The following is a 144,179-nucleotide window of genomic DNA, read 5'->3' on the forward strand; positions in this document are numbered from 1 at the left end:
CATATTTCACTTTATTAGAAGGCGTTTCGAAGCGCCGCTACGCGTACAAAATATTATATCGGCTATATTTGGAATTAGTTTTGCTGCTTAAAGTAGTAAATTTACAAAATTGCGTTTGCTTAAACTTATAAGAACTAAGTTAAAGATGTAAAGACATGCGGTGACACACAAACGTACATATTTGAAGCAATAAATAAAGCGGTGAAATAGGAAAGTATATACAGAAAATTCTTAGATGGCAAATTTTTTTTTTTTTTAATTCTGTCAACAACTATTCAAAGAATTGAAGAAATAGAAAAAAACGAGGACATTTAGTAATTTCTATGCAGAAATTATTAAAAAAAAAACATTTTTTTTTGCTGACGTTACGACGCCATTTTATTGAAGTCAATAATCAACTAAACTAAATATTTTCAAATTGTGTTAAACGCTCTTTGGTTGGGTTTCACTACGATTCGTTGTTAAACAAAACAAGAAAAAAAAAAACTAAATACAAATACACATTTTTTCTTAAAAATAATAATTAGAAAACTTATCTATGATAAAGCTAAATGTAAGTTTAAATAGCAAAAAATATTTACAAAATTTATTGAAATTTTTAGAATGCAGAAATTTTTTAGTTAATTTTTATTAAATTTTTTTTTTTTTGTATATAAAACTCAAGATAATTAAAGTTTGACGAGCAAAAAATATCTACAAAATTTATTGAAATTTTTCGAACTCAGAAATTTTAAAGCTAATTTTTACTAATTCTTTTTTGTTTTCTATATAAAACTCAAGCTAATTATAGTTTAAAGAGCAAGAAATATTTACAAAATGTATTGAAACTTTTCGCACTCAGAAATCTTAAAGTTAATTTTTAAAAAATTTATTGAAATTTTTAGAATTCAGAAATTTTAAAGTTAATTTTTATAATTTTTCTGTTTTTTTAATAAAACTCAAAATAGTTAAAGACTGTGCTATTATTTGATTCGCTTTTAACTCATTCGACCCCAAAATTTGCCAGGGAGAATTTATAGGGGATTTTGCCAGAGGAGTATTTATAATAGGCCTCCCTGCAGCAGTCTTTTTTTTTTCAGTTTAATAAACCAAACTGATGAAAAATCGCGTAAGCGATTATCGCGCCAATCAAGAAGAAGAAGTCACTGATGAAAGTCTGCACAAAGTGTGTCTCACTCATTTGTGAGCCATTTAGCAAGGCAATTAAAAAAAAATGCAACAGTGTCTATAAACAATTTCTTCAGAATTCAACAAGTCGTTTTTAAATTGCAATTTTTTCCAATAATTTTAACAATAATGAGAAATTAAAAAAAAATTGTTTTTAGCAAACACCGAATTAAATATTTATTACTTATTTCAGAAAATAATGCTTCGAACAAATTTTATAAACCATTGCCCAGAAAAATAAATATTTACTCACAAGTAACTTTCTGAAGCGTCCAAATAGCTTAACATAGCGACTTCAGATTTTGTACAGAATCTCTTAGAATAAAAGCGATTGCTATTGCAAGTGACAAAAAATAAAGCAAAAAATCTGGCAAAAGCAAAAAAATCGGGGTCAAAGAGGTTAACAATAATTGAAGCAAAAATTTACGTTATTTCTCCTTTGAATTGACAAAGCAACTTATTTGCCTTCGGTAGCATTTGCTTTTAGAAAAAATCAGATTTTTCATGGAAAAACTTTAAATTCTAATTAAACTTTTATTGAGGTGAATTCTGCAGGTACAGCTGGGAAATATTATGGTTTAAAATATTAACACCATGAATTTAATGCTGATTTAGAGCTACTTAGATTCGTAAAAGACGTAGGCTTATTACAAGATGCCTACTACAAGGAAACGTAAGGGTCAAGCTCCATCTGGTACTACTAAGGACCAATAGGTCTATGTGATGGGTTTCAGCCAGCCAGGTCAACCTAACCTAACCTCCTAATGCTTAAGAAATGAACATTTTACATAGCATACAAACATTTTAATAAGCTCACTAATTTTTTTTCGTCACTAACCATGACTTCTGCCAGGGCAATAACAACAAAAACATGAGATATTTATAATTTTGCAAATTTATCATGTAACAACTTATAGCACATGAAAAAGCTCCTCATAAAAATATCTGCCGTTCGGAGTCGGCTTAAAACTGCAAGTCCCTCCATTTAAGGAATTAAGGCGCACGCCACAAAAACTCAAAACGCGCAAATTTCTAATAGAAGAATACGCATAGATAGGAAATAAATGACAAGTTTCTATTCCAAATTTACTAAACTTTTTTGAATAAAAATGTCAGCAAAAATTAAAAAAAAAAACATTTCATCAAATAAAAAAACAAAAGATAAATTTCATTGCAAAATTTCGCAAAAATTAAGTAAATTAGAAGCAATAAAAGTTTCAATTAAATTAAAATTTATTTTAAATTAAGATTTATTTTGCCAAATACTGGTTTTTCATAAAAAAAAATTTGTGAAAACATTTTGTTCTTCACAGAAAAAATTAAGTAATAGAAATAATATAAGTTTCAATGAAATTAAAATCTATTTTCCAATTAAAATTTATTTTGTTAAAAAATTATTTTTAATGAAAAAAAATGTCTGAAAAAAATTATATTAAATAAAAAACCAGAAAAAGTACCAAAAAACTGTACACTACAATTTCAGTTCAAAAAACGTATTTTTTTTTAATAATATAAGTTCAAAAATAGATTGTCATTTGAAAAAACATAAAAAATTAAATTAGATAGAGAACAAATGATAAGCTACACAAAAAAAACTGCAAAAAAAAATTATTCAAAATTAAAATTAATTTTGCAAAAAAAAATATTTTTATATATTCAGAGAAAATTAAATTGAAAACAAAATCAGTTTCAATTTAAAATTAATTAAAAAAAAAATTATTTTTATAACAAAAAATATTCAAAAAAAATGAAATTTAATTAAAAATAAGTGTTATATGGCAATGCAGAAACTATAAGCTTTAAGGGTAGTTAAAACATTAATTTTACTTAATTTAATTTTAAATAATTGAATTTTAATTGATTGAATTTTGATTGAATTTAATTTTAATTAAATTTAAATAAATTTAAACTAATATAATTTAATTAGATTTTAATAGTTCTAGAAAATTTACTTCTGTTTAAAATTTTTTTTATTAAAAAGGATCTCTGCTGTGGACATTTTGTATTATCAAAGTTTAAAAAAATAGTAACGAAAATTTAGAATTACCAATTAATAAAAATATATTTGTAAATGCCAGCGGAGATTAAAATTTATTTTGAAGAAATCATAAAAAAATTGTATTTATTAGCATATATTGTTTTTTTTTTTAATTTTAATTTAATATTTAAATCTAATTTAAACAAAATACTGTTATTAGCTGATTTCACAACAAAATTTCAAGCTGCACCAAAAAATGTCTATTGTATCTTTTTTTGCCAGCGTAGATTAAAACTTTATTTTGAAAATTTTTAAAAAAGTATTTTTTTATTTATTAGCAAATTTTCTTTAGAAAAAAAATTAATTTGAGATTTAAGTTCTAATTTGAACAAAATGTATTTATTAGCAAGTCACATAAAAAAATTTCAAGTTGCCTAAAGAAAATTCTATTGTCAATTTTTTGGCTCAAAATTTGTATTACAATATTTTTACCATTTTTTGGTATTTGGCAAAGCTCCTCCTCTTCTTTGAGGCATGCGTCTTGATCTTTTTCCACAAATTAAGGGACCTATAGTTTTAAGCCGACTTCGAACGGCAAATGTTTTTTTTTATAAACGGCTTTTTCTTAGCAGAAATACACTCGGAGGTGCCTGTCGAGAGGCTATTAGAAAAAATGCCAGGTTGGTTTTGGTTTTATTTTATAGTTTTCAAAAGGAGATACTTAGACGAACTGACCAAACAGTTTTTATGCGAATTTGCTCATTAAAAGTTTTGACTGAAATCTGAAATCACTTCTAAAAAATTCTTATCTTTATTAAAAAAAAAAAAAAAGTAATACGTGTTTAAACTTTTCTGTGTTTTTTGTAAATAAACAAATAGTTATTTTTGGCACTTTTCAAAATATGTTTGAAAATGAGCTCCAAGCTGACCCAATTTGTGAGACTTTCTCAAGCAAAGTAGTACGACAATTTTTTTTTAGAAAACTGACTGTCGTGAATAAAGGACACTTAAGGCAAAAAGTGAAAACCAAATTTTCTAATATTTCATTATTTTTGGGGAAAAAAATGTCCGGGTATGCTTTTAAATGGTTGGTCTAATTTTCTATAGTAAGTGTGCCTAAAAGCTGAAAAAGGTTTAGATTATAGATAGATAGACAGATTATAGATCTAAGGTTTAGATTTTTTTTTTAATTTTGAATTATCGGAAACAAGAGTTGAAAAGCCCATATTAACAGAAAATACTAAAATAATTCCATACAACGTTTCAACTTAAAGCAAATGCTGCTGAAGTCACTTGGTTGTTTCGCTTGTACCGCACCAGTATGAATTTATTAGAGAATCCTGCTTTGAATCAATAAATCGCACAGTCTTTTCCTTCCTTAGGCACTCACTGACTTACCACAAGATGTGAGTCACATGCATTAAAGTTAAATATTAGTAGATTTGAATTATTTTCGCCACATACAGAAATATAATCGTCGCAAATTGCTTATTTTATTTTCCTTTTTCTCTTATTTTCCTTTTTCCTTTATTTGACTAGTCTATCCAAAGAAAAAACATCTAAATTTCGCAAGATATATTAAATTGAAACTCGCAATCCCCCCAAAGTAGCTCAATCCGGTTCTACTGCATCCTTACAGATAAACGAAATGACCCAACCCCTTCGCCGGATGATTATTGACCACCTCACCGCCTACGTTAGCCGCCGCACCGGCCGCGGCGCTGTTGCCATTCACATCATTGCCTGCCTGCGCACTCCCAGCACCGACATTGCCATTGCCATCGGTGAGCATGCGTGTCGAACGCGTGACACACACACTTTGCGGACGCAACCGATTGCACGCACTCGTATCGAAGCGACCGTTCAACTGGATATCCAATAGTTTCTTATCGTTGCCCAGCGCCGAGAAGCTATGCGAAGCGGTACGTATCTCACGTATATTATAGACCGGACTATAGCTGGGCAAATGCATTTGCAGCATTTTGGACGTCGAGCAACTACTACTGCTCGATGTGCTGTTAGAGCGTTGCAGTTGTAGCATCATTGTCGAATTTTTATGACAAAATTCGCATGATTTGAAGGAGTTGCGGCACTTCGGACACACTTCGCCGTTCCTAGGGTTCGTTGTTGGTGTTTGTGTGGGTGTCACAGAGAGCGTGGAAGGTGTACGACAAATGCCTGTTGAACCCTCCGAGGATGTGTCCGATGAGCCAGATGTTGATGAGGCGCCATCTTCATCTTCGTCACTGGCCATTAAACTATGCAGATCGTCGGTAAGTGATTCAATAGAGATGTCTAGTAAACTGGTGTCGTCTTCTAGTGATGAAAGTGTGCTGTTGTTGTTGCTGTTATTACTATTATTGGTGAGGCCGTTGAGTGTAGCTAGCAATTGACGACGTCGACTATAGTTCGGATTGCGGCGTACTAGAAAATGACAGGTTTCACCGCGACGCATGCGTTCGGCTTGGGCGCGGAGTGGGATGTCGTCGGGATGTAGCTTGCGTTGGTATTCCTGGCCGGGGCATACCTGGAAATTAAGTAATGGAATGAGTATCAATGCATACAAATTCAATTGTGCTCTACTCACTTCATATATAGAGAATTGTTCAACGGGTTCCATGGAGTTATAGCAGGACAGCAGTAGTTGCAGCAATTCATCGGACGTTGTTTCCTCGGAAATAACCAAAGATTTGTATTGTGAAGAGGGCTGTAAAGCTGAGGTGTGAACGCGTATTAAGCCGCCTGGTTTCAATTGTAGGCAGAATCTGAAAAAAGCCAGACAATTATGGTAATTAGTAAACTAAATCAGGTAAACTAAAAAACGACTCATAAAAAACATTTGCGGTTGGGAGTCGGTTTAAAACTTTAGGTCCCTCCATTTTTGGGGCAACATGAAGACGTACACCACAAAAAGGAGACGGAGTTTTGCCAAACACCGAACAGAAGTATTCACGCCTGTTATTTATTAATTTTTAATTCAAATACTAACTCGAGGAAAGATTTTAATGTTGACGTTGAAAAGGGATTTAAAATAAGAAGTTTTGGGAGTTTCGTATTCGTTCTTGAAATACATTTTATTTTTAAGAAAGCCTCCAAAACACAAAACGGGTTGATAGTCTGACATGTACCGCTACAAAACGAATCTGGCCAGAATGGGACGTCAGATGCTCAAAGGCGGTACTTCATCGGTCAAGAAAAAACGTCTCTATGTTAGTTGCTCTGATCACAGGTCACTCTCTCCTAGGTCAACATACTCAATGATTACAAAAATAAGGAGGAGGAAGATTCTGCCAGACATGTTGTTGTTGTTGTAGCAACATAAATATTCCCCATACATACATATATGGGGAATGCTACTGAAGTAAAGGTCTTTGGCCGGATATAAATCCGGGTCGTTCCGGTAACGTAGAACCGACTGTCGTGGGGTCTGCCAGACATCTTCTCTGTCACTGTCCTACACAGCATACCACTAAGTTTAAATACTTTGGCTGATTAGTCTTCAGTGATACTGTTAAGCCTAGGGATATACATAAGCTGCAGCCAGAACAATAGGTTTGCACTTAAAATAAAATGTTTTAACGAGGGGTAGGTAAACTTCTAATGTGGTATCACAACGGTTTGCTAAGGGCTTTAGTAAAGGTGTTTAAAGACCGACTCCCTTCCTCCTACGTACCTACCTACCTAAGGCTCAGAAATTCAACAACTACACAAATTTAGTAGAATAAGAGGGTCCAAATTTTTGTCAAGCGAGGGTGAATGGATGACCAGCTAACCACATAGACAGACAGGCAGACAATAGAAGAAGCAAATAGAAAGCAAATTCCCAATAGGCATCTACTAGAGTATGACCCACTTCGCAGATAGAGCAGACGGCAGCATTGCGAGTTATCTGAAGAGGCTTAAACTTCTTCGTGAGGGCGTATGTTGTGATTCGACGGAATCTCTTGAGATCAACGTAGGACCTATGGCATTGCTAAAGATAAGATCAGAACTTCTGCACTAGCACCAAAAAAAGAGAGTTCATTGCTTACAAAAAATGTTTCAAAGTCTATTCTTTTTAGAATCAAATAATCTTGCGATTGTTATTTCAAAAATGATAGGATGAGTTAGGATAAATGGTTACCCTTGCGAGTCTTGGACAAATATTCAAGATTTTTCCGTTGTGATTTCAAAAAGAATAAACTTCATTTCTTTTTAGAGGAGACTGGAGGTGAATTTTATAGAGACACGAAATAAATGATGGGCCATAGACTGATAAATGTGATATAATCTGGGTAACATGAAGAAACACATTTTCTACCAACAAAAATTAAAAATCAGCTTACACCTTCAAACAGTCACCGAGATGTAAATTCAATTCAGATAAGCAAAATATAGTAAAAAATTTGGAAAGACTCGTACTAGTTGCTTGTGGCTAATTAAGTGAGATTTTCACTATTTTAAAAACCTTCGGTTGGTCTGGCCTTTTTTCGTCCATAAGTCGATAGAAAGTTAAATTTTATGAAACCACTTGGCAGCTAAAGCTGATAGCTATTTTAGAAATATGTTAAATTCACGTCCAAAGTCGAAAAAGCCAGTCTAGCCAGGCCCAGGTGCCTAACGGGGGGTTGACAAATCAATCAGATACTCTTGCTAAATAGCAGAAGAAAGTTGGAGGAAGAACAAATTCAGTGCACTTGAGTTTTAGAGGAGTCAATTTGAGGATTTGGCCGAGCTCAGCGCGGAGTTCAGATGCTTTCTCGCAGTGCTTAGTAAGTTGACTGTCCACACGGTATGTAGACCAGACCAAAAACCCTTTCTTTGCACTAGAACAAAAGTTGACTGCGTACAACTCTTCTCACTTCCTAAGTTCTATCGACTCTTTAAAATATAGTTTTAACTAATTACTGCACTCACCTTGATTCCCCTTTCGGATGGCAGGCTTGTAGAATAGCCGGTCGTGTATCATCGTCTAGCATTAGTACGGTCTTCACACCAGCACGTCGCACGGATACTTCCATGGAGAGATAGAAGAGACGTGGATCGCGATGACGCATTTTAAGGCTGTAAGGATGTAAATAAATAACATAAATAGTTAATTAGGTCGTCATAATGAACAACTGACAATAAATTTACCGTCTGAGAAGTTGTGTAATAACCTCCTTGCTGGTGGTGTCCCATTGTATGCCGAGCGTTTTGTATTCGATATCGATTTTTAAGCAATTCGTAAAAACTTTAATTGTTGTCTGAAAATAGGCAATAAATTTGAATTTGGTTAAATTTAAATCAAAATAATTACAATAAAATTTCTAAAAAGTTTTTCTAGAATTTTTTCAAAAATGCAATTTTATAGCTCATTTAATCTGATCCTCATTTCTTAACTGCTTTTTATTATTATTTTTTTTTAAGAATGTGGCACTTAAATTTATACAGATTCTAAAAATAAAAATCATGGGTCAGAAAGTAGAATTTGTGAGTCAAAAACATTAATTTTTGGCAACATAACATAAAATTTGTTATTCAGAAATTTCTTAATCGAAAAATAAAGTCCAAGAGTCAAATAATTTAACTTTATTTGCGAAAATATAATTGGTAAATCAAGAAATATACTGCCTTTTTCAAAAATAATAAAAATTCATCTCATTTCCCAAAAATATAATTATTAATTAATAAATATTAAAATACAAGTTTTGGAACCATAACTGAAATTCCTAATCCACAAAATGCATTTCTGGTGCTACAATCAAAACTCGTGGGACAGGAACAAATACGAGTATACTCGTATTATTCCAAAAATAAGAATCATGTATCAAAAAATATAATTCTTATTGCAAAAATAGAATTCGTGAGTCAGAAAATATATTTTATGTACCAAAAAATAGAATTTGTGATTCAAAATGATAAATTTTTGGTATTAAATCTAATACTTGTGGTTCAAAAAATATATTGTAATTCTGACCCCAAATTCGGGAGTAAAAAAATAAATTGCTGCTTCCATAAATAAATTCATGAGTTAAAAAAAATATATATTTATTTTTGCAAGAGTAGAACTCGTAAGTCAAAAACTGCATTTTTTTTAACTGAGTTCGTAGGTTTTTTTCTTTCCAAAATAGAAGTGATGAGTCAACCCATTTTCTTCGTGTTCCTCAAATAAAATTCGGTAGTTCAAAAATAGAGTTTTAGTTCCAAAACTAAAATTTAGAATTCAAAAAATGCATTTCATGAATAAAGTTTGAGTAAAAAAATATCACTATTTTCCAAAAGTAGAACTCATTAGTCAAAACATGTATTTTTTTAGATTGAATGCGTGAGATTAAAAATTGGTGTTTTTTTTATAAAAGTCCAGAGTCTATAAATTGGCTTCTTGTTACTCAAACAGTCAAAAAATATATTTCTAGTTTCAAACATAGAACTTGAGAATTAAAAATTAGACTAAACTAAAAATCAAAACTAAAATTCGTCTGTGAAAGAAGTAATTTCTAATGTCGAAAGTAAGATACGTGGTTTCTTGTTCGAAAATCAAACTCGTGAGCTAAAAACTGGGTCTCTAGTTCGAAAATTAAACTCGTGAGCTAAAAACTGGGTTTTTAGTTCGAAAATGAAACTCGTTAGTAGCAAAACTAACACTCACGCTGTTCATAATTACATATAAGAGTGGAAAGTGGTTTTATTGATCTAGGAGTTATTAGTTGAGAAGCTAATAAGAGAATAATATCTGTGGTCATAAGCAATAATCGCCTAAGTCGACTTAAGAAAGAAATGAATTATGTATACTAGCATATTCAACTAATAAAACTGTATATTTATGCGAAGTTCCTATCACTCTAACTATTTTTTTAGTGTAAATATTAATAAAAACATATTAGCCTAACTCGCAAAGAAGCGCTATTGCATTTACTATATGAGTCTAAGTATACTTAAGAAGATGGTCAATTACAATAATGTTATATTTAAATGGCCTATAATAACTTAAGTTGTTTTTGCACCTAAATTTTTTTTAAGTTTGTCATACACAAGAGAGCTGACATAAGAGCCAAAGTGAAGGTGAGTGTTTATTACAAATTGAAAATATATATAAGCATGCACTATCTCTTCAAAAGTTGTTAATGCATTTTTGTTGTGAGTTTTTAAGAGAGCTATATCTTCATACGCGACAAATGCGAATGACATATGCTCTTATTCTTTTTGCAAAGTGCAGTTAGATTGGTATGCCTAAAGCGCCATTTTAAAATCATTTGAGTTAAGCAATTTCCTGTGATTAATGCAGAGGTTATAAGAGGTCAGAAAAAAAAGTTTCGGTAAAATTGAATATTTTCTGAACTAAAAAAATATAATAAAGCAATTAATAAAAATATTTAAAATTAATGAAATGGAAAACGAAGTATGTCGTTTTAGACGGCAGTGGGTCTGATTTATTAACAAATGTTTCTAATACTCCACTGTGCAGTGAGAATGAGGCAGATAAATCAAATTTACAGGAAAATCTCCGTTTTGACAGTGATGACTCAGTCCTAGATTCCGACTATGAGGACTCAACTTCTACTAATAATGGAAACAGTAGCAATTTAGATGATGATGAACTGCTCAACGAGGCCCCGACTACATCCCAAAGAGCTTATTCGAGGAAACAATCATGCACAAGACGGAACTTGGGAAATTCATACGTTAATGTAAAGGATGTTGTTGTGTCGGAAAGAAAATTGAGACCTCTTATTATTGATTGTCGCATGAAGTGCAAATCAAAGGTTCCGCTTGCATTTCCGAAAAGCATTTTTAATAAATAATGGTCGTTGGGTACGTACAATCAGAGAATTTTGTTCATTGGTTCCTTAATTGAAATCACCGACAAAAAAACTCAATATATGCAAAAACACCCTGAAAGGCCACGTGAGCGAAAATTTCAGGCTGCTTATTATGTTGAGTTTGAAGGCCAAAGAGTGCAGGTATGCCAAAAATGCTTCCTTCAGTGTTTTGATGAGAGTGCCAGTTTCGTCAAAACTGTTTTGAAGAAGAAATTACACTATCCTAACAGTGACCTTGTTGATAAGTGTGCATCAGGTGGAGAAAAAAATATACTTACGGATGATAAAGTTCAACTTGTAAGGGACCACATAAACAGCTTTCCAAAATACGAAAGTCACTATACCAGGAAAGATACAAATTGCCAATACTTACATGCGGTATTATCCCTGGCCCAAATGTATACTTTGTTTTGCGATAAATACAAAGCCAACGTAGTTAGTGTTTCCTCATACAGTGGTATTTTTAAAAGTAAGTTACATCTTTAAGGCCTTTTTACACGATATGGTTTCTACATATGATTTGTCATTCTTTCTACACTCACGTATTGTCGTATGACTTCCAATGCTTTAAGTAGTTCAATTTATTTGCTTTTTTCTTACAATAAATAAATAACTCCAAAAAATGTTGCCAACAAATTAAGGAATAGCTTAATGTAGTTATGTGTCAAGCGAAAATAGAATCGTTTATATTTTGTATCTGCATTTTTCTAAATAGACATACATATACATATGACAAAACATATAGTGTAAGAAGCCTTTTACGCTTCTTATAATTATTTAATAAAAAATGTTTTACAGCCTGTTCTACGTGCGAAAAATTTAAAGCTAAAATTGCTATTGCTAAACAGGAATCCGATGATATTCTACTACGTGATTTAGAAAAGGAACTCTTAGCCCATCAGAGTAAAGCAGATTTTGCATATGAGTCAAAAAGAAATGACAAAACTTGCTCTTCCGATGATCCCAAAGTTAAAGTGTACACTTTTGATTTGCAGCAGTTCTTGCCTACCCCATACTTAAGAAACTCAATAAGTTTCTACAAAAGGCAGCTTTGGACCTATAATTTAACCGTACAACTGGCACCCCACATTGCTTTATGTGGCATGAGGCACTTTCTGCCCATGGCGGCAATCCAATCGCTTCATGCTTATTCAAACATATAAACAATCTTCCACAAGTTAATCATGCAATCTTTTACAGTGATTCCTATATGGGACAAAATAAGAATTCATTCGTGTGTGCAATGTTCACATTGGCTCTTGAAATTAACCCCACTTTAGAAATTAATGATCACAAATTTTTAGAACCTTGGCACACGCACATGGAATGCGATGTGGATCACGCTGTGATAGACACAAATATATCATCCACGTGACTGGTACAATTTTATAAGAAGTGTACGTTGCAGAAATCCGTTCAACGTAATTGAAATGAACTTACAAGATTTTTTTTGATTTCCAGCTTTTCTTAAAAACAAAGCTAATGTGGAGAACCAATAATCTAGATGGGGGAAAATTCGTTTGGAAAGATATTAGATGGCTAAGATTTACAAAGAGAAATTTTGCAAAAATTCTTTATAATTCTTTAGACGAATATGCTCCTTTTAAAACATTGAACTTGTTACAGTTTGGTGTAAATTCAATAGCAATAAGCGACATATCAATGCTAACAGAAGACATTAAGATCAGCTCAAAAAAGAAAAAGGATCTCCTTGATTTACTACCATTTGTAAATCCATGCTTTCATCCTTTTTATAAAAGTTTGTTAACAGATAACTCAACTGATGTACATCCAGATATAGTAGAAGGTGAATCAGAAACCGAATAACTTCGACTGATATATTATACTTATACTTTTATTACATAATATATAAATATTATATTACAAAAATAAGTTTTCGGAAAATGTCATTTAGTTTAAAATAATGAATTTGTAAAATTCCTTTTTTTTTTAAATAAACTCGTATTAGTGAAATGGACTAACTCTTTATCTTGATAAATTTATATATGCAATAGTTCCTTAACTCAATATGTGCCACACAAACAGCAACCAATTCTTTTACAATAAAAGCCTTAGTCAACATAGTCATTCTTATATCATATGTTATGTTTGCAATAAACACTTTTATTTCTTTTTATTAAATATCTCCTAAACAAAGGCAAGTTTCATTATAATTGTTTGACTGAGCATTGTGCTTGAAATGATCAATAATTATGTATTTACAGTTTTTTAAAGCTTCTTTCTACATTTCTCAGAAACGCTTCTGAATATAAAAAGCTATTTATCTCGGAAGCAAAGTTAACGACTTAGGCGATTATTGCTTATGACCACAGATATAGCGGAGTATTATTTTTCGACTCACGATTTTTTCAAATTAGGGTTTTGAAGTTTTTTTGTGATTTTTATTTTTTAAGAATATTACTTAGAAAAGTTTTTTTTTAGTTTCAGCTGTTATTCCGCCTCATTGCAAACTCAATGTATGTAAGCGAATTATGCCCTTCTTTTTTGTGTATTGAAATGATCGGCAAAGTTTTGTGCACATGCTTTTTGCGTTAAGGTTGATTATTCTCCTGTTAATTTTTTTTTCTTTTTTCAAACTTACCTGCGGCAGTTGTTCACTTAAACTCGAATAACTGGAGGCGCGTGAAGGCGTACGCTGTAATTCGGTAGGTGGCTCCGGGCTGCCACATATCGATGAGGCGCAGGATGTGGACGAGCGCAGTGAAACCGAATCAGAACGATTGCGAAGCGGTGAAATTTGTACGTGTTTCAACATCTGCAAGAAAAAAACGGAGAAAAAATTATATGAGTATCAAAGAATAGAGATAAAGAGACGGAGGTAAGTGAAGAGAAATTACACTTACAAATTTTTATGCAATATTTTTATATTTTTTTATGCGCTCAAAAGGGTTTTAAATTTAAAGTAAATATGTTTCTTGGTAAAATTTACTATGAGTAGTAAAGGGAGTATTTTTTCCGAGTTGCGTCAGTCAAACGCGCCCCTTTTTTTGCGCCCCTTGCGCTAGTCATTCAATCCTTTTGCTTTTTTAAATTTTTTTAAATTGTTGTAAAATTGTCTTCATTATGGTTCGCCTGACATGCCCTTTGTTCCAGTCAGTTGTACGCCAACAATAGCTTGCAAAAAGGGGGAACAGTGAACTGGATCAACTGGAGAGCGCACGCACGTAGTAGCTTACAAGTGTAGAAGCGCATAAGTAGCTGTAATATACGTACACACACACACATACATACGTAGATGCATACAGAGATTCTAAATGCGAGTATTCACATAATGAAAATAAGTAAAAGAGACGCACTTCAATTTGGAGTTGCTATATCCGGTGCATTCAAACAAATCACTGGTGGAGTAGCGCGTCGATTTCTATTGTGTTTTTTTTTTCATTTTACATATTTTCGTACTACAGCTCAATTTCCTTTTCCTTCCCTCCCATTGTTTTTTTTTATTTTTATTTTTTTGGTTTTTTAAATGCTTCAGCGGGTTGCCCAGAAACTCACCCAGGTGGCTGCCAATTATGGAGACACAGTTAAACGGCTCATGGGATTGCATGTTTTACAATGAAAACAAGCTTCTTCTGGCGCAGAGCAGCGGAGTAAACTAAATATTTAGCATTGACATTTTGTCCCCCAGCGGCAAAAGCAGAAGTTCAAAGGTATATTTTGTTGACATTTTTAGATATAAAATATCACCTTCTCCAATATTCTATTTTCAGCAAAATTTCGCTTTGTGCTTTGTGTGATTTTGAACCATCCGCGCGCATTCAAGCGTGCCATCTACACATCAATGTCGGCAGCGGCGCTCTTGGGGCACGCTTCACGCTAAGTGCCACAGGCAGCCGCTTTTCAGCAATCATAGACATATTTTATTTGTGAATAGATTTAGTTATGTATGTATGCATATGTAAAAGGTTTATGTCGCTTGTTTGCTGGAAGAACGTCTTAACTCAAAGAAGCAAAAATTTCAGAAAAACGGCTACAGGGTTTGAAATTTGCTATGCCAACCTAGTAATCATCTAATGAAGTGTGCTAAGAGATATTGGAATACAATTTTTATGCAGCATAAAAGAAGAGAGCTGGTATTTCTGAATACTAATAAAAAAATTTCATTAATTAAAAAAAAAAAAATTCATTAATTCATTTTCAGTTTTTCATTTAATTCCATTCATTTTAATAGAATTTTTTTTTTATGACTTTCTTCTTGTAAACAAGTTATAAGTAATATGCTCTATGGGGCTAGGGGTAGTCCGTATTTTCAAAACATTGGAATTTTTTTTTTTTTTTACATTTTCTTAAAGTATAATATCTTAAAAATATTGTGTGAACATTTGAATTGATACCGACAAATACTTTTCGAGTTATTCAACAATTAACTAAGGGCGCTTGGGCGTTCCGGAGCGTTCGAGAGCAATTAGGAAAAGTTTAAATGCGTTTTTCTCAAAACTATGTTTTTTGAACTGGTGATCACTGTATCTGAAAAACCGCTTGGTGGATTTCAATAAAATTTATACTGCTTTTAAAAAACATAAAAAAGTCGGGCTTGACCGAAGGAGTATTTTTTCAAAAATTTTTTCGATTTTTTTTTTTAAATTAATTGTCGGTTTTTTTCTCGAAAATCTGAAAAATATTTCCTGAGGCCGCCATATTGTGAACTTAAAAAAAAAATCTTCGATCAGGCACAAGATTATCTATTAATAAAACTAATTTCTCTTGTCCGATTGATTTTAGGTGAATTTCCAAGGACTTGTGATGATCACCGCAAGGGATTTCTGGAGAAACGGGCTCCAGACGAACAACGATAACTTTTACAATGCGTTTTTTGTGAAATTTTTGCTAGAGTCAAGTAGAAATATAATGTATTAATGCTATGTATTTATTTTTGTAAAATAAAGCAATTGACTAACAAACAAAAAATTATTGAAAATCATCATTTTATTGGGCCTCAGACTACCCCCAACCTCTTATATAGGTATATATGCATGTATGTATGTATGTATGTATGTATGCACATATGTTTGCATATTAAAATTATTTTAAACAAATTTCCGTTTGCTTGCGGATGCGTGACTAAGAGCGTGCGAGGCGTGGCAACAAAAGGCAGAGAACGTGCCACTCAATGTTGCACGCGCTTTTCAATTCTGCGGCAGCATTATGTGAGCGCTATACAATTGTTTTGATTTTTTTCCAAATTTTTTTCTTTTTTTTTCTTTTTCTAAATTTTTCTTTTTTTTCTCCTTAATTTTTTTATTTTTCCTTTAGTTCCCCCCTTTTGTCGCTTTTTTATTTCATTTCCATACACACGATGATGTCACTGCTTTAACCGCTATTTAGAGAGGAAATGTTGCAGCAAGCACATCAACGTCACATGTGTGGCATGACGACGGCACTCCTTTTCCTCTTACCGCTGCGCTGGAAATGAAGCATTTAGTTGTGTTGCACGTTGATAGCGCAGCAAGCAGCCAGTGTATAAGGGCATGTAAGTACAGAACATATCGACGGAATATTTTTGATTGACTTTTGAAGAGTTTGAATATTTAATTTAAAAACACGTACGAACTTACATAGATATGTATGTAGATAGAAAGTGACAACGGCCCACTCACTCATACCACCAACGCAATAAAAACGCTTCAGCTTTCATTCAAAGCTAAAGTGAAAGCTCTTATTTCACAAACGCTGCGTGGGCTTTGATGGATTTGTAGTGGAGTGGAAGTTGTTTTTTTAAGAATTTAGTGCCATTGTAAACATAAAAAAGCGAGTGGCCTGATCTTCTTACTTAAAGTGACATTTGGTTAATCAAAAGCAAACGAAACTGATATGCAGGAATTCGCGGAAGAAAGCTGAAAAATTTTATGTACTCAATTCAATTTTGTTTATATACATTTCATATTTATATAGATTTTTTTACCTCAGAGCATTAAACTATCGAAAGATATTACATTTTTGCATTAAATATGCATTTTTCACAAAGCAGTCAAATTTTGTTGCAAAAATTACCAGAGCCTCCTTTAAAAAAACCTGCAATCACAATTTTACCTTCAAAGCAATGTTAAAAGCCATTTCAAAAACCATTCGCTTACAGCTCGCATAGCCAGAATTACCTTGCCACAAATGTAAGCACTTTTCTACCTCCAGCTCATTACATTTAGAAAAGTAAATATCAAATTGAAATGGCAACGAAAGCACTTATCGCTTCGTCGCCACAACTAAATTTCATCGCTTAAATGTAAAACGTTTTTAAGTATTATTATTTTTCTAAAAAATTAAAAGCAAAGTCAAGCAATAAACATTAGGGCACTAGCAAATGCATTTCCCAACTTTGCTTCCCTTTTGTAACCTCTGATTTTTACTGTTTATCCTGCAGAGCTGGTTAGCTGCTTAGTGCATTTAATTTGCTTGATTCACATGTGTGTGTATTTTTGCTTACATATGCGTGGATAATGCATGTGTGTACTACCCGCTGGGAAATCCACAAGCACCGAAGTAGTGTGTGAGGTCTCAACTCAAGCGTATTGCTGCATTCGACAGTTAACACTTTGGTGACCGGTGACGAGTTAACTCGTCTTTTCATGCCCAAACGTTGTTGACCGGTGACGAGTTAACTCGTCATTGCACTTGCATTATCTATTTCACTTTTTGACACCCAGGGCGATATAGAATATTGCAAACACTTGGCGTATCGGGTTTAGTCGTGTCCGCTCTATAACAAAAAAATTACTTTTCTTAGTATTTCGATTTCTATCACAATTTGAGTAAAATTTCAAGAATTTCAACCATGACGGAACGTATCGGCGAAGAACTTTTTAATGAATTATACGCGGATAGTTTATCTGATTGTCCGAGTGATTTCGAAATAAATTGTAGTGATTCCGAAAGTGATGAATCTGACATTATACCACCAAAACGACAAAAAAGAAATGCTATAGAATCCGATAGTGAAAGAATGTTTTACTTTCATATTCAATTACAAAAAAATAGGCGGTGACATGGCATAGTTTCTGTGTAAAATTACCGGTCAGCAAAGTGTTAACATACAAGTATAACGTCCAACAGACAAATGTAAAGTCTTCAATGTGCAGATTTTTGCTTACGAAAAGATTTATGATAGTTTCTATCTTTCCTCAATATTGTTACTAATTGTTCCATCTTTTGCGCTAGTCGCCGCTAGGTGAGGTTAACTTTGATTTCAGAGTCTGCCGTTGTACATAGCCTCACATTTTAAGCCATTTTTATCACTGCTTGATTCTACACGCTGAATCTACCGGTTAATTGTTGTCAATATAGGATTACTATTTGCCAAGTTTTAGGTTTTAGAAATTTAATCTTAGGATGTGAGACCCTATTTTTGAAAAACTGGAAATGATTAATATTTTTTAAATGGATTTGCCGATGGAGCTGAAAATTAGGTATTGTTCAAATGTATTCGAGAAAAAAAAATAGTTACAAGAAACAAGAAAAAAATTATAATTTCAAAAAAAATTTTATAACCTCAACAAAAAAAAAGACTAAAACCATAAAAAAAATTTTAACCCCAAAAAAAAAAAAAACGTACAATAACCTAAAAAAAAATTTTATAACCCAAAAAAAAAAAAATTATAACCCAAAAAAAAGTATAACCTCAAACCTTTTTTCATAATTTTTTCATGAACTTACAATGTGGGCACAGTCACAGCTTTTGTATAATTACATTTTGCATTCTATATGAAGTGATATATAATTAATAAAAAATGTTTTCATTTCCTAACTTACGCTATGAAAGCTATCATAGGATCCAACTCCGCCTTTATTTAAATATTTCAAATCCTCCCTGCAGGGTCACTACCATTTTGCTGCATAACTGCGTATGTAGTTTGTTGAATGTGTACGTGTGCGCTTTTCTCGTGTCATTTAAATTGCATATGGTTTAACTATATACTTTTTTTTACTGGATTTTACAAGTGGATCTCATCGCACAATCCTTTTCCTTTCATGTTGTAGTTTGCTATTTGTGCGCTCTTTTCAAAAGTACGCATAATTAGCGCATGAAATGTAGTTATGCATAAAGACAGTAAAAATGTAGAGCAAATGAAAATTGAAGAAGCAAAAACTAAAAAAACAGAACATTGAGTTGCCTGGATTTACTCATTTGAGGATAGGAGAATTTCCATGAGACAATATTAAATTAAAAATTAGCAAGGTAAGGTATTTAAAAATTTTCCACTCAGAGTATTTCAAATACAGGGAGCAGCAAAATGGAGCTCTACATTCGATGAACAGTAACTCTGGACAGCGAAAAAATTTTGTAATGCAAGGCGTGGAAAGTTGTTCCACCTGCTCCGAAAAGCAAAACGGCAGCATAACATTAGAAGTGTGTGGAAAAAAACCTCGGTGTATTGGGATTCGCATGGTGTCACTTACATGAAGTGCATGGAGAAATGGCGAAACAATCATCGATGCATATCATGCAAAGCTTATCACTTCTTCATATGCCCGCTTGAAACTATTCAACTCCTTTTTATTCTAAGCTTTCGAAACAGCACGTTTCCTGGGCCTGCCATTAGACAAGATTGAGACGATGAATGGTGATGTAAGCTACTACAACTACAACAACATACAAAACATTAACAACATTCGAATCTAAAGTGACAATATTTGGCAAACGAAACAGTTCTCTCTTCAAATTTAGCGCCTAGAGACTATTTACTTTTGCCAAATATGAAGTAGCAGATGGGTGGTGGGTCATTTGAGTTGCAAGAACATATCATCGATATAAGAAAGGCATATTGAGGGCTTCCAGAAATCGAGTTTATTTTTGAAACAAGTCAAAAAATTTTGAAAATTGGAATGAAGTGCATCAATCCAGAAGGGGTAGTCTCGTTATTGTATACTGAAAAAAAATTGTTTATTATTAGTATTCCTGGCGTTTAAGTTAAATGTTGGGCCTGCACTGGTACACAGAGGGCTCGAGGACCCTAGAAGGCATAGACGCTGGAATATACTACCGAAGAACCAAGCGTTATGTGCCGATGGGTAGCTTTTCAAGCATCTTCCAGGCGGAGATGTATGTCAGCTCTTTATGTGCAGAGCTAAACTTAGAGAGAAATTTACGCAATGAGCGAATTATCATTCTGAGCGACAGTCAGGTGGCACTCAAGGCTCGGCTCTATCATCCTCCTGTGAGATTAATGCCCGAATTCTGTAAGCGAATCGCATCTCAAGTCACTAAAATTGAGATTATAAATTAGTGACTCTTTTTGTGACTTAAGACGATTTTGCTATTCAGTAAGGGAAAGTCACAAGAATTTCACCAAATATCATGGTGAAAATAAATAGAGACACTCAACTGATGGCACGTATCGGCTAGAGATAGTCAAAAAGTTGAGCAAAAATTCACTTAGCGATTCCATATGTAATGGAATTTTTTAAACTCATTTATCAAGCGAAATTCTTCATCAAAAACATAAAGAATGTGAATATTACTAAGCTCATACAAAATAACGTTTTTAATTTCTGTTTTATAAACCTTTTACCTGAATCGGTTTATCAACAGTTCAATTGAGATAAACAAAATTAATAATCGATAAATGTTGAATTGCATCTCTATATACATTCCGTTGAAATAAACGAGCTGAGAATTCCGCTCAAACTTGTCAAGTGGTTTGAGATCTTGAATAGGTTCCCAGCAGAAGGATTTCGGGAATCTAAAAAACCTCCTGAAAACGTCTTCGTCCAGAAGGAATGGGTCTTCCGTGCTGCGTAAACTTGCAGGAATCCGTCTACGCATATTTCTAAAATGTCAATAAATACACAATTATTCGTGTTCTTAAGAAATTTTTACCCAAAACATATTACTTCGCTTCATTTTCGTGCTTTTTTTGCAATATACCAATATAAAATAATTAATTCTTCTTCCATATTTTTCGTTTTGTGAGCTGCTCACAGTAGATCACTAATTAGTGACTTTTTTTTGAGACTAATGACGTGAGTTTGCTTACTGAATTGCAACTAGTCTCAAAATCAAATTTCACCACGAAAAGTCTCAATTAGTGACTTGAGACTGCTTACAGAATTCGGGCATAAGTCTTCACTGGTTCTTGAGTGTATCGAAAAACTGAAACAGGACACAAAAGTATTACTAAGAACATAGTAGTGGACGCATTGGTGAGAAATGCTGCGCCCTCGCCATTGATAGAACCCGACCCCTTCCCAGCTATGAGGCAATGCACCATCAAGAAGAAGCTTATTAGTGAGGAGATAGAACTAAGGAAGGGTTGCTGGCACCAAACTATGGTGTGAAAATCTTACTGGGTGAAATTCTTACTAGGAGGGTACAACCAAAAGAGGTTTAAAATACTCCTAACTCTCCCAAAGGAATAAACTAAGAATACTCACGGGTATTGTCACAGGCCACTGCAGACTGCAAAGCCAAATGCATATGATCGGAATTGGTCTACTCACTCTTGCCATTTCTGCGACCAATCCTAGGATACTCCAATGCACCTTGAATGTAGCGCTATAGCGCGGAGAAGGTTGAGACATCTCGGCCAACTGCACCCTGAAGAAAGGCGCATACGCTCAATCCAACCCAGCTCTATCCTGAGTTTAATAAGGGAACTGGGTCTGGATGAGGTACTGTGTTGAGTAGAGAGCACAAAAGACCATAAAGTTGAAGAGCAAACTTTGTAGAAAATCTAATTTAAGTTAATGATTTTTGGGCTTTGTTGTACTAAGAGACTTATAATAGAATTTTTTAAAAAATAGTTTTTGGTACCTTTTCATCCACTGTATCCGTGTGTTAAGCATATTTTTGGCCCTTTCGTGCATAAGTTACAAAAAAGGGCTAATCTTTTAAGGAGGTTGAAATGTTCTATGAAAATATTCCCCTTTATTTGTTCCATAGAGTTGCTGAACACATTACATATCTCAAGTGTAAGGATCACACAGTTTCCTATGCCAATTTACCATAAAAATTGGTAAAAATTAAAAACAAAAAAATTGATATAAACTTTCAAATGCAGATACATATAAATGTTTTTTGCTCTGCTTTACTAGGATCTGTCGTCGTATCACAACTCATTTTTAAATTTAATTTGTTTTTTTTTTGTTACTTTTTAATAAATTAATATTTATTTGTTATTTTAGAAAAAGTTTGATTTTGAGGTACAACAAATTATGAAATAAAAAATATAAAAAATTTTTTGATTAGTAAATTATTTTTTTTTTAACTGTTTTGTTATTTTATTCGCTTTTTGAAAGGTAGCCGATGTATGCGTTCACATCTTAAGCTATACTTAATGGACTATGCAGACTAATATGTCAATCTGTAGGATTATTAATAGTTTCAAGTTCGTGTCTGAAATATTTTTTTCTCTCCCCAAAAATTTTTTTTAGTCACAAAAAAGTCGAGAAGATTAAAGTTACAAATCTTGTCTTCTTTAAATAAAATATGGAAATATAAATAAAAATCGAAATATTTTGCCTTGACTCAAAGAAACCCATGCAAGTTTATTACTAAATTATCAGGTCGAATCATTCCAGGACTTATCGAACTGTATTAGATTAAAACAGCGTTAGTACAAGATGGAAACTCATGTTTATTAAGAATACTATTATATATTCTTCATTTATTTCAATTAATTATTATTTGCAAAGATTTGAAAAAAAAAATTATTTTGTGCATTTTCATACATAAATGTCAGCGACCTTTCCAGCGCAAAATGCAACAGCGCATAATATTCACAACACCCACTTTAATTTATAGCAACATTTATATTAACAGCAGGCAATTCTCAGAAGCGAACAGTGCATTGCCCACCCCAGCAAAAGCATTACAAAGTCTCCTATGAAATGTAAAAAACGATGTTGCATGAGTCAACAGCCAAGCGCCGCCTACGCAAAGTGGCGCTCAAGCTGCAATTTTTTGTATTATTTTTTTTTTATATGTTTCATTGCATTAAGGCTTATATTTAAAAATTAAAAGAAATAAAAAATGGAAAAAGGAAAAAATGCCACCAGCACTTTGCAACATCAATTAGTTGCATGCATTGAAGTGTTGCCGCATATGTTTGGGTGCAGATTATCTATGTAGGCAGTTGATTCTTTTTTTAATTTTGTTGTTACAATCCTGCTGTTACATACATAAATTACATTGCTGTTATGACTTTCAGCTGTTGTTGTTGGTTGTTATGCATGTATTATTGTTGTCAAATATTACAACCGACAATTACAGTGCATAGACTTCTATGTATGGGTGTGTGTGTGTGCATAAGCAAGGCATGTTGACGCCGTATGAGCGCTTCCACGCCCGCCTGCATTTGTGCAAATCCTACCATGCAATGTTATGTGGCAGCAATTAAATGAAAATGTTACACAAACAACAAAAATGCAGGCATAGATAATAAAGAGCAACAATTGCGTGCATGCTTACCCCCAATGTGGGCACTTAATGAAGCTACTCAGTGAAGAGATATTTGAAAAAAAAATTTAAATTTTTTATTTTCTTTGTTTTTTTCCTTGTCGTTGTTTTTTGCAGCGTTTGGCCCTTTTTGTTATCTCAGTGTAAATAGCATGCAGTAGCAAAAAGTAAAATAAAAATTTCCAGTAAGTTTGGTGTGAATGAGCGACGCAATTTTTTTCCAGCTCCACATTTTTCTCGCATGCAATTAATGCAAATTAATAATCGTTCTGCTGGTTTTCGCCTTAGAGAAATGTTAATGGTGCATAAAAAATGTATATTTAATATACTAGAATAAAAACTCTATTATATGTAAGTAAAAGCGTTTTAAATGACATTGAGAATGATAGGCGTGTGAAATTTTCTATGCCACTTTTACCACAAATATTCTAGGGATTTTACAAAAAAAACAAAAATGTTTTTACGATAATTGTTTGGTTGCTTGTCATGGCAAGTGAATATAACATCAATTAGCGAAAAACGAGCGATTTCAATAGTACGAGGGTGGCTACTTAAGTTTTCAGATTTGGCGACAGCAGTGTGAATATGTCAAATTGGACACTTTTAGCGTACAGTTTGACGCTTTTAATGGCAAATCTGCTCGGAATATTTTTTTATGTGAGTGCTATTTGTGTTGTTTACAAATATTTGAAACTATCGTGCCGATCAAAAAATTAAATTAAATCGCAAACAATTTCTATGATTTTTAATGCATTCAGTGGAAAAACACGCGATTTCAATCGATTTTGAATATTTATTTTTACTTGTCTGTCTCAAAACGTTAGTAGCAACCCTCGTATCAGTCGCAATATGAGCTAAACTGAAGATAGCAACAAAAGAAGCAGGCGCATGTGGTACAAATTCAATAGTTGGAATCCAAAAATCCGAGCAAATTCGGACTCAAAATGATCCTCATTACTTACACGAGCGATATCATGTAGAAACAGTTGCAAAAAAGTAGTTGAAAATTTTTTATTTTGGAAAAAACAAAAAGTGCGAAACAGGTTTTTTACTCAAAAATTCATTACTCAAAAACAACTCATTTTAGCTACTGGGCATTCAGCTCAATTGAAGTTTGAGATGTCCTCTTGATTTGGAAAAAGTTAAAAAAAAATATACACTTTTTGAAATATTGAATTTCAAAAATTTTTCGATTTTTTTTTTTTTTTTTTTGCAAAATAAAACATTTTCAACTACTTGTTTGCAATTGTTTCTACATGAAGTCGCTTGTGCAAGTAATAACGATCATTTTGAACTCAAAATTATTAAAATCGGTTAATTTTTGACTAAGCTATGAGCGTTTAAAAAAAAATTTCCTTATATAATAAAAAAAAATCGATTTTGAGCCGAAAAACAAAATTGCCGATAAATCTTGAAAAAAAAATTTTTCGGGTGAACAAAAAAATACGTGTCTCATTATTTTGACCAGAGAGCAACATATTTGAGTTACATCGAAATCGAAAAACATGACCCGAATAACCCGGTTGAATTGAAATGGAAAGCTTCCAATATTTCTCGATGGTTGTTACCGCAAAAACTTGGCGATTACCATACACTAGAAAATTCGGCGATAGAGTTGATTATTCAAAATATGTGGATCTTTACAACTACTATATAGAGCAAACACTCGATTCCTCTCAACTGTGTGAAGGATTTTTATTATTCTGTACTTAATTTTTCTTTCATTTACCCGACCCAATAGATGCCGTGACTCCTCTAGTCAAATCTAGTTCACATAGTCAAGCGAGTACTGTAAAACTACCGCCTCATATTCCCACATATGTACTCGTATATATTACACAATGGTTTGCGTTAAGTAAATTTTCCATCAATTATTTCGCAACTTCTTGTACTGGCATAAGTGAAGTTGAAGTCAATGCACTACCACGTCAGCCAAGTCAGGCTGTTAGTTAGCCATTTTGCCACCCATACAAGTAATCAGTCAAAGTTCTCACTTAATGTTTCGCCATTTCAACCGCAAAAGCATTAAGTAGTTGGGGGGAAAAAACATAAGTTCGCGGAAAATTAATGACAAGCGCGGCCTTCAGCAAAAGTGGAAAGGCTAAGTGAAACGAGCGAATTTTCCAAAAACGCGAGGCAGCCGAGTCAAAAGTTCAAAGACTTACACGCGAATAAATGCATGCTTGAGTGCATGCGTGAATATGGACATTCGTACATACTATATGTATGTATGCAAGTCGGTAAAGAAGAGGGAAAAACTAACTTGTGATGCATGAGCAGCTTAGCTTAAGACGTTCTTAAAAGGAAGTTCTGAAAAAAGCTCAGCCTCAAAAAAGACTCAGTTGATGAACGGTTGTGGAAAGCAAAATAATTGTAATTTTACGCTGAAATATTTCTTAGCTGCTGATGGATTTTAAATGCAAATTTTCTGTGCGCCAGACACTGTGTTTTTAAATACATACAAACATATAACATATTAAATCTTCGTGCATGCAAATATATATTTTCGTATTTAATATATTATTTGGAGTAAGTAATGGGTACTTTTTAGGGGTGTTGCTGCTTTTTTTTTTTCAAATAAAAAACAAAAAACACTTTCTATGTAGATTTTTCTAAAACAAGAGCAAGAAACACAAACAAAATTTAAAAAAAAATCTATTAGAAGGCCAATATTTTGCCTTTAACACGTTGAGTGCCGCCTTTACCAGAGTATATAATATTTTGTATGAAATTTTCAGCATGTATAAAGGGTGATTTTTCGGGCCGTGGATTTATTTTTATCAAATAAACAAAAAAAGATATTTGTTTTGGCACGGATTAAAACAAATTAATATAAGTAAATTTCAAATGGCTAATATTTTGCCCTTAACACGTTAAGCTCCGTCTTATATAAATTATCCAGAGGATGCAATGGATGCTTCTTTAGGAACACATAACTATTTATTTTCCTAGTATAAAATAAGATATGTTTTGAATGAAATATTCAAATAATGTAATGGGTGCTTTTTAAGAGTGTGGATTTTTTTGTCAAATAAGCAAAAACCATTTTTGCCGCAGAATTTTTCTCAAAAAAAAAAAATTTAAATCCTATTAAATTAATATTTTACCCTTAACAGATTGAGCGCCGTCTTATATTTAACATCTAGAACATGTATCGGGTGCTTCTTTAAGAGTCCATAACTATTTCCCAAGTCGAACATAATTTTGAATGAAATATTTTTTAGAAGCGTGGATTTTTTTGTTGTGAAATCAGTAAAAAAAAATGTAGTTTATTTGGCACAGATTAAAAACAACAACAACAAAAATTGTAAACCTTATGAAATGGCTAATATTTCGACCTTAACACATTCAGTAGTGCCGCTTTATATGAAATATCTGGAAAATTTAATGGGTTGAAAAATTTTTTTTGAAGAAAGAAATATTTTGAAAAAAAAAATGTTATGTGAAGTATTCGACGCATGCATGGGTGCTTTTGATGCGAGTAGAATTATTTTTTCCAAATAAACTCAATAATATTTGGGATAGTAGAAATGTTTTCAAAGAAAGCAAAAAATTAAAAAAAAATTTAAATGGCTAATATTTTGCCTTTGAAACGTCTTCTGCCACGCTATATGAAATAGCCAGAAAAACATTTTTTTTTAAATTAATTAAACACAAAAAATAATTTAAATTTTAATAAGAGTCCTTGAAGGGGGTATTCTGGTTTAGACGCCTTAATTTTAGGTATTTTTAAAACGAAGATAAATAAAATTAAAAACATTTCTACTATCCATTTTTTTATGGTTTTTATTAATTTTGGAAAAGTATAAAAAAAATTAATAAAAACAAAATAACAAAATCGGAATTACAGGCCGGCGGAGTGGGGGCTACATAAAAAACGGTGCTCCTTGTAGTGATCTAAAAATCTTTATGATGTCGCTATCGGATTACGCCAAATCAAAGAAAAAAAAATTCACAAAATGGCGTCAACTAGAAAAAAAAAATGTTTACCCTCTTATTTACACTTTCAAATTTTTTAAAAATACTTCAAACTTAAATTTTTAAAAATCCGAGGCAGGCGCGATAGACAGATGTGTAATAAAAAATTCTTATCAAACTTCAAGGGGATCGGTCAAGTAGAACTTGAGATATCGTGACGACCATCTCAAAAAAAGTAGTTTTGAGAAAATCGCGTTTAAAGTTTGAGCAACAATTCCAATAGAATAACCTAGATCATAATATTTACTACTCACTCTGGATTAATCGGCCATATCTTTCCAGGTATATATTATAGAAGTATATATATATGTATAGAATAAATAAAGGTTGTGTGGGATACAAAAGATTTTCTGGCAAGAACGAGTCCTCAAGTCGTCCGGTAACATCTGCCGCTCATTGTGCGATTCGCTCCTCTCGGCCGTCTTAGACGCCACGTCACAAAATCCGCTGTATCTTCGAAAATAATTCGAATTTTGAAAAATCCGTTGAAGGGCATATTTTTGTAGGTCAAAACTTTGAAAATATGCAAAAAAAAAATCGATTTTTTCAAATTTCTAGACCACAATACCTCCTTTAACAAAAATTCAAAAAATATTGCTCATTAGAGTGAACCTAGACATAAATGTCTATGTATCTATGTATCATACAATTATATCATAAGCCTCTCCAAAGAACCAGTATGCCCACTGTGCTGTAAGCGAAGTGGTCTTTACCCATGGAGCATATGTTGTGCGTGATAAATTGCTAGACGCACTGAACAGAAATGCCCAAGACATGTGTTTACTAGAATCTGTGAATTGACAAATATCCTTGTTCAATACGCCAAAAAAAAAAACAATTTTTATATACTTGTGATAGAAATTTATTTTATTGCATATGATTTTTCGCACGTGTTGTTCAATGTTGCTCATTAGTTGTCATTGACCTCAAGCAACACCACATCTCACACAGCTGTTGCTCTTATCAATTCATCAATCAGCAACAGAAGTCACACAGCTGATACTGGGATTAAAGTAGCAATAAAACAAATCAAAACAAAAACTTAATATCAGTAAAGAAAAAGAAATTTATTACTAATGGTTCATGTGGCCATAAAGTAAAAAAGTAAAATAAAATATCATAGTACGCATGAATTTTCCGAAACAAACAATAAATTTCGTTCATTATTCTTAATTAAACTTGAATTTATGAAAAGAGTGCGTAATATTTATTTTGATGTGGATAAAAAGAATTTATCTGTATTTTATGGCATGCTTTTTCTCTCCTTTTTTACCAAAATCATCACGACCGCATGAGCCAATACCTCACACAAGAGTTGAAATAAATAGCTCGTGAACAAGTTCTTAATAAGCGCAGTAAGTGCTCGCATTATTTATCTTGATGTTGTTAAGAAATAATTTATATATTTGTACTTTATGCCATGTTTTTAAATGTTACGTCAGAAAGTGTGATCTCTTTTATTTGAGTGTGTATTCAATCATTAAAGTACCCCTAGATAAAGTACTCACTTTTTTCATTCTAATGATCATCTTGTTCTTGGAGAAAATGAGTCATGCAAGTATGTAAGTTCAGATATTTTTTTTTTAATTTATACAGTAAATAAGTATGGCTTTAGAGGAGAAGTATTGCAAAAATAATATTACAACTCAATTTTACAGAGAATTCTAGAAGTGAAGTTTTGAGTGAATTTCTTTAAATGATCCATTGAAGCTGCCTGACATTGCAGTATCTTTTAAGAAGTCTTTGCTGTAGGAAAGACTGCAGAATTAGCAATCGCAAAGACATCGAGGAACTCCGAAATAAATTTATGTGTTGATAGTCAAGCAGCGGTAAAAGTAATCATCTCATATGCAATTTCATTGAAAAATGATCTTAAAAGCAGGGAAGCCATAGAGAGATTGGCCGCAGATAGACGGCTGCACATCTATCGGGTATCCGGGCATAAGGGGATTGCAGTGAATGAAATTGTAGATGAGATTGTACAGTTTTCATGCCATTTGAACAAGAAAACGACACATCAAAACTCTTAAAGACGATTTGCAATGGCATCGTTGAGGACATGAAAGGACGGATAGACAGGATGCAAAACCTCTTGCAAAACCGCGAAACCACAGATAAATACGTCAGATTCATAGTACATCTATCTAGGAAAAAAAGCAGAACTATCGTAGGTATCCCTAAGAAGGTTACAAGATAAGAATCGCAAACAACGATAGCTGCAGATTTTGCAATGAACTGGAAGAGGGCGAAACTTTAGAACACCTTCTATATCCGTGCCCTGCATTAGCTAGAACACGAATGAAATGCTTAGGAGATCTACTATATGAGGAGCTGGAATGTATCTGGGTGTTAGAGCTTCAGAGTCTACTTACATTCGTAAATGACGCTGACTTATTACAGATGTCTACTCCATCTGGTACCACTAAGGACTAATGGGTCTATGTGATGACTTTCAGCCAGCCAGGTCAGGACTCAGTAGGATATAAAATATGAGGAATGTTGAAATTGTGAAGGTATAAAAACAGCAGAGAAGAGAAAAGAGAAGAGGAAAGATATGCGTAAAGATTAGCAACTATTGGCAAAGTAGGATAGCCGTTCATTTCTAAAGAGCGGTGTGCTTCTGATTATTTTCAAGACCACTTGGACGTGAGTTGAAATAAAGAGAGTACGTACAAGTTTTTTCTGACTAAAGTATTCACTTCAGCACTTCTTTCATATCATTTACTGAGCTTTTCTCAATTTCTGCCATTTTCGACTCATAAGAAAATTCAGCCTCTCACGATACTCAGTCGTTGACTTAGCGGCCACCGAAATCTCATATCGATAATATTCGCTAACGTCTCAAGGAGCAGTGGACTGGCGATATATTGAAAAGGCTGCCCAACTAGCACTTTGTGCTAACGTAAATCAAATCGTAGGGCTTCTAGAACTTTTTCTATTACTTTGTAGAAATTTGCCTATTTCATATAATTTTTTGCAAAATTTCGGTTATATTATATGTTTTACTGAAAAGTTGAAAAAGTTGATTTTTGAAGATTGAAAAAAATTCCGAGAGAGTAGAAAACTTCAGTTTAATTTTTTGCACAAACTTTGAAAAATATAGCTTTTTAGATTAAAGAAAACATGTTTATGAGTTTATAAAAAATGTTATTTAAGGAAGAACTTACAGTTATTTTTTCTTTACTGAAATACAAAAAAAAAAATTTTTTGAAATGAGAGAAAACTTTTGGAGTTTGATAAAAAAATGTGTTTATAGAAATATTGAAAAAAAAAGTTGTTTTTGAAATAAGAAAATCCCGAAAAGAAAATAATTTTTGAAATTTGAAAAAAAAACAAATTTTTGAAAATTGAAAAACAATTCAAAAAATATTTTTTGAAATCAAAGAAAACTTTTAGAGTTTGATTATTTATAGAAATATAAAAAAAAATTATTGTATATAAAAAATGTTATATGTATAACGAAAAAATTACAGTTATTTTTTCTTTACTGAAATACCGGAAAAAAATATTTTTCGAATTGAGAGAAAACTTTTTTGAGTTTGATAAAAAAAAAATATTAATAGAAATATTAAAAATTTGTTTTTGAAATAAAATTTCAAAAAAAAATTTTTTAAATAAAAGAAAATTTTTAGAGTTTGATAAAAAAAAATTATTTATAGAAATATTGAAAAAAATGGTATAAAAAATGGTATATGTACGAGTATAAGGAAAAAATTACGGTTATTTTTTTCTTTACTGAAATACCGGAAAAAAAATTTTGAATTGAAAGAACACTTTTAGAGTTTGATAAAAATATTATTTATAGAAATATTGAAAGAAAATGTTTCAAACATGAGAAATAATTCTTGAAATTTGAAGAAAACTTTCCTTTTAGGATTTAAGAAAAACATTTTATATGCAGAGACATTGAAAAAAATAAATGGGTTTCAAACTTGAAAAAAAAATATTGTTTTGAGGAAAAAAATCATTAAAACAAAATCTGCTTATGAATTGAAAATAGAAATAGTATTATGGATTTTGAAATCATCGAAAACATGGTTTTTGAAATTTAAAATCTTTCAAACGCAGATTAGGCCTTCCTCTTCCTCTGCTACCACCAGCTGGTACCGCATCGAATACTTTCAAAGCCGGAGCGTTTGTATCCATTCTGACGACATGACCCAGCCAACATAGCCACTGGATCTTTATTCGCTGAGCTATGTCTATGTCTACCTAAAGCTCTTACAGCTCATCGTTCCATCGCTTGCGATATTCGCCGTTGCCAACGTGCAAGGATCGAAAAATCTTACGCAGATTCTTTATCCCAAACACTCCAAGAGTCGCTTCACACGTTAAAATAAAAATATCTTAGTAAAAATCTTCAGCTACATTTTTTTACTGAAATTTTGAAAGCCAGTGATTATTACCGAAGTATTGAAAAAGCTTTTTCTATTACTTTGCTTAAGCTACAGTTAACAAGAAAAAGTCGTAAGGCCTTATTTATTATTTTCATGCAATCTCAGCCTTCACAGTGGGGCTTGAGGTGTCACTGGAATATAGTCTATATGCTTTCTCTGAGACGAGGCGAGATCTCGTTTGAAATGGGCGCATCCAGTCAACCACAAATCACTCCTCCCTTAAAACGGATGTCTTTAAAAGTTCTGTAAATGCTATATTTCTGCAACAAATGAAGGACATTTACTAGAATTTAATAAAAATTATCAACTACAACGGAAGTCGACAGCGCGCAACCTAACTTAGATTCTTCTATATTTGTTTAATTGACAATTTTATGCTTATATTCATACATTTCGTACCTTTGTTCGAAACCAGTGAACTGTGCATAGAAAAATAATTTAGTACCCAGTTTAAAATCGCACACATACACACATAATCAAAATTCTAAAAAAAGTGTAGTTATTACGCAAATACGTATTTGGCAATTTAACTAATTGCTCATATAGATGTGCATATATGTGTATGTGGGTATGTATTGTATATATGTAAGTGTGTATCAATGACTACTCCAACAGCACTCGAGCTTACATATCCACACGTGTTATGTGCAGTTATTTAAAAAATAATTAACATCCGTTGCTTTTCAAATGTACGAACGTAGATATATTTTGTGTGTGTATTATTGAAACTTTCCAGCAAATTATCGTTCATCATTTCGGTTGCGCTTCAGCTAATGTCACTAATAAAACGTCATAAGCCACTGACATGACAATATGACAGACAATATGTGTGATTTACACGCATGTATGACAATGTGACATCGAGTATAAATAATAAAAACTGGTATGCGTCTATGTAGGTGAATGGTGGCATGTATGTGTGTGTGCATGCATTTGTTCGAAGTCGCTGCGGATCAATGCGGGCCGATGCGCTGTCAGTCAAGTGGAACACCCCTTTTCTCACGCCGCTGACAAAAAGTTGAGTTTATTTTTATGCCAGCAGTTAGACAGGCCTAACAGCAAAGTGAAATATGAATGTGTGTATGTTGTACAGATATATATGTATGTACTTGTAAGTATGAAAAACAAAAAAATGAATATCTAAAAATATGGTTTAGGCTAAATTGGTGTCACTGATTCAATTGATGGGGGAGGGTTCGGCAATATTAATTTTGAATACATTTGGAATATTACAATGAAGTTTTTGTTTTTGTTGGAATATGTTTTTGCTATAAAATATGTATTTTTGGGTAATTACAAAAAAGGAAAATTAATGAAAAAAAATTTTTGAAATTTGAAAAAAATTTTGGAAATTAAAAAAAAAATTGGAAATTTGGAAAAAATAAAAAAACTTTTGGAAACTAAATTTTTTTTAAATTTTTTTGGAAAGTGATGAGTGAGAGATGGGATATTATGTTACTTAAATGAAGAAAACTATGTTGTTTGGAATTTGAAAAAAAAAAAAATATTTTGAAAGTGAAAGAAGACAAAAAATTATTGTTATTCGAAAACTTAAGAGATGGGATATTACTTAAATGAAGGAGCATATGGAAAATATGTTTGGTATTTCAAAAAAGTGTTATTGAAGTTATAAAAAAAACTGAAATGTGTAGAATATTTAAGTTATAGTTTTTGAGAAAACAACATAATTTTAAGGCGCAAAAACAAAATGCTTTTAATTAATTTTGTAAAATAAGAAAATAAAAGAGATTTGAACAAATTTGTTTTTTAAATTCAAAAAGAGATCTTTTTATCAACATAAAATAATAGTTTAATTGTTTTTATATGAATATTGCAAAATAAAGTTTTTGAAATTAAAAAAAAAAAAAATGTTTGAATTAATTAAAATATATACAGATACATGAAACTTTTTTCAATTTCAAACGTTTATTAACCAAAAATGGTTACAAATTTAATCTTCAAAATAATAGCCATCGCTAGCGACACATTTTTCCCATCTGTCAGGCAATTTGTGGATGCCGCGCCAAAAAAATTGTCCGTCTTTGGCCGCAAACCAATCATCGAGCCATTTTTTGGCTTCTTCGTGAGAATTGAGGTGCTGCTCGGAAAGTGCGTGGCCCATCGAAGCGAACACATGATAATCGGAAGGCGCCAAGTCTGGTGAGTAATTTTGAAGTTTAAATAAAAAATTCGAAGTAAAAATTTTCAGTTAATTTTTTTTCTGAAATTTTGAAAGACAGAGCTTTTAAAAGTTTATATAAAAAATTCTTTGTAAAAATCTTCAGTTAAATTTTTTTCTCTGAAATTGTTAAAGACAATGTTTTTGAAATTTTAAATAAAAAATTCTTAGTAAAAATCTTTAGTTAATTTTTTTGTTACTGAAAGTTTGAAAGAAAATATTTTTGAAATTTTAAATAAAAAATTATTATTAAAAAACTTCAGTTAATATCTTTTACTGAAATTTTTAAAGAAAATATTTTTTATTTTTAAATCAAAAGTTCTTAGTAAAAATTTTCATTTAATTTTTTTTTACTGAAATTTTTAAACAAAATGTTCTTGAAACTTAAAATAATAAATTCTTGGTAAAAATCTTAAGTTAAATTGTTTTTTTTTTACTGTAGTGTTGAAAAAACTTTTTTTCGGAATTTTAAAAAAATTTTTGGGAATTGATAAGAAAATTTATCCATGAAAAGAAAGTTTCAGAATATTTTTATCACTGAAATTTTGAAAATTTTGTTAAAAATGTAGTTGATAATTGAAATTATATTTTTGTTTTTGAAATATTCAACATTTGAAATAAAAATTCTAAATAAAAATTTTCAGTTTAATTTTTTTTATGAAATTTTGAAAAACAGTTATTATTATTGAAGTATTGAGAAAACTTTTTGTCGGAATTTTAAAATAAAAAATCGAGAATTTATAAGCAAAGTTTTCTATAGAAAAATAGTTCACTTCATTTTTATTACTGAAAGTTTGAAAAAATATTTAGTTAAAAATGTAGTTTTTCAACTATTATAAACGGTGGTAAAATTTCAAAGGCCGATGTTGAATGTGAACCATACCTAAACCGTTGGACTTCTTTCTTTGGGGTTATTTGAAAAACAAGCTGTACGTCGATAAGCCAGCAACAATTCAAAAGCTAAAGGATGAGATAATTCGGCACATTAATGGCATAGAACCTCCATTATGCCTCAGCGTCATCGAAAATTTGGACCATCGGATGGAGGTTTTCCGCCGAGGCCGCGGCGGTCATTTGGCCGATATTTTATTCCATGCGTAATTGGGCCATACCAATGTTATCATAATAAAGAGAACTGACAATAATTTCCTAAAAAAATTTTGATTTGTTCAAAATCAACACCCGCCCTTAAAACTTAACCACCCTTTATATTATATATATATTATATTTTTGTTTTTGAATGTTCAAGAACATGTTTTTCTTTGTTAATGAGTTGATTTCCGTTTTTTACTGAGTCACTTCTTACGTTTTTCGGATCAAATAATTGACTTGTAGTTGCTCTTAATTTTCCACAGAAAATGCGTTAATTTGACCTACAATGCAGCCTTATTATAAATTCTCCTTTTCGTTTGAAACCAACCATCCACCGAACTTTCTTCTTAGAAGAACATAACATCCAAAGCCACGACACAACGCAGCATCTTTAGTTCATATGTGGCTGTGAGTAAATCACATTTTCGTCATTTTAAGCTATAAATTGCATTACTCTGCCACGAATGGCTCTACTCTGGAATACGTGTTTCTTCAACCAACCTCAATTAAATAAATTCAACTAAATGTGTTTTCTTAAAACAAAAAAAAAACAAGTCTCATAAAGAAATAAATAAAAAATTCCATTTAAAAGTTGGCACGTTTCAGCATCTAAATGCCGCTAAAGCAACGTAGAAGCGTGAATGCATTAAGCGCTAAAAATGTCAACGTTTTTCACTTAGTGTGTGACAGCTGGCGGCTTCCAAAGGATAACACAAATACATGTCCGCCTTTTAGGCAAGAATACCAGTATGCATAGTATTGCAACCAACAGGCATATTAACAATTCAACACACTTTTAACTTAACCACACTAAATAAGCAGCAACCTTTCGCGCTCCCGCGGTGCACGCTCCATGCTCCACTATGATTCACGTACTCATTTTTGTGGCAGCGAAACTATGAATGCAAAGCTGGTGAAGTTGCTGCAGTGGCTGTGGCGGTGGAAGGGGGTTGCAAGAATGCAGGAACTTTTAACTTAACCACACTAAATAAGCAGCAACCTTTCGCGCTCCGCGGTGCACGCTCCATGCTCCACTATGATTCACGTACTCATTTTTGTGGCAGCGAAACTATGAATGCAAAGCTGGTGAAGTTGCTGCAGTGGCTGTGGCGGTGGAAGGGGGTTGCAAGAATGCAGGAATAGGCAAAGAAATTATTTAAAAAAATATTTTACTCTAATCGCATACTTTAGTTTGCTGAGCTTTCAATAAATTTGGATAAAGCAGTCTAGAATTAAATGACTTGGTTAGATTCTATTGGACTGGCGTGGCTGAAAAAGAAGACGTTTTAAATACACCGAAGAGGTCTGTGTTGTTCTCAGAAACATTTACGAAAAATTAACTGCAAATTCATACAACAAAAAATGTCTTAAAAAACATTGACTTCTTTTTGGAAAAGGGTCCACTTGAGGAGCTTTGGCAGTAATTCGATTTTTAATAATTTTTTTCTGCCGATTGTTTCACTTTATTTTATGTAAAAGTAATTTCTTGGAGAAAATTGCACAAGGCCGTTTGCAGAAAAATTAAGAGTATCAACTTCCGTTTCTATAAATTTCACTTGCTAAAAAAAATTTGGATCGAAAATTTTTTAAAATATTAAAACAAAAATCATAGTGCACTCAGTTTTGCTTGTCAGTGTAAATTTCGCGCTGAACAGAAGGCTTAAGGAAGCATTTTGGCAAAGTAAGAGGCATTCGTCATCAATTCTTTTTGTCCCTAATGGAACATAGGGCCTCCACGAAACCTTACCATCTCGTACGGTGCTTCTCAATGACATTAACTTTCTTAAATGACTTTCCGCTAGCACTTAGCTCATTTTCAAGCCTTCCCCTATATGCGCACCTAGGCCGACTTTTGCGTCTGCTATCTTGCATGTTCCACTATAGCGCCTGTCTCCAAACTCAATTGGGTCCTTCTGTGAGGTATTCCTCATCCATTCCCACTTTCTAAGTTTTATCTCAGACTGGATAGGTAGTTGCTTGCCCTTATCCCAAAGATCTGAGTTGGAGATTTTTCTGGCCCCTCAGTTGCGCAGAATCCGCCGCAGGCACTTAATGAAAACTTGTTGCTTGTTGGCGAGCAAGTCCGTCATCAACCATGTTTCGTAGCCATATAGAAGAATTGGCTTGACGTTGGAGTTAAAAATGCGCAACTTAGTAATACTGAAAATCGTTGAAGAAATCCAGACTTTGTTAAGTTGCGCAAGAGGCAATATCTTGGGGAAAAATCTAGGGTTTATTACCAAAAAGAATCCAACGGTAGACAAATGCGTGAGTGGGGTGCCTTCTTCCTTGTCTAGAATGGACGTAGCTACACTTAAGTAAGTCCAGTGATCATTATTTGATAAAACTTTTGAAGCTCATTCTCTGCTTTTTATACTCCTTCAAATAGAAGCAGTTTGAGCACAATAAAAATTTATGAATGCTGACTGAGCTCAGGTTCGGTAAACTGTTAAAAAAAATTAGTGAAAAGAGCAGTTTCTAGCTCTTCAAAGCCTTCTTATCCGGATAGTGACAAAAAAAGTCGTGAAGGATAGACTTTTTCCTGCTGTTCTTTGGCTCTAACAGCAGGCTTTTACTTCTCTGGGGATTCCAATCTAAAGCCATTATTGTGAGCTGTGGGGCGGTTTTCTAAGAGAGTGACCTATCCAACTCCATTTCTTGCATGTTAGCTGGTGTAGGATGGGACATATTGGGTATTTGGCGAAGTTAAGGTGGTGTAAGATGGAACGTATTGAGTATATGGCGAAGTTAAGGTGCGCGCACTTAATTTTTCTCTTGAGTATTGTGCCTCAGTACTCCATGCTGTCTCTTTTAAGGTCAATGTCTATGTCGTGAGGCATGTGTTGAGAGGACTCTTTTAACAGCTAAAGTGCTGAAAGTGCATTATGCGTTTAACTTATTTCAAAACTGGTTCGTCGGTGCAAGTTACAATTGACTAAGTTGGAGCTATTGCAGCACTATTTCTGTGTGTCGAAGGCGGTGCCAGTAAGTGATCGAATCTTTCAGGAATCAGCGCACGTTCAACAGTTGGTCACAGAGTAAACAGAGAGAACTTCTAAGTGTAGTCACTGGTAATTTGGAGTGAATGATGTGCTCGAATTTGATTGGCATGCATGACAACTCCATTTTCCTTACCAGCCCTAAGTAGACCATAACCATTTATAGGAAAAACATGCAGCAAATATTTCATCAAATGTCTCAAAATTAACCTATCGAAGTTACCTATATATCATCCAGCTCCAAAACACCCCCCACTCTCCTGCTCGTCAGCACTCAACAACGCCCATTCCGCTTACTTCCGGCTACTAACCACTTTTTCATGCTGCACTTACACAACATTTTGTAAGCGCCTTTGTGGCTTTTGTTTTTCGCTGAAAAAATGGTTTTGGCTGCATCACGTTTTTAAATTATTTGCATACTGCTAGGCGCAAAGACATGACACGCGCTGCACACAAAAATGCCGCATAAAAAACGCACGCTGCAGGCTGTAAGCGCATAACCTTTGTTATGAAATACGAAAAAGCGAAAAAAATGCGCAAACATCATTCATTTCGTTCATTTTGTGGGGTTGCTTTTGACGTTTTTTGTTTTACAATTTGTATGACATTTTCCTTTTTCTTCTCCGCTTTTTGTTCTCTTCTTTTTTGTTTGCTGAATGCTGTGTATACAATTATTGTGTGTACGTTTGTGGAAGTTGTGGAGGTTGCGGCCTCGCGCTTTCTTACCCATTGTGCCCGCAATGTTTGGATGTGTAAGTAGATATGTGTGTACACATACATACAAACGTACTTGAGGTGCTTAAAATTAAATTTATACGCTCACTTTGGCAACATTGCCAACGACGATGCTGATAATAGGCAGCGTAGCAGGTATACGTTGAGGTCGGCTGACTGCAACAATGGCGAACGCGCGCAAACACTTTAACAATGCCACAATTCTCAGCGTGCACACCGGCGCTTTAGGTGACAAGCTGCGAAAAAGGTGATTTGAAAAACAATTTGTGAAATTGTAAATAATAATAAATTGAATAATGCTATTGTAAGCTTTTTTGTGGCGTTAAGTTGGCGAGGTGACGAGAGGCAAAAAATGCGATGAGAAAAGGGAGAAAATTTTAATTGTATGGAAATGGGTCTGAAGGACGTTTTTATTTGTATTTTTATTTAAGTTTTTATTTTTATGTGTATTTGTATTTTTATTAGATTTTTTATTTTAATACAATAATTGCATTAGCGCAATTTCCTTTCAATATCTGCTTTTACACACGCAATGTAAAATTCTTCGTAGGTAGGCAAGCAATTATATCAATTATGAGCAAAAGCTTTTACTAACGGTTTTTGTGTCTTTGGTAACCCCCACTGAAATTTTTTGCCTAATATTTTCGTAAAGCATTTTAGTCCTAAAATGTCCTTTTTGAAAGGACTTTTTGTGCTTTTCTTAAATAAAGGGTCGATTTGACCCGTAAAAAGGGAATATAGGGGGTTAAAATGTTCCACAAATATTTTTCTCGTGAAATTCTGCTATAGACTACTCATAGTAAAATTTCCACCTGAAGTCGCTTTTGACACTTTTATACTCATAAAAAAAATGTCTATGACCAAAATGTGGAAACTTCAAAAAATTAAAAAAAAAACAACTGAGACTAATAGACTATAACTTTGTTCTACAAAAATGGTCTATGTTTTCTGAATTATATGACCACTTTCCTATGTCAATCTAGAGATCAAAATTTATTGTGCTGTGTTGTTATTAAATAATTTTTTATTAACCTTAAAGATTTCTTGCTTCTGTGAGCCCATCAAACCTTAAAAGAATTATTTTCATACCACGTTCAGTATTTGCAATTTGCATATATAAGATCTATTCAATTAAAAGCGCATATGTATGTACATATGTACGCTCATCTCACTACAACCACAACTGCTATTTGGCCACATGGTAATCAATGTAATTGAAATATCAACAATTGTTATTGCAAAACAAAACCACAAACAAGACTTAACCAAGCATTGATTATCAATAGAATAGACCGTTTATCGTGTGGTATATGCATAATATTGTATATACAGTTCGTATGTTTGTGTGTAAGTATGTATACTAGGGTAGTTGCATGCGAAAAATCGCACTGTAACTAAAAGTTAGTGACTTAGAGGAAGAAAAAAAATTTTACTTTTTATATTTTTTATATAAAATTTTTTTTTTGTTTTTTACAAAGAAAGTCTTCTAAGTAATAAAAATAGAGTATCAAATACCCACACACTCTTGTGCGCTGGCATTGTACTATCTTTTCCACATAACGATTAATTTTAGCAGCATAGGGATGGGTCATCGGCTGGTTTCTACTTAAATCACATACTCTTCTTATACTGGCAGTTATTTTGCGCTTTGAATAATAGCAGCCCATCAATTTTATACCTGCATAATAAGAATTGGATCACTTTCCGCTCAATTAACTTTTAGATTCTTTTTATAATTTTTATAATTTTCTTCACTTTTTAGGTGTATTTTATTCTTTATTTTTCCAGAATTTTTTTAGAATAAAATAAACTTCAAAAAATAAAACACAATTTATATTTTTTGAGAAAAAAAGTGTTTGCTATTTTTTAAAAACACATATCTAAGATTTTTTCTTATTTTTTCATTAATAACTGATACTATGTTCAGCAGTCACTATAAGTTTCATAGTGGGATTTTCATAACATTTCGAGTTGTTGTATTCAAATAATCGTGCGTTAGCGAACTTGTGCAAAATCAGTGCAAAGTACTGTTGAAAAGAAGGGCCACCAGCCCTACTGCTACTCGTATATTAGGTTCCTTTGCACGTCGATCGAAATGTCTCTAAGTAAGCAGATACACAGTATTTGTAACAAATGACAAAAAAAATTTCATAAATTTCCAAGAATTTCCAAAAAAAAATTATCAAAAAAAAATTATAACAAAAGTTATAAAAATGTTAAAGATAGTCCACTTAAAAAAAATGATACGAAAATTTTTAACACTGAATAAAATTAAAAAGATACAAAAACAAAAAATTTTGAAAATGTTTCCAATTTTTTTTCAAAAATATTTTATCCTAAAAAATTAAAACAAAAGTTATAAAAACGTTAAAGATACTTAAACTAATACCAAAATTTTGAACACTGAATAAAAATTAAAAAATATTGTACAAAAAAAATTCAAAATTTTTCCAAATTTTTTTAAGGTATATTTTATCTTCAAAAAAACATTAAAAAAATGTTAAAGATACTTAAATTAATAGTAAAATTATTAACATTCAATGAAAATTAAAAAAAAAAACCAAAAACAAAAAATTTTCAAAATTTTTCCAAATATTTTTTTTTTTGAAAGATAGTTCATCCTAAAAAATTAAAAAATCATAAAGATATTAAAGATATTCCACTTAAAAAAAATGAATATTAAAAATTTTAACAGTGAATAAAAATAAAAAAATACTAATATATAAAAACTTTCAAAATTTCAAAAATTTTGAAAATTTTTTCAAAAACTTTTTTTTAAGCTTGTATACTTATATACTTATAATAAAAAATTAAAACAAAACTTTAAAAAATGCTGGAATGGAAATGGAACATCATCCACTTAAAAACATTAATACTGAAATTTTTAACACTGAATAAAAATAAAAAAATTCAAAAAAAAAATTAAAAATTTTCAAAATTTTCCAATTTTTTTTAAAGTATATTTTATCTTCAGAAATAAAATTTTAAATAATTAGAAAAAAATTACGAAAATGTTAAAGATACTTAAATTAATACTAACATTTTTAACAGTAAATAAAAATTAAAAAAATGCCAAAAAAACATTTTTTTTCTTTTTTTGGAAAAATTTTTTTTAAGTATTTTACCTAAAAAATTTAAAAAATCATAAAAATGTTAAAAATATTCAACTTAAAAAAAAATTAATATTAAAAATTTTAACAGTGTACACAAATAAAAAAATACGAAAAAATAAAATTTCAAAATTTCAAAAGTTCTCCAAAAACTTTTTTTAAATCATTTTTTATCCTAAAAATTAAAAAAATATTCATAAAAATTTTAAGGATATCCCACTAAAAAGAAATTACTAATAAAGTTTTTAAGACTCAATAAAAATCAAAAAATACAAAAATTTCCAATATTTTCTAAATTTTTCCAGAACTTTTTTTAATGTTAAAAAATAAAAAAGAAAACAAAAGCAGTATAAAAATGTTAAAGATATTCCACTTAAGCAAATGAATACCGAAATTTTTAACATTGAATAAAAGTCAAAAATACCAAAAATATTTCAAAAATTTGAAAATTTTTCCACCAACTTTTTTTTTAAGTATGTTTTATGTTTTTAATTATAAAAATTTTAAAGTTACTTCACTTAAATAAATGCATACAAAATTTTTTAAAACTGAATAAATCTAAAAAGTTATTCATTTACTTTTTGTAATACACAAGCCTGAAAATTAATAAATTTTTAGAAATATCATTGAAATTTTTTCAGTTCATTCCTTTTTATACTCAAGCCTGCAAATAAAAAAATGTTTAGAGAATTGCCAACAACGTCTAAAATACTTGGATCACTTGACATGGAATCACGCCCAAAGAAAGCATAAAGCACGGGCGATTTCTTTTTAATTTTTTTTTTTATTTGAAGATGGTTTCAGATTAGAGACGAAATATCGGCAGATCAAATAAAAAAAAAAAACAGTAAAAAATCGAGTATTTAATTTAATTCCGATCTTGGAATTATTTATTGAAAATAATATATGAAAGTTTATGGAAAAAATAAAGTCTTGGCTTTCATGCCTCCATCGCCCAAAATAATCTTAAAAAAAAAAAACGTCCAACCTAATTTATGAATATAAATACAAATGCGCATATACCACTACATATATTGCTAATCTATATCTACTTTTTCGACAATTCCAATGCAAATGAAATTCAACCAAAATTGTGTAATATCTGCAATAAAAGTGGAATCACTTACTAATAGTACCACAATTAAATATAACAGCAGAGTAAAGTTTTCAGCGAAATGCCAAATTAAAATTGAATATTTGGAAAATCAAAATAAATACCTAGCCACACAATGATTTTAGTCAACGGTGACAAAGCCACATAACAGCATTGAAACGTGGCCAATTTCGTGCTTGCAAAACTAAGCTAGAGGAAAGAAGAGAAGAGCGGCAGGGGGAATGAAAGGTTGTCATTGGTGAAATGTTTGTCAAATGAGTGAAATTTCCAAATTTCGCCAAATATTTTTGGGTGCAATAAAAATAGAACAAATAACAAATATAAAGTGAAATTGTCGCAACACACACACACATACAAACACAATAGAGTGCCTAACATAACGGCATAAATAAATGACAACGAAAAGCGCATTCAATTACAGCGCCACGGCGTATTGTAATTGCAATTTGAGGTCCTTGCAGCAAATATTCGTACGCAATAATGCAACAACAATAATGCTGGCACACACAAAACATAGCAATAGAGAGGTGTTCATTGAAACTCATGAAATTTAAAGCGCATTAAATGGCACACAATTCCTCTGCATAACTTTTGTTGTTTGTGCAAATAAAAATCGGCACAGCGCTACCTACAGCCGTCACAAATTTATGCACACTGGTTTATGAACAGTTGTACGTGCGGTAACTGGCAGCGTGACATGGCATCAACATCATTTTGGGCGCCACTAATATGCAAACGCATTTAATGCTCATTATGTAAAGCATACATTTGGGAGTTCACACCCGGCAGACCAACAAATAGAAAATTGCATCAACTTGCAAATATTAGACTTAGTTGCCACATATTTGTGCAGTGAGCATTAATGTGAGTGAGTATGTGTGTGTATGGCCATGCATGTATGTGTGTGTGTGCGTGTAGTTGTGAGTGTCATTAAGCGCTCAATGGCTTTTAATGGCAAATTGTGGAATTTTACATTTCCGCTGTGGAATTTGATAGCCAGAATAATTGTTTTTTTTTTTATTATTATTATTATTTTTGCTCTAATTTCAAAGCATTTTAAATGCATACTTTAAGTGATTTGGAAGTAAGCACCTTAATTGTGCATTTGCAATCAGTTGATGGAAATTTTGTCACACTTTTAATTATTTAAATGTCAGCGAAAAACGGAGCAGTTATTTGATTTTGATTTTTATTTTAATTTCTTAATAAAAAAACACCAAAAAGTAGGATATCTTAATTTCAACTACTAGACAATTTCAAAAAATAAAACTCCGAAAAGTAGACTATCTCATGTCAACCATTCCATGAACTCGTAAGAAAAAGTTTTTAATTTTAATTTTAAGCCACGTCTTCTTGACTACTTAGAGAAACCCCGCTACATTTGCGCTACAGTACCACAAACTATGCTACAAATATGTACTGTATGCAAGTCTTTTCAACCGTAATTTTACTCTAAAATGTCGCAGCATCAACATGCACTATTCGCCTGCAGCTTCACTTGCACACCCTTAACTACCACAAAATCAGAACAAGTAAGTTCGTGAAGACTAAGAAAGTACTTCTTGCGTAAAAACTTCTACACTCTTTTACTGCGAAGCCAAAAAGTATGCAGGGAAAAATGAAATCTTTGCATAGAAATGCACCTCAGAGTTAGTTGAGTTTTGTTGAAATTTGTGGCATACTCAAAAAAAGAAGCTAACAAGTGAAGTAGTGTTTAAGTTTAGGCATAACCGACGGCGCGTGATTCTCATGAAACGTGGCAGTCAGTGTGACAGGCTTACATAGAAAAAAGATACTTAACACTTCAAGAGCTGATTTCCCAATGCTTAGATGAAGTCGCTTTTAGGTCGCGGTAGCCCGAGCTTAATACCCAGTATGGGCTTGAAACACCTAACCGAGGTGTAAGCGCTGATATCACAGATATAGGTATACATATGCATGAATATTAGGCAAATGACATAGGACTTCAAAAATAGTTCCAGTTTCACAATCGAATATTAAATTTATTTAGAATGTGGCATATTTTTAGTCATATTAGGTCAGCATTTCAAAATTGTTGAGATAATCTTCTTTATTGTATGTATTTGGCCAATGAAATATCGTGTTTGTTATACTTTACGTTTATATATAAGTACTGTAGAATGTGGGAGTGATAATATTCTAATGTTGCCCATTTTAAATGCCAGCCTACCAAGAGTGTGCCAAATTTCATTAGGATATCTAAATTACTACTATATGATTTGACATCGTATGATTTTAAATCACACAATTTTATTTCATATGATTTTGCATATTACATATATAAATTACTAACATATACTTTTATTTCATATGGTTTTACAGCATACTTACATAATTTGATGCAAAATTACTATTCTATAGCATGTTATTTAACATCACATGATTTGATATCGCATGCCCTGACATCACTTTCCACTAGGTACCATATCGCACTTGTTACGTTAAAGCGTAACAACTCAAAATTTCCAAATTTTAGTTTTTTGCAAGAAAACAATGTGCAGTGGTCATCTCCACCCACTGTAAAAATCGTTCAGTGGTTTGTCTAGTCTTTCATTAAAAAAAACCGTTATGACTCTCTCTTTGTTTTCAGAATGACTTCTTTTGTCTCAATTAAAGAGTTACATTTTTAGTTGTCTCCAAATGTTTGAACAAATTTGTGTCACATAAAGTGTAACATTTTGAATTGTGCCTGTTTACAACCAAACGGTTTGTTTAAAATATGCCACTAAGTGTATAAAAAAATTTCAGGAAAAGAGTAACAACTCAAAAATTTGTTATTTTAGCGCAACTACTAAAAAAATAAGAATGGAACAACCGTTGTATAGTTTTTAATGATATTTTCGTGCAGATACATATATTTTTCCTTGTAATATATTGTTAATATTTACGGAAACAGTTTTTCGTCTCTACTGAAAATGTTCAGATTTTGAGTTGTTACGCTTTAACGTAACAAGTGCGATATGATTTAATATCACAAGGCTGAATATCACTTAAGCGGAAATCACATGAATTGGCAATATAACTTGTTAATACTTAATTTCCTGTCACATAATTGTGTTTCACACGATTTGATATCGCATGACTTGTCATCACTTTTGATTAGGCATCATATGATTTTATATCACACGACATGATTCCACATAACTTTAGCGGAAATCACATGAATTGATACAATATGCACATAATTAGTGGACACATCACTTGTATGTCGCATGATGTGACATCGCATCTTTTCACATCACATATTTGATATCACATGACTTGACATTATTTATAATTAATCCTCATATGATTTAATATCACATGACTTGACATCATTTATGCGGAAATCACATGAATTGGTAACATATCATTCATAAGAAGTTGTCTCATAATTTTATGTCACACGATTCTGCATCACATCTTTACACATCGCATGATTTTATATCACATGACTTTACATCACTTAAGCGGAAATCACATGGATTATCCATATAACTTATTTTTACACGATTTGCTGTCACACAATTGTACATGGCATGATTTGATGTCTCATGACTTGGTGTAACTTAGGATTAGACATCATATGATTTAATATCAACTGACTTGACAACTCTTAAGCGGCAATCACATGAATTGGTAGCATCCATAAATAGTATGTCACATGATTCAACATCGCAACTTTGCACATAACATGACTTGATATCACATGAGTTGACAGCACTTAAGCCGAGCTCACAAGAATTCGACACATAACTTATTGACACATAATTGCGTATCAGATGAGTTGGCATCACATCATTTCACATCACATGACTTAGCATCACATGATCTATAATTTCATGGCATATGAAATGTGAGAAAGTGATGCTTGGTTAACCACCTGGTTCAACGTTTGGCTTAAAACGCGCCAAGTAAGGCTAACCACCAACGAAAAATAATACGACGTCTCACGTGAGATGACATTTCTAAAGCGGTTACAATGCAAAATTAAAACAAAAAAGTACAACAACAATTAATGCCATTTAATGCAGCTTTACATCATATACTACTACATATGTATTAGGGATCAATCCCGGTATACTGGGACTTTAGTATTTTCTCATTCCCAGCCTTTTCGGGATTTATAATTTCTAACGAAGCGTATGAAATGGAGACAGAAAATTGTTGCAAACTAATGAATATGTAAATCACGGGATCCCGCAAATGCAATATCACGATCCCGAAAATATAGGGTTCATAGAAATTTAAAAAATTGTCATCCCAAATATGTATGTATCAAAGATTGTGAAGTAATATTCACACAGTGTAGCTTTTCTTTGAATAAATTTCTTCTTAAGTTATGTTTGAAATACAAGAAAAGAGTCTGCAACTTCGTCATCACAACTCAGCATACTGAGTTTGGCATAGCACCAGGAAAACTAATGACATATCTGTTAGCAGCATGGCGGCATTTCCATGAAATTAACTTCATGCAGGAAATTAGTTGGCAACAGCAGTCGAAGGCAAAGCCTCGAAGGCATAATTAAATAAGTCACTACCAGCCGCATGCAGCGGAAGCTGCATAGTAACAGCAACAATCGGAAAATCATATTCATGCATGCATAAGAATGCAGAACGCAGCCATGCTGTGTATCAACTTAAGTTAGTCAACAGCAATACGAAAAGCATAAAGCAACAACAATAACTGCAAAAATCACACATTTACGATCCCTAATGCTTGGACACTTCACTCTGTTGACTGCCTTCAACTTGTGTATACGATTATTGTGTTTGCTATTGTTATTGTTTTACTGGCAATAAAATAGTGTTGTTATTAATGTTGTTGGTGTCACTAGCATCATAAGAAAATTATTTGCCAATAAGACCCTCAGGCAGCTACTAATGACATATACAATGCCCTCCCACCTACACCTTGACAGCAGCATTGGCAGCGACATTCAGCGTTAACTTGCCACATTTATTGGCAACCATGCATATTGCAGCAAGAATGTAAAAGAAGTAATAATCGTGTATGTGTGAGTGTGTGGATGTATATGCGCTGCCATGCTCCAAGTTATTGACAGACATTGCAGATGACTTACGAGCAGCAGCAGCATTGAGTTGAAGCAAGCAACAGGAAGCTTAAAGTGCCAGCGCTTCCTACTTTGAAACAATTTCTTGCTGCTCGTAGACTAGAATTCACGGAAATAAAGTAATGAAGGCTATGTGGAAGTGCTGCGGGTGGAAGAGAAGCTAAGAAGACGAGGCGAGCTGAAAGGAGTGGAGGAAAAAGTAATTTTCCGCACGTTGCCAACTGGGCGTCTAGGTCACAAGAGCAGCAACGTCTAGTGCAAATAGCACAGGAAGAACGATAAAATGTGACAACAACTACTTAAGTTTTGTTGCTGCTGTTGCACTAAAATGACAACAAACTCATTAAGTTGAGCATTAATGAGCACTTGGTAGCAACTTAATAAATTCTAATGTGTTTTACTCCAGCCAACACCAACAGCCGCCACCTAGAGGGGGAAGAGCTACAAACGTGCATACATACACGCAAACATAGCTGCGCAGATTGTAAGTAATTTTGCAGATTTTCATACCGGATGTTGGCCTGCTGCATGCATCAAAGTTGCGACTTAGCTAAGCTGCTGTTGCAGAGGCTATATATTGGGAAGGATGTGGCGCCGCTAAGAGAGGCTTTCTTTAATTGCGCGCTGGCCGGAAATGTTGTGCTGGCAGGCGCGCACTTCCTGTCACTTCCGCGTAGCACTGACTGATATGTTGCACTTTTCACATTCTAGCTGCGGTAATCTAGATTTGCCCTGCATTCCAGTTTAAAAATATTTTACAACAATTTCAAGTTTTTGTACTATTTTCATGTTATTACTTTTTTTTTGAATTTTGTTTTGCTGCATTGATTGATAATTCTACAGCTGAGCTGCTGCTTGCTGCATTTTAATTCTCGCTTATGTTTTAAATACTGGTTTACCGGCGAGCGTGCAGCACATGTGACGGCAGACCAGCGAACCGGTCGCATCCGGTTAACGCAAAGTGCGACAACAGCAATGCATTCACTTGTTGCTTGCATACCAATGTGGTGTGGCAAGTGTGGTAATAGCGCATGAAAAAAAACCAAATAAAATAGAACTAATGAAAATATTAGTTGCAATTTTTTGTCTCTGTTAGCTTTATGTTGCAAAAACAATATTTTTTTTTTTAATTTTTGTTTGCGCTAAGAATCGCTCATTGCTTCTAAATTATTGCCTGCAACTGGTTTTGTATATTTTTAGCTGACGGAAGGCGTCGAAAAATGCACATAGCGCGAGAATGAACGTACTAATTAACTTGGTTTTGCCACATAGTTGCATATGCACATACATACATATGAAAAGGGTGTTACTTTTAGTGGGTTACAAATTTGAGCTGAAATAAATAACATTCAGACGATAGGAAATTCAAAGGCGATAGCTTTTTTTATGCCATGCGAGCTTAAAAATTATTTTGTACTAAAAGGCGCAGCAATTGACGCGAATGAGGCACAACCTAAAAAAACTTTTTTATATATAGTTTTTTGAGTGGCAGACCCCGTTAATAGACATCAACACTATAATTTTTGACTTTCAGATAGTCCAGCCCTCATAGTCCTTAATGTGTGGGCATAGCACACAAATACAAAGAACAAAAAATATTTGATATGAATAATTGAGCTATTCCATGTCAAGTGATTGAAGTATTTTGGAAATTGCTGTCAATTGGTTTAAGAATTTGCTTATTTCCTGGCTTAAATGAAATGGGAAGTACACTGAAAAAATTGTAAACGAATTTTGGTTTAGAGTTTTCTAAACTCGCTTATTTTGGGTACCGTTTACCATTAAAAAATTCTTTCACGTTTTCAGGACTAAAAGTACTTTGTAAAACACATTTTTTTTTTAATATTTTAGCCCAGAATATACTTCCTAAATTGATTTTCTTATTTCAAGGATACCATAGATTTATCAACATTTTTTTTTATTTTAAGGATAAAAATTACTTTCTAAAATAAATTTTTAATTCAATTTTTTGGATAATATGAACTTTCTAAAATTTTGACTTTCGAGAGGATAAAATAATACATCTTCAAAATTTTTTTTTTAATTTTTTTATGATAAAATATACTTTCGAAATTTTTTTTTTAAGTTTTTTGAATATTTTCATAAAATATTTTTTATTTTATTTTTATTCATTTTTAAGGATAAAATATACTTCTAAAAATTTTTTTTTCATTTATAAGGATAAAATACACTTTCTGAAATATATTTTGTTTTCATTGATGATGCTATCTATCTAAAAATTTTTATTTCTATTTTGTAAAATAATTTTTTTAATTTTTTTTCGATCATTTAATTTTTTTTTTTTAATTTTTGTCGATAATTTATATTTTCTAAAATTTTTGTTTCGTTGTTAAGGATGAAAAATACTTTCTAAGCAAATTTTTTTTTTTGTTTGAAGTATAAAATATACTTTCTAAGATTTTTTTTTTAGTTTTTAAATTGTGTTTTTTATTTTTTAGGATAAAATATAATTTTTAAATTTATTTCTTTTTTTCATTTACAAGGATACAGCAAATTTTCAAAACAATTTTCTAGGGTAAAATAAACTTTCTAAAAAAAATTGTTTTTAAAATTTTTGTCTAAATTTTTTATGATAAAATATACTTATATAAATATTTATTTTAATTTTTAAGGATAAATTATACTTTGTAAATTTTTTTTATATTTGTATGATAAGATACGGGCGGCCGCCGTAGCCGAATGGGTTGGTGCGTGATTACCATTCGGAATTCACAGAGAGGTCGTTAGTTCGAATCTCGGTGAAAGCAAAATTAATAAAAACATTTTTCTAATAGCGGTCGCCCCTCGGCAGGCAATGGCAAACCTCCGAGTGTATTTCTGCCATGAAAAAGCTCCTCATAAAAATATCTGCCGTTCGGAATCGGCTTGAAACTGTAGGTCCCTCCATTTGTGGAACAACATCAAGACGCACACCACAAATAGGAGGAGGAGCTCGGCCAAACACCTAACAGAAGTGTACGCGCCAATTATTTATTTATTTATTTATGATAAGATACGCTTTCTAAAAATTTGTTTTTTTTTATTTTTTTAGTCAATATATATTTTCTACAATTTTTTGCTTCGTTTTTCAAGATAAATTATACTAGTAAAAAAAAAAATTTTGTTAAAAAGTTTTGCGAAAAAAAAATTGTGTATACAACACGCCACCTCAGATTTTGCTTCTTATTTTTTTATTTTAAAGGACAAATATACTTTCTAAAAAAAAAAACAGTTTATTTTTTGTTAAAAAATTTTTCGAAAAAAAAGATTGTATGCCATTTTTAAAAATACGCTACCTTAAATTTTTTTCATGTTTCTTTTTTAGCGGACATATCGCAGGATCGCTACTCCTCCAATCTCGGTGAATTTGACAGAATCCACTTTAGAGCTCTCATATTATTATATTATTATTTTTTTTTTTTCAAAAAAAGAAACAACGAATTATACAATTTTTAAGCGTTCCTTCAATTTAAATTTATCCATAATCGCACTGAACACAAGCCATCTGTTACCAAAAGCGATGTCGTCAAGTAAAACGAAACACTCTATACATTCATACACACAGGTACACATCTATATGCAATCGTAAGAGCATTCATCGATATCGGCTTGCATATTAGGTATCGCTTAAGAGTTCTTGTATTACTCATTTAATTAGGGAAATTAGCTAATCGGTATTTGGTGTGCACTCCAAACGGAAATTGCATGCGGCCTCGAAGGAAATCGTCAACATTCCACAGCTAGCGGCGTACTTTAAAGCATTTTTTCCAATATATGTTGCGAGAGCGGAAATTTATGTGATTTTTATGTATTTTTTTTTCGTTACATTAGTGAGTAGAATAATATTTAAACTTGCAACATATGCAGGTCATACATTATTTTGATATCTAAATTAGTTTTAGTTATAGAAAAATGAGCTGAATGTAAAAAATTCTTGTCTGTTCTAGACAATCTAAATGAAGTTGGATATACAAAAATTTCAGTTGTTTTATGTAAAGCACTACGTTTTATCAAAGAAATGATATTCATTGCATCCGCTTTGCACAAAATAACCTGAACAAGTTCTAGTTCTTCAAAAATGTCTCCCTTTTCGTAATTACTATTAAATGAGCCATCCGATGTTCCATCTCGTCCATTAATTAAAGCTTATATAATATACCAAATTACATATATTCCTTGGCCTGTTCACAGTTCAGTTTCAAACAAATTCATTTATAATATTAAAAAAAATTTACTTATCACATAAAACTACTTCTCAAATCATTCCATCAAAAAAATTATACTTTTTTGAGAAAAGCAAACAATTTTCTTAGGCTGTCAAGCTCTTATTTCACTTCAAAAGTATCTGTTTTTGTTTCTCAATAAAAATGTAAAACATTTGGAGGGAGCGGGTTTTATTTTACAAAAATAGTCAAAAGAAGTATCAAAAAAGAAGAAAAAAATAATTAAAATTTTTAAGGGGGTATTCTAGCGTAGAAATTCGAAAAAATTGTTTTTCTTTTTTTGTTTTTGATATTCTCAAAGCTCAACCTTTCAAGAATATGTCCTTAAACGGATTTATTAAAATTTTAATTATTTCCAGAGGCATAGCTATTTTAGAATCATGACTTCTAACCTGGCTCGGCTGGAACGCCACAGGGCGTAATTGCACCCAAAACTTTAAACGCGTTTTTCTCGCAACTATATATTTCAAAATGTTTACCTTGATTTCTTAACCGATTTACTTGAAATTCGGTGTGAGCCTTCTCAATATATTTATCTATCGTACTAATATTATTATAAACAAAATAAAATTTTTACTATTTTTAAAAAATTCCGAAAAGTAGTAAATAAATTTATCATTTTTTCGGACAGCCGTAATTTGGCCAAACAATTTTTTTTTTGTAGTAAGCAGCATTCATCAAGATTAAAAATCTTGCAATCGTGGTAGGTGTGGCGCGCCATGTTTTGTTAACCCTCCATTTCAAAAATTTATAACTTTTGAATTTTTTGGTTTTGTGAGATTTTTAGTTTTTTTAAGTATTTTACAAACATTAATAAATATCTTATTAAAAAGTGAATAGTAAAAATATTTTTTATTTTTTTTATAGCACCTCAAATTCATGCCTCTACACTAGAATACCCCCTTAAATATAATAAATGTAAAATTTTCCCAAATCATGGAATTCAAAAATAGCAAAAACAAACATAAAAAAAGATGTTTATTTCTCAAAAAAAAATTCAAATTTATTTAAAAAAAATACTACTAATTTAATACATTTTTTTGTCAAATCATGTTATTTGAAGAGTGCATTTTTTCGGAGAAGAACAAGAAAATTGTTGACTGATAAAAATAATCTAAGTTATTTCACTTCAAAAATATCTATTTTTGTTTTTTAATTAAACTTATAGTAGTACGGCAGGTGCTACAATGGGAAAATAACAAAATGACGGACTTTTGAAAAAAGGTATGTTTTTCAGACTATAGTATGGAAAGTTAGGGCTGGAAAGAAACGAAATTAGCACCTGCCAGAATGACAAGCGTGCAGAATAATAATCAATTTAACTTTTTTGTTTCAGATGTCCTAAAGAGCCAAAATCCTGTTGACAAGCCACTAATATTTTTTTTTAAGACGCTTACTTAGGCGCCACACTACTACAAAAAAAAAAATGTAAAACAAAAATTGTTTTTGTATACTATTTGATGTCAATGATAACATACTGTAAAATCAAATCGATCGCATTTTATTTTATTTATATTAAAAAAAAATTCCTAAAAAATATCTATAAAAAACGAGAATTTGACCAGACTACTTAAAAGAAAAAAATTTGGGAGGATGGTAATGAATGATTTTCAAAACAGGCCGAATCAGTAGCTAAGAAAGAACACCCACTATAACCCGTATACTATGTGCCGAAAACTAAAAACATTTTTAACTGCTAAAAAGAATCTAAATTATTTCTCTTGGAAAATATCTCTACCAGAATTTTCTATGATTCTCAATTGTCAAATAAATCTGAAAATTATAAATATTTTCTAAAATTTTCTCAGGTCATTTCTAATTGTACTCCGAACTGAACTTCTAATTATAACCAAATCTACCAACAAAAAAGATCGCTTTTCATGGAAGCACTCAATAAGCAACTACCGGCACTTCAACTCAAGAAAGTCGCAAAACCAACCGTTGGACTAAAGTCAGCCAAGTTGTTTGAAAAAAAAATCATATAAATTTGTAGTATACCCTACTCATTTAATTTATATATTCTAAATAGAAATGCCTACTTTTAGTAAGCAATTTACTTGATAATAGTAAATAAAAAGGAAAATAGTAAAAATAATGTTTACGACCAACTTCAATATCAGTACAATGAACCCAAAATAAACGAGACAACATTAATTTGCCGAATTTATCATTACACCGTCGGATGTCTAAAACCAAAATACCACACCCAAAATAATATCAGGAAACCCCCTGAGTAATGTCAATAAATAAACAACCGAATAAACGCCAACAAAGTCAAAGCGGCCCGACATTGACAGGCAGTCAGTCAACTTGATTGCGGCGCGTGTTTTCCGACGCTACTTTTCATTTTCATTTTTTCATGTTGGGGTCATGGCACACCCTCAAGAAGGGGCAGACAAACGGCAAGTAATAAAATTTGTATGTAAAATACCGCGTACAAAAATAGACAAAAGGTTAAAGGGCAGAAACATAAACACACTTATTCATAATGACCAAATATATCGACAAACTAGAGTACACACCCAGCAAAGTGCTACGCCCATCGTAAATGAAGCAAAAAATATAGGCAAAAAAAAAAGCCGAACCAGCAACAAAAGAATCCTCAGCCTGTGAAATAATTGGTATGCCATTGGTATTGGTGAAATATTTTAATATGTATGTATTTGTGTACGTATAAATACGAGTATGCCCTCGGTACCAAAAAAGCAGAACTTTTTATAAGTAAAAAGAACTTATGAAAGAAAAAAAAAACATTTATTTTTTGATAGCTTGAAAAAGTATGCAAAATTGTGTATCTAAGCAGCTGAAAAATATATAAAATAATAAAAGAAATATTTGTCTCAAAATATGCAACATTTGTTTCTCTTCATAAAATGCTCGGTTTTTTTTGGAAAGTAGGTTGTTTATAATATAAAACATAAGCGCTGGTATTTGTGTTTGCGTTTATGTATGCGATTAGTACTCGTATTGCCCCCAAGGAAACCATTGAAATTTCATTTCCTTTTCTATGATTGGAGAAAGTTTAATTAAATTTGTGCCTACAACAGTTTGTCATGCAACAACCCAATCCGTGGCTGTACATCGTCAACATTGGACAATAGAACTTTCCTTGCTTTCCAATATTTTATATAAAATGCTTTGATTACTTTTCCAATATTTGTTTGTATTTCCTCAAACACATCAAAAGTTCACTGAACAGCGTCGAATGGCTTCCTCACTGGTCGCCCTTTGAAGTGTGATATGAGTTTTATTTGTTTGTGCTTTATTGTTGCTGGCAATGCTTTCCTTTGCTTGTTTGCGATTTCCTGATTGCATATTTCCCCGCAATGGCTTGGTATTTCGTAATCTTAGCGTTTGCCGCCGTTTTTTTATTATTTGTTGTTCCTTTTATTCTATAAATTCCATTGTTTAGTTTTGTGTTTTATTTATTGTATGCTTTAGGTATTGCTTATCGAAGATATGAATGAATTTATCTTTTCATTGAAGTGACTGTCCTTTCGTGTATTGCATTGTCTGAGCTTTAAAGCTAAATTTTAGTGAAAAGCTCAGTCATTCAAGTGGAAAATGATAATGACTAATTGAAAGGGAGTGAGTTTATATGAGTTTTTGAATAGATTTGAAATTGGAGAACAATAACGGGACACAGGACATTGGAAGCATAATTAATTCTACCATCCCTAACCAGAAAAAATCATGATTCCATAAACTTCGCTAAGGAATATTGAAATTGATTTGCTCAAGTAGCGATGGGGAGTCAATAACCCCATTTATCAAATCGAAAAGGAAAGTAATGGAGAGAATAGTCCTTCTCTTATAATATCTAGTGATTTTAGATTAATGAGCAAGCACCGACTTTTATAGGATGGAATTGGATTAGTGAAATTTAAAAATCCTTTGCGCATAAAAGCTTTCTGGACACGTTCAAGCCTACTATTATGAGAAGCATAATATGGTATCCAAAGAAAGACGGCGTATTCCCCCTCCGAACGCACCAGAGACGTATATAACAACTTTAGAGTATATGGATCAACAAAGTAAAATGGTAAGATATAAATATTTTTGTAAAGAGAATTTAGAATCAAAAACCACACCAAGATCAGTCATTTCACTTCGATTGGATAAACTAGAACCAGAAATTTCAATCTAACTTATTTCTTTTACACCAATCAACAACGTTATCTAAATCAGCTTGAAGGTTTAAAGAGTCCACTGTACTTGCAATCCCCGTTATTAAAACAACCAGAAATGTCATTATTAAAAAGTATAGGTACACCACAGGATGAAATAAAAGAAATAGATGACACTCCATCAACATTAACAACACATTTCCGAGAGGAGAGATAGGATTTAATACATTTTAAAAGAGTGGAATGGAATCCTATAGCGCTCAATTTGGAAATTAAAACCCTGTGATTAACCTTATCAAATGCTTTTGAAAAGTGTGTATAAACAGCATCAACTTGAGTTTTTGTTTTAAACGATGATATACAACATTCAGAGAACACAGCAGGATTTGAAACAGTAAACGAATACGAGTATTCAAATTACGCGAACAGCGGAGAAAATTTTGGAAGAGAATACATAACTAAGGGAAAATAGTACAGAAAAACGCAAGCCTCAATCTTTTTATTTCGCACATTTATAGGCGTTCCACCGGATTTATTTTTATTTATTTTTTGATGGACTGCAATGATGACTGCAATGATCTGTGTGTCTCTGAATAAAATCTTGTCAAATTACAACTTTATTTTGCGATTTTAAATATGCAAAAAAAAATATTAGTGTGTATATGAAATGGTGTTTAACAAACGTTGAATTAAAAACTTATTACAGCAAATATTGTTTTGAATGAATTTTATACTTTCATTACCCAAATTTGCTCACAATAAACTTTTTATAACTGCCAAACAAGCGGGCGTTGCGCCCGCTTTCAAGTAAAAGTAAAATTAATTGGGATCGAAAGGGTTACAAAATTTGATGAACAAAAAAGGCGATCTAAAATAGAAGAGTAGATTGTTCCACCTTTAAACAAAACTAACTCAAAGAAAACCGATTTTTTTGGAATTCTTTGCTTTTAAAAAGGCTTATTTCTATTTATTATCCTAATTGACGTTGTCATATGTTCATTCCTCTTAAATAAATATTTAAAAGACCTAAGAAAAAATTTTTTTTTAATTATACGATTTCTGTGGGAAGTACTTTTTCTTATCTTATTATCAATTTCAATTATTGCCAAATTATTTTTAGTTTAATTTTAATTTACTCGATGGCCCATGGTCGCTAGGATAAATTAATTTAAATTTTAATTAATATTTCAACACTTAGCTGAATTTCAGCACTTGAAAATATTATATTTAAAAATTTTCCCCAAAAAGCTCTCAAACATACCAGCAAAATTCAAACAAGGCACTCAGAAATACTCGTACTTGATAATCCTATTAAATGCCATTTACGGTCCATAAACTTCTAAACTTCACTCATAAAAAAAATTGGAAAAAATAAATAAGAAAAAAAGAAAACCATCGCCACTACAGAAGAAAAATCAGATAAAACACCGTAACGCGAAGTTCGGAGAAAAAAAGTCGTAGCATTTAAAATTTCGTAATCCAATATTAATCTTGGCCAAAATAAATGCGCGCAGAAAACTAATCACCACAAAGGGCTTACCATTTAAATTGGCGGTTGTATAAAAAATGGAAATCTAAAAATAAAACAAAACGCATGCAACTGAAAAAAAATGTGCGCACATTTCTACCACTAAATCACTTTATTTATGAACATTTGCCAGACGCTCATAAATAATAAAGGTTTCAGGCAGAAGGGCATGTGTACGAGTATACAGGCGTGGACACAATAATTGCACAGCGACGTTTTGCCAAATTTTGATTATTATTATAATTTTTTTTTTTTGCATTTTTTACTCTTTTTGTAAAAATATATGTTATAGTACAACAAAACATGTATAATGAAAAGTTTTACACTTATTGCAAAATTTTACAAAATTCAACATTTTTTTATCAAAATTGAAAATGTATCAAAATTTAAAAAAACTTTTAGTCAGAATTGTTCGAAAAATCTTGGATATGCAGTTTTATAGCTTATTCAATTTGGATTGAATTTAGATAATTTTTTTCGTTGTCGGTGTTAAGCATTTTTTTTTTTCATGTAAAAAAATTCGAGCAGTCGCCACAGTGCTAGTTTTGAGCCACTCTAAACTGGCACAAAATTATGCAAAAATTCAATGGAGAATAAAATTGCTTTCGCAGAACTTTTTTAAAGACTTTGACTAAAAATTTAAGATTTTGATAAAAAGTTTAAAAATTTCATATGAAAAAAGGTTGCATTTCTAAAAAATTTATAAAAAGTATGAAACTTTGAGTTAAATAACTTTTCTTAGTGAAAAGTGGTTACAAAATTGTTTTCGCAAAATTTCTTTTAAAATTTTGATTAAAAAGTTTAAAATTTTGATAAACAGTTTAAAATTTTGATAAGGAAAAATTTGAATTTTTGAAAATAAAATTTCAAAGTATGAAAATTTTAGTTAAAGAACTTTTATTTAAGTGAAAAAAAAGCATAATAAAATTGGTTTCGAAATTTTTTTTTCAATTTTGGTAAAAAATTTAAAATTTTTATAAGAAAAAATTTTGAATTTTGAAAAATTTTTTAAAAGTAAGAAACTTTGAGTTAAATAACTTTTATTTTAGAGAAAATTGGAGAATAGAATTGCTTTCTCAAAGTTTTATTTTAAATTTAAATAAAAAGTAAAAAAAAAATTTTAGAAAAATGCAGAATTTTTTTTTAATTTAAATTAAAAAAAAGTAATATAAAAAGTAAGAAACTTTGTGTTAAATAGCTTTTATTTTAGTGAAAATTTTGAGTAAAATTGCTGTCACAATTTTTTTTTAATTCTGACGAAAAGGTTTAATATTTTGATAAAGAGTTTAAAATTTTTATAAAAAAAGTTATATATTTTTTTTAATTTTTAAAAAGTATGAAACTTTGGTTTCAATAGCTTTTATTTTAATGAAAAATGGGGAATAAAATTGCTTTCGCAAATTTTTTTTTAAATATTGACTAAAAAGTTTAAAATTTTAGTAAGAAAAAATGTTGAATTTTTGTAAAATTTTTAAAGAAGTAAGAAACTTTGAGTTAAATAGCTTTTATTTTAGTGAAAAATGGAGAATAAAATTGGATTTCGCAAACATTTTTTTTTTTTTAATTTTGATTAAAAGTTTAAAATTTTGATAAGAAAAAATGTAGGATTTTTGAAATTTTTTTTAAAGGATGAAAATTTGAGTTAAATAACTTTTATTTTAGTAAAATTGAGAATAAAATTGCTTTCGCAAACTGTTTTTTTTTTTTAATTTTGACTAAAAGGCTTAAAACTTTGACAAGGAAAAATTTTGAATTTCTGAAATTTTTTTTAAAAGTAAGAAATTTTGAGTTAAATAGCTTTTATATTAGTGAAACTTATATCTATATAAAAAATTACGAAATATAAAACAAACTTAAAGCATAAATCAGTACTCAAAACTTCACAAAATGTCGCAGAGCTATTATTATGGCCATGGCTGTATATATCACACACATCCACATACTGCATACATAACTATATATGTATGGATATATATATTTACTTCTGGTAGAGCTTATGCAGAATACCTTAAAAGTGAAAATAAGAGCAAAAACAGAAAACAAACGCAATTAAAAAAGCGAAAAATATAAACTAAAGGCTCTGTTAGCCAAGATTTGCACATCATTTTACATAACTTAGGCCAACCTACCGCACCAGCATTAATTTCAGAATAGTCTGAACACCGCTTCACTTAGAAAACAAAGAGAGTTGTAGGTTTTTGACTCTTCAGTTACGTATTTTACGTCAATTGGGAGCTGCGAGGGAATCTTGTTGTCATAACATTTTTGTCCCCTATTTGGAATAAAATTCCTCCAAATATGCTAAAGAAGATTGATTTTTTGTACAAATGTAAAAACATATGAAAATGCGTCAAAGTGAAAATAAAGAGAAAGTCCCGACTTACACGTAGCAATATCTGAAAGGGAGACACTAGAAATTTCCCTTTTGATGTTTCATTCGCTGCCACACGGGAAAAATGGTTTTCGGCCACATTCGTTGCTTTTGACGCTTACTTCTTTAAGTTTGACAATACCAATAAGAAGCGCAAAGCGTGTCGCGAGTGCGGCAAACAAGAACCTCTTTCTCTTTCCCGTCCGTTCTTCTCTCACACACTGAATGTTTTCCTTCCAAATGTGTCCCTGTGTAAATCGGGACAAAAGGAAGAAATGAATAAAAAAAAAGATTGTAAAAGGATGAAAAATATCGATGTTGCAATCGTGAAGACGTGCTGAGTAGCAACCTCTAAGTTTCTATGAAAACTAAGTTAAGTTAAGTTACGTTAAGTCTTGGCTAACAGAGCGCTAAAAGCAAATTAGTAGTAAAAAGCAAGTAAGAGTACTACTTTGAATAACTGTATGAAAATGTTGATATATATATATATATATATATATATATGTGTGTGTGTGTGTGTGTATATGTATGTATGTATGTATGTATGCATGCATGTAATACGTTCCTTGTACCCGCAGTAATAAAGAAAATCATAGCCAAAGACGCAAATGTCAGTACAAACGAAACACAAAAAAAGGAATCATGCAAAGCTTGCGCTCCACGAAGCGCCATTGTCCTGCTACTGTCTTTGATGGCACACAGTGGCACAAACAACTTTGTACTTTGTACAGCACTAAAGACCGCTTTGCAAGCTCGTATTCAAATTGCTTGCATACCACGGCTACATACAAAGGCGTCCATGCAAATGTACCCTCTCACCTTCAATTTGCTTCATTGCCTCTGTACGAGTGTCCGAATGCTTATGCGCGGCTTGTTTGCATTTCAAATCTTCCTGTCGCGCATTTTAAACTCTAGTGAGGGTGTATTTTTTTATTTATTTTTTATTATATTTCATTTCCATTTTGCTTACCTTTGGCACATTTTTTCACTCTGCAGCTCAGCAAATGAATGCCAGTCATTTGCTGATACCAATAAAATATGTTTGTGTTTTGCACACATTCACACATTTAATGCATAAATACATATATACTACCAAGTTAAATGCTTTGTATTGTACGTTTATATGTATTGCTATGAATGTATCTATGTGTGTGTGTACGTCTACATGTACTTGCATATGTACGCATTCACGCCTGTCAACTTCCTCGTCATGCTGTTGATTTGCTTGTTTATCATTTATTTAGTCACTGCGACTGTTTGTTTGCATATTGTCTGCTGGCATCTCCATATATTTGCATACATACTTAAAATAATACATATTTGTTGTTATCTTTTTGCACATTGTTGTTATTTATATTTTCTTCATATTGCACTTTTTGCACGAGCTGTTTTTGCTTTCCTGTGGAGTTTTTGTTATTTGATTGTGAAATCCAAACGCAAAAATAAATAAACAACAGGTAAACAGCGAAATATCCTGACAGGAATTCGAGTCTCACATGGGGTGTAAAAATTTGCTTGGAAGAATGCAGGATGCATGCCATGAGGAGCTACAGAGTCTTGATGTTCATCTTCACGCATTCATCAGCGCGAGCAGAAAATGAATACAAAAAGAGAGATGCATCCCAGGCACTAAAACTCAAGAATTGCGTTCACTTGAGATATTTTACTACAATTGCCACAATTTATGGCAACGCAAACCAGTCTGCACTTTGTTAATATTTTCAGGCAGTTTACCTACCCAGAAGTGAAACACTGGATGGATTTGCAAAAGCTAACTCGTTTTTCCGTCATTATAAATTTTGTCCCAGTTTGTTTGTTTCCAAAAAAGTGGAAACGAAATTAAAGGCTAATATCTATAAATTAAAATCTCAAAACAATATTTTCATGGAACATTTTAAGCCTTTAGGCCCCTCCTATAAGGGTCGCTTTGACTGTTGCTTAAAGAAACTCTTCAAAAACAAATTTAGAAATTCTTTAGCGGATTGAAATTTTCTAGCCAATTAATCACCGGGTAATTTTACTACGGTAATTCTCAGACAAAACCAATGTCACCAAAGTAAAAGTCTCTAAAAAAATTAAGAGAACAAATGTGTGTCAAAAAGGCGGAAGTAACAGCCAAACAAACAATTTTTCTATATAAAGGGTGGTTAAATTTCAAGGGCCGATGTTGAATGTGAACCACACCTAAACGTCAACGACACCGTTGGACTTCTTTCTTTGGGGTTATTTAAAAGAAAAGGTGTACGTCGATAAACCCACAACAATTCAAGAGCTAAAGGATGAGATAATTCGGCACATTAACGGCATAGAACCTCAATTATGCCTCAGCGTCATCGAAAATTTGGACCATCGGATGGAGGTATGCCGCCAAGGCCGCGACGGCCATTTGGCCGATATTTTGTTCTTTACGTAATTGAGCCATACCAATATTATCATAATAGAGAGAAATGACAATAATTTCCTAAAAAAATTGTATTTTATTCAAGATCAGCATCGGCCCCTGAAATTTAACCACCCATACATAGTTATTGAGGACATGAACGTCAATCAATCACCCTTCTCACTACGCACGCTGCAACCTGAATGAATCGGGCTTTGGCATGAACGAACTAGCTCCAGTAAGCGGCATTCTAAAATCAACTGTATCAGTCTAAACACAGTACCAGACTACTTCACACGTCGCTAGTGTAGCCGTTACTTCCATACAAAATTTAAAAAATACTAAAATTGTGAAATTTGTAAATAAAATTTAAATTAAGTTAAATGAAATATGTGTGAAAATGTGGATAAAAAAAAAGAATTAAGAAAAGAAACCCGCAAAATTTAGCAACTTCCTCTTCTTTTTCTTGCTTGGCACGATAACCGCTTAAGCGATTTTGTTCGAAGTTAACTAGTCGTTCCTTTCTCATGCTAACCGGCGCCTGTTGAACACACCAAGTGAAGCCAAATCTTTCTCCATCTGATCTTTCCAACGCAGAGGCGGCCATAGGGTCAAGCAGCTCACAACTTCTGCGATAGCTTTCGAACATCCGTTCGGAGCCAGCTAATGTGAGAAGGCGAAACAACCCAGGATATCTGGTTGTGCGCTGGGTTTGAGACCTGCCACGTAAAAATCAAAACCAATGATAATGCAAACAAAGCCTTGAAATATAGTTACTAGAGTTACAATAGCGACAGATTCATGAAGAAATTATTTCAAAGAGATCTGGAGCGCATTCTTTTAAGTGCGGATCAGTCACATAAGCAGCGTTTCCACGTCTCTACAGCTTCTACAAAAAATATTGTGTGAAGCATTGAAGCTGGCGGTCGAAAAGCAACAGTTCAGTGCTTTATTTTTATTCCCGCTAAAAGCCATATATTCGTTTTTTCGAGACTCAGTAAGTTCCTGGCTATTTGATCATCATTTATCAATCTCTGGATGCTCATAAAGTGCTGCTAGAGTACCTTTGTTAGCAGATGGACTATAAGATCTTCACCACGTGGGGAAACAAGAAGTTGTGTGGCATCCAATTCAATTCCCTAATTCCTTTTTAAGAATATATCCTCTTTTACTCGTCTGCTTCAAAATTTCTAGAAACACTACTACATTCCACTACTTCTTCCGAGGCCTTGTTCAGATTACCCCTGTGGTGTCAACGAAATTTTGTAGAAAATCGATATTCTTGAACACATTTTCAGTTAAACATTGACGACCTAACTATCTGCAAGGAATATAATTCTCGAAAGAGTTCGTTCGATCTCAGCTTGAAATACGCTGCAGTTATTCCAGAAAGTATATCATTTTCGGCCGGAACTCGCAATAAAGTATAAAATGGAAGATAAGATTGATGACCAAGTTGCACTAAGTCGCATATTTCTTAATATTCCTAACAATGACAGCAAATTCCATTTCTCCCTCAAACAAGCAATCAGAGACATGTATTCCGATGTGCACACCGCAAATTTAAAATTATATGCCTGTGTGGACCTACCAAGACATTAAACTTACGCAAAATTACAATAAATATAAAAAGAATTTATTCCTAAGTAAACTTAACACAGCTGCCACCTCTTTTAAAGAATTTCAAAATATTTCACTTGAGTACACCCTCCAATGTATGTATGTATGTATGTATATGATGCGCCGCTGCTGACAGGATGTTTAATAAAAATTCTTGAAGAGTAAGAGCGATATCAAATTACTTGCATACCTTGGTGTTAGAAATAATCAAATTTTATTACGTATGAGCCAGAGTTTATGCCAAGTTTGGTGTATACAAAAATTGAGGAGTCTCAACTGGGGTGAAGAGCATTTATTTTTTGCAGAATTTACCTGAAAGTAAAAGAAAGTAGAGAAATTATTATTATTATTTGCAGGGGATATATACAATATAATCTTAGCTTAATTAGCACACTGGCTACTAGGGCCTTCGGTGCTAAGTAGGGAAATAGTAATAGAAATAAATTCAAAGTCACAGGCCATATAAAATATGAAAATAGATATTTATTTATATTTATGAAAATATGTGCTTCTAAAAATATTAAAAAAAAAATTCATAAAACATCAAAGAAAAATGCTAAAAAGAAAACACCCTAAGCGCATTTCAACTCTAATTTTATTCTGAGCTTTAAGGGAACAGATACCTGTAAAATTTCGAAAAAACATTTTTTTTTTCATAAAATGTTAATATAATCCTTTAAGAACATGTCAAAAAAATTTCAGAACGTAAATTGAAGTATTTCTTATATTAGAGATCGTCAAGAGGCAAACTCACTTAAGCTCTCATCCACAAATTATCAGTATACTACGGTTAGCTATTCGTAGAAATGTTGACAGCGTCGAGAATATGAAAAAAGCTGTAATGGCCAACTATTATCATTTGTGCTGCACGGAGCTGGTGCAAATGGCAAAAAGCTAAAGCCTCTGGAGAAAACTTTAATCACCCTTTACCACTACATCCAGATATTCAGCACTACGTAGAGCCAATATTTTTAGATTTACCACGAGATGAATTGCTCGAAAGATGTTTGGGTGGTCACACGCAAAACGCAAATGAGAGTTTCAACTGTACCGTTTGGCGTCTCACTCGAAAACACCTACATTCGGGGTCAAAAATTATTGAAATGGTCTCATACATTGCTGCTGGATTATTCAATGAAGGATATACATCGATTCTAGAAGCAATGAACTGCTCAAATATAATAATTGGCCGACAATGTAAATCTTACGCCGAAAAACTGGATGAAAAGTGAGTGATTCAAGGAAATCAGCTCAGGTCATTAGCCACTAAAGAAGCTCGTAAAGCATGTCAACAGCAACTAATTGAACAGATTGAGTTCTACGAGGCCTCAGAAGGACAATTATATAGCACTGGAATTGCTGATTAATCGGTAAGTCACAAATAATTTTTTCGAAGCAAAAATATGTAGTAGAAAAATTGGCCCCAAAATTCATTTTTTTAAGCACTTTATTCCGCGATTTTTTTTCCATTTTTTTTTTTTAATTCACATAGAAATTATGACATTATAGGTAGGAAACAAAAAAATGTTTGGTTTCTTGTATTCAGGTCACTGACGCCGATGCTACAATGCCCTCCGATTGAGAAGCCTCGCTGCGACCTACCTGGAAGAATTGAGTGTACATCCGCCATTTTAAATGATTAAAATAAAAAAAAAATTGATATTGCTTTAATGTATAAATAAATTGTATGCCACTTTTGAAAATAATATGTTGACTTCTTCATTTTAAATAATTTTAATCAAAATCAGGGAAAATATGCCCTTTTACAGGTATCTGTCCCCTTAAGAATTTGAAACATCATTATTTGATCAGGAAAAAAAAAAATTTTTAACCCCATACAAACTTGCATATTAGTCATGAGGCTTCCATGATATCGCTTTAAACACAACTACAGATGTTTTCGTCCACATAAAGAACAGCTTGAGTATTCGATATATTAAGAAAATGCACAAGATCACAGGCAAAAACAAAAAAAACTTGTTAAAAGTCATTGTGGTTTTTGTGTCAGCCAAAACTTGCACTTTATTATGCCAAAATGGAACGTTGTTCTAGAAAATTTTTTTTTTAAGTTTAAAATTTAGTTTTTTTTTTGTTTAATTTACCAGGTAGATACCCATGAAATGACAATTTCAGCTATTACTCCACAGATGTTGCTAGAAGTATTTTTAAACCTTCCCAAATGCCTTGTTTTTTTCGTCTGTCATCTGTCAATAATATGCAGTTCATTGTTTGTTACGTTTCATAAAACAATGAAATTTTGTACGATTTGTGGACATCGTTGATTTTCTGTTATCAATTGAAGAAAGACGCTTCTCAGGCTCATCAAAAGCTTATAGAAGCTTATGGTAGACATGTCTTAAGTAAAGCATAGTGCTTCAGGTGGTTTGAAAAATTCCGAAGTGGTGATTTTAGCGTAGAGAACGACGACCGTGGCCGGCCACCGAAAAAGGACGCCGAATTGCAAGCATTGTTAGATGAAGTTGATGGTCAAACGCAAGAAATGATGGCAGAGCAGTTGGGAGTGACCCAAAAAACCATTTCCAAACATTTGAAAGACATGGGCATGCTTTTAAAGGTCGGAAGATGGGTACCGCATGAACTGAGTTGATGACAATGCACCGCTTAATCGAACAGGAGCGACCCGGGAATTGGTGCAGACGTACGATTGGGAACCGCTGGTGCATGTGGCTTACTCACCAGACTTGGCGCCTTCCGATTATCATTTGTTTGCATCGATGGGCCACGCACTTTCCGAGCAGCGCTTCAATTCTCACGAAAAAGCCAAAAAATGGCTAGATGATTGATTTGCGGCCAAAGACGGCTAATTTTTTTTGGCGCGGCATCCAAAAATTCCCTGAGATATGGTAAAAATGTGTCGCTAACGATGGCTATTATTTTGAAGACTAAATTTGTAACCATTTTTTGTTAATAAACGTTTGAAATTGAAAAAAAGTCTCATTTCATAGGTATCTACCTGGTATGACATTCTTTTATATTGTATTTCCACAATCTGGTACTTGTATTTATATGGTTTTTAAATGAAGAATTGACTCCATTTTCATGAAAAAATTATTAAAACTTTTACTGAACTTACACGAATAGTCGAATAAACGCACAACGTTAAAAAAAATTTAAATATTCTGTTGAAAATTGCTGACCAAGTCATCATCCTTTTAAAAAATATCTTGAAGAAATTTCTAAAATAATATATTTTTATTTTATTTAATATATGGAAAATAACAATAAATTATTATTTTACAATAAAAAGGAGCACTAGCTGCCAGGGCTTACGGCTCAAAAATAATATATATAAATTAAAATATTACACATAAAAAAATATAATAATTAGTACAATATTTTTTAAGACCCCTAGTATCCAACGACTGCCATATTGAAACCATTTCTTTTCAATTTTCTTAAAATTTCTCTAAATGTAACAAGTCACAACCTATTCCTCAAAATCTTGTTTTCGCACAATACATCCTTATAAACTGTTCAAGAAACAATTCATTAATTAATAAATTGTTTAACAGTGTTTTTACTCTAAAAAATGGTCCGGCATTGGACTTAAAGTTTGCGTTTTATTTAACTCAGCCGCAGCGCTCATAAGCCCAACTTCTTCAAGTACTATTGGCCTGAAAAGAACTTTCCAAATTGCCATTAGTATGATATTTATGAAAGTATTTTTTATCTTTTTAGTTTTTATTTCATTTCAAACTTCTACCACTCTTAAAATACCACCCCTTCCAAATGCATTGGGCGCTAACAATTAGAATCGCTCTTAATTTGGTACATAAACTTCAGATGTGCATAGGAATTGCGCCATTCTAACCATAAAATCGCACCTCAATTGGGTACTTAGAGTGCCCAGAGTATCAAATATAGATTTAATTGCTTTAAGCGGTTCATAATAAGCGCCCAGAAGGGGCACCACACATAATCAGCTCATTAAATGCACACATACATGCGCGAACATGCCCCGCAGTGAGCGCTTGTTGCAAACCTTAATACGTTTAATGGTATTTGAATTTTATTGGATGCACAAATCTATGCAGCACCAAATTTTACGAGCTTATAAATACATCATTAACCACATTGACGCTCAACAGAAACGACATATTTTTGAAGACTAACAATTAATCACTCCCAGCACTCCAAAGATTTATACCTTGTTGGCTTACTACAACTCTCAATAGCCATGCCAGCTAAGTGGCATATGCCAGCCATTGCACTGTGTTACCTGATCGTTCAGAAAGGCGCGAATTCCCATACAGTAGAATGCACTTTTCATTAGCGCAAGCACAACTGCTTACGCATATATGTTTGTATGTATGTAAGAGAAGAAAAAAACAACAACAAGAGCATGTCGCAGCATCTCAATTTCTATCTTTCACTTTACCTTCACCGTGACGCATTTCTTTTTTTAGTTTGTTCACACCTTCACTGCACTCACACCTTCAATGCACTCACACCTTCTGGAGTGCATTTCACTAACCGCAAAAAGGTTTCCCTCCACTCCTATTTCATTTGTTTTCCATATCAATTTTTTCACGCTCTGCATCATCTTGCCGCTGTCTTTTTTCTATGGAAACTAAAAATTGTCGTGGGCGTACTTGTGAAAACGAAACCACCTCTTTCACACCACTGTTTGTAGTATTTTTCACTTGTGGTTGTGCTGTAAAAATTTGTTGTTGGTATTTGCGCAACTGTCAGTGGTTTTTAACTTTATCTCATTAAATAAAATGTGGCCTGATGGTTCGATATGAGTGAAAGGCTTATTAACTTTTTTTGCACCCTTTCGCTTTGCTAGGCGAGCTATTGGGTTTCGCGCTGAGCCCAGATATGGAAATTCAACATCCTTACATTTAGTTTGAGAAAAATATTCATATACTCGTATATAAATCAAAAAATCTTTAAAATATCCCAGTTGAAACAAGTCAAATACAACGGAATTCTGGTAATTAAGAAAATATCTGAAGAATGGCGCTAAACAAAATGCAAAGCAAAATACTTGACACCAAAGTGATCGGCATAAAATTTCTTGTTGAATAAACAATTTAAATATTTTAAACTCTTTTAAATTTATCAGACTGTTAAAATTTAAAATTGAATGAGGGCACCGGGCGTGAACTACTGAAGCCGATGGAAAATATTTAACTACGCATTTATGTTCTTACTAGATGCGCACTTATAAGGGTGGTTAAATTTCAAGGGCCGATGTTGAATGTGAACCACACCCAAACTATCGTTATTGCATTAAATAAATTAGCTCATCATATTAAATAACCTCACATATGACCAGAAATAGTAATTTGTGCGCTTTCACAACCTTCAAAGCAAACAACGAATTTCACCTTTCTGCCCAATGCCATTTGGAGGAGAATGAAGCGAAAATCCTGTTTTTGTTTTAATTCAGCGTGGTATTATTGCATTTATTTTTTAGAATATTAGGTGGAAAAAGTGATAAAAATAAGTCAATGATGAAAAGTATTTTTTCTTTATGTTTCTGTTTTGTCAGCCGAACTCGCAAAGTGAGTGAAAGAATAAAAAATATTTGCGAAAAATCGTTTCAACATACAGCCGGCGAAAAAAATTTAGCACCTACACATTTTGACTGGGTTTGTCTATTTTTCAACCTTTTTTTAGTGTTTATTATTTTTTTTATAAAAGTCACACTCATTATCTAAGACAAAATTATATAAATTCAACCTTCAAACTTCGCACAAGATTAATAAAAATTAGAGTAAAATTTCAAAATTTTTAATAAAAATTAAAACAAAAAACTACGCAGTTTTATAGTTCATTTAATATTAGTATGATAAAGTGCAAGTGACTCAAACTTGAAGTTGTTCAAAATTCTCGCTGATTTTGATAATTTTTGCGTTATATAAAAATTTTAGAAAATTGGTCGAATTTTCATAAATTATGAGTAAAAAATTTTTTTGTAAAAATTTGTGGAATTTTTAAAATTTAATACAAGGTATGAAACCTGAATTAATATGATGTTTATTATTGGATGAGCTATAGATTTATGAAAACCAAAATATTTATATTAAAAAATAAGAAAATTAATGGTCAAAATTTGTCCATATTTCGAGATGTTATATTTTTATCGCGAGCTGTAATTTTTCTCGCCCAATTCCAAAAAAAAATCAACGTTAGGACACAGGCCAGAAATATAAATAGAATTTAAAATTATTTAATTTTTTTATGGAATCTCTATTGTGAATTAAAAGAAACTAGGAACAAATTATAGAAATCTGAAATAATAAAAAATTAAAAGTTACGAAGTTTGTGGTGGAATTCAACAAAAAAAAATTAAGAAAAATAAAAATTTATTTGCTGGTATTATTTGCAGGTAATGGCAAGCCGCCGAATGTCTTTTTGAAATGAAAAAGCTCCTCATAAAAAAATATCTGCCGTTCGGAGTCGGACGGTTCAAGACGAACTCCACAAATAATAGGACGAGCTCGGCTAAACACCCAAAAAGTATGTACGCGCCAATTAAATATATATAAATATATATATATATATACTACATTATTTGCTATTCTGAGTACAGATTCGTATTGAGTACGTCAAAAATCTTCGCAAAAGTGTAGAGTAGTTTTTGGCTCGAAATTTGTACTGTATCAGCATCAATGTACTGCCTCATCTCCATGTACGGCAACTTAATCTAAGTAATGATGCTTAAATTTTGCCATAGATATTTAATATATTATATATTCGGCTCTTTTGTGGAAGCCCTTAAAAGGAGTATACTCGAGCTTAGCGCTATATCCCAGGCCACTTTGAAAATTTTGTCCAGGTTTTAAAATTAATTTTATTTTTTCATCACATAGCGGCTAATGCGGTATATTGTTACCATTATTTATTATTATTATTTTTTTATTCTTCAAAAAAGTTTTGTTTGCTTTTCTACAGTCTATAGTCAACTAAATTTTCAGTATATAATTTTTTTTCGGTATAGTTGTTTAAGCCTTTAAAAACCAAAAAAAAACAAAAAAGCAAAAACATATGAACCAAAAAATACATTAACTTTAATAACACTTGTGTAGATGGGCTTGTTTTGCATTTGCTCTTCCAAGAAACTGGAAGCAATAGAGATGAAAATCAAAAAACACAGCAAGTACTTCCATATGCGCCGGAAGTCGTTTCCGATATTTTAAATTAATTTAAAATGTTTATCGGAAAAACACTTCAGGCAGAGTGTTTATTCACATGCGTAGCTGCATGTTTTTGGTGCTGTCCTTTTTTCAGACGTTCAAAAGGAAAAATAGGAAAACCTGCGCCTTCTTTTGTTTTCTCACAAAGCAGCAGATTTCCTTTCAATATTTCCATATGTGCGTAATTATATATGAATGTGAGAGAATTTTCTCTGTCATATTCATATGGGCATGCATATGTGCCTCCAATTTGAATTTGCTATACACACACACACACACACACACATGCACACACACACACATGCACACTGAGTAAACAGTTGATGCATGCAAGGCATCCCTGAAGAGCAGGCCTTATGTTGCTCCTGCGCATCTCTTATATGTATATTGATATATTTTTCTTTCTGCAGCGCTTCTTTGTATTTATTTTTATTTTTTTCGATTTTCGTGCTCCTATGGCTGCTGCGCGCTACCCATACAGCTCTTGCTGTGATTTCCCTTGCCACATTGCAGCTCGTTTGCTACCTGCTCTGATTTTCTTTGCATTTCTACTGGGTTGCTTTTTTCTATATATATTTTTTTACTTTGATTTTTGCTGTTTTGCTTTTCTGCTCTTTTTTTGTTTTTATTTTTATTTTATCTATTTTTCAACTTTATTTTGCTTTTATTTTTGTCCTTTTCTTGCTTTACTTTGCAGCCACTCCAAGGGGGCATTCTCTGCAATGCTTACTAAGCTGCATCAGTCACTCAAAGCAAAAGCAAACACAAATGCCATAACAACAACCACCAGCTTGATCTGCATTATCCTACCGCTTTTGCGCTGGCCACAGAAGGAATTAGCTGACTTGAGTTTGCTCACTCACTCATCTTTTCCCACACTCGATATGATGTATGTACTTGTGCTCATGTATGTATGTATGTATGTGGTGGTGCTACTGCTGCTGTAGCCTGACAGACTGACTGGCCACCAGCGCCGCGCTCTGCGCCGCATTTAGCTACTGAAGTGATGCGCTGCTGATGTTCAACCTCTGGCTGGCTGTCTCTGTTGTGTTATGTGAGTTCATATTTGCCTCCTCCGGCATGCCAGCTACCAACTACTGTGGAACAAGTGCTCGCATTGAATGCTGTACTCGCATACCGCAACAAAGTAGTGCAAGATTGACAAACATATGTTTTCAAGTATGTGTGGTTGTAAGTGCATGCAGCATTGAGATTTCATTTGTGCATCTCCAATAGCTCTGCTGCCGTCAGCTGCTGCCCTTTTTCCCACTGGTTGCAATGCTTTATATACATATTTTCCTGTTATGAAAAAATTGAGCGCTGCTCTTTTACAGTCTCATTGCTAGCAGCTGCTATTCTCATGCTTCATGATTCTTCCTCTTCTTTTTCTGTGGATCAGCACTTGTGCTTGTGTAGCTTGTGAATTGTTGGCCGCCTGTTATGAATATTAAAGTGCGTACAGACCATATTTCTTTATCTACATTTCTTGTGGCGAACATTTGTCGCAGATTTTTTTTTGTGTTTTTTTTTTTTTTGAAATTAACAGACAATACATTTACATGCATATACATATAAGTATGCACTCACATAATATATATAAAAAAATATATATAAAAATATGCATAGGTAAGTGTTCAGTTTTCCCCTCTTCCACTCTTTTGGTTTTCAAATCTCGAAATGTAGTTAACAGCAGCTGCTCCAACTGCTGCAACAGCCACTTGTTGTAGGCGTGGGAAATGCATTGCTGCTGCTGCGATAATTTTCTACACACAGGGAATATTGGTAGATGCACCTTTTCTCAATAACAGCAGCTGGCAAAAACACTTTCCGGAAAAACACAAACTCAATCATTGAAATAGTTGTGCACATTTTCTCATACACATTCTCCAAAAAAGTTACATGATTTTCACTAAGCAGTTGATTTTTTTTAATTTTTTTTTATCAGCTATAATGCGCGCTCAAACATGACATTGCGTAAGCTTTTAACAAAAAGCTACAACATTAGATAACTAAAAACAAAAACAAAAACCAAAAAAAAAACATATTTGTCTTAAAAATAATATTTATGTAAAAACTTAACTACACAAAAGATGTCGCAAAAGCAAAGAAATAAATTGTAAAAATTAATCTCGAAATTCGCTTCCGTCATTTCCTGACGGAATTTGGCTGCAAGTAATGTTGTTTGGCATTTCTTGTTGCTTTCTTTGTTTATTGGCGTGGTGGCGCGCTTTTGCTGCCCGACTTCACCTTTCTTCCTTTCTTTGTGCTTCGTTACCTTCGTTACTTTTCCTACACAGCTTTTTCGCTTTTGTAATTTTTTTTTCTAATTTTAAAAGTCATTATTTCTATCGCCTACATTTTAGCATAACTTCAGCCGCCTAATGCAATTAATTTACAGTGAAATAGCAACATTGTATTGCTTGTGACATCTTCCTAGTGCGGCATATCCGTCATTTCAATATATTTTCCCTACTCAAAATATTTATATACGAATAAGTTTTTTCAGCGTTAACAGTGGCCAGCATTTCCTCGAAAACTTAAGCTGCTGCTACTGTTGCGCTGCCAAGCGGAATGAAGTAAATACCTTTTTAATTAATACAGCGGTCACTTAATCACTGAATAAGCAACAACAACAAAAACACAAAGGTTAAAATAAAAATAAAAATAAAAATAAAAATAAAAATAAAAATAAAGCCAAATACGCAACAAAGTTAACATTTTGTAGACAAATAGCTGGCGCTTGGCTCTTAAAGATTAATAAAGAAAAAAAGAAAGAAAGAAAGAAAGTGCGGAAAGATGCGACAAAGCAGTCCAATTTTGTTAAATAGCCCGCCAGCAGTGTAAAACGACAGCTAAAATGGCAGTAGCGCCAACGTTTCGGGGCAAATCAGCGATGTCACAATGAAGTGTTTTTGACTGAGTTTGTTGACATGAAAAAAAAATCTTACTCTTAATTTCATAGACCAAAATGCAGATTAGAGGAATTTGAATAATTTAATTTACTTGCATGGCCTTCGCGAGGATGAGTGGTAGGCAAAATTAGAAAGAAAAAAAAACTGAATTTTAATTAAATGGAGGCGAATTAGATATTAATACGATTAAATCGGGAAGAAAGTAACTAACGAAATGGAACGTAAATAATGAAAAAATAAAACAATCTTTGCAGAAATATTTTGTTTTTACGGCCAAATGAGGTGTGGTATGAGCTGTTATCAATCTCGTAAATGGGGGATATTTTTAATGAAGTGAAGTGAAATGGAATCGAATGCGTTAGAAATAAGTGGAAAATAATTTAAGAATGTTAACTTCCGAAATTATGAATTGTACTAAATAGTACTAGCACTAAAATTTCGGGATTGTATTGAACTTTTATTATTGTACTAAATTAACAAAAACCTAAATTAAAAAAAAATCGGTATGTGCCCCAAATTTTCGGGATTGTATTAAAATTTTGTTACTGAACTAAATTAAAAAAAAAACTGTTGGGGATCAGTCCCGAAATTTCGGAATTATATTAAAATTTTGCTATTGTACTAAGTAAAAAAAAAGTATTCAAATGTATTCAAATTTTGATATTCGATTTTGATATTGTGCTAAATTAACAACTATCGGGATTTCTCCCAAAATGGCGGGATTGTATTAAAATTTTGTTATTGTACTAAGTTAAGAAGAAAATTAGCGGGATCTGTTCCGGAATTTCGGGTTTGTATTAAAATTTGGCTATTGTACTAATTAAAAAAAAATAGGGGAACCTTTCCCGAAATTTTCGGGCCTGTCTTATTATTTTGCTAATGTACTAAATAAAAAAAAATCGGAATCTGCCCCGAAATTTTGGGATTATAGTAAAATTTTGCTATTGTTAACAAAAACTATTTATCGGGATCAATCCCGGAATTTCGGGATTGTATTACAATTTTGTTATTGCACTAATTAAAAAAAATTGCAAATTTTGTAATGATAAAAAAAATCGGAATCTCTTCTAAATTTTCGGGATTGTGTTAAAATTTTCTTATTGTACTAAAAAAAATCGGTATCTGTCCCAAATTTTCGGGATTGTATAAAAATGTTGTACTGTATTAAATAAAAAAAATATAGGGATCTGTCCCGGAATTTCGTACAATAACAAATTGATTATATTATCCCGAATTTTCAGGACCGATAGGTTTTTTTTTTCTTTTCAATTTAATGCTATACACAATTTTTTAACAGTTTCTAGTGATCTTCTGTTGTTCAATTGCTAACACTGTTACGGAGACTTCTTCTTCTTCTTCTTGATTAATCCAGCCAACGTAGCCGCTGGATCTTTATTCGCTGCTCTATGTCTATGTCGTCGTAATTCTCATACAGCTCATCGTTCCATTGCCTGCGTTACTCGTCGTTGCTAACGTGCGAAGATCCATAAATCTTCCGCCGAATCTTTCTCTCAAGAACTCCAAGCGATGCCTCATCGGATGTAGTCATCGTCCAAGCTTCTGCGCCATACGTTAGGACGGGCAAGATGCTCAGCATCATGAAGTCATCGAGTACTTGATAAAGCCATTATCAACATATGCAATCACCAACACTCAAGCGAAAATATTTGTATCACTTAAGAATTATACTTTTAAACTCCAAATCCCGAAGCTGCTCCCGACTTTTGAAATACTCAAATTCCGCACAAAATTCAGAACGATATAATTTTCCTTCTCTTCTGATTTTTTTCTGCACATGCAAAAGTGGTGTGAAAAATCATCTCTGAAGGAGTATACATTTTTTTATTATTATTATTACTATTATTACTAAGAGGATTACTCGCCCTTCGGCTTATTTCGTTAATTTGTGTTTATCCTTATCGAACAAAACTGAACACTTCGTTAAACGACATTTACCAAAAATGATGGAGGATCACTCGATCCTTGAGCCATTTATAAAGTTTGGTTTTAGGATGTCACGTTCGAGATTTTAGAAGGGTATGATAACCGTTCACCAAGGTGTATGAATACTTGATTTATTATACGTGGCTGGGTGCATAAGATATGCCATTTGCTCTGCTAACCCTCAAAATGTGCTGTCCGCTTCCTTAGCGAGTCCCAGCTTACGAGTTCGATACCTTAATCTTCAGTGCCTTACAGACAATGTTTCCAAGAGCAAAATTATCTATATTAACCATTTAACCAATAACCATTATCAATCACACAATTTTAAAACTATTTTTAATTTTTAATTTGGTCATATTAAATCCAATTTCCTGCATGCCATACGAGTGAATAGTTTGCTGCTTGAGTTCAGCTGAACTTATAAACTCTTAAAAGTACTTAATTTTCGCATATTTTTCATTTATTTTCAAAGCCAAATCGGCAAGCATTTAAGAGAAATTACCAGAGACTCAAGCAAAAGCTCTTGAGTTTAGAGCAAGCCAAGTGTGAAAACGAAAGTTCTTAAGAAGCTTTCACTATTTTGAAATTATTTGGTATAAAAAAATTAAACAGAAACTATGGGATCAGTGCTCCTTTATACCTACAATATGTACAATAATATTCAACTTCACAGTAACCTTTGACAAAAGATGAACTGTTTTTATAGAGCTTTCACTTATTTGTGTCAATTTAAAAATTCCTTCATATAAATAAGCTAATAGGAATTTAGATGAGCGTCTGTATATGCAGAAAAAGGAGCTTTCATATTTCGTGAAATATTTTGAAAATTCTATTATGCAGATTTCATTTAAATGGTTGCTCTGTAAGCATAACATATGACATATTTGCTCTGGTTACAACCCGTTGCAAAATTGTAAGAGCACCACAACTTTTTATCAAATATAGTTCATACAGCAACAAAAACCATGCAGAGAAAAGTTTCAAACATTGCAAAAAACTTTTGAAAAACTTAAAAAAAAACGTTTAAATTTTCCACAAGAATTTTTGGAATTTTTTCAAAGTATGCAGTTTTTTAGCGCATTAATATTTTTGAACGCTTGTTTTTTGGATTTTTTTCTTTGTCGTTACTAGAAACTAAATTGGATCTATATGACTCTCGCTACTTTTCATAAAAGTATTAAATATTGTAGCATTAATACCGAAGAGTTTGCATTTTTTAATTCTGTATTTATAAAATCCCTTTTCACAAACTAAAAAAACTAAAGCTCTTCGCTCGCAACTACACCCCACCTCAACGACAACTAATACCATCTTTAGTGACTAAAGAGCCGCAAATTGTCGTGCATACCTTCCACATTCCGCACTAATACCGATGCTGGCAACATTAACCAAGCTGTCGAACGCGCGCAACACAAATTCATGCGCAATTCTGCGAAGTATTCAGAAGAAAATTCCAAATGAGTCATTGACAGAATGGAAAAATGCATCAACTTTTCACAACCAACAGAAGTGGCAGCGGCAGAAAAACACGGCAACGGGCATTAACAAAAAAAAGGAAAAATAAAATAAATAAATGTCAAAGCAGATAACAGGAAAGCAAGGCGAAGCATGGACAAGAGCGAGGTGCAAAAGCGCCGCAAGTTAGATGGGCGATAGCAAAGTTGCAGAAAGTGGCTATAACAGCAGCAAAAGTTGTGTTAAACTACTTGTGACTTATTTAAAGCGTAACGAGAAATGAAAATGAAGGAAAAAATAATAATAAATTAAAATAAAAACAAGGATAACCATAACTATAAAAATAAAAGCTTGGTAAATAAGTGAGCATTAGCTGGAAGGCGACATTCCAAGTGATGAAAGAAAAAACAAATATTTAGAATTAGTGCGTGTGCGAGTTGTTTGTGTATTCAACAAGTTTACTTGCCACCGCGATAAGTGAGTGCACCTACACAGAGGTGAGTGTTTGCTGTCTCGCCGAGCGTGTGTGTCTTCTGCATACATGCATGCACACGCGCATATTACCTATAAATATATACTCTGGTATGCCTGTATGCGTGTGCTTGGCCAAACAAGACACACAGCCTGCTCAAGCCGCCCAGCAACCCACACAAACCACTATTTTTTATTTCATATGCGCACACTTTCATGCATACATACATACACACAAATACTCAAATATGTGTGTGTGCTCATGCACATATTTTTATGGCTATTATTAAAGTGTCTTTGAGTGTTTTTTGTTTTGTCGTCTGCCGTGTCGCATTTTGATTGTCTGTTTGCTCATCTTGCTTTTCATTTTTTTGTTTTACTCTTTTTTGATTCTTTTTTTTTTTTTTTGAACTTTTCACTGCCGGTTTTTCTTACTCTTTTCACGGCAATTCTACCAGTTCTTACACAATAAGCGCAGCCAAGGAAAGTGGTAAGCGGCAGTGATAGCAAAAAGGAGTGAATTGGTTATGAAGTGAGCGCTCGGTAGGTAGTCAGTGCAGTAGTGTCACCAACATTGGTGCCTCTGTATGAAATTTGAATACTAGAAATATAAATAGCAGACTTTTTATAATATATGGGATATACATATCCAACTGTGATCAATTTGAAGAAAGGCACATCCAGTGAATCTGCATTCAAATCCAACCGCTTTTGAAGGCACAATCTATTTAAAAATCGCATTTAACCAAGGGCATTAGTTGTTTGAAGATAGGTCCTATGCCTAAGAGACCTAAGAGGAAACGAGCAGCAGTCTTCCGAATTGAAATGAACTACTGCATTTAGAGCTGATTCTCAGATGTTGTAGTTAAATTTTTCTTATCTTATCAATCTTTTTTTTTACAACATATGAAGCTAAGGATCATCCAGAACAGAGTCAAACATATTCAGCGCGTTTTATTAAGGGGGGAGCCTGGTTTATGAGGTCTAAAAATTGCATCTCTTTGCGATTTTTGTTTTTAAGGAAAAAATTAATTTAGTACTGCAAAGTTTTTTTTATCTTTTAATGAACATTTAAAAAGTATAAACAATTTTTGTATTGGTTAAAAAAGTGAAAAAAATATTTAACATAGAAATTAGTAGAGCGCTGCAACGCTGGAGTTTCCAACTGGCGTACAAGATACAGCTCGTAATTATTATCTAAAGCAAAAAATTCAAATGGATTTCTAATTATCATGATTTTTTATTCTAGATGAACTAAGAAAACTGAGAGAAATTCTAAAATTTCAACTTTTTGGAGTTTTTAAAGAAAAAAATGCCTTTCTATAAAAAGAACTTCACTTCAACTTGGTATAAAAATCTTGAAAAATTTTTTTTATCTATTTTGTTAGTTCAAATAGAAGAGAATTTAATATTGAAGGGAACAAGCTATGCTTCATTTCAAAAGGTTCATTAGTTTTTTTTTCATTCATGTACGCCAATTCAAAGAAATCATAAAAATGAAAAGTCGAGAAAAGAAGATAAAGTTTGTACTATAGCTGTCCGGTCACAGCGTAACTACCTAACGCTAGCCTACCTTTGGAAATATTGAGAATTAGGCTCTGTAACTTTGTGTGAATATTCTGAAATATACTAGGAATCGCTTAAAACGAAAAAAAATTATTTTTTTACCTTATAAACCAGGTTCCTCCCTTAAGCATGCAAAGAAGTGAAAGTGGCAAATTAGATATAAAAAGAATGTATCATGTTTTTAGCAATGACATTACCAATAATAGAAATCCCGAAATTTTCGGAACTACGCTTCGAGACTGCAGCCGATATGTATTTTTTTTTGATTCAGTGAAAATTGAAAAATAAAATCCAGAAATAGCCACACTTTCTTCCAATGCTGCTTATCCAGTGACTAACTCGCGCTCTTATTTTACTGAACAGATGCTGTTATTTTACTCTTAAAATGCTTTCTATAACAATCTTAAATTTATAATTTGTAATACTAGCGGGCGGCCGCCGTAGCCGAATGGGTTGGTGCGTGATTACCATTCGGAATTCACAGAAAGAACGTTGGTTCGAATCTCGGTGAAACATCAAAATTAAGAAAAACATTTTTCTAATAGCGATCGCTCCTCGGCAGGCAATGGCAAACCTCCGAGTGTATTTCTGCCATGAAAAAGCTCCTCATAAAAAATATCTGCCGTTCGGAGTCGGCTCAAGACGCGCACCACAAATAGGAGGAGGAGCTCGGCCAAGCACCCAAAAATGGTGTAAGCGCCAAAAAAAAGCTTACCCGTTATGCATTTTTGTAATTCAGTGAAATTTTAAAACATAACAGGAAAATTTTCACAAATATCCACACATTTTTACAGTATTGTACGAGTACTATATACACATATTGGCTCCAGGTGAACCAACTCGCGCTCTTAATCCTACTAGGATATATGTATATTAGGCCGGGTCGATTTGTGGGGAGGCAAAAAAATCGCCCATTGCTCTGTGAAAATCATATTCTAGGGATCAAAATAAGAAACTTTGCCGAAGGAACCATACCTCTAAAACGAATTCTGATGTCCCCCAATTTGGGTCGAACTTTTTAGTTTATTTTCTATATCTCACTTAAATTAATTTTTTCATTTACATATGTTCTGACTAAATAAATTTCTTAAGAGAAAAAATAGATATTATTATAAATAAATAAAAATAAAGAAAAAACATAGCCATTTAGCTGATTTTTGCAACCCAAAAGCATATACATTGTGTATACATACTCTTCTTTTTCTAAACGGATGCTGTTACTTCACTCGTTAAATGCTTTTTCTAACATTTCTTCATGTAACTACCAGTACTAGTGATCATTGTCAATCCCGAAAATTCGTGACTTCGCGAAAATTCGAAATTCGCGATAATATTAGGGGGGCAGTCCCGATACGCATTTTTTTAAATCAATAAACATTACAAACCTTCACATTTTTCAGAATCAAGAAACAATCAATTTTTTATTTATACTAATTTTCTAAAACCTTAGAACTAACTAAACTTTCCTTCTACTTGTACTAAATATTTCTATGAAAAAACGCTGCCTTGCTGCACAAAGCACACAGAACATCTTCAAACAGTTGTAACCATTTATTACACCATTTTCTATTCACTGGGAAAATAGACTTGCATGTAACTTTCATGTAGGCAGCACCGGCAAATATTTAGCGGCCACAAGCGGAAAAGCATGTTACGTGGGCAGGTGAGCGCAGTTAGGTAGGAAGCAAGTTGGATGACAAGAAAAGTGGCATGACTCCGCGGTGACTTAACTCGACTTAACACCGACTCGTGAGCTAACTTCACAACTCACAACGTCGACTGCAATGACATGGCTTGATCTGGCTGGGCTTGACTCAAATCGACTCGCATCGCTTGTACGCGTCGTCGTCAACGTCGCGCGGCCGGACGAAAATTACTTTCAAATGGGCAGACACACACTCGTATCGATGGCTTTAATGGCTTGCATGGCTTTCACGGCTAAAGCATTGTGAGTTGACTTAAGTTGGCTTAAAGTGAGGTAACTGACTTTGACTTAGAAAGATATTTGCCTTACTCTTGTTGTTGTAGCTGTCTTGTTGTTATTAGCTGTTAGCTGTATGTTGTTTGTTTGCCGTTCGCCAGCTCTGTTGTCAAGTTGTCATTGTAATGATGATGCGGACGATGATGATGTTGTTGGCGATAATGCTGTTGTTGCGACTGATGAAGTTGAAGCGGCAGACAAGATGATTTGTCTGTGTGTTGTTAACAAACAACAAAGTATTGTTGGTGTTGCCGCAACAGCGGCATGTAGCAGGAGAAGCAAGCCAGAGTACGTCAGATACAAGCCGAGCATGTTGTTATGCGCTTCTATGTGAGTTTTGAAAAAGAATGCAAATACTTTGTTGTAAGCGCTGTAGCTAAAAGCAAGAAGGAAATAAAAAGTCTTAGCCAATTTTATGTGAGTGTGAGTAATCCATTTTTCGCTGCAGTGTCGTGGTTGTTTCTTGTTTTTGTGCACACACATTTTTACTACTTTGTTTAAACTTCAAAAATTTCATTTCATATCCATGATCTTGCTCTACTTTTTCTTCATTTTTTGTCATTAACTACGCTCCCTCCTTGCCGCTGACTGCCTTCCAGTTCTTCAGCCACTATTACTCTTACTTCGGTGGCTAAATTTAAGCAAACTTCGGTGCGTACTTCTTACAGCTTTGCGCTGATTTGCGTGCGCATGCGCAGCACTCGACAGCTGCTGGCCAGCAGCACTCGTAGCAAACATTGCAGATGTGTGTTTGCATAGTGAAAATGCTTCAATGTTTTCCTGTCGTTGTTGTTTTTTTCTTCGTTTTGCTATTCTTTCTTATGTAAACTTTTTGCGCTACTCAACCGCATTATTGCGTTCTCTTTCCTGTATTGTTTTTTTGTAATAGTTCCCTTTTTCCTTCCCTCCAAGCGGCACGTTTGTTTTTCTAACTCGCCATCAATGCTGATTTATTAAGTGAGAAGACGTTAAGGCACGCAATAGTAATCAACTTTTATATTTACTGTTTGAAATAATTTTTTTTATTTTTTTATTTTGCAGCTGGCACTTTTTTCGCATGCATAAATCTTAATCTTGTAAATATACTTGCATACATATATGTGAATTTAGTTTATGTGTTCATGTGTGTATGTATGTACCTATTGACTGGTTATAGCGTTTAGTTTAACGATGTGTACTTAGTTGTTGAGGGAAAATAAACCTCACTATAGTCGATGATTGTTGGTATTTGAATACTGTTAAATTTTATGCGCACTTTTGTTGTTTGTTTTTAGTTTTTACTCTTTTCCTGCATGCCAAGAAAAGTCATTAACAGGGTGGGCAGACATCCAGAAGAGTAGAATTATGTGAAAATACATACACTTGCACAGACTGGCATGAGTTTGTTAGTTTGTGTTTCCTAGAACTCACCTAGTGCGAATGTTCATATAGCGGAAACGCAAATTACTTTTATGCACACCCATACATGCATGCTTCTACATGTAAAGATTGACTAGAAAGATATAATATAAAGATTTGTTTGGCAAGTGAATGAAAATTTTGTGCTTAGCTAACCAAAGTTTGCGTCTTAAGTCTTTCGTTTGGCCCACACGCCAAGTGTGGCAAGAGAGGTGCGAGTAGTGGGCAGAAAGGAATTATCTAATCAATGGAGAATCTATGAAAAATTGATTTTAGAGAATGCTGAAGGGTACTAAGTCAATAACAGATAATAATTTCAATTAAAATTTGATTATTAAAATAACAAAAAAATATTTTCAACAGTACGCAGAAAAATTAAATTAACATTAATTAAGAGTACACGATAAATATAAATAGTATTATAGTAAAAAATATATTCTGTATTATAATGGCATTATTTGGAATACACGAACAGAAATATCTTGTAAATTTGTTTTTCTTTTATGTATAAAATCATTTTTAATTGTACTTAAAGAAAGCAACATTTATAATTTTCATTGGTCTAGGTAAAACATTAGGTAGGTAAGTAAAATGGCAAGAGGGCCACAGGCACACTTCAAGTAGCACTTGCATGCCGTTTTGATACCATAATGTGGACCATTACCAGGTAAAACATTAAAAAGATTAAATTAAAAAAATAAAAAACTTCTAGAAACTCTCGTAGATGAACAACAATTTTTTTAATTTATTAAAAAACTTTTCTTCAAATAGTTTCAAATTAGGATAATTTGCTCTTAGGCATTAAAAAAAAATTTATGAAAATGTTTAGTTTAATATAAAATATTTTATAGCAGCAACAAAGGTTAAATTCCAATTTATTTAAAATAATTAGATTATTTGGAACTTCATTAATTCTTAAGAATAATAAATTTATAAAAAAATTTGAGTCAATAAAAAGTTTTATGGTTAAAAATATTTTATGTATACAAATACTCAAATACTTCAAATTTATTAAAATATAAGGGTGAACGATATGAACTGTTACCTACTTCACACTGCTTTTATATATCTGTAAAACAGCTCATGACATCAACGTCAAAATTGTTCTAATGACAGTTCGATATACTGTTTATAAGCCATCAAAAGCATTTGCGTCTCAGTTTTGTTGATTTTTTTTCTGTGATGGAATTCAAACGTCATAGTGGTATTGCGTTATATTTGGCTGGAAAATCACAACCAACCATTGTTCGAGAGCTCAGTCACCTCAAAGTGAATAAAACGTTGTGTATCGCACTATAAAATGTTACAATGATACTGGTAGCATTGCAAAACGCTATGGAGGTGGACCAAAAAAACAGCAAGAATGCCAGAAATGGTTCGGAAAGTGCAGGCTCGACTTGAACGAAATCCACGTGGAAGTGGAAGAAAAATGGCCAAAGAACTGAAAATATCGTAAGACAGCATTTGACGCATATTGAAAAATGAGCTCAAGGTCAAGGCTTACAAGTTCCAAAAAGCACACGATCTTTCACCCACCAAAAAAAAGTTCGGTGCAAAAGAGAGGTGAGGACTAAAAAATATGCCATTATGGATGCGCTGAAAAAAGAGATTATACGAGAATGAGCCAAAATACCTCAAGATCACATTCGTGCAGCATGTAACTCATTTTTTGACCGTTTGAAGGCTATAGTCAAGGCAAAAGGTGGTCATATCGAGCTAAAGTGAATATATGTTAAAATTGTAATCATTTTTGAACAATTTTGTCTTAGAAATCAATAAAAACTAATTTCACACAAAAAAGTTATGGTGTTTTGAATAGGCAACACTTCATATCGTTAACCCTGTAGATTATGTAATGAAAAACTAAACAAAAATTTAAGTAAACCGAAAATATGAAAAATGGAAGCTAAACTACATGAATAACTTGCGTTTAAGTGCGGCAGCTCCTCCAGACAACGAGGTTTCAATCATTTTTTGTGAAAAACTGAGACTATTTATTATATTAAAATAAATTGCATATAAACATTTATTCTTACATATATAGGCATACAAAAAAAAATGTTTAATAAAAACAAAAAAAATGTACCGCCGCTTGCAATCAGCTGAAATCAACCACATAAAAATGTTTCCTTAAAATAAGTTACTCCGCTTTGTACTTGCCTATTTTTAACAGAAAAAAGATTAAAATTTGAAGTGAAAAAAATTACACTTTTTCTTCATAAGCAAATTGATCAAAACAATATTTTTAGTGATGATTAATATAAAATTTGAGGTTCATGCAAAGGCCAATATGTTAATGAATATCTTGTAAAATTTTAAATTGATATCTTGATTACTTTTTGAGTTATATTCGACAGCGTGCAAAAAAACTTATTTCGATAAAAACGCGACTAAAGTTTTCGTTCTTATTCATCTTTCCTTCGACGCTCATCACTTCACTGATTTTATAAGGCCTTTTTAGACTTTCTATTCAGCTTAAAATATTTAAAAGATATTTTTTGTATTGTAAATTAATTTTTAAAGCAAAAACAAAAATTTGAAAGTGCTGAAGAAGCTGACAAATAAAAAGGCTGCCATTTGACAAAAGCAAGCTAAACGCAGTTACAAAGGAAATCAAGCAAATGCTACTCGACCATAAAAATATGAAACTTAAGAGACGCATCGAAAAACTTGGAACCGGTATAACGAGAAACTACTCACTATGGAAAGCTACCAAAAAAAAAAATCGAAAATAAAATGTTATATAAACCACCTATCAGAAAATTTGATGGCAACTGGACTAGAACAAATCTTGACAAAGCTGAAGTTCTCGCAAAACACTTCAAAAGTACTTTTACAAACAATACGCCTAGCGTAAACCTTTCCTCGACCCACGCAAAAAAATGTTACATTAGAAGAAATAAAACAAAGCATATGTAAGAGAACTGATCCTAAGAAGTCGCCAGGATACGACCTAATAACTGGAACAATTTTAAGAGAACTCCCAGAGAAGGGGCTTATCTATATAAGGAACTTGTTCAATCAAATCTTGAACTTGAAATATTTCCCAAAAGTATGGAAAATTGCTCAAATTAACGCAATGCCAAAACCACGCAAAGATCCTACGCAAGTAACTTCGTACAGACCTATAAGTACTACTACTACTACTACTAGTATTATCAAAAATTTTTGAAAAGTTACTTATTCACAGAATCGATCCAATTATACAAAAGGACAAAATAATACCTTGCCACCAATTCGGATTCAGGCAAAAACATTCCGCCATCCAACAAGTTCACAGAGATGCAAACAAAATTGTTGAAGACATCGATAAAAAACGAATGTGTTAAGCAGTATATCTCGACGTAGCCAAAGCTTTTGGCACAGTATGGCACGCCGGACTTCTACAAAAACTCTTGACTTATTTACCAACAGACTACTACAAATTAATGAAAAGTTATGTAACTGTAAGACAATTTTATGTAAAATTCGAAGATAAGTGTTCTGATATACTAACAATGGAAGCAGGTGTACCGCAAGGTAGTGTCCTTGGGCCGCATCTTTACCTTATTTATACAGCTGATATCCCCACACCGGCAACTAAGAATCTCTAATAGCAACATTTGTACACGACACTGTCTTGCTAGCATCAGACAAAGATTCAAGAAGGGCTGCTTATAAACTTCAGAAATTACTTGACAACACCACTCAATGGTTCGAGAAATGGGGAATTAAAATAAACGAAGATAAAACCGCCCACGTCACATACACTAACAAGGGAAAAAACAATACAATCCAATATTCATAAAGAATAAACAAATCCACCACGACACAAGGGCAAAATACTTGGGTTTGACTATAGACAATAAACTTAACTAGAAGTTACACATTGGACAATAACGACGCGAAATCAAGACTAGGTTTAAACAACTTCATTGGCTTTTGGGAAAAAATTCAACGCTCTCACTAGAAAATAAGATACTAATATACAAAGTAATTATAACACCAATATGGAAATATGGCTCAGAGCTTTGGGGAACTGCGAGCAGTACAAATAAAAAAATTATACAACAAACGCAAAATAAGATACTTCGTATAGTATCAAAAGCAGAATGGTATATACTAAATGATAATATCTATCGAGAACTTAAAGTAAAAACAGTCCATGAAGAAATACGCAACAATAGCTTAAGACACACAAATCGACTACTAGAACATTCTAACAGGGAAATTCGGCAACTTCCATTAGAAGAGGAAACCGAAACGAGGAGACTTATGCGCAAACGACAAACTGACCTGCAGATTTAAATGGTGTCACAATTTTATGAAGAACAATGAATAAATATATAATTAAATGACGAGTTAGTTTTTTTAAATAAATGTTATATACATGGTGGTGGCTTCTAAATACTGTTGAAACCCAAAAAGAAACAAAAATTGTAAATATTTTAAGTTGAAATAGAAACAATAATAAATGGTTAACAAAAAACCAGAAAAATGTATTCAAAAGTTTTCAAACAATTTTAGAAAAAGTATAATAAAAATTAAAAAAAAATATACCGATAATACCAAAATTAAAATAACTGTAATAATAATAAAACTTAACATGAACTAAAATATTTTCTTTAGCACCTCACTCATACTCCTGTATCGTAAAAATTTCTTTGCTAGACTTTCAACGCCAAAGACAGTAACTGGGCGCCTAAAAGATGCTATAGAAAATTAAACTCACGCACATTTTGATCTGTACGCGTAGATTTATTTATTCAGATTATTTATTAACCACTTATTTTGAGTTAAAAGTAAAAGGAAGTGATGAGTGAAATTGTGGTACAGTTAACAAGATTTAGATGAAGAAGATTAGCGAGTGACTCCTTTTCAGTCGTGCGGCAATTTTTTCATGGTGCTTTAGGGTGCGACTGGCAAAGTGTAAGCGTGACAAGTGTAAGTATTTTAGTAAAATCTGGGAGTATAAGTATTGGATAACTGTTGATTAACTTCTTTAATTTTTCGAAAGAAACTGTAAAATCTTTAACACTGATATTTACTTTTAAGCTTTTCTTTAAGTACTTTTATATTTTTAACATAATAAAACGCCTATAAAACTCCCTGTGATACCCAAAAACGATTTGATCTCTTTCTGAATAACAGTTCTACCCTTCGTGCATCAGCTGTGGTTGTGGACACAAATATTTATCAAGCACATCATACTCATATCACCAAATGCATCTGGATATGCTAACTGACTAAACTTAAGCATACGGCAGATAGTCGCTTTAAACATTTAGACAATAGCAATCAATAAAATGTTTCATCAAACTCGTTTATAATCACACAAAACTTAAAAATTATTAATTTAAATATGTGCACTAAAAATACTCATTTTCATATTTCATATTATCAATGTATTATTACATTAATGCATAATATACTCCCATGACACGCTTTTTCAAAAATCCTGAACTCATTTAATTACATTTTGCAAGCCACAGCTACTGGATGACACATCTGAAATGTAATAATTGCAATAACTGCATTTTAATTGTCATTAAATGTGTCTCAATATTTTCAATTAAGAGACAAAAAATGGCGACAGCTAAAAAAAAATGATGTCATTAATTACATAAATTAAGTAAGTACGAAATTGAAAAGTGGCAACATTCGCACACTCAAATGCGAGGGTGAGAAAGTATAATATTAGTTGCGTTAATTGCAAAATATAATATGAAAATGATGTATGTAAATTGGTGAGTGAGCGGTACATACAAAAAAAAATTTACCAAAAACAATTTAATAGCATACGGAGGGCGTAGGAATTTGAATTCTATTATTGTGAGTTGAGAATTTATGTGGCATTAAAATGAAATACGTGCAATGAAGTAATGAATAATATTCACGGAAATAAAACGTATTTTTTTTTTTTTAATTTTTATATATTTTTTTTTTTAAATTTTATATATTTTTTTAAATGCAACAAAACTTTAACGAACATAAAATTATTAAAGCTAATAAATTATGCTCAATTTAACAACTGTAATTAATGAGTAAAAGCATATTCTAAAAGAGATTTTTAAAAATAAAATTTAATATGCATTCAAAAGAATTAAGTCTGTAATAAGGCCAAATGCTTAAAAAAGAAATTAAAAGAAAAATAAATAAAAAAATCTATCTGAGAAAAAAATTGGCTTTCAGAAGACCTTAGAAACAAAATTACATGCCAAGCAAATATACAAACATACAGACAAAGTCGCATCCAACAGCCAAAGAACCATTAATTCGCAAAATTGTCTACGCCAACCAGTTAAGCAGTAGCCCAAGAGACAAAAACTTAAGTCAATAAACCAATTATAAAAGTTATTAATGAACTTTAAAATAATTTACAACCTTGTGAGATTTTTTAGTGCAGAGGAAGAATGCTTGAGCTTATTTTTTGGATTACGTTTTTTTTTAAATTTCTTAAAATTTTTAAGGTACTTTTTTTGCATTCCAGTTTCGTCATAGTTTTAGGTAGCATTTTTTATTATTCTTCTTAATTCTACTTATACATAGTTTTAGGTGATTTTTTCTTTTAATTTTCGGCTGTTGGTAGGTTTTTCTTATCTGTTTTGTTCTTTTTTTTGCGTTTTGTTTTGGTTTTGAGAGATATTTCTTTAATGTTTAATATTATTTTTATTTTTGCTTCAAGCCATACAGATCCATTTATTTTAAATTTCCTAAAATCTTTCTTCCAAAACCAATTAACTGATCGATTTCATTGGATCTCAGCACTCAAACTTCGCAGCCGTATGTGCGTGCAGGTCTTACGACAGTTTTTTATATTCGTAGTTTCATGAACTCTGTAGTTACCGCATTCGGTACAGCACCGAGTTAGACACACGGCGATCAAAAAATGCAGTGCTTAAGACTCTCATTCAGCCCGTACAATTGGATGCCGCGGAAGATGGGATTGTACGCGGGCTTTGGAGTGCTCGAGATAAAAAGCGAAATATTTCCGGGCCTCTGCATCTGGCAGACGATGAACAGGTATTCAACTCGCTGACAGGCCTTGCAATAGTGATAGAGGAAGAACTACTTAGTTCCTATCTTCGATCAATAGATGATCCCATACGACTCCTAGTGCTATATGCAAATATTATTTAGCTCACTTTATTAAAATCCTGCATCCGCACTGACATCCTTCAGTTATCTAGCACTCTGAGCAACTCCTCAATCTATTAGCATAACTCCTAATCCTATTTGATTACTTGGCTCTTCTCTTCTTGTTTCAAAGCCTGTCTAATGAGTGAATAAACTAAGAAACAGCTGCAGTCGATGGAGCTGTGGTGGACTATGACTTTTGTTTTTGCTTGTTTTTCGTTTCATAGAATTTTTGTTTCTAATTCTCTCCTGTGAAAGGCATAGGAAGTTTATTATGGAATAACAACAAAATTAAAATGTAACGGCAGTAATTACAAGATACAAAAGTAGAAGATAACAAACGCTAGAAAAAAGCAGCATTCATGAAATCAGCAACAAAAATGTTTAGCTACGTAGATTTGTAGGTAAAATTTTTCCAGAAAAAATTGTATTTATTTGTAAAAACGAATGCACAGTAGCACTTGAAGATGATGTTGTGACAATAAAAGACGCAGAAAAAGAAGATGACGATGATGTACAGAGAAAAACAAAAACAAAAGACAAGCAGAAGTGCCAGAACCGGTCGAAATATTTGTCCGAAAATCTTAATCCAAGCTGGATAAAGGGAAGCTTGCAGCGCAAAGCGAAAATATGACACGATACAAAGCGAGATAATAGAAACAAGGCTGTCAAAGGAACTAACAACAGTGTACTCGTATTAGCCTGTAGAAATGTGTTGGCATGGCAAGTATACTTTGGCTTATTTACGACTGATATTAGTCGCACTACTACGATACTAGGCGGTTGGGCAGGCCGATTCTCAAATAAATTTTTCTGTTTCGACTAATGGAATTTTTTTTATTCTTCATTTCATTTTTTTTTTTTTGTATAACTTCTATTCAACTCTGCATTTCAATGTCTGTAGTGACTGTATAAATTAAAAGCTAATAAAAAAAACAACTTAGTTACATAATGGCAGCCCAGAAGAGGCTTGCGACACAAGGCAAGAAGCGTAAAAACGTGAATTTGGCGCGTTAGCTAGTAAAGCAGTTAATATGCCGAACTGAGGAAACTGAAAAAGTAGCCAATTTTTCTTTACACAAATTTAGGCATTTTTTATTTGCTTCTTTAATTTGTAACTAGTCCGCGCACAGGAAGTTCTCGCGGCCACTGAAAATACTTTTTGCGTGCGCCGCAATAAATTCGATAGAATATGTGGATGTACATACATACATACGCACAAGGGCATTCGTCTAGTACTGGACATAATTTTGCTTTATATTTGAGTGGCAAACGTTTTCAGTGGAAATTAAAACCAGTTTGAGTTGAAAATCAAGTAATGTTTTTACGAAAATTCAGTGAAATAATAAAGTTACAGAGCAAAAACATTTGATAGCAAATAAAATTAAGCAAAATCTTAATGTAAATTTATAAGTGAGAAAATTGCGACTTATCTGCCTCTAGGAGGTCGGTCAGCCCGTGGGTAGGTCGCAAGTGACAGATGCGTGAAGCAGCTACCATAAAAAGCACGACAAAAAGTAATAAAACAATTTTTGCGCTAAATAAATGAAGCGAATAAAAAATGGTGAGTATAACAAATTGCGCAAAAAGTTAAGAAATATATAAAAATGTATTAAAAAAATATTAACAAAAAACTAAAATCAAGAAAAGTACTAAAATGGCACACTAGTAAGACAAAGTTTGATTTAAAACACAAAAAAATACAAGAAAAAAATACCAGAAATTGGAGAAAAAATTTAGGAAAATATGAAAAATTTATAAAAAATATTAACAAAAAACTAAAATCAAGGAAATACTAAAATGGGGCACTTACTAGCAAAGTTAAATTTCCATCACAAAAAAAAAAAAAAAATACAAGAAAAAAAAATACCATAAATTGGAGAAAAAGTTTAGGAAAATATAAAAAAAATATTAGCAAAAACCTACAATCAAGAAAAATACTAAAATGGGACAATAGTAGGTAATACAAAGCTAAATTTCCATCACAAAAAAATACAAGAAAAAAAACCATAGATTGGAGAAAAGCTTTTGAGAATATAATAAAAAAGTATTAACAAAAAACTAAAATTAAGAAAAATACTAAAATGAGACACTAGTAAGACAAAGTTTGATTTAAAACACAAAAAAAAATACAAGAAAAAAATACCACAAATTGCAGAACAAGTTTAGAAGAGTTTTAAAAATTTATTAAATATTATTTATTAACAAAAAAATAAAATCAAGAAAAGGACTTAAATGGGACATTAGTAAAGCAAAGTTAAATTTCCAACCCAAAAAAATACTAGAAAAAATTACCACAAATTGCAGAAAAAGTTTAGAAGAATATAAAAAATTTATAAAAAAAATATTAACAAAAAACTAAAATCAAGACTAAGACTAAAATGGGACACTAGAAGGCAAAGTTAAAATTTCCAACACAAAAAATACAAGAAAAAGGTACTAAAAATTGCAGAAAAAGTTTAGAAATTTATAAAAAAATATATAAGAAATATTAATAAAAACCTAAAATCAAGAAAAGGACTAAAATGGGACACTAGAAAGAAAAGTTAAATTTTCAACACAAAAAATACAGGACAAAAATACCACAAATTGCATAAAAAGTAAAGAAGGATATACAAAATTAAAAAAAAAAATATTAACAAAAAAAAAAACCAACGACAAAACAATATTTACCATCCTAGAATATCAACAAACTGGCGTATAAAAATTAACAATTAAGAAGGAAAAATCTTAACGGAACATTTTTTTTAACGAAAAACTTTTTTTAAACTATTTTCGAAAAAAAAAGTTTTTTTACTAAAATCAAGACAAAGACTAAAATGGAACACTAATAAGCAAAGTTAAAATTTCCAACACAAAAAATATAAAAAAAATACCAGAAAATGCAGAAAGAGTTTAGAAGAATTTTAAAAATTTATAAAAAAAATTTAATAATAAAGCAAAAGGAAACTACCAAAAAATACCTCTCAAAAATACAAAAAATGGCGTGCAAAAATTAACCATTAAGAAGAAAAAACCCTAACAACAATATTTTTTTTGCTTTTAAACAAATTTACAAAAAAAATTTTTTCCAACTAATTTAAAAAAAAATAATTTTTTGTTTGTTTTTATATTTTACCCTAAGCTATCAGCAAACTGGTGTATAAAAATTAGCAATTGAGAAGGAAAAACCATAACAAAAATATTTTTCTGTTCTTAAGCTAATTTCGAGATAATATTTTTTTTTAACTAATTTTCAAAAAAAAAAAATTCTCTGATCTGGGTTCCAGGACATAGGAACATAGAGGGAAATGAAATTGCTGATGAGCTTGCCAGGAAGGGGACTGAATTGGCCTCAGAGACCTTCTACCCGGTCATCGGCATTCCCCTGGCAGTTGTTAAAGGGGAAATGCACAAATTATTTCTCAGGAAAGCGCAGAAAAGATGAATCTCCATTTCTTCATGTGCTATTTCGAAAACCCTTTGGTCCCAATACGATATAGGAAGGACTCAGAAAGCCCTTTGGACTCCTCGCCATTCAATTTCCAAACTCGTAGCTGTGTTTACCGGTCACTGGACGATCGGGATACACGCAGAAAAGCTAAGACTACCATTTAAACCCCATTGCAGAACCTGTGGGTACCTTTCAGAGAAGGAAAGTGTAGAGCATTTTCTCTGTAAATGTCCGGGTTTGGCAGCTAGACGACTAAGGTCACTGAGCGCTCCTTTCTTCGACAGCCTGGGGCAGTGCGCCAACCTAGGCCCCATCAATCTTCTTCATTACACACACAGCTCTGACTGTCTGTAGATATCTGCCTATTGGCGGTCTCATAATGGTATCAAAACGGCGCTTTAGTGCTACTTGAGGAGTGCCAGACCGGCACTTAAACCATTTCACCTACCTGCCTATATATTTTATTCTAAACTATACTTAATATGTCCAACTGGTGTCAATTAAGAAGAGAAAGAAATGACTGGGCGCTTTGTTAAACTCGCCCAAAATCGTGTAAGCTGTTATCGCGCCAATCGATAAGAAGAAGAAAATAATGTCCCATAACTCCGTTTGGAGCGTAGTGCCATCAATCAAAATAAGATCTACCTGAAATAGAAGTAGTTGCAGCGGGCATGCAGCCCTCATTGGCTGCTTGCAATATAAATTTCAGGTTAGTTCTGAGAAGGCCTCATTTCTCGATTGAACTCATCGCTTGTTATGAAGGCGAAGGCTGTGTTGTATTATGATTAAAAAAATTATTAAATTTTCAGAATTTTTCGCACAACTAGCCCGTTATTGCTGTCAAATAGCTTCGCATATAAAGCAGAGCTAGCAAATAGTTCAATAGTAAAGTAGTCAAAGATCTGTCGTTTAGGCGCAAAACTCTATTTTCTCATTTATTCATTTTTTTTCAGTTTTTTTTTCATTTAATACTCTTTTTTTGTCATTCAAAATTTTTTTCTTTTGTTTCAGTTAATGTTAGAAACAACTACTCACTGTTCTCAAACAATTTGACTCAAATCACACGAAAAAAAAATTTGAAAGCGTCATCTACATACACATCTTCAAGTTACTCTACTGCCCTCACAGTTTGCTCGCCTTTCACATTTTTGTTTTTGTTCACACTCTGTGTGAAAATGAGATTAATTCAGTGGAACTTCATAGTTTTTAGCTTTGCTTCTTGAACTTTCACTCATTTCACTGCTTTATGACTCTGTAACCACCTTTGTATAGCAGCATCTAAGCGCTAAGTACTATAATTAGTAATAACTTTTACTTTCCAACACCTGAAGTAGCTGCTATTCGTACACTTTAAACTGTATTTTATTAAGTTCTGCGCATAATCTAATTTTGCTTTTGTTCCGCAACGGTAATTTCCTTTCTTGTTGTGCAGTGATCTTGAATCTTGAATCTTGATCAACAAAGCTTTTATTTTGTGTTTAGCATACTTTTAATATGTATGGTATCTCCTCAGCCATTACCCAAATATGCCATAAATGTCACAAAAAGTGACCGCATTTCAAAAGCATACCAGCCGAAATGTGAGAAGAAATAAACTGGCTTTTGAGCAAAGCGACCCAAATAATGAACCGCAGCAAATAAAATATAAATACTCCGCTTTGAATGCTATTATTTTATTATATTTATCTTCTACATGTCTGCCTCTTTATGGCTTTCAAAGAACTACAAATTTCCTTAACACTTGCCGCCTATTTGTTTATTAGCGTGAAAAGTCTGACTTAAGTGCCTAATAAAGTTCAATGCGATGTGCTTTTGTAAGTACGTAGTTAACATCTGAGAGTACAATAATATTAGATGCATTTGAGTAAGAGGCAATTCTATGGTAATCAACACAGCGATCGTGGAGTGCATGTGTGGCTGTGTGAGAGTGCGAGGGTAGCAGAACTACGAGGCTAACACGGCGCAAGCGATAGACGATGCAGACATATAAAACGAGTGGAATTCTTTCTATGATGTGAGCGCTTAAAAGTGTGTTGCTGGTAGTAAAAATGAGATTATCTAATTTAAACTTTTACATTTCCTCACATATTTTATTTGAAAAAAAAACTAGAACATGTCGATTTTCTCATGTAGATATGCACGAGAATGGAGATGCCGAGGTTTATTGTCTAATTAAACAAAGAAACCATGTTAAGTTGAGAAATCATGACACATTTGTTACAGATTATTTTTAAAGAATTCTCAAAAATAGCGCAGTGCTGGTTTGACAAAGCGGTAGTCGTTCATGTTAATTCTACTCATTTCTAGACATTTTTTTAAAACTCACTTGAAATGATCGTTAGATGTGACCGTATGATCATAGAATCTCCTCATATGATTTCTGGATATGATCTTATGATCTTACATGAAGAAATTATTATATAGTGAAACCTCGACATATGCAAATGTTAAAAATGACCTCAAATGAGCGTTATATCTGATCATATGATCCCATTCTGATATGGCATCATGTGATAAAAAAATCATATGATGAGACGGTATGAAAAAATATGATATGTGTAAATAAAAAAATTGAAATAAAAACATCATATCATATGCTCATATGCAGATATCTCTTATATTCATTATAAGTAATTTTCTAATCTGGCCACACATGAGAGGAAGGCGTGATCATATGAAAAAATCAATTGATGAGATCATATGAAGAGAACTTATTGTAAGATCATTACCAGTTATTTGATGTTTATTGGTCCGATATCGATTTAAATCGATTGAAAAGTCCTGCTTTTGTAGAAATTGCACTTAAAGAAGATATTTCATTAAAAAATTTAACAACTTTATGATATAATTATTTTTTTTTTTACAAAAATTTAAATTTTTTTCACCACTTCAACAGTTTACTTCGCTTGAAATCGACTATACTAAGAAATAAACTGAAAAAAAAGTGTGAGAAAAAAATTTTCAGAAAAAAAATTTAAGAAAAATTTAAAGAAAACAATTTTTTTTTTTATTTTAAGAAAGAAATTTAAGAAAAAAAATATTTTTGTTCTAAAATTTTTTGAAAAATATAATATTATTATTTTATTCAAAAGTTTCAAGAAAAAAATTTTTTTTTCATTTTTGAAAAAGAGCCTTCTTCATATTTTTTCTTGTTCTTTCGATAATAGCTGAGACTATACTCAGTAAGCGGCCGCTGTAGCCGAATGGGTTGGTGCGTGATTACCATTCGGAATTCACAGAGACGTCGTTGATTCGAATCTCGGTGAAAGCAAAATTAATAAAAACATTTTTCTAATAGCGGTCGCCCCTCTGCAGGCAATGGCAAACCTCCGAGTGTATTTCTGCCATGAAAAAGCTCCTCATAAAAATATCTGCCGTTCGGAGTCGGCTTGAAACTGTAGGTCCCTCCATTTGTGGAACAACATCAAGACGCACACCACAAATAGGAGGAGGAGCTCGGCCAAACACCTAACAGAAGTGTATGCGCCAATTATTTATTTATTTAATTATACTCAGTAAGCTGAAAGTTTCATAACGGAATTCCTACGGCCTTTCGAGTTATATTCAAATATATATAAGTACAGCGAATCAGTGAGAAATACTGCTCCTAGCGAAGCCGGCAAATCGATCGAAGCGTCCATACGTAAGAACATAACCATGTTTCAAAAATGAAAAAAAACAAATTTCAAAAATTTTCAACAAAAAAAAAATGATTAAAATATATCAAAAAAACAAAATTACGGAAAAAAATTTGATTCTAATTTTCAAACAAAATTTTTGTTGTTTGAAATTTTTTTTATTTTTTTTTGTTATATTTCCTCCTAAACACAAAAACAAAATTTTATAAATTTTTTAAAAAACTTCATACCAAATCCACTCATCGTTTTCCTAAACCTTTATTATAAGAAGGCTGTACGCAGCCAATAAATTAGTAACCTCAAAATAAGCCAGACATTTTCTTTAAACTTGAGCCGGTATCACTTCATCGAACAAAGCTTAGTATATGCGTGACATTGTTAATGGATTCTTAAGGAATGAAGGGGCTGACCGCCTAATCAGAAAAATTTTCAACTAAATCTTTTAGTTTATAGATCTTCCTGAAGCAAGTCAAGTTACAGGAATAATACATATATAACTCACGAACAAATATCTTCATTACTTCGGACATGAATCCGTCATGAATTCTCATGAAGTCACTTCCGCTACTAAAGCCTCCAGGTGTGAGCGATCTAACTCATAGAATGAAGAAGTCAGTAATGAATTGAGTTGAGCTACTTGAAATACCAGAATTCTCTCTGGGTTAGTTAGTTAAATAAAGAACTCGGACAGGGATTGGCATGAAATCGCTTCACCTGCAAAAACCAAGGCTCAAAAATTTCATTGCATGAAGAACTGGGCGATGAACAGAGATGAAACCACTCTGCATAGCAGATGTCTCTCTGAAAGAAAACCTAATTGATCAATGCTTGAAGACAAGGTATTTATTTAACAAAGAGGTCTCTATTCAGTATATAAAATTGGCAGAGAGCAAATGCAAAGTACTACGTAATTTGTACTAAGACTGATAACTGATCTTCTATCCGAATGCTTTAAAGCAAAGCGCAACTTTCCAATACAAGAGTAACACATTTTTACTTACGTATGACGTTGAGCAAAAGAAGAAGCAGAACCTCCATAAAACATGTGTCACTCTGATTGCCTGACCAGATTCAGTTATCGCACTCTAAGATCACAACACACAGACGCGTATGAACTGATCTTCACCCAACGAGATTCGTCAACAATACGTACATCAATTAAGATCTTTAACCCACTAGAGACTATCATCGGATATCAAAACTAGACGCATTACGCGACACTCTCGCTTCACTGTACTAAATACTACAATCAACCGATCTTAAGTAAGGCTTTAGGTAAACATTTTTCATAGTTTTTGTCAAAAAATTCCAAACAAAAAGCAAAACTCAAACAAGCAAGTGACTTCTCACGCTTCCTACTTTCCCACATCTCACTTTCGCATTTCCTTTAACAGCTTATCTCCTTTTCAAACTCACACTCGCACATATTTTTTTAGGCTCATATATCGACATATCGAGTCATACAAATGCCTTACAAAAAAAAAAAATATACTTTACAATAAAACGGAAAAGCTTGATGAGAATTTGCCAATTTGTCTGCTAAGCTATTGACTAAAAAAACAACCTCTTGCAGGAACTCCCAAGAGGTTAGCAAGCATAAGGGCACTTTGTAAATGTAATGAAATCGATACTCGTCAAATTGGCATTGTTGTATTTGCATGTAGTAGCATTTTTATAACTCTTCCTCTTTTCCACTTTTATTTTGCAATTTCGCTTATTATGTTCATTGCGGTTAGGGAATTTGCTACAATTTTTTCCCCCACTACAAGAAGGCGAAACCAAAAAAATTGCAAAGAAAAAGTATGAAAAAACAAAACAAAAGACAGAAGAAGTAAAACAAAAAGCTAAAACGGAAACGAGCTTGCAATCAGTGGCACATATTGCAGGCAGGCAAATACAAGCTTGACAGTTTAAGCAAAATATTCCCACAGGATAATGGTAAGAATGGCTGGAATATGAAGGTGAAAAGATGTCAAGGTTTAACAGATTAATCGAGCTGACTGATAGGCGATTAGGCAGGAGTATTTTGATAAGCTAGAGAACTCTCTGAAGTAGGTATATGTAAGCGTAGGCAGTTAGCAAAAGCAAAGATTGCAATATTTGAGCGCCGGCGTGCTAATTGGCATAGCTAAATGGGGAGTCAGAAAATTGAATCAGTAAGAAGATGGTAAGCAAATGTTTGGAAGTAACTGAGTTAAGCTTTTGGTTTCTTTCGACTTTTACGATATTAAAGTGGGCGCAGTTAGATCCCAGTTTATTTAAGAGATACCTAGTGGTTTCAGAGAATGAATCCGCCAGGCTTGCTTGAATTCGCGCTAAAATATTTCTGTGGGCTTTAAAATTGATTGAAAAACCAAGAGTTTCGCTCAAATTATCGGCATCACAAGCAATTAGATAGACTTACCGAATTGCAAGTTTTTACAGGACTATATTTAGACAAGTACTACAAACTGGAGAACGAGGCTTAGTCTAAACAAATGTTTGGAATTCATGTAACAGTTGTTATTATTAGGATAAGGGGATAGTTCATAAATAAATCAGTACCTAAAATAGTCGATAAACTTAAAAAATCATATTTTCACAATTTAAAAATTTCACAAGTGTGCAAGTTCGAAAGTTTGTAAATTCATAAGTACGTAAGCACAGAAGTGAACAAACTTTAAGTTCCAAAGTTCCTAAGTTCTCAAGTACTTAAGTACGTAAATTAAATATTGTATATTCATAACCTTATAAGTTGATAAGCTCATGAGTTTATTAATTCTTAGTTTTGTAAGTGCATAAGTGCATAAGTGCTTAAGTTCATAAGTACAAAATTAAAAAAATCGATAATTTCAAAAGTTGATCAACTCACCAATCCATAAGTTCAGAAGTTCATAAGTGGATAAGTTTTTAAGTGCATAAGTTCCTAGGTTAATAACTTCATTAGCGCAAAAGTTCATAAATTAATTATATACACAATTTCATAAATTCATAAGTACATAAGTTCAATGAATGCATAATTTCATAAGTTGTTAAACTCACGTATTCATAAGATCGTAAGTATAGTGCATAAGTGCATAAGTACTTAAGTGCATAAGTTCATAACTTAAATATATTCATAATTTCATAAATTCATAAGCTCATGAATTCATAAATTCACAAGTTCTTAAGTACTTAAGTTATTAAGTGCTTAAGTTCATAAGTTAATAAATTCATAAATCAAAAATGTTCATAATTTTGGTCGTTGAAAAGCTAACAAGTTCATAAGTTCGTAAGTACATAAGTCCTTAGGTTCATAAGTTCATACGTTAATAACTCCATAAGTTCATAAGCTAAAAATATCTACATCATATCTCGACAAACTCACGAACTCATAAGTTTATAAGTACATTAGTACATAAGTTATTAAGTTCTTAGATTAATAATTTCATATGTGCTATGTCACTTAAGTGCTTAAGTTCATAAATTAAATATATTCCTAATTTTATAAGTTGATAACCTCACGAATTTGTAAATTCATAAGTACATAAGTTCTTAAGTGCTTAAGTTCATACATTAATAACTTCATATTGTCATATGTTCATAATTTCATAAGTTGATAACGACACGAATTCATAAGTTCATTAGTACATAAGTTCTTAAGTGCTTAAGCTCATAAGTTCATAATTTAAGTAAATTCATAATTTCATAAGTTGGTAACGACACGAATCCATAAGTTCATAAGTACATAAGTTCGTAAGTTCTTAGATTAATAATTTCATATATACTTAAGTCCATAAGTATATAAGTTCATAGGTTTACAAGTTCTTAAGTGCTTAAGTTCATAAATTAAATATATTCCTAATTTCATAAGTTGATAACCTCAGGAATTTATAAGTTCATAAGTACTTAAGTGCTTAAGCTCATAAGTTCATAATTTAAGTAAATTCATAAATTCATAAGTTGATAACGACACTAATCCATAAGTTCATAAGTACATAAGTTCTTAAGTGTATAAGCTCATGAGTTAATAACTTCATAAGTTGATAGCCCCACGAATTCATAAGTTCACATCTGTTAATAGATTCACAATTTCATGAATTCATAAGAATTTAAACATATAAGAAATTTATAATTTCATAAGTACGCACGAAAGTACAGAAGTATATAAGTGCATAAGTACATAAGTAAATAAGCACATAAGTTCATCAATTCATAAGTGCTTAAGTACAAGCGCTCAACAGTTCTCTTGAGTCCTACTAAGTTAACAACACCAATGCTCCTGTACCTGATTATCAGTACTCAAGTTCTTGAAAACATAAAATCCCAGGTTCATAACCTTTAAGCTCGAATGATCAACAATAGCCGTTCAAATTACAAATGTCTCATCCATCCATCAACTTTACATATTATTTTTACTATACCTACTTACATACTTACGTACATACTTTAAGTCAGTAACATTCCTAAATGTACTAAAGCAATAGATAACTTTCCACTATTTAGCATAGTTCTAGTACAAAAAAAAGTTGAAAGATTTATTTCTTTCTGAGAGAGTTGCACTGCACTTATCAACGTCCAAGCGCACTTCATGCACAGACTAGCAATTTTTCGTCCTTTTATGCAGTTGGAAGCAGTACCAACCTTTTTTGTGCCACCTCGCACATCATAACTCTTTCGTCTTCGCTTTCGAGGGAAGACAATTTAACAAAGTTTCAGCAAATATTTTAACCTTCACACTAATTTACATGTCAAACAAGTAAAAAATATATTTGCCAACGACAACATCAAAGCGTCCACTTGTCACCGCAAGTTCCCAGCCATAGTCGCTGCAGAGATTGCGCCCTAACCTACGTCAGCGTAAAGGCTCATCCTGTCTGCTGACTATTTGTCTGGCTCCCTGTGCCTGCCTGAATGCCTTGCACACCTCGTATTCGTATGCAGAGTGACAAGTTGACAGCTGCGTTGCTGTTGCTTGCTGCTTTTACTTTTCATATTGCATTTTTCACGCTTCTTTGTTGGCGTCCATTGTTGTTTACAAGCACTTTTAGCTACATAAATACTTACTTACTCGTATATAAATGTATGTATGTAGATATGAACTTGTCTGCACTGCACTCGCATGTCTGCGTACGTTGCGTTGGTGAAGTGATGCATAAAAAACATCAGCCAACTTAAGCCGGAAAGCAACGAGTTACCATTTAATTGAGCGCAAAGCAAAAATGCAATGAGAATTTCCTGATTTAAAATGTGGCAACTTTTTTGCATTCAATTCGCATTTTTTTGTATTTTTTCGTTTTACTTTTGTTGAAAAATTGCCTGCTGCACAAGTTCAGTCAATGTTTTTGCGCACAAGTGCACATTTATGAAGTTGTAGTCATTATTACATTTTTTACATATGTTTTTTTTCTTTTGCATTGATTTTGTTTTTACTATTTAACATAGTTGGCTCTTGCGTCCTGCTGGACACTGTGTGACACTTGTAGGCCTGCAGCTGAGAACTTGAGTGACAAGTGAAGGTACATTTTTTGCCTGCTCAATTGTTTGCTGTTTAACATAAGTTTCCTTTTGTCATTTTACATATTTGTTGTGACATGCTTTATGTGCTCCGACATTCTTCCAACAGTCGCATATTTACGTACATACATATTTACCTATATGCTCGCACTTAATTCACACACTTTTTTCTGTAATGCGCAGTGCTGCTTGTGCGCTTAAGAAAATATTGCAAAAAGCAGTGCTAAAAATTCACTTGTTTGTGTGCATTTTGTACTTGATTGAGTTGTGCGGCTTTTTTGAAAACTTTTTACTTGCACTAACACTTCTGCTTTCTCTTCCCAATGTTGTGATTGAGCATTTATTCTGTGGAGTTTTTTTGGTTATACCCAAACGATTTTTTTCCATATTTTGTTTCATTGCAAATCAGGCGTATGATTTATTTCGTTTACCAAATCGCCACTTGTTTGAAATATTAAACCTTTAATGAAATGTTACAGCACCGATGGGAAATTATTAATAAAGGAAAGGCATTGATATGTGTGACAGAACGACAGAACAGTGACAATACAGAGACAGGCAGTGGTTGGGAAAAAATTATTTACGTTATTGAATGCAGGAAATTAATTTAGCACGAAAATGCAGATAAGCAATAGCTGTCAGAGTAGGATTTTTTTCACTACATGACGAAACTTTTTTATTAGTGGAATAAATAAATAAAATAAAATAAAAAATAAATTAAGATCAAGCTAAATAATAAAATATATAATATTTTAAAAAATTATATTTAACAAAATCAAATATTTAAAAAACCAAATAAAAAATTTATATGCGAATGCAAAATAAAAAAAATTAAAAAATTATATTAAATAAAATTAAAAAAAAAGAAATAGAAAAATTAATTAACTGAACAAGAAATGGACTCTAATAGATTAATTTTAATAAAATGTGGCTAAATAAGAAAAAAACCACAATTTAATAAAATTAAATAAAACAAAAATGAAGGAAAATATTGTAAACTATTAAGCAAAATAAATCCAAATAAAGTATATTAAAAAAATTAATATACTTACAAAAAACATGAACTGAATAAAAAACCAACCTGAAATTAAAGAAAAAATAAATTTCACTTATTGATAAATTAAATTAATAAAAGCAAAATAAATTAAAAAAAAAAAAATAATTTTCATTAAATAAAAATAGCAAAATAAGAAACAATAATCAAAATAAAGTAAAAAAATTAAAATACTTACAAAAAAATTAATTGAATAAAAAACCAACCTGAAATTAAAGAACAAATAAATTTCATTTATTGATAAATTAAATTAATAAAAGCAAAATAAATTTACAAAAAAAAATAATTTTCATTAAATAAAAAAATTTAATTTAAAAGATAAGGTAATATGAAACAAAATAAATAAACTAAAAAAAAAATATAACAACTTAACTAAAAAAAGCAAAATAAGAAGCAATAATATACAGTAAAAAACAAAACAACAAAATAAAAAAAAAATATTATAGAGTACAATTAAATAACATAAAAGAATATAATATCATAAATACCAAAAATAAATAAATAAATGAGCCAAAACATTAAGTAATATAAATTATAATAAAATAAGATAAAAATTAAATTAAATAAAAATGAAATAAAATTAAATCCAAACGAAATTACGTTAAAAGAGAAAAATAAAATAATATACAAAAGATTAAGAAAACTAAATTAAAAATTTACCGAAACAATATAAATTGAAACAAAAGTAAATTAAAAAAGCATTCAAACGCAAAATAAACAATTTAGTGAAAAAACAAAAAAAAAAACAGTTTGAGAAAAACTGGCACGAAAACTTCTATTTCAAACACTAATCGCCTAAATCAATAATTAGATCAAAAAATGACAGTGATCCAAACCCTTTATAATTCCAGTTTCACTATTCATTACCCGTGTGTCATAGAACTCTGCTCACATTTCGTTTACCTAAAACTGCCAACGCATTTGCACCCGCTTGTTTTCACATTCATAGATAAGCCCCTCTCTTTGTCGAATGCGCACCATCCTAAATCACACGAAGCTTAAATAATATTTGAAAGTTTTATTGCGATTATTTTATCATTTATCGCGAATTTTGTCGCCCATATGCCGCGTGGGCGTTGTATCACCAACATAAATGGATACTCCCGCTGGTAGCTACTAAAACGCCACCTACAACCACTTCGCCTCGGATCACTTTATTTGCCACATTCTTCTTTTTTTTTGGTGCCAACCCATTTCATTGTTTTGACGCAGAAACCTCAAAGTTCAATTTGATTTATACAAACACTGACATTTAGCGCCCATTTTCATGGCAACGCCTGCCAGCCAAACAAAATATCATAGATCGCGCAACAAAGGCAACTGACGCAAAAAATAATAATAAAAATAAAAATGAAAATGAGAACAAATAAAATTCAAATAGTGCTTTACTTATATGGCACAAGCAGTCGTAAATTGTGGTTTGGCAGTTTTAAGTATATACTTCTATGAATCTGTGAATGTGGGTGTTTGAATGTGCGTTTTTTCATCTGCACAAATACTTCATTATACCTGCTTTAGTTGCCACAATATTTATCGATAGTCTAAGCCAAGTTATCTGTGTTGTTTATGTGTGCACAGGTACTTAATAGGCACACACGCACACAGGTAAATATTTACATGTTATTTCACAAACGCTTGTGTGGGTGTTCGTTGACCGGCTTTTGTTTACTCTGTCGGCATAAATTTCAAGCATAAATAATAAAGACCAAATTTGTTATGGTTTCAATCGGCGTTTGTTAGGAAACTATTGGTACACGAAATGTGTGTGCGACGTGACGTTATGAGGCGCGCATTTTAGGTACACAGAAGTGTGGCAAAAATATGTGTCTACAGTGGTGCACTCGTAAGGCTACAGAAGAAGTGGAGTGGTACTTAAAAGCCACGAGTCTATCGATACGCAAAAACAATTAACACAATCAAAGAAATCAAAACAAAGAATATTGGTGAAATATATATTTGCAGCAAAGTATGGGCAACAATTTTAGAAGTTAGCCTCTATGTGAAACGAGCGAGGTATTACACTGTCATCAAGAAATTTGAAATATAAAATTAAAAAATTTTTGAAAGGCTACTTTTGCCAGTATTTCATGGCGAAAAGTTGACAGATTCGGGAACAATAACCAGCTCAAAAGGAAATCCATTGCTTTTTCGGTAGATATCTGTAGCGATCGGCATATATATATATAAACAGTATATTTATATATTTAATAGGTAGAATGGTAGGCTGCACTATTTGGTCTAATTTGAGGTGTATTTCTTGAAAAATTTCACAATAAAGTAAAAACACGATTTTGTTTGACACCAAGTAATGGATAAACAAAGTGTCGCCTTTATTCCATTTTAATACTACATAAATGCACGCACAAGAAATAGTTATCGCCTAATATCAAAAAAAAAGGTTCAATCTTTAAATAGATCGATTAAATGAAAAAGGTGCAGGGCATGGAAAATATTTCGAGTAGCAAAAGGAAGAGGATGAACAAAATATTTCAAATTCAAAGAAATCTAAGGATTAAGAACGGATCAAGATCGTTAATTGCAATGCGTAGTAGAACGATTTGGACGAGTGCAGAGTAAGGAATGCTAGGATGCCGCTAGCATCACTAGTACGAAAAATACAAAACTGTTATGAAAGAAAATACTAACACTTAAGTGTGTCCTGCGCACCGCGTCAACTAAGCCTAATTTTTATTACTCCCGTATCAGAAACGGTGTTAAAATGCTAGCCACATACTGCTAACCTACAACTGCTACAAAAACAATGTCACCAAGATTTTTACAGATGATACCTTTAAATTTTGCTAGACAAAAAATAACCAGTAATCCATATGCTTACAAGTGCCTAAAGCAAGACTACGGGGCATTATCCCTGCAACTTCTTGGACAACCTGCTGTTTTTTTTTTATTTTTGTCGCTATGCAGGAGTAGTACGAAGTGAACAAGCACTTCACCTGCTGTGCGTTACTTTCTAAGGCTGTAAACATACGAAGCGTTTTGTTATTGTATAAAAATTTTACGGGCACGCTATTTTGTGCATAGTGATGTGACAGTTTTGGACATTGAACAGCGTCGCGAAGTACCTTTTCAAGAACATAAACAGACGATCAACAGGCGGGTGTGGTTAGAGTATGATGGCGCTTTGTTAGAGCAGTTTTTTTAGTGATTCTCGCATCTTCATATTTAAGTATATCCTGAAAGGTTAAAAGGATCCTATTATGAAACTTAGGAAGGTTACAATGCATTGTCTAAGCTACTACTACAAAATATAGAAAACCAGTTCAAGAGGGATGTTTCTGAGATGGGTCAAAAGAACACTGTTTCATTCACAAAAATTTTAATAAAATTGCTTCTCAAATAATTTTGTATGAAATGTATATTTTTTCCTGAAAAAATTAAAATCAAAAAAGTAAAAAAAATTTTAGCAAATTAAAAAAAAATATTTATACAAAAAGCATACTTTTCCATAAAAAAATAATGAAAAAAGATTTTTTAAAAAAATATGAACCAAAAATTTTTCAAAAAAATTTTAACAAATTAAATAAAATGTTTTACTAAGTAATTTTCTATAAAAAGTGTAAAAAAATTGAAATTTTTTTTAGCAAATTAAAAAAAAAAATTTATACAAGCAGCATATTTTTTCATAAAAAAGTCGAAAAAAATAATGAAAAAAAATTTCAAAAAATATGAAACAAAATTTGTTCAAAAAAATTTTTACAAATTAAATAAAATGTTTTATCAAGGAATTTTATATAAAAAGTGTGCTGTTAATGCTAAAAAACAATTTTGAAAAAAATTTCAGTAAATCTAATAAAAATGTTTCTCGAATAGTTGCATATCAAAGGTGTAAAGGTAATTTCATATAAAAAGATACAGTGTTTTCTGAAAAAATTTGAAAACAAAAATCTTTGAAAACCTGTTAAGGTTTTGCTGTTTTTTAATTTTAACAAATTGAATAAAATGTTTTGTGTAGTATTTTTTCATAGAAAGCGCACTAGTAAATTTAAAAAAATGCAAAAAAATGTCTAAAATTTAAATAAAAATGTTTTTCAATTAGTTTTATATAAAAAATTTTTTTTTTTCTGAACAATTAAAAAAAAAAATAAATAAAATCCTAAAAATTAAAAAACAAAATTTCAAACAAATTTCAACTATGATAATTAAATTAAATGTTTTGTATAGTAATAATTATTTTTACACAAATAAAATTGTTTCTGAAATCATTTTATATGAAAGGTATGTTTATATTATAAAATTTTAAATAAAAAATATTACAATTTTTTTTTCAAACGCATTTTAACAAATTAATTAAAATTTTGGACAAACTAAATCAAATTACTTTTTGAAAAAAGTTTAAATCTAAAAAATTAATCAAAAAAAATTTAATAAAATTCAAATGAAAAAAATTAATAATTTATTCCGTCCAATAAAAGTTTTAAGTACAAAAAACTTTAGAAATGGTAAAAAAACATTTTTTGCTCGACGAAACTCGGGCCCAAGTATTACGCTTGAACGCGTGTAAACAGATTAGAATAATATAAGCTACTTTGTGACAGCAATTATGAGACCTGTGACTAACTCTAATGGCGTACAGATAGAAACTAACATTCAATCACGACCTCGGCTCGTGATGTTTGTGTTTGATCCGACGATCTATTCACGAGTCTGGCTCGTCATATTCATGTTTGGTTCAAAATTATCATCACGAGTCAGACTCGTTCAAACACGGCAAGGGGTTAAATAAATTGTTGCTTTTATTTATTTGTCGGTGTTTCGACCTCAGTTATAAGTTAATTTTTGACTATGTCTGATCGAACAATCTTGAGCTCACAAAGAAGAAACTAATTAAAATTATTTCCTCAAAAATTCCCTGAAAATAACCTTAGAACTTTTATTTTTTTGTTCACTTCAAAAATGTGGAAAAAAGAATACATTATTTCGCTTCAAAAATCTCGTTACCATAATTTTCAATACTAAATAAATTTCAAAGTTACAAAAAACTTTTTAAAATACCTTACAGTTTACTGTTAATTGTTGTCAGACGCACAAACAAACTGTTTTTAAAATACTTAATTCACTTGGCATAGAAAATGATGCAACTCATACTCCCCATCGTAACTACCTGCGCATTACGTGTGCCAACACCCTAAGCCAATTCCTATTCTCCCCATTCCTTTTTCGTATGTATTGCATACCATTTTCGTCTGAAGCATCTCTTTGCTTTCTCAAATTTGTACGGCATTGTCTCTTTCATGATCATCATTAATTTTCTATTAATTTCAAAGATTCTTTTCTTTGTTGTACATTTCCTGATTGCTTGCAAAGGCACAGGATTATTTACAGTATGACAAAATAGCGCAAAATAGAAAACTAGTTGGCTATTTAAAAAGGCTCCTTCGTGCTGAATTCTATATTTCCTGGAACTAAACAGGTGAGTGTTGCGTGAAACCGGAACGTGAGCTGCGTGAGCAAGCAAAAAATTTCGTTGTATGGTGAAAAGGTTTCTTCTAATTGGACGTGAATACAATTTGACAATCAAAATCAGTACAAATGACGAAGCGCTACAGAGATTTCAATGCGATTTCCTTTACTTATTCATTTCATTTCTTAGTTGTAGGGTGCAGGAAATAGGCACAATGCCTGCTCGCATTTCACGTGGCTAATAAGCTGGATATTAAAAATGTTTCTTCTATAAAATGGGGGAGAATGAAAGTGATTTTATGCATTTCGAAATGAAGTTGAATTGAATTGGTTTTGAAGAATTTTAATGTCATTCTTTGTAGATTTCTTTTAAGAGCACAATTACTAGGATTTCGATAACTTTTAATGATGACTTTTAAATGTTTTTCTTTGATGTGATTTTATGCCTAATGAAAATTAGCCAAGCCAGCAGCATTACACTGAAGAAGAGAAAAGGATGTGTTGACAAACAGTAGAGCAGCAAACCAGCAGGTTAAAAAGATAAACTGAAAATGTGAAAAATAATGTATGAAAAACCCAATACTTTCTTCTTCTTTTTTAGAACTGAAGACTAAGAAGCACTGAAAATAAATCAACTGTTTGAATTGAAATTTGTACGGCAGAAATATTTGGAAAATTTCGATATACTTTTGCTGAAATGCTAAAAATTTTTTAAACCCTTCTCAAATCAATATTTGGCGTCTATGTGACCTAGGATGTGGCCAGTAGTGCCCTTAACCAATTACTATATTTTTTACTCATTCCAATATTTTTCCGTGCTCATTTAGATTATCTCAGTTCTATGTAATCTAGCGCTGGTTCGGATTGCCTACACTTTCTCGATGAGAGAAAAGTACCGAAAAATATATTATAGAAAATTTAATTTTTAATTTCAGAAATTAAGATAATCTAATATCAAAAAAAGATCCGAAAAATCAATACTTTTACTATTCATTGCAAGGTGCCACAACAAATAATTCTTAACTAAAGCAAACATCTTCTACAAATATTTGTGTGTAATTAACAGCGAACCACCAATGGAATTGATTAAATCAGCTAAAAATCTTTTTATAGTACAAATTAATTTCTAAACACCCCACTGACACGACGGCCGATCTTTTCCAATGCATCTACTTATCTGCCTATGCCAAATGCAACCAAAAGCGAATTCTTTACTATTTTTCATAATTTCTTACTGCCCTCTAATTGCTTTTTTCAGCTTTCTTAATCAGCCATTGAATTTAATTTGAATGTACGCGTAATTATAAGAAAGCGATTTCATTATCAGCCGCCAGCAGCAAATGGTGCAGTGAAGGAAATGCATAGAAGTATAGGAGTGGAATGCAGCGGTTTGTGACTGGCGCCCGCAAGAAATTTATGAGTAAGTCAAATGGCATTGAAGCGAATGAAAATCCATATACATTTGGATACTTATTAAGTCATCAAATAGAGAGCAAACTAGAAATACGAAAAAACACGCAGCGATCTACAGCCCGCGTCACACGTCTGCGCCGCCATGCATTTATTACTCAGCCAGTCGATTAATCGGCATGCACTTCAGTGAGTCGTTCAACTTATGTTTAATATGCGTCCACTTATGTCTGCGCATACAAAAATACTTACATGTGTGAGTATAAATATATGCCTGTAATGTATCTGATATTTTGATATCTCAGTAATGCGTATGTACTTGTAGAATAGCCGGCATAATAACCTCGAGTTTGGCTTATCTTACAGGCAAGCGAGGCAAGATGCAATAACAACTATTAATAGCATTTAACAGAGGATGTACAGCGCAGGCCGCATTATGAACTTAATAATTTTCATTTATATTTAATTAAACTTTATTATCTGCTTACGGCAAAGTTGGCGCGTGAAAGGGAAATGTATAAAAATAGCTGCGAGATAAAAAAGAGAATTGCGGAAAGTGGGTCTTCATGAGTCAAGGCAAAATGTGGGAATCTAAAATAAAAGATGTTTAAATAAATTATTTGATTTGAAATGGAAAAATAAGTAAATTAGATAAAATATTTTATAATAAAAGTTGAATCAAAAGTGCAATAAAAATAAAAATTAAAAATTAGAATATGATGAAATAAAAGAAAACAAAGAAAACTAAACAAAATGAGATAAAGGCAAATCAAAAGGAATAAAAAATAATAAAATTATAAAAATAAAATTAAAAAAATAAAATACATAAAAATAGCACAAAATAAATTTAAAAAAATTGAAAATAAATCAAAATAGAATAAAATAAACGAAAATAATTAATATCTTTGACCAAAATCTACAATAAAAATCTCGGTTAGGTGGGGAAATCATTTAAAATAATGAGCTCTAGGGCAACACAACGGACCCAACTTGTGGTCTATGTGGTACTCCGATGCGGGGTCACCCTTAAACCAACCAACCAAGTAAATTAAAATAAATAAAAATGGAATAAAATAAAAGAAAATAAATTCCAAAAAGTAAAAAAAAAAATATAAAATTAATATGAAAAATAAAAAAAATAAAACTAAATTTACACTTTGCAATTTGCATTAGCATAAAATAAAAAAAAACATATTAAAAAAAAATAAAAATAAATAAAATTAAAAATAAATAAAATAAAATAAAATAAATAAAAATGGAATAAAATAAAAGAAAATAAAGTCAAAAAAGTAAAAAAATATTATAAAATTAAAATGAAAAAAAAAAAATTAAATTTGCACTTTACAATTTGCATCAGCATAAAATATAAAAAAAAAATTATTTAAAAAACATTAAAAATAAATAAAATAAAATAAATAAAAATGGAATAAATATGGAATAAAATAAAAGAAAATAAATTCGAAAAAATAAAAGAAAAGCATAAAACTAATATGAAAAATAAAAACAAATAAAATTAAATTTGCACTTTACAATTTGCATTAGCATAAAATAAAAAAAAACATATTAAAAAAAAATTAAAAATAAATAAAATAAAATAAATAAAAATTGAATAAAATGGAAGAAAATAAATTCAAAAAAGTAAAAAAAATTAATTATAAAATTAAAATGAATAATACAAAAAAAATTAAATTAAATTTACACTTTACAATTTGCATTAGCATAAAAAAAAATATATATATGGGGCATTCTTCGCCAACCGGACACCCCCATCTGCCCAGAACAGTTTTTATAAAAAAAACTTTTCCCTATGCCGAAATAAAAGCTTATGTCATGTACTTTAATTTGTCATGTGGCACTTTTTAAATACTAAAAAGCCATTCCTTCCAAATCTCAAACAAAAAGGAAGTGATTATTAAAAGATTTTCCAATTCTCCAGAAGAAAAAAAAGTTTTACTGTGAAAAAAATCCTGTATTATGAAAAAAAAATTCCAATTTCAGCAATTTCCTTCAATATTTATATTCAGCAGCGAACCCAGAAACCCCCGAGCATCATGTTTGAGGAGAATTCACAGTAAAACTTTTTTTTCTTCTGGAGAATTGGAAAATCTTTTAATAATCACTTCCTTTTTGTTTGAGATTTGGAAGGAATGGCTTTTTAGTATTTAAAAAGTGCCACATGACAAATTAAAGTACATGACATAAGCTTTTATTTCGGCATAGGGAAAAAATTTTTTTATAAAAACTGTTCTGGGCAGATGGGGGTGTCCGGTTGGCGAAGAATGCCCCATATACATATATATAAAAAAAATAAAAATAAATAAAATAAAATAAATAAAAATTGAATAAAATAAAATAAATAAAAATTGAATAAAATAAAAGAAAATAAATTCAAAAAAGTAAAAAAAGTTATATAATTAAAATACGAAATAATAAATTTAAATTAAATTAAATTTACATTTCCAAATTTGCAGCTTTCAAAGAATAGGAGAAGTTAGAAGATTTCAACAGAGCGAGTCGAAAAATGAGTGTAAGAAGAAAAAACACTAAAACTGAATGGAGTTCTTCGAAGTTTTCATTAAAATTGTTTGAAATAATTAGAATTAACAACTGACAATAATAAAAATATATTATATAATGCAGAAAGAAGACATAAAATTGAATTGAATTTATAAAAATTAGCAGGTAGGTTGTAAATAAAGGCGCATTCATAGAAGGTGGTGGCACTAGACCAACAACAATGGTCTGTACGTTTGATTGTCAAAGCAAAGTATTGAGAAACTAGAAAACAAATATTGAATTCGCCTTATTTTATTGTGAGTTGACAGCCACATGGACACCGCCTTTAAGAATACCAGTAAAATTTCGAAAAAAAAAATTTTTTTTTTCATAAAATGTTAATATAATTCTTTAAGAATATGGCGAACAAATTTTAGAACGTAAATTTAAGTATTTCTTATATTATAGATCGTCAACCGTGACGACTCTATCCTTTGCGTTTGAGCGCTGGGAGAGGTATGGTTACGTTGCCGACTTTAGACGCGTTTTTCTCAAAACTATATTTTTCGAATTGGCGTACACGATAACTCGAAAAGTTATTGACCGATCTCCCTGAAATTTTGCACACATCTTTTTTATGATATTACTTTCTATGTATGGTATGTGAATTTACAAGTTTTCAAAAATTTTTCGAAAAAATATTATTTCCGAAGCAAAAATAGAGCGAATTAAGATTTCTAGAACAAAAGTGTTGCCTATTTTTCTTTTATTTCAGTAAAGTAAAAAGCTTTTTATTTCAAAAGAAAATGTTAATTGAAAGTATATAAAATTTTTGTATGTAAACCACATTTTATTTGAGAGTAAAAGTTTTTTTTTATTATTTTAAATTTTTTTTCTATTAAACCACTGATTTATTTGTAATTAGAACAGCATTCATTTAATTACTACACCTTTTTACGGATTTCAATAAATAAATATTTTGCCCTCATGGCCAGAGGTGTGTCACCGCATCTGATAAATGGAACGTGCCAGAGTTTGGCTTAGAACAAAAACAAAAACTGTAATTCATTTATGCACATAAATATTCAACACGCTTTGGCATAATTTACATTTGCGGATATTAAGCGGTAATTTACTAGGGTACAGAAGTCAATAAATTTTATACAGTGCACATTTTTACATACCTAAATAAGTACATAGCTGCATAAGCAATTAGTTTATGAAATATTTTGTACAAGTATTAGTTCAATGAAAGGTGGAAAAAAATGCTTTCATTGTAATTTAATAGCAAATTTTCCCTTTAAAAATATCTCTTTTGGCAAAAAAAAATTGTACGAAAATTTCCATTTTAAAACTTACTTTATGGTAGCTCGAGTGTAAGCTATTAAAATAATGGCATTGTGTAACTTTTTAGAAGGAAAATTGTGTAAATTATTTTCCGCTTGAATTTACAGGCAATTAAAACTTTTTATAACCAATTCCTTAGTAGCATTTTTACGTCCAAAAAAGGAAAATTCTTGTAAAAACATTTAAAATTGCGCAAAAGCTCAACAAAAGTGCAAGTACTTAGAACAAAATAAAAAAAAAATTATAAAAATAATTGCTTAATTATTGACACGCGCTGCAAAAAGAAATATCAAACAACAAAAAAATGTTTGTTTTTATTTTTTTCCAATAAAAAATGGCATTCAACCATCATTATTTTGGCTTTTAGCCAATCAAAAATCCTGCAAGCAACTCACAAGTATGAATACGATTCGCTCGACATGCAAACATACATACATAGTGCACACACACACACACATTGTCGCTTATACAAATATTATTGACTTTATTAAATTTACATAAGTTCACTGTTTTTGAGCTGATTCGCTGGAATAGCTTAAAAAAAGCTTAAAAAGTTCCAGTTTTTCATTGTGCCTTTATGCTTTGCGGCTTAAACGTTTTTGTTGCTGGCTTTATACTTGTACATTTTTTTATCAATGCTCACTACTTATCGATGCTTAATCAGCTACCAAAGAAGGATTTTTTTTTTAATTTCTGGGCATTTTTCATTCATCAAAAAAATTCAAATTTTTTCAATGGACTTGAATTTTATGCGGCATTAATTTTACTTCGTTTGCTCTTCTATGAATTTTTTAAAGCATATGACCTTAAATTGTATCGAATTTGCGTTTTTATGAATGAAATTTTTATGCTAACCAAATGATTTCGTTATTCAGTTATCACACATTTATAAGTTTTATTATTTTTCGTAATTGAGTTAATTTATTCAAATAGCGTTGAGCTAAATAAATATTGAGAGCAGATGAAATATTCACTATTTCATATATGAGATAAATTATTAAATCAAATTTGTTAAAAAAATATGTTTTTAATAAAAAAAATTAAATCAAACTACAGAATTTGATTATAAAAATTTCACTCACTAATAATACATTTATAAATTTGTAATTACTTTATTCTATTTGTGTTTTAGTGGCGAACATTTCCTTAAAATTTCCAAAAAGCTTACTTAGTTGTCACTTAATACCAATAAATTTTAAGTTTTCTAAGCTTTCACCTCTATGACATTTTTTTCTTATTAAGCTTTCGCTTAAATCAGTAAAAACGTTTCAGCTTTTATTTTTCAAACTTCAAAGCTTTCATCTACTTCAGATTTTATTTCCATTGCTTACTAAACTCACAAAAATCTCTAATTTGTCCTAAGCTTTAACTTTCAAGTTTGCAGTTTTTCTAATTCTATTTACTAAAAAACTTACTTATTTTAACTTCTAATAAACTTTAAATAAAATCGAATAAGCTTAGAATTGTTTGAGATTTTGCATCAAGAGCTTACCATACTATCAGTAAAATAAATTAACTTGTTGAAGCTTTAATTTATAATCTTTCGAAGCCTTCACTTATTTGAGATGTTTACTAAAGCTTACTGAGCTTTGACTTAAATCAGTAGAACGGTTTACGCTTATATTTTTTCGCTGTTTAAGCTTTATTTATTTCAGGCTTTATCTCCACAGTTTTCACGGGAATTTATCACCTGTTTGAAGTTTTCATTTTGCCTAAAACTGTTGAAGATTTTACTTCAAAAGCTTGCAAAACTTTGAAGAAAATAAACTAATTTTGTTTAAGCTTTAGTTTTAATTTTTTTTATTATTTTATTTATTTGGAATTTATTGTACTTCGGAACCTAACTATAATAAATTCACGTTGTTTAAGCTTTCATTTTTGATCTTTTGAAGCTTTCACTTATATGAAATTTTATTCTAAGGCTTACTGAACTTTCACTAAAATCAGTAAAATGATTAGAGCTTTTAGTTTTTAGCTTTTTATACTTTTATTTATTTGAGATTTTATGTCCAAAGCTGACTAAATTTCCACTAAAATGCATAATTGGTTTAAGTCTCTTTTTCAAACTTTCACGTTTTCTGTTTTTTCTTGTAAAGTCTAATAAATTTCCACAATAAAACTAAACAGCAACAAAAAGTGAAATTTAATAAGCTCAACTCTGTTAGAGATTATATTTCTCAAGCTTACCAAGCTTTCAATAAAATAAAATGGGTTTGTTTATGCTATCGTTTTTAAACTTTTTAAACTATCACTTACTTCCGATCCCTTAAAGCTAACTTAAGCTTTACTAAACTCAATTCGTGCAGCTTCCATTCTACAGCTTTCAGAGCTTCCATTGTTTGTTAAAGCTATCATTTTTAAACTTTTTAAGCTATTACTTACTTCCGAACCCTTACAGCTAACTTAGGCTTTACTAAACTCAATTAATTTAGTGCAGCTTCCATTCTACAGCTTTCTGAGCTTTCGCTTACTTAAAATTTTACTTTCAAAGCTTACTAAGCTTTTACTGAAATTAATTTAGTTATGTTTAATCGGTTTCTAATGGTAGGAGGAGGAGCTGTGCCATACACTAAACTGAAGCGCACGCGTCCATTATTTATTTTTTTTTATGTAATGGCAGTTAATGAGCGAAAGCTGTGTGCTTTGCTTTATAAACTCCTACTCTTGAGCTTCTGTTTATCATCTTGTTATAATTTTCGCAGTAAAGGCTCATTGGACACATAGGCTGAATGAGCTTCCAAATGAGATTTTTTACAACGTTATTGGGTATAAGTACTCTAAACAAAGTTAACTAAAATATTATTGTTTTTATTTCTTCCGAGCTTTAAAATTCACACTAAGGCGAAGCTTTCATTTGCTTTGCTTATTTTTGTAATCAAATATAAAATTTTATTTTCAACTAAGACGCCATTTAAAATAACCTTGCTTAAGTTTATTGCATTTTGAAATACAACAACAATAAAAAATTTGCTACTGCAGCGTAGCACCTAAAATTTTTTTTCACGCACTTAAGTAGCACAGAAAATTTAATTGTAATAAAAAATAGGTAAATAACTTCTCATCATGTACATACATATGTACATATATTTTATATCTAATTAATCATTTTTTTCCACCACAGACACTTGAAATGAAATGTACAGAAATACCGCATACAAATCGTAAGATCTTCCATTGAGGCGCCTCGTAGCCAATAAGAAAAAAACAAACAAATGCTTACAAAATGGTTTAAAAACAATTTTCGACATCGAAATTGTGATAAGTTTTACCTTTTGTCACGGCAAATGATATACTACGAGAACAACACGAAACGAGATGCACAATAAAAGTAATTATTTTGTTCATAAAACTCCAACCAATTAAACATCCGGCAGCAAAAAGTTCTCAGAAAATGTTTAAGCATAAAAAATACTACAATCAAACGACTGCAATTTATGTTAATTACGGAAAACCCGCAACAGTATTTCAGCATTGAGGTGGCAACAAGTTTTTATCATTAAAAAATAATAAAGCAATTGAAGGTACTAAATAAGTGGTTGGAGGGCTAGACGGGTAGAGGGACAGAAAGCCAAATAATGGAAATCTAAACACAGCGCGCTTGACTATTAAAAATTTATTTAAAAAGCGCTTTGTTAGTATGAAACAGAAACACAAAGCAGCACCATTAAACATCGAATAAGAAAAATATGGGCAAAAGATACAAAATCAAGTTCTTACTTTTTATTTAGAATTCCTATCAGAAAATCCGCTTTTACTCGCTTACACTTATTCATCTTTAATTGCCACTGCAGCAGGTGCATTCTTAGCTTCAATCAACTACTGTGTACAAATAAATATATACGAGTGCACATGTTAATGGGAAAAGCCAACAACAAATGCATATGAAATAATTACGCATATCTCTCATCTCTGAACTCTCAATTGGCTTGTAAATGCAGCTACTTATGAAAGGGCTCTGGTAGTTGTATGTATGTACTTAAGTGGCGTATGCGTGAAGCATCATAACTGCACAGTTGAGATATGTTCAAATATATGTTTAAGTGTATATACATATAAACATATGAATATTTAATCATGCACATGTATGTGTACGCCTTTGCAACACTCATTCATCGAGCTGGTAGTGTTTCCTCAATTCATTAATGAGATTCTTGTAATTTTTATTTATACATTACATCAGAATATTATTGACTCAGCTGCGTGCGTTCGTAGTTCGTGATTTAATTGTTATACAAGGTGGCGCAAAATTAATCATCCATTTTTTATGTTTCAATGACTATTTCACTAAAAAAATTGGTTTTGAGCGATGAAAATCTTTATTTTGACTTATACCAACTTTCTCTTATTTGTTTGCTTCTATATTAGTAATTATACAAGGTGGCGAAAAATTAATCATAGTTTTTTTTTAAATAATTTTTTCACCAAATAAAAAAACTAAAATATTTTTTGTGATGAAAAAGTTTCTTTCAATAGCGGTCGCCTCTCCAAAGGCAAACCAACGAGTGTATTTCCACCATGAAGATAAATTTGAAAAGATGTCATTGCATCCTAATGTACATGCATTTATCGAGAAAGTCTACCAAGAGAAATTTTAAAAGTTCCATGCCACCTTAATGCACTACATATGCCGAGAAAGTCTACGAATGGAGATTTAAAAAATTCCATTGCACCTTAATGTGCATACATATATTGAGAAAGACTGCCAAAAGGGATTTTTCAAAAATGTATTCCACATTAATTCACATAAATGTATCGAAAAAGTCTGCCAGGTTAAATTAAACAGATTTCATTCCACCCTAATGTACACAAATGTATCGAAAAAGTCTACGAAGAGAAATTAAACAAATTTCACTCCACCCTAATGCACATAAATGTATCGAAAAAGTCTGCCAAGTGAAATTAAACAAATTTCATTCCACCCTAATGCACGTAAATGCATCGGAAAAGTCTGCCAAGTGAAATTAAACTAATTTCATTCCACCCTAATGTACATAAATGTATCGAAAAAGTCCACGAAGAGAAATTAAACCAATTTCATTCCACCCTAGTGTCCATAAATGTATCGAAAAAGTCTGCCAAGTAAAATTATCGAAAAAGAAGAGAAATTAAACAAATTTCTTTCCACCCTAATGTACATAAATGTATCGAAATGTCTGCCAATTAAAATTAAACAAATTTCATTCATATATCGAAAAAGTGATTAATTTTCTAATTTGCTTCAAATTTATTTTAAAAACCAAATAAAAAATCAATAAAATTAAAAATAATTTTTTGTCAAGCTCAAAACTTGTAATAGTATTTGAAACAAAAAAACATATTTTGAATTTAATTTAAAAACCCATTACCCAATATAAAAACTGTTTAAAAACAGCAAGCATTTCAGCACCCCAATGCCTTTTGCCGCACATTGTACCTAAACCAATTCTTTTATCTTATTTTATCTATTTCAATGCAACGATCATTGTCCAACGCTGACAGCGCTAAATATAAATTAATATTATAAATTGCCTTTGTCGCGCAAAACAATCAATAAATTTGCACAGCAATGCGGACCTATCGCAAAGCAAGCGATTGGTTTTGAATAGTCAAGCAATTGGTAATCAATGAGCCAACTAAGCTTTGACAACTGCAAGCGATCAATAACAACAACAACAAGCACCACTTGCCACACACACCGTGCAAAAATTATGTAGCAATTAGAGAATGTCAACCGAGCAGACTGGCAAACAAGTGGACTGGCAGACGGACAGATAAACGGATTTGCTGATTGCTTTCGAGTAGCATTTAAAAGCATTTAACAGACAAACAAGAAGTTAAGTGAGTGGCGTTTTGGGCTTTTTTACCACTTCTTGAATTAGTAATTCAATTCATTGTGGATGTTGTTAATTTTTTCTTTTTACGCTTAAGTAGGCAATAAATTACATTAACATAAAAATATTAGAAAAATAAAAAATAAATGTTGGCACGCTTCGGCAAAAGTATTTGTGTAGTAGACGCAGTTATTTGTGTGGCATACAAATTATTGGGGTTTAAAGCGGTGCGTCGATGTACGATGTATGGCCCATAAGCACGCGTGTGTGTGTGAATGTATGTGCGGTAACGGGTGGTGAAAGGTTTTTTGTATTCTATTGTATTTACTTCTGATCTGATGAGTGCTTTTTAGTGCTACTTAATGCCGGATAATCCTATCAAAATTGTTGACATTAGTCTTATTTATGAATCCAAACAAAGTGGCATCATTTCACGTATTGTAATTCCAGATGTTTGTGTGTTTAAGCCTTTTTTCAAGCTTTGAAGTAAATCTTTAGAGAACTGCATTTGCAATAAAGTAGTAATAAAATATGACAAACGAGCCAATAAAATATTTAAAATATTCAAAAATATGTTAAGCCGCTCTGAAATCAAGGTATGTAATTGGTTAAGAAAAAAATAGCAATGCAGTGAAGGGAATAAAATTCTATAATAAAAAAAAATAACATAACTAAATATTTTTAGAGAAGAAATGGCATAAAATATTATAGCAGCGCTTACTATTGACGAGCGAGTGAGTTGGACCTGTCACCATAAGCAATAAATTGGGTCTATGAGACACTTATAAAAATAGTATTTCCATAAGGAGCGCCATGTGAAGTGATCCAAGTATTTTGGACTTGGCCTAAAAATTTTCTGAAAATTGGTTTATTTGTAGGCTTGAGTATAATAAGACTTGGACTGAAGCAAATTTGGAAAACAACTTAATAATTTTGAGTTTTATTACGAATAATTTTGAATATTAAACTAAAATAATTTTGAAAACAAATCTAATAATTTTGAAATTTACACTCAAACAATTAAAAAAAAATTAATAAATTTGAAATTTAAACAAAAACAATTTTGAAAATATTTAGTAATTTTGAAATTTAAACTGAAACAATTTTGAAAAAAAAAATTAATAAATTTTGAGATTTATGCTGAATAATTTTGAAATTTGAATTGAAAAATGTTGAAAAACAAATTTAATAATTTTGAGATTTAAACTAAAAGAATTTTGAAAAAAATTAATAATTTTGAAATTTAAACTTTTTTTGAAAAAAATTTAATAATTTTGAGATTTATGTTGAATAATTTTGAAAAAAATTTTAATTTTGAAATTTAAACTGAAAAAATATTTAATAATTTTCAGATTTATGCTGAATAATTTTGACATTTAAACTGAAAGAATTTTGAAAAAAAAAAATTATAATTTTGAGATTCATGCTGAATAATTTTGAAATTTTAATTAATTGAAACAATTTTGAAAAAAAATTTTATAATTTTGAGATTTAAACTAAAAGAATTTTGAAAAAAAATTAATAATTTTGAAATTTTAACTTTTTTTTAATTTAATAATTTTGAGATTTATGCTGAATAATTTTGAAAAAAAATTTCAAAAAAAAATAATTTTGAAACTTAAACTAAAACAATTTTGAAAAAAATGAATAATTTTGAAATTTAAGCTAAAACAATTTTGAAAAATATTTAGTATTGAAATTTTTAAATTTAAACTGAAACCATTTTGGAAAACATTTATTAATTTTCAGATTTATCCCGAATAATTTCGAAAAAAAAACAAAATAAATAATTTTGAAATTTAAACTAAAACAATTTTGAAAAAAATTAATAATTTTGAACTCTAAACTGAAACAATTTGGAAAAAATTTTAATAATTTTGAGATTTGTCCTGAATAATTTTGAAATTTAAACTGATAAAATTTTGAAAAAAAACTTAATAATTTTGAAATTTATGCTGAACAATTTTCAAATTTATCCTCAAACACTTTTGAAAAAAATTTAATAATTTTGATTTCAAAAAAATTTTGAAAAAAAAAATAATAATTTTTAAATTTGAACTAAAACAATTTTGAAAAATATTTAGCATTGAAATTTTGAAATTTAAACTGAAACCATTTTGAAAAACATTTAATAATTTTGAGATTTATGCTGAATAATTTTGAAAAAAAATTTGAAAAAAAAAATTATTTTGAAATTTAAACTAAAACAATTTTGAAAAAAAATGAATAATTTTGAAATTTAAACTAACAAATTTGGAAAATATTTAGTATTGAAATTTTCAAATTTAAACTTAAACCATTTTGAAAAACATTTAATAATTTTGAGATTTATTCTGAATAATTAAAAAAAAAAAAAAATTAAAAAAAAACAATATAAAGAATTTTGAAATTTAAACTAAAGCAATTTTGAAAAAAATAATGTTTCTGAAATTTAAACTGAAACAATTATGAAAAAAATTTAATAGTTTTAAGATTTGTCCTGAATAATTTTGAACTCTAAACTGAAACAATTTTGAAAAAAATTTAATAATTTAGAGTTTTATGCAATATTGAAATTTTTGGCATCGCATTTGTAAACTTGAAATATTCTTAGTTCTTTTTAATATTTTCGCACAATTTTTCTTCTCAATGTAAAAATAGAAAATTCTTTAAACAGTCAAAAATATCTCCCTTTTAATTTCACATTTTGTGAGAAATGCTTACATACACAAAGTTTTTTTTTTTTTGCAAAAGTATTGTCCAAAATTGACCGTTAAGTAGTTTTGGAAATTTTTGACACCTTTTTGCCAAACCCAACACTAGGCATCTATTTCCAGCTTTTCAATTGCCAATTGTCACTTGACAACTGCCAATATTTGCTTGCTTGGCACTGCTACACACCTAACCACAAAAATATGGGTACATACATATTTACTTTGAACTATATGCAAATCATTTGCAGGCGAATGAATGTCATTTGTGTCATTGAATATTTGAAACTGAAGCTGCGTCTGTGCGTCAACAGCATTCCAAGAATTTCACAGTAGCACTTCACGACAAGAAATTGTTTATAAATATTTGCAGCTTAAAGTTATTCATCGAATTACATATGTATGCACACATACACATATACACACATACATAGGCATTTCGGATTGTTTGCGTAAATAAATATGCTAATAGCTGACTAAGCCAGATTTAGCTGTAATTGAAACGGCGAACCGACTTGAATAAATGAATTGTAATTTAGTTGACACTTTTCAAAATGTCTGCTTTGAATAACAGTAAACGAAAATAGCTCAAACTTGACAATCAAACTAATTCCAAGGCAAATTTGTACGTTAAGATGGAATGCGAAATGAACTAAGGTATTAGAGGACAACTGCATCGAATTCCTTTAACTGGCTGACAGTTTTGAATGGTTGTCTAGTCGATGTGTCAAGCCGATCGAGCGAAATTAAAAAAAAATACGCAAAAAAAGTAATCTATTGAAATGCCATCTCAATACCAACTTTATGGTAGCGTGGAACTGATTAATTAGAGAAAAAGGTTTATTTAAATCTCCCGCATAGAAAATGTCACAGCAATCGCCTGAACGACTTAGGCTGTTTGCAAAAATGCGCGCTTGTCGTGTTTGCTTTGGCGAGACAGCTGAGGCCAGTTAGAGTGGCAAAGTTTTTCACTATTAATGACCAAAGGAGACTTTCCTTCTCGTTTGACACCATCAATAGCGCAGCCACGGCCAGTACGGCCATTCAAGTGCGATATTCTTTGTGGTTCCGGTACGAGATACTCAACTGCAGTTCTGTTCACAGATGTTGAAGTTCACAGATAGGTGTGGGGGGCAAAGCACGTCAAGTGTACATGCCTAAAAACTTCATCGCCTCAATTTTGATAAAATTTAATGAACATGCCGAGCTTCATAGTAGCACAAATTGTACAAAATGAGGGGTGGGAAATATTGAGTGCATCATAATTTTTACTTTTTTGCGCAGGTAGTTTTTCTTAGAAATGTAAATCAAAAATTTTTTGTTGTAAGAGAAAAAGCAAAGTAAATATTTTCTATAGGATTTGTTCTATATTTTTCGAGACAAAATTAAAGAGAAAAACCTTCGAAATTTGTTTGTTTAATTTTTTTTCGAATTAAAACAAAAACCTGTTTTTTTAATTAATTTTTTTTTTTTTAATTTTTTTTTCGACTTAAAAAGACCTTCGAAAATTTTTTTTAATACTTTTAAAATTCTAATTCTTTCTTTCTTTCACTTCACTCAAAGCTTAGTATTTTCACTTAAAAATAATGTAAAAAATTAGAAAAAATATACTTATTAAATTAAAAAAATTTTTTTTTTTTCAGTGCTTTTTAAAATTCAACTTTTTGAATTATTTTCTAATTACACTTAAATGAAAACTTGGAATTTTTGCTTTAAATAATACCTAACGTTTTATGGACAGACATAATTTTTTGTATTTAAAAAATTTTTTTTAGTAATATAATTTTTTTAGATTCTTTTCATATTTCGATATTTTTAATGTTTTTCTAATTACACTGCAATGAAAGCTTGGAATTTTTTTCAATTTCATGTGAAACATTCGAAACATGTTTTTAGTAATTTTTTTTTTGACAATGCTTTTAAAATTTCCACACTTTTTATTATTTTCTAATCATGCGTAAAATTTAAAAAATTTAAATTTGGAATTTTCTCTTACTCAACATTTTATATTTACACAATTTCTTGTAAAAATTCAAAAAAATTGTTCAACGATTTTTTTTAATTCTTCTAAGATGTTCTTTTTAGTTTTGCACCCAATTGAAAGTTTGAAATTTTTTGGCAATACCTCAGGTCTTATAGAGATACGCAATTTTAGGTAGGAAATTCGAAAAACGTCTTTTTCCTTTTTTCAATTCTTTTCAAATTTTCTACATTTTTATTTTTATTTTTTTCTTAACGCCTTCCCAAAGACTCCTATCAAGTGTGTTTTAGCTGAAGCTGGTCTTCCCTCTATCACTGAAAGATGTCAAATAACTACTCTTAAATTTATAACCAAAATTTCAAAGCACTTCTTGCTGAAAATTTAAGATCGCTTCTCGGCATAATCGCTCCTTGAAAAATTTGTTCGGCCATCCATCGTTGCATGTACAACTGCAACAAACTAGGTATATCTTGACCGGCATCGTGCTCGAAAATTAGTAGTCAGTGTGCATGGAAACTCCTTCCTGCATCAATAAATGTCGACCTTCATGCTCTCAGTAATGTCTGAGTGCTGCACTTGCTTGTTGTCCCGACACAAAACAAAAAAAAAAAAAAACAAAGCTCTCAGTAAAATTAACACAAATGCGGTAGTTTCTATACAACGGTTTTTGGAAATAATTCATTTGCAGTCCTTCAAGGATTGGGTAATGATTTTCACAGATGGTTCAAGTACTAACCATAGTACAACTTTTGTTGTGGTAGAGAATGACGGAAGCCTAATATCCAATGCTTGGCTGACTCAATTTTTTCTGCCGAGGCACTGGCTATCCTTCAAGCGTCAGAGCATGCAACAAATAATAAGTGAAAATTCTTAATATGTACAGACAGCTTGTCAGTCAGTCTAGCGATGAAAAAATATCTTTAATGATAACCAGGTGGTTTGCCGAATCAGCGTCAAATTAATAAAATATTCTAACAAAATAACTAATTTTATGGATATCTAGCCATCACATAGACATCCCTGGAAATGTAAAAGCTGATGCAGCAGCCAAAAATACATATTCCAACCCCTCCAGCATTTTCGGCACATTCTCTTCAAATGACATCCTTAAAACTATCAACCTCCATTCTTCCCACTTGAAAAAGGTTAAATGGTCTCAATTTAATCATTCATACACCCTTATAAATCCTGATTGTAAAAAATCTCTTTTCCCAACTTCCCTTTGCAAACACCAGATCACAACTTTCATACGCCTGTGACTCGGTCATACTAAACTAACACACGAACATCTTCTCCTCGGCTCTCCTTCCCGGACTTGTGAGTTTTGTGGAGGGCATCTCTCAGTCAAACACATCCTAGACCTCTGACCAACATTAACCACCAAACGGACTACTGCATGCGGAACTATGGTACCATCCGCTCTATTAAATAATGCTACTTTTGACAATGTGATTAAAATATACAATTATATGAAATGTATTAATATATCAGACCATATTTAAATTGTACAGTTAGAAATAATTCATTTTGTAATCGTCATTAAGCACTGAAGGCCCTAGTAATAATAATTTTTTTCTTACTACACTCAACTGAAAGCTTGTAATTTTCGCTTTGAAATAGTACCTAACTTTTTATGGAGAGACACAATTGAATGTAAAGTATTCGCGATTATTTTCAGTTTCTTTCAAATTTTGACAATTATGATTTTTTTTTTTATTATACTCAAGTCTAAACTAGAAATTTTCGCTTTGAAATAACACCTAACGTTTTATGCAGAACAGAATTTCATGCATGAATTTTGATCTTAAATGCACTGTTGTTGTTGTTATAACAACGTAAGCATTCCGCATTAGTATTTGGCGATTGTTGCTGGTAAAGTAGAACAGACGCTCATAGGAACGATCTAGAGCGGACTCTATCGTCACGGCGCAATGACATCGATCAACTTACAGTTGTTAGAAAAACTTAAATTGTGTGTTGTCCACTTGTATTGATTTGTTCGTAGATCGATCCAAGGAATAAAGACTTACTTAAGAAAATAAAATTTTTGAACCTCTCAATGCCTATTTCCCTACCCACTTGTTCACAATTTATGCTTCTGTGAGGCAGCGATCTACACCAAATTGCATCAAAATCGAAGCAAAGCAGATTTTAGGCGGTCCACTTGGCGTGGTTTGCGCCGTAGGTATGCATGTAAATACATAACCATTAAAGTGTGCATATATATATCTATATATATGTATCTGTAAGTATATCCCTATTTGATACAATGATTCCATATCAATTCTCGTGTGCTTTAGTACAGTTACATTAATAATCAGTTAATCTAGACAAACTTTTGGTTATATGTACGTACGCATGTATTTGTATATGTGAATGTAAATTTCCCAAACCCATTCGAAAAACTATAAATTTTTTTCCCATTGCATTCCAAACAATAGAAAAATGGTAATCAAATCATAAATAACAATCAAATATGCGCCAATGAAATCCAATACCCAACAACAAAGCAAACATTTAATTATTTAAATGCCTGTAGCTGGTTGAATTAATTTCCACCAAAATAAAGCAATAAACAAAAAGCAAATAAATTTTTATTTCTCCTTTTAATTTTTTGTAGAAATTTTGTTTCCTCATTACCGGCGTTTGCCTTTTACATGCATTTCATGGGCGGAGGGAAAATAAAGACACACAAAAACAAAACTGGTTAGCCAGCTTTAAATAGGAAAATGGGGAATTTGTATCAATAATTATAAAAGTACATATGAGGAATTTGTTTCAAATGGGTAAATATTTATTGAATTCTACTGATTGAATTCTATGAAATTTTAAACTGGTTTTCTTTTCAACGAAATTTGCATTTGGACTTTTATTTTAGCTATTTATGGAATATTATTTTTGTTTAGTAGACAATTTTGATGAGCTGAAGGTTGATTGAGCTCGAAATATTCGCTATTCATAAAAATCAATTTGCCACCACAAAACTGGACAAGCGAGGAGATAGATGGGTATTTTTTGCTATACGAATTTCTATGCATTTAAATAAGTTCCTGAAGTTATTTCGGATGGAAAGAAGCGATCTATCTGACTCAGTAAGGTCTTTGAAAATAAAATAAGTTCTTAGTCTTTTTACAATGAAAAGCAACTTTCCTTACCCACGCGACTTCTTATACCTGGATATTCTCTTAAATGCATTACTGAAGCTAGGAACCTAGAATTTACTTCGACACGAAAAGAGCTTCTCCTCACGTATGAGTTATTTGGTTTCTATATCTAGAGTCTTACAGTTTTTTCAATTTACTGTGCCTTCTAATGCTATGCCATTTTATATAAGACTTATTTTCGAAATCAAGCTCTTCCCAACCTAGTTGTTTGATAGATTTCATATTGTTATTATTCAATAGCAATGGTTTAATTTTTATTATTAACAGCCATTTTTATGCAGCCCTCAATCAAGTTGATTACAGGCTCCTATGTTAGCAAACATTTTGATTGCATACCAATCTGGGTCTGTTACATAACTCATCTTCCTCATGCATATGCAGAATTCACACACTTAATACATTCGCAACATGAAATTAAAATGATCCAAGCGATAAAATTCTTGACATGATCTCTGCATATTTCCGCATATAATGATCTGTTAGTGCGTTGATAATTTTCCCAACATTAGAATCATTGAGTGGCAATTAAGTGTCGGCGCTACAGTCCAAGCTGATGGGAGCTACAGCACAGAGTTGCCTTGTGTATAATCAAAGTTGATTACAAAGCGGGAGAACTGCGAGAAATGAAAGAGTGAGTGAGTTAAAGGGGGAGAAAAGAGATGAGAGGAAAATAAAAACCAGAAAAGAAGTAAAAATAATAGAAGTTGAGGTAAAAATGATGAAGAGAATGGCAGCGGTCGTGTAGGCAGAGATGGAGGTAAGTATAGAAGTTGAGATAAGAGTAGAGTTAGAATAATGAGAGAGATGAAGATAGGGGTAAAGACAGCGGCGAAGATGGAGTTAACGATAATGTTCGAGATGTAGATGGCGGTAAAGTTAGAGATGCAGTTAGCTGTCGCAGGTGTGGTAAGCGTAAGCAGTGGAGTTAAATGTGAATTCAAATGGAGGGAAACTAAAAATTGATTTGATTTGAAAAAATGATTTGTGAAGTGCTCTAGCATTTTGCGCTAAATTAAACGCTCAAATACCAATGTTATTATTTTAATTAATTTTAATTTAATGATTTTTTTTTTGTTTTTTTTTATATAAAGAAAAATATTTTTAACAAACGAGCAATTTGTTTTGAGTGACGAGAGTTTTAAATTTTTTTTAATCTAATTTGTTTTTTTTTATTTTATATTTTAATTATTATTTTTTAATTCTAAAACTTAAACTTCTATGTTCCTTTGTCCGTCATCTATTTTTTAATTGAAAAGTATTCATTAATCCAAAAATGATGCCCAAATGGTTTTTTTTATTTTTTTTCACAGATTTACATAGGTATTTTAATTCTTTAGAAAAGAATTGTTTAGAAAAGAATTACGTACTCACGATAGATATTCTCATGCTTAGGAAAAAATAGTGAGTAAGACAGATAATTTAATTCTTTAGAAAAGATAGAGCGTACTATCATATAATTGGAATAGTGTACGAAACGAATTAATGCTACCCTTTTTTTAATTTTCACTTTTTATTTGCGTTTGGGAAGATGCTACTAAAATTTGCTAGGATATATTTTTATAGAACTCTTTAACCCTCTATCGACCCTATAAAGGCAATATTTTTCAGGTTTTCAAAAATAAGGGTCAAAGTGCGCCACACGGGTAATAAATATTGATTTAATCTGTTCCACAATAAAAATGAGCCCTTAAATTTTATATTGAAACTCTTAGATATTATGAATGCTGAATTTTATGATTTTTTTCGAATAATTTATATCAACTTGGGACCATATTAGGAAAACTTCAAACTTTTTTTTAATAATTTTTTTTTAAATTCGATTTAAATTTTTTATTCTTTCTGTATTTTTATGTACCTAAAAAAAAAACGGTTAGAACAAAATTTTCTTAAAACATGAAGTAATTTGTTTTTGTTATCTTAGTAACATTTTTGTTAAATAATTCTTATTTTAATTAATTTCTTTGTAATAACTTTTATTATAATTTTTTATTTTTTATATAATTTTAATTTAATCGTTTTTATTTTAATAATTCTTAAGTTAACTTAATTTTTTCTACTTTGGTTAATTTTTTTTTTTATTTATTATAATTTTTTATTTTTTTAATACAATTTTATTTTAATTGTTTTTTTAATAATTTTTATTTAAATTTAATTTGGTTTTTAAAACATTTATTTTTTTTTTAATTTCATTTGACTCTTTGTTAAATAGTTTTTATTTAGTTTTTTTTTTAATAATTTTTAATTTAAATGAATGTTTTTTTAATAATTTTTATTTAAATTTAATTTGTTTATTATAATTTTTATTTTTTTTGTTTCCATTTGACTCTTTTTTAAATATTTTTTTTATTTCTTTTTTTTAATAATTTTTAGTTAAAATTAATTTTTTTTATAATTTTTATTTTAATTTAATTTGGTTTTTATAACATTTATTTTTTTTATTTTCATTTGACTCTTTGTTAAATAGTTTTTATTTAGTTTTTTTTTAATAATTTTTAATTTAAGTGAATGTTTTTTTAATAATTTTTATTTAAATTTAATTTGTTTATTATAATTTTTATTTTTTTTTATTTCAATTTGACTCTTTTTTAAATATTTTTTTTATTTCTTTTTTTTAATAATTTTTAGTTTAAATTAATTTTTTTTATAATTTTTATTTTAATTGAGTACGTTTTTTTTTAATAATTCGTATTCTAATTTCATTTTTTGTCTGGATTTCTTAATAATTTTTATTTCAACTTTTATTTATTACTTTTCTGTTAGTTTTCTGGTGTTTTTTTTTTTTGTGGCTACTGTACATAGTTGTAGAACAAACAAATGTGAGTACATGGCAAAAGGCCACTTATGTAAACATTTTCTTAAGAACTTAAGCACATTTTTATTATTTTATTTTAATTTAATTATTTTTTCAATAAATTTTATTTTAATTACATTCTATTAAATAGTTTTTATTTTTTTACTTATAAGATATATACTTATACTTATATATGTATGTATATATATATATATGTATATAATTGGCGCGTACACCTTTTTTGGGTGTTTGGCCGAGCTCCTCCTCTTATTTTGTTGATGTTGTTCCACAAATGGAGGGACTTTTTCATGGCAGAAATACACTCGGAGGTTTGCCATTGCCTGCCGAGGGGCGACCACTATTAGAAAAATGTTTTTCTTAATTTTGGTGTTTTACCGAGATTCGAACCAACGTTCTCTCTGGTAGTCACGCACCAACCCATTACGGTGGCCGCTTATACTTATACTTTTTCTTATAATTTATTTATTTTTAATTCTTTTTGGTTAAATAATTTTAATTTAAATAATATTTTTTTTTAATAATTTTTTGTTTTAATAATTTTGTTTGTAATAATTTTTATTTAAATATTTTTTTTAGTATTTTTGTTTTCTTTTCAAATAATTTTAAATTTTATTTTTTATATAATTTTTATTTAAATAAATTTTTATTTTATTTTTTTTTTTTTTAATTTCTTGTTTTGTTATTTTCCAAAGCACATACACCAGGAATTTATATTAAACAAAAGTTCTTCCAACTCACAGAGTTAACTGTTGTGTAATAATTGCCTGAAGCGCTCAGCTGCCTAATGATGCCAAGCTCCATTTGAAATTGCATACTAAAGCTTAAGATGCGCTACTTACAACAAAAACATAACAATCAAATCTGTTGCTATAAAGAATTTGTAACCAACAATCAACCGCATCATGAATTAGATAGCACACAATCGCTGATTTGCTAAGCGATTAGCGCAGCACTAATGAAATGTGTAGCCTACTTGCAGGCGTTTAAGCGAGCGCAAACGTGACGGCTGCTGTTTGAATGCAATTTTAATAGCTGCTTTGAATCTTATGACTGTACATTTTTGCTCATACAACTTAATCAACACACACACACACATATGTCGGTATATAAAATAATGATGCGTAAAATTATTATTTTTTGCACTCACCTTTTGTGTTGTATGTTGAACGGTAGCAGCGGCAGCAAAAAAACAAAAACAATTCTTTATTAAATCCAAAGATCGATTTCGCCGCAACGTTGTGCAATGTTTTCAATTAACGCACAATATTATCACACACACAACAATGCATGCATGCAGCCACACATAAACACACAAACGCATGTGCAGTTGCACGTTGCTGTTGCTAGCGCAGATAGTCAGTGGTAGCAGTGCCGGCGATCGGACAGTGTGTTGCAGCGTAGCTAAGTGGGTATGAGTGTGTGTGTGTGTGTATAATCCACAAGGTCGTTTGATGTTGCAAAATCCGTATCGAAAGCGAAGCGGCAGCGCAAGTGCAAATTATATAGAGATATGTGTGTGTGACAGCAGATATGCCGATAATTATATTTGTTTTGCAATTATTTTTTCTTTTTTTCTTTGTTGTTGGTGTTGCTGTCACCCCTTTACGTTGCACTTTATTGTGTGTTTTTGTGTTGTTGTTTTTTTTTCTTACTCTTTTTTTTTGCTTATTTTTCCAAGCGTAATCCACTTTTGTTGAGCGGCTTTTGTTTAAGGCGATTTCACTGGGCCGGACACGTTTATTTTGCAAGCACTTGTTATTGTTATTATAATTTATTTGTTTTCAATTTTTGTGGTTGTTGTTATTACTATCAATACGCATGAATACGCGGTGTTGCGCACACACAAAACACTAACCAGCGAACGTGCATCTGTATTGATGTTTTGCGCAGAGCTACGCTAAGAATGCACTGGCAGTAGGGCTTTAATTGAGTTGTTGTAGTTTTAATTCTTTCACGAGTTCTACTGCATACAGCTGCCACTAACAGCTAAAGATTGTGGCACATTTGCACTGATTGAACGTTGATTGAATTTTTTTGTTGAAATTTTTTTTTGTTCACAAAGCTGGTATAGCCAAGAGTTAAAGGTTTTTTGTTTTGTTATATATTTTCCGGTCGTTCCTAGGTGGAGCATAGGGCCTTCAGATTTTTTTTTGTTATTTACGTTTTTTTGCAAGAAAAAAATGTATTTTGGCTTGCCGTGAAAACTCAAAAAATTTGTAATTTTTAACAAAATGTTGCCAAAACAATGGTTCGATGAACTTTTTCACTAATTTTTTAGTGCATTTGTTTGCAGATAAAAATTAAAACACATTTAATCATTTCTTAAAATGTTGCCGAAACAGTTGATTGACGAATTTTTTTCGTACTCTTCTCTCGCCGCAAAGATTCACAATTTTTTTTTTCAGCTTCAAAAAGGTTACCATTTGCACTATGGTTTTAGGAATATGTTTTTTTTTCATAAATACGTCAAATTTCTTAAGATTTTTCTTAATATTTCGCTTGTCATAAAAATTATCAAGTAATTAAAAAAAAAGTTGAGTTAAATATTTTTTTTGTTTTGTTTTTAATTTTTCACTGTTATTTAATTAAACCCTTTCAAAACATTTTGTGTTACCAAACAAATCACCCACGCGCTTTTCAACTTCCAAAAACTCCATCTGTTTATATACGAACAAAATGTTTGTTCAGCACTTCTATAATTGTCTCATTTTTGCCGTTAAAACAACTTCACAAGCGAACTCAATACCACACACGTCACGCTATTCAATCAGACTAAAGACTAGCCATGCTAGCCGGGATCGTGTATATCACAGAAGCCAGCAAGCCACTCGCACACAAATCAGCTAGTAATCAGTGTGAGAGAGAGAGCGCGCAGTGTTCCTAGAGAGTGGGTGTAGCAACATTTACAGTATGTCTAACAAAAGTGTGACCGGCTAACTTCAAACTTAGTGCTCCGTTATAAAAAAAATTAAATGCTGCTAAATAGGTATATGCGATTCGCAATATGCGTTGGGAAATTTTTTTTAGTTTTGTGAGAATTTAGAAAATTATTTCCACGCAAATCCAAATCCAAAAACTTTACTTGTAACTGCAGCGAAATATTTAAAGAGGTCGAATACGTTCATAAATAAATAGCAAAATAGCTTCATTATATTCACTTTATTAGATATTTAATAAGTTACACAACCTTAATACAATAATACTTAATTTAATAATACTGTAGGTATCGTTTTATGTGAATTATTTTTGCGCGATTTTGAACTTATGAGGTTTGTATTTCGCCCAAAAATTTCTTGGAAAACCATCGCTTACTTTAACTACCGATTACACTGTCGGAAAAGAAAGAGTTGCACAGAACGAGAAGGAAGTTTGTGAAAATCCATCGTCTTACCCAAAAATATATGTATATGCAAGAGACAGGCGGCCGCCGTAGGCGAATGAGTTGGTGCATGACTACCATTCGGAATTCACAGAGAGAACATAGATCCAAATCTTGGTGAAACACCAAAATTATAAGAAAAAGAAAAGCATTTTTCTAATAGCGGTCGCCCCTCGGCAGGCAATGGCAAACCTCCGAGTGTATTTCTGCCATGAAAAAGCTCCTCATAAAAATATCTGCCGATCGGAGTCGGCTTGAAATTGTAGGTCCCTCCATTTGCGGAACATCATCAAGACGCACACCACAAATAGGAGGAGAAGCTCGGCCAAACACCCAAAAAGAGTGTACGCGCCAATTATATATGTATATAGAGACAGTATTTTCTACGATGCAGGTGATTTGGAACCACTTTGCAAACCATTATCAGATATCGATAATGATTAAAAATGTAGAACTATATGACTTTTCAATAAAGTAAAATGAATTAAGTTTGAATACAAGTTAATTTTAAGTTTTTATATGAATTTATTTCAGACATTTGAAGAAATTTGCTAAGCAGCCTATTTCTTTCAATATCTGAAAATAGGTAATGTTTTGGTTTTTGTTATGTTTTTAAGTTACTTTTACGATACCTGAGCATACTTACTCGTAAACTTAACTATTTCATATTATAACTTAACTTATCAAATTAAATTAGTAACGTTCATAAGTTACTAAATTATAGTCACTATAGTCAAGAATTAAATAATTACCATAACATCTTCAGAAAAAGAAAGAAAGAAAAATCTAAAAAGGAAAGTTTTTCATAAAACATTTAATATTGTTATTATGTAGAATATATACCAATCGCGAATATTCAGCCAATTTATTAAATAAATTCTGTCCCCCTATACATTCTCATCATCCTTGATCAAAAGGCTTATAAGTAATTCAACGTAAAATTAAGAGAGGGCTAATTACTCAATAAGTAGAAATATAAGTTGTAAATCATATAGAACCAGAAAAATAATTTACTATTGTAAATAGATACTTTAAGATTTATTACAATAAAATAAAAATGCATTACAAATTAAATAAACCAGTAATACTCCTATAATACAAACAACTAATGTTAATAACTTCAAATACAATGTTAAACAAATTATATAAGGAATTGGAAAATTTAATCATCTAAAAATATACCTCTCTAATGCAAGATTAGAAGATCATTTATTTGTTTGCGACAAAGCCGGGCTTATCGTTGGATGAAGCTGAAGTAGTTTTATAGAAAAATGGTGTTAACACATTAAAGGCAGAGGATCTTGACGAAAGTATGTTAGCTAATGTTGCGACCGCAGCGCCTAATTTTTCGTCGTAGAGCGGGCGTTATTTTGTGTAATCATAAAAGATTTAGACTTAAAAAACTGTGTTTTCCATAACTGTGTACAAGAAATATTAAAAATAAACTAAGCACTAATTACCAATATATATAATATAATAAAATGTTCATATTTACGAGAATAATCTAATATTTTTATAAGTGTGATAATGTTGATAACACTCGCCACGGTGAAGCGGTATTTTGCAAAACCCACATTTCAAGCAAGCCATCTTTCCCTTTTTATTTGCCTCTCAACCTACGCAGTTTTATTGGGCATATAGTTTTCTGCCTATATTTTTTATCCGAATAATATCGTGGAGTCCGTGGGGCCGAGTTCTACGCACCAGGATGTGGCTCTTCAATGTCCATCGATCCCAGATCCTTAGTTTTTTTGCCAGTTATAAGACAGTCGACATAAATCGTAGTACTGCAATTGCCCCCTTTAATGTATTAAAATATCCAAAGTCACAATTCGAGGGTGTTTATATGCGGAAGACTTCAAATTCCGGAATACATTGAATAACCCTTTCTCTCATTATCAACAATTGGGCAAACGTAATGTTCGCGGATTAGTCTGTTTTTGGGCGAATAGTTGCGTACGTCGGTGGTGGTGTTTTGCTGATAGTCGACAACGAACTGATAAACATCCAGTTAAGATTCATGTTTGGGGTTGTTTCTTCGATGTGGTCATTTATTTCTGCTTAGCGCCAATTAGACGAATAAAATTTACCAGAAAGCGTCATTGTCATTAGCTGCAAAGCTATTTGGAAGAACTAGCCAACCTTGAGTTTTACAAGAGGACAACGATCACAAGTATTGAAGCGAAGGTGTCTAGATTGGACACATCAAATAGGGATTGATATGTGGAACAGTCACCTGATGACAATTGATAATGTTTGGGTAGTAGTTGAGCAAAAATTAAAAAAAAACAAATGTGAACGCTCAAACAGTTATCAAAGTAATTTCAGCTGATTTAGAGCCAATTACTTCCTAAACGTAAGCAGAAATCAACACAAAGTATGACTCAAAGATGTACAGCCAATGCATTTTGTTTGAATCGAATTGGTCAAATAATTTTAAAGCTAAGTCGGTCACGCTTTTATTAGGCACACTGTATTTTAGAGTACCTGCAACACTGTCGCATGCACTCCACTGACTCTATTCACTCAACTCCAATGTTATCTCTCGACACAAAGTATCAGCAACACTTGCGCCGTGCACTTTCATTCAACATGTTGCTGAACGTCGTCAATGACCGCTTGAGTGCTCTAGCTGCTGTTACAAATGCCGCTCACGCTCGATTGCATGTGGGCTGGAGAACCAGTTTCAGTGTAGTGTTTGTGCGCTCTTAACAAGTGGGCTGCTGATGTGTTCGTGTGTGTGTGTGTGTGCGTACGTGTGTGACTGCAGTGTCATCACATATGCAGGTATTGTTTTTCTTTCTCTATTTCTTTCTTTTTTTGTTAGTGTGGCTGTGTAATTACAACGGTAGGCGTATTGGCCACTTATCGCTGCACGTGGGCGTTAAGCAATAAAGTGGGAAATGAATAAGAAAAGGTTAAAAAGAGAAACGTGCATATTCTTTTAAAGCGAGTATTTTAGTTGATTTTTGTATTTTCGGCCAACACTTGCCGAACAGTCCATGAAACATATGTTAATAAACTATAAATACCAAAAACAAAAATTATATTAATGCTGCTCTTGTTCTTATATCGCGCTCTCTCTCCCTTTTTAATGCATATCTGTGACACTCCAGGTTTTCTAACTTCCCGCGGGAGGCTTTATTGCCCCTCATATTTGTTAGCAACATGTTGCCCCAACACTGCACTAAAACTTGTATGCAAATTATTTATGTTCATTAGGCGTGCGCGTGTAGTTTGTTGTGTGTAGCGATATGTAAATATATTTTTTTAATTCTAGACAACTTCCTTTTCATTTCGGTTTCTCACATTTTAATTATTGCCATTAGAAATTCTCATAATTCTCACGTAACTTTTCAATTAAAAATTTTATTTTCGGTTTTTTTCTGTTGTTCAGCTTGTCATGTGTTCACTGGTGTTTGAAATTCTATTGTGGCTACTTAATGACCCACCAAAGGAAGTATTTATATGTTTATTAGCTGCAAGGTAATATATTTCAGTTATGAAAATGAAATATTCCGTCAATTAAGAAGGAGAAGAAGTTTCAAGCTAATTTTATTTATTTGCAAATATGAAGCGCCCGCCGTAACCGAATGGATTGGTGTGTGATCGCCGGAAGTGCGCCGGTTCGAGCCCCGGCAAGCAATGGCTACCTCCGAGTGTAGTTTTGAAATGAAAAATTTCCCCATAAAAAACCTTTTGGAGTCGGCGTAAAAATGTAGGTCCCTACATTTGTGAAAAAATAACGAGACACACAACACAAATTGAAGGAACGCAAGACCTTCAATGGAGCAGAAACGAGAGCAACGAAGTTCAACGCTGAATGAATGGTAGCGAAAACGGGACTCATCTTCCACTGGTCGCTGGACACATGAGCTCTTCCCTTACGACGAGACATGGTTACAACGTAGGTTTGGAGAGGTTGTCTTTTACCTAACAAAGTTGGGGACTGGACATGGACGCCTTCAACAATATCTGCTCAGATTTGGGCTGGCAGCTTAACCATATTACCCCACCTGCCACAAAGAGCTCGAAGATGCGAAGTATATTCTATTCCACTGTCCTCGTTTGCATGCGCAGCTCAAAACAACTCAAAACGATCGCTGAGTGAGCTCGATAAAGAAAGGCGAAGAAGGAACCGATTTCAACAGTAGCAATTAGAGGCTGATAGTAATGATGCCTGAACCTGTATTCATTTAGAAGTAGAGTTCTAATGGAGATCGAATAGAGACAAACTGACGACAATCGCAGACGACCGAGTTTATCACTTACGATATAGTGACAAGACGGTTTTGAACAGCTACAGTAGATGAACTATCTTCGACGTATTACCTGTATACGTCTCAGGCAGAGGGCCTGGTCGCAGGTTTCTATTGCGATCAATAGACACAACCACGGCTCCACCTCGATGTAATGCAAGGTTGTAGTCTCGGGTGGAAGTCAGTAAGAGAGAGGAGGTTTGTTTAAGTGAATAATATTAAAATATTATCCATCGGAAGCGGCAACTTTTTCCCATCTTTCAGGCAATTTATGGATTCCATCCCAAAAAAACTTCTCATCTTTTACGCCGAGAAAGTCATCAAGCCATTTTTAATACCTTCAACATTGGTGAACCGTATTCCAGAAAGGTAATTCTGCATCGACCGAAACAAGTGGTAATCAGAAGGAGCCATGTCTGGGCTATAAGGCGGGTGAAGTAGAATTCCCCATCCGGCATTTTTCAAATAATTGTTGACCTTTACTGCAACATGTGGCCGCGCATTGTTATGACGGAAAATCAATTTCTCGTATCTGGTCGCCCATTCTGGCCGTTTTTCGGCTATTGCTTGATCAAACGTATCAATTGTTGCCTGTATAGCTTTCCCGTGATCGTCTGCCCCGACTTTAACAGCTCATAGTACAGCACACCCTTCTGATCCCATCAAATACAGAGCATTATCTTCAAACCATGAATATTCGGCTTTGGTGTCGATTTAGCTGGTTGGCTTCACATACTATATGATCTTTTACGCTTTGGGTTGTCGTAATGAATCCATTTTTCATCGCTAGTGACAATACGATGCAAAAACGATTTCATTTTGTGGCGATTAAGCAGCATTTCAGACATGCAAAATCGTCTCTCAACGTCTCTCGGCTTCAATTCGTGTGACACCCGATTTCCTTGTTTGTGAATTTATCCGGCTGCTTTTAAACGTTCAGAAATGGCTTGTTGAGTGACTTCCAATGTTTTTCCAAGTTCTTCTTGACTTTGACATGGATCTTGATCGAGTACTGCCTCCAATTCTTTGTCTTCAAACTTTTTTGATGGACCTGATCGCTCTTTGTCTTCTGTGTCAAAACCACCACTTTTAAATCGTGCAAACCACTGCTGACATACTCTAACCTCTGGAGCATATTCAGGATAAGCTTCTGAGAGTAAACGAGATGCTTCTGTTGCATTTTTTTTTTTAAATTGAAGAAGAAGTGCAAACCTCTCCGCAAATGCTGTTTTGTTGGAACGTAATTTGACATTTTGATTGTACAATAATAAAAAAAAATTGTATGTTTACTAATATTCACTCTGACATATAAAATTTACTTGATTTTTTGCCGTGCTGTAACATAGAATAGCTGTCACTGACGAAATATTGACTACATAAATAGATATGAGGTTAGTATAAAATACGAAATTAATTATATGTACCCCCAATACAAAAATATAGTTTATACTGCACAGAAAGCTTTTTAAAAATAAAAAAATAATACCAAATTTTTATCAAAGCTTTCAAGATTTTCACCAGAATTTTTAGAACTTTTTTGGGTATGCAGTTTTATAGTTCATTGAATTTTATTAGGGCGCAAAGTGCAAGTTTGAAGAGGCTGTAAAACACCGTTGATTTTTTGGCCTTGTTTTTTTTTTTTTTTTGTTTTTTTTTTTTGGCTTTTTTTTTGTTCACGGTGTTCGGTTTTATCTTCGTTATAAAAAAATTCGGCCAAGCATATAAACCTTGTAGGAGAACGGATTGGTAATGGTTTGGGGTAAGTCGTTTTACGCAACTTCCCAGCGGCAGATTTTTTTTATGAAAGATTTTTTCATAGCAGAAATACACGCAGAATTTGTTTATAACCTGCTGGAGGATTTAATAGTTGATGATCACAATGAGTTCGCGCAATAGTAGACAGACCCAAGCTCACCCGGGCATAAGCTGATTTTACAACGCCAATTTCTCTATATTAAGAAACCCATATAAGGCGAATACAGGGTTTGATTGAAAAGTAATGAGCCTTCCCGCGCGGAGCGTCTGCCAAGCGATCAACCGGATCGGCTCGTGGGGGAAAATGATCGTTGGACCTTTTCCTTCCACTAGAAACCGGTCCCAGTTCGCTGGCAACAGCGGTGCGGTCAACATCACTCCGCGTGTGAAAGCTGTTTTAAAAGTGTGTTAGGATTTTGCAGCGATCGTTGAAGCAACGTTACTCGATCCAATTTTGCGTGAAGCTAAACAAAACGAGTACCGAAACCATTGGGCTACTCAAGGCGGCTTACGGGGACCAATCTCTGTCCAGAGCCCAGGTAAAACGGTGGCACGTTCAAGGACGGCCGGGAGGACGTCGAAGACAAATAGCGATCTGGAAGGCCTTCGACGACGCAAACAGACGAAGATGTGAACCGGGTTCGTGAATTCTTGAATATTGACCGTCGTGCTAGTCTACGTGAGATCAGTGAAGAGTTAAATTTAACTTATTACAATGTGCGGGAAATCGTGACCGGAAAACTTGAAGGGGAGGCGTTTCGACTCCATCGAGGCGATCCAAAAAACTGTGACAGCCGAATTGGACGCGATTCCGGCGGATGAGTTTAAAAAATGTTTCCTGTAGTGGAAGGACCGCTACCAGCGGTGTATTGACACTCAAGGGTCCTATTTTGAAGAATATTAGTTGTATAAGCCAAAAGGTTAAAAAAAAGGCTCATTACTTTTCAATCAAACCCTGTAGTAACCTTTGTGGCGGGACCATCTCATCTAGGGCAATGTAGCATGAAAAACCTGGATTGCGTCGAGTGCTTTCACGGTGTCTTTATTAGAAGAATAAATATTTAACAAATATTTTATAACGACAATAGTTCTACATCGAAACGGAAACGCGTCACGGCATTAGTTTCATCGTTCAAAATGAAACTTTAGTTTTTTTGTTTTTCGATTTTTGTTTGCTTAATTCGTTTTCCACTGAATCCAAACCACTCCGATTTAATATCAACTATTTTTGTAATCAATCTTTCCAATTCAAAGTGCTGACTTATAACGACTTTTCAACGCTCTGTTGACGATCTCTCGGCAGCAAAGTCGCATCAACATTTAATCATTTTCACAGCTTCAACAAATTAGACTTTAATTGTTGCCTAACTGCAAAATGCTCGAACAAAGCGAGCGTTTAATAAATTTTAATTAGAGCGGAAAGTCGCATAGTAAGCGAGGAAAATAAAAAAACAACACAACACGAAATACAAAATACAAAATACTGAATAACAGAAGAAAGCAAACAAAATGCAGAAGAGAAAAAAAGTGGAATAAAAAAATGAAATGACAAAAAACTGTAGAATAATAAAAAGCAAAATATAAGAGCAACAACTGTTACAACGACCAAGTTACATGGCACATCTGGGCAAAAGCGCTTTTGAATAAGACATACAAACACACATACATACACACTTATTAACATAAGAGTAAAATGCTACGTAAGGTTCATATAAAAACCCGTTTGAAGGGAAGACTCATTAATTTGTGTCATATGATCGCCAGATCGCGCACATACATACTTACATACATACATCCATCCATATATTTCTACCGAAGCGATCATGTTGCACGACAGCGCTTACATACATATAATGTTGCAACATTGTTGTGTCGCATTAATAACCACTGACGGTCACATTCCGTTGTGTTGCTGGGCAATTTTTTGCTTATTCGCTGAAAAATGTTGGAAAAGAAGTCAAAGGAACGTCAAAGACATTGACCAACACAGGCTCATAAACACCAAAATAGCAACGGCTGGCGGCCAACAGCCGACATTTAACAGTCGACAATCAGCAGCCAACAGCCGACAGCCAGCAGTCAACAAACAACCAACTGTCGCAGTCATGTCAAATGAACATTCACATATTTTTAAAGACTCGCCGCCAGTAGCTGTTTCGTCCCAATGTCAACGTCATTAAGTGTCAAAATATAATTTTCGACAAATCGTAAATTGAATGAGATGAAATGGTTGAAATTGAAAACCGTAAAAGCATTGCTGAGATGTGGCAAAGGCGGTCAGTGACAAAGTCTAATACCCACTTACTTAGTTGCACTGGAGCTAAGTGCTTGATTTGGAGCGTGAAATCGTTGGTGGGGGAGTGGGGTGTCTCAGTATGTGGAAGAAGTAGTAGAAGAAAGGGGCTGGCGCACTTGCTAAATAGTTTTAATCGCTTACACATTTGTGGAAATAAATGCTGGATTGCTTGTACATACATACAAACATTTACATGAGTACATACGTACGTGTATCAATGTGTGTCAATTCGAAGCGCTCAAGATCAGTTTCTAATTAATGTGATGATTAAGTCAAGTTGCATTTGATGTAGATAGGCCGAATATGGGAAGTGACACTTGTAGGAGATCTAATGAGCTGAATGTGGAACTAATTGCATGCGTCGCTCGTTATTCGTAATTTCAAGTACATATTTCGGTAATGGGTTCGGAGTAATTTTTCATGCTCAAGCTTGCGATACGCCCAAATGTGTACGCATATGTAAGGCATCTAATAGGGCATTTGACTAGATCAGAATAAATTGGTTTATAGGAAAATTTAAAGTCACCTCGACCATCGCTACCACGACTGTTGGTTCGTTTAAATGACTTAGTAAAAAAGTTGAACAACTTAAAAATAAAAAATAAATAATTGCCGAGTACACTTCTGTTAGGTGTTTGGCCGAGCTCCTCCTCCTATTTGTGGTGTGCGTCTTGATGTTGTCCCACAAATGGAGGGACCTACAGTTTCAAGCCGACTCCGAACGGCAGATATTTTTATGAGGAGCTTTTTCATGGCAGAAATACACTCGGAGGTTTGCCATTGCCTGCCGAGGGGCAACCGCTATTAGAAAAATGTTTTTATTAATTTTGCTTTCACCGAGATTCGAACCAACGACCTCTCTGTGAATTCCGAATGGTAATCACGCACCAACCAATTCGGCTACGGCGGCCGAGAACAACTTACTTTATTTTTATTTACCTTGCTTAAATCAATTTTTGGTAAATATATGGGAAAATTTGCTTTTAGTTTGTAGACTTTTAAGTCAAGTATCCGATTGCGATGAAATTTTGTTGAGCTGCTGTGAGCATGCCCGTGAAGATTAAATATTGAGTTCTTTGTGTCCCCCACGGGAGCTTCGAGAAATTATTTTTTAACACAAAGTGATTTTAGAGTAGCCAATGTATGAGTTATGTCCATTTATCTAACATCTATTTTTAATAGAAAAATATCCATTATTCTTACTCGTTAAATTTCAGTCAAAAATAGAGAGGTCCAAATTTATTTGAATACGTAATTATTGAACGAAAAAGAGTAAACACGAAGTGCATCAGTGTTTGATTTTTGGTTTTATTTAAAAAATATACTAAGTAATCAATAAATTCTTTAAACAATAAAACTGATTATATAAAAAAAAATTATTAAATAAATTTTTTACTTAAAACGTTTTATGAAAAAATTTTATGAAAAATTAAGTTTAAACACTATAGAAATCTCTTATTTCTTCACTTTTCGTACTCAATATATCAAAA

General features: G+C 31.9%; 1 protein-coding gene across 1 annotated transcript; it reads right to left on the reverse strand.

Moving 5' to 3' along the window:
* Positions 1-4,203: 4,203 nt before the first annotated feature.
* Positions 4,204-64,530, reverse strand: LOC129248520 (uncharacterized). The gene is made up of 6 exons (XM_054888093.1): positions 64,454-64,530; positions 13,529-13,702; positions 8,261-8,370; positions 8,042-8,188; positions 5,733-5,910; positions 4,204-5,672 (listed from the first exon to the last, which is right to left on the reverse strand). The coding sequence occupies exons 2-6, from the start codon at positions 13,700-13,702 to the stop codon at positions 4,779-4,781; spliced, it is 1,503 nt and encodes a 500-aa protein (XP_054744068.1). The 5' UTR covers positions 64,454-64,530; the 3' UTR covers positions 4,204-4,778.
* Positions 64,531-144,179: the final 79,649 nt, after the last annotated feature.

The sequence above is a fragment of the Anastrepha obliqua genome, chromosome 5 (genome assembly GCF_027943255.1).
Source record: "Anastrepha obliqua isolate idAnaObli1 chromosome 5, idAnaObli1_1.0, whole genome shotgun sequence".
NCBI classification, from domain to species: domain Eukaryota; kingdom Metazoa; phylum Arthropoda; class Insecta; order Diptera; family Tephritidae; genus Anastrepha; species Anastrepha obliqua.

What these genes read in the sequence shown, in the direction of transcription:
- LOC129248520 (XM_054888093.1), bottom strand. Translation starts at nt 13,702, where the DNA reads ATGTTGAAACACGTACAAATTTCACCGCTTCGCAATCGTTCTGATTCG. An exon ending in CATCCGAAAGGGGAATCAAG is followed by an intron (nt 5,911 to 8,041) that starts GTGAGTGCAGTA and finishes GGCTTTTTTCAG; the next exon opens with ATTCTGCCTACAATTGAAAC. An exon ending in AACAATTCTCTATATATGAA is followed by an intron (nt 5,673 to 5,732) that starts GTGAGTAGAGCA and finishes CTTAATTTCCAG; the next exon opens with GTATGCCCCGGCCAGGAATA.